This window comes from Schistocerca serialis, chromosome 2 (genome assembly GCF_023864345.2).
Source record: "Schistocerca serialis cubense isolate TAMUIC-IGC-003099 chromosome 2, iqSchSeri2.2, whole genome shotgun sequence".
In the NCBI taxonomy this organism is placed as follows: domain Eukaryota; kingdom Metazoa; phylum Arthropoda; class Insecta; order Orthoptera; family Acrididae; genus Schistocerca; species Schistocerca serialis.
The window spans coordinates 308,968,839-309,113,017 of NC_064639.1; the positions used below are offsets into that span (position 1 = coordinate 308,968,839).

A 144,179-nucleotide genomic window follows, 5' to 3' on the forward strand; every position below is an offset into this window, starting at 1 on the left:
CCACTCAACAGAAATTATTTACAAGCAAGCAGAATTACTTAGAAGTCTACTGATGTTACAGAACAATGTCTATCGTATAAAGGAAAACACAATTAGTTACTTCAGAGATTGTTGAAACAGACAGGGCAGTGATGAGATGAGATTTTCGTGAAACGGACATACAGTGCTAACTAGAAGCAGACGCCACCGCATTTGGTCGCTCACACCCTTTTATATATCGCACCACTACCCACCCCCCCCCCCCCCACCCCCGCCCCACCATGGTCTGCAGTGCTTTTCTCCGAATACCGAATGCATCTAGGCGGTAGCTCTAGACAGATACGGAATACTGACGTCCCAGTTGTCAAAATTGTGTATTACTCCTTCAGAAACTTGTGTCTCACTAACCACGAAAGGTTTAAGAGACTTCTGGTTTTCTCTTGGGGCACTAGTCTCTGCAACTGTCATACAGTAACAGTTTTCATAGCAGTAGGTATCACGATTGTGTGTGTTGTCAGATTGTGGCAATAGCTTCGCTGGGCAGTGGAACACGTGCACGCTTCTAGTCTGTGCTTGTGGCTGCGTCCCTTAGAACCAGCCTCTTGTAGGATTTCCTCTCGAGCAGCAGCAAGCACAGTGACAGCAGCGCCGTGGCTACCAAGGTGGCGAGTGCAGGAATCACGCTCTGGATGGTCACCGGCTTGAGAGACTCCCGCATCTCCTGACCATCGCGCAGCAACCAGTGCTTCCAGTAGATGCGGTGAATCAGCCCTTCACTCCGCATCTGCAGCAGGCTACAAACCATCACACAGCATTACTTCACATGAACAAAAGAACAGCAGCCGCCTCTGGAGGATACAATTCGGTACTCTTAAACACTTGAAACGAAACGGCCCAGTCTGTATGAAAAAAAACTGTCAATAAGATCAAAGTATTTCATGTACCTTAGCGATAGTTACAATTGCATTTTCATTGGAGTCCAAATACGGTTTTCCGTAAATATACTCACCAGTAAGCTTCTAACTGATCATCAAAACGTTCCAAATATGAATATTAGAAACGAGGATTTTGGTGCCAGAATTCCCTTCTGCAGCTGATATTCTCCCCATGTAGGTGCTATAATGCTTCTGAATTATGATTGTGTTGCCTGGTAAGCTACTTCCTTTTCAGTGTGGTATTGTGCAGAGTAAAGGAAAAGAAGAAATATAGGCTTGGAAGTTATTGATATGCTTAAAGGACAAGAATAATATTTTATGTTTATTAAATTGAAAAGATGCCTTTATAGTTAATTAAAGTGCAAAATCGAAATAACTGCCAACGGTTTTGTGTCCTCCACAGTTTCCAAATTTGTAACTGCAGTAGCCAACTTGAAAGGCAAAGTTCTCATTCAAACCAAAGGCTGGTGAGAAACTGAATTGACAAAAGCCAGGAGATTGCAATATGCACATATACAGATGGCGGTAGTAGCGCTTACACAAGGTATAAAAGTGCAGTGGACTGATGGAGCTGTCTCTGGCTGAACATGGGGTCTGGACACCTCTGCAATCCTCAACACTTATAAGTCCCTCATCCACCCCATCCTTCGTTATGCACACCCTGCATGGATATCAGCCCCTCCGATCTACTATAAGTCCCTTCAAACCCTTGAACATCATGTGCTCCGCCTCGCCTATCGCATACATCTCCTGTCCCCTACACAGATCCTTTATGACCTGATTCCTTTCCTGCACCTCCTCCTTTTCCTCGAATGGATACGGCTGCTTTACACCTCCTGCAAGCTTGATCCTCCCCACCCACTTGTCTCTCCCATCCTCTCCCATCCCAACCTGCTGCCGCACCTGTACTCTTGCGTCCCACCTGCTCTCTATCTTCACACTCTCCACACCCTTGCCCAAGGTGGCTTCTGCCAATTCCCCCTCCCGAATGATGCCCTCATCCCCTCCATCTACCCCTCCGACCAGATTTGATCCTCCACTTCTTCCTCCTGAGTTTTTCCTCCTAGGGCTCCCTCTTTCCCTTCATTCCCTCCTCCCTTCCCCCTCCTCAATTCATTTCCAAAAAATACATCCTGGTGGAGCATACATTATTTTCTCTGGTCATAGCTCTAATGCTAGATTGTTACAAAGAGTTATAGAAAATCTGTAATCATATTTTCGTATAATAAACGCACAGCATTGTAATTATCACTGTTAACTTAATTCATCTACGTTTTTTTCTATGTCAGTTCATTGCACAACGCCAGGATAAGTAGTCTTTCATACTTTCTAATTTCATTCATTTGCCATAATAAGGAAAACTGAAGACTCTCTAATCGTAATTTACGAGAGATTTTGTTCATTTTCAAATTATGTGGATGAGTTCGAGTGTGGAATGGAAGTGCTGATGTGTACGTGGGTGTATGTTATTCAATGATGGTATTTCTGTTTCCTGTCGTCAGAGACAGTAGTATAATCCATACTTTATGATATTTCTTAATATTTTCTCTCTATTTCTTTTGGAGTAATAAGTATTTCCTATCAACTGATCGAAATACTTTATTTTAGTTTTATTGTACCCGTATGAACATATTCCCACAAGCTATGTTGCATGCTGTCTGGAGTATCGCTTAGCGTCACTGGCTGGCATGGCGGGAGTCGCCACTTCAAATCATATCACCAAAAATATTTCTTACTTAATATTTATCATTTCTAGAAGATTCTAGAATTTTCATATGTTTGTAATGTCAGCGTGTTGTGGAATACTCGATGTTTGTGTAAAAAGTAGCACTCTCCAACCAGGAGACAGTTCTGTTCTGTCCGCATGTTGGTGTCGCTAATAAAAGGGCTTTTAGTGCTAAATGTAGTTCTTCCCTGACGATCCTCGCTTCGTATTTGGACTTGATTGTGCTTACCAAAAGTTATTGTCTTGTGGAGACGCCAGGTACTTCAAAACATCTATATCACCCTGGACGTCATATAAAAGTCGTCGCCTAAACGCACAGAAACCGGAATACAAGAGCAGTATATTCAGAAAACCAGACGATTCCAGCGCAACACTTAGTCAGGTACACACCAGGCAGACATCAATATCTTTCTGAGACGCTATTAAGGAGCCCATGAAAAGATTGAAAGGATGCAACGGAGTCGCCAAATACAGCAAGTGGTATGATATGATGTGTTTGGAAAATCTGTACTTTCTTTGGAAAATACAGCCCAGCAGTGATCCCAGAACAGCAAAGAAGACTCAGTTGTACATAATGAATATATCCAAAAGAACAGACACTATAATTAAGGAGAGACGGCAAACGATCTCTTCATCGCAAATGCGTTCTAGGTTCGAACTCTTATGGGAATAGGCGCAATGTAGCAAGTAATGAGGATAATGGGCAAGGGACACCGCGTTGGTAGTGTGTAGATATTTGAGAATTTACGTCTGATGGGAGGCATGCGAGAATAATATATACTGTTGCAATGTCTACTTTGTCTGGATGGACATGGTCCCCAAGGATAGATGCATACTTGTGTGGATTTATTGTGACTTCCAGAATGACGGAATCATCCAGCGAATACCACGAAAACATTCCACAGAACATAACGCTTCCTCCTCCGGCTTGGAGACTAACGACGATTGTTGCAGGATGTTTGCTCTGAGATGATGGAGCATACAACATGATTCATCTGAAAAGGTCAACTGTCGCCGCTCATCGGACGTCCATTTGTGGTTCTGACGAGCTAATTTCAGCCTTCGTCACCGATGAGTAACAATCACCAATGTACAGCAGCTTGCATGGGTGCATGAAGTAGGCGCCAGCTGTCGGGGACCATACACAACAACGTTCGGTGAATGGTCGTTGAGATGACCCTGTCCGTAGGGCCTTGATTCATCTGTCAGTTGCTCAACATTTGCACGTCTATTCGCCAGTACACATCTCCGCAGCCATCGTTCACCCTGTCATCAATGGCCCATGGTGCACCAAAGTTGCCATGACAACAGTTTTCGACAGCGCCATTTTGCCGTATACTGTATACTTTAACTACGCCGGCACACGAATAGCTTACAAACTTAGGGGCTTCGGAAATGCTTCCACCCGTGGCCCGAAAGCCAATGATCATACCCAATTCGACGTCAGATGAATCACAGCGTTTCCGCATTACGACAACGACTGCATTGTTTTCTGCGTCCCTCAGATACACTTTATACACTCTCCAAAGCCTTCCAGACCGGTGAGCTTTAATACTAACGTATCTCTCTGTCTGTCTGTCTCTCTCTCTCTCTCTCTCTCTCTCTCTCTCTCTCTCTCTCTCTCTCTCTTTCACACACACACACACGCGTAAGAAATATTTCAAATGTCAACAACACTTTGAAACGAAACAAATGAACACATAGCTATAATAACACGTAAACTAGCGGCACAAAGCTTGTGCCTTGCTGATAAAATGTGTAAATGCGTGTCTAACAGAAGGAAATGGCAACAACAAGCGAAAAACTGCAGCAAAAGAAATAACTGCCTTAACTCGTCATAAATAAGGAGGAAACACCAAATATGAGATAAACAGCAAATAACGTGCTAAATAACGCGATATTATATTGGTTCACAGACTGAAATGTGACGAAAAATAGAAAAATTGAAAACCTTTCCTTGTTTGGAGCTGGCAAGTTCCAGATTATATGGCAGATATAAAACTACCAACATACACATGTAATAGCCTCATGTGAGGTATGCCACCAAATATATAAACGTTTTATTTCCAAAATTTAGTCTCCTAGACTTAAATCCTTAAGCATGAATCATTTTTAATACCTCAACTCAGTGATACACGTTTTAAGGTATACTGTATGTAAACTAATGCAAAATATTTTACTCCCAATAATCGCTCGTTTGTAAAGATAAATATCTAAAAGCTGAACATTCGTATAATCTACACAAGAGGTTAACGTGTAATAAAAGTTTTTCAAAAAGAAAATAAGGAAAAATCCGACTGAAGATAGCACATAAATTGCTGAAAAATGTTGATACCAAATGAACTATGGAACGGTATCTTACATAAGGCAGAATTCTTCTCTAACTTTTCTTAGCAAGCACGGAAAATAAGAAGAGCTACAGTATCCGAAAGACGAGAATGTTTACTCTTCGTTTAGAATTATTCGTGGAACGTGTATTTTTAACAAACAGATGAACTGAATGCAAGAACTTTCTGGCAGATTATAACTGTGAGTCGGACTAGAACGGGGAACTTTTTCTTTCATGGGTAAGTGGTCTACCAACTGAGCTACACAAGCACGTTTCACCATCCGTCTTGACAGAGTTCAGGGTTCAAAACCCGATCCGGCACACAGTTTTAATATGCCATGGAATTTCACATCAGTGTACACTCTGCTGCAGTGTGAAAAATTCATTCTGGAACTGAAAACTTGTTTTGAACAGGTTTTCGGCAACGGTAACTCATCTAAATTTGCTTAAGGTCTATAAAGATGTTATTATTTTTCTCTCTTTTAATTTCTGCTGTGCCACATTTATGCCCCAAGTGGGAGATTCGTGAACTCATTGAACAATTTACCACAAAAAACGTACCTCTTTCCCCTGGCCTGAGGTATGTGTGCAGGCCTTTCAAACATAAAAATATATGCTGCATTCTGGATTTGGCTTGGCAATATACATTCCAGGTAAAGGACTGTTGGCGGCTACAGACCCATTACAATACTGTTTGTCCGCAGTACTGATCCATATTACCTCAGGTACCTCAGAACAACCAATTGCCAACGCATAAAACATTGTCTCAAACTGAGAGAGAAGCACCGACTCTCAAATTACCTTGCACGTTTATTTGTATTATGCTAAGTTCCATCTGATAACAGATCACAGGCCGTTCTTAGCTTCGTTTGGTGAACGTCACAGAAATTGCACAAGAGTTGCGACAGTGGGCCTTCGATTCTATATAAGTATGATATTTCTTACAAGTTTACTAGCAAGCAACCTAACTCTGATTCTCTGCCCCATCTACCTTTGAAATTGGACCCAGTGTTCGACAAAGAGAAAGCTGTTTATTTTGAACCAGGATATAGGGCCAGATTTTCCTCTCCCTGCGTTATTGTGGCTCACATCACTCACAAGGATGATATCTGGATGCAGATGGTCAGTGGTTGCAGTCAGGGTTGCCTGAAAGTGGCCAGTGACTTACACCAGTGTACATTTCGCCAGCTATAAAATCAGTTATCATTAGTGGATGGCATGCCTGTATTATCAACAACGAGCAGCACCAACAAATCATTCTCTTAAACCTCACACAACAGCTTTTGGCACTATTTCAACAGTCATCTGAAAATGATATGGATGGTGAAGGTAGCCCAGCAGGATGTTTATTGGACTGGTTTCACCAAAGACACAGAGGCAATTGTCCACATTTCTGTCAGGTGAGCTGAGCAGCCATGGGCTCCATGATCCACTGGGAGAGTGACCATATTTAATTTGTTGGCCACTTTCTTCGATCTACGTCATTATTAGTGCTGGATGCCCTATCAAATTTTCTTTCTACCTGGTCTCCAGAAATACAAATATATCTCGGCTGTCTCCAAGATCCAAGCCATCGAAATCATCGTCCACTGACATCAGAGCACAAAAAAATTTCTATAAATCTGCTGGTACAACAACCTTCAACATGTCACATCAGTGCTCTTAGAGCAACAAGGAAGCTGAACATATTGTTCATAACTTAAAGCAGCAAATGGCCAAGATTTTGTGGCAGGCATCATCGGAAACAACTCTGGCTTTATCGTCAGCACGTACTGTACTATCCCACTAAATGTGAAGAGCCTGTTTGTTGTACTGCCAAAGTGGCAGCTTGCGACTCTTCTTTATCTTCTGCGCTCTGACCCAACACGGGATCACACTACTGCACTCCATCACCTGTTTACCACCAGACCCCCATGTATGGGCATGAACTTTCCCATACACTCTCACCAAGGTAATGTATGTGCGTACCCAACAGGTCGCAAAAACCAGAGAAACGCTCACCATCCTCGGTTCTATTCACCTTCCAGTCTGGATGCCACCAGTCGTTGATCCACGGGCCACATCACCCCTCGCTCCATGCCGGTGCTAGGCAACACTGGGAAACAAGTACAGGTGCAGGGGCGCTCCCAGGCAACCATCCATGTGAGACAAGCGAAGACCCTCACCACCCAAGTCCAACCCGATGGACATCGGTATACAGAACACATCCAATGCCACCGACACCAGACAAATCAAACCAACAACAGTCCGTCACTAACTCAGAAGACACTGGAGGAGTCGTTTTTGGCCCTACATGCGGGATCCAATGTAGCAGGATGTGGCAGCAATATATCGTTAGCAAGTTTTCATAGACGAAACTAGGAACGGCATCCTGTCACAGAACGTGACGAAAAGTGGACCCAAATCGCTGCGCTCATAGGCACACTTCGTACACTGGATATGTTCTCTAGCAGTTAAGCTAGGGTAATAATAGGTAACAGAACGAGAGGTTTAGTTTTTATGGTTCATGAACCGGTTGACTTCGACAGTTTGATGGACATATAATCTTTCGACAACAGCGCTGCCTGTTTTTTGTGACTGTACTCTGAATTATTCGTGTACGTGTTGTTAGCCTACCTTGTCTGTGGAATGCATTTCGAATGCTGCTTGTATATACAGACGATTATCAGAGCATGTACCGAGCGAGGTGGCGCAGTGGTTAGCACACTGGACTCGCATTCGGGAGGACGACGGTTCAATCCCGCGTCCGGCCATCCTGATTTAGGTTTTCCGTGATTTCCCTAAATCGCTCCAGGCAAATGCCGGGATGGTTCCTCTGAAAGGGCACGGCCGACTTCCTTCCCAGTCCTTCCCTAATCCGATGAGACCGATGACCTCGCTGTTTGGTCTCTTTCCCAAAAACCAACCAACCAACCAACCAGAGCATGTACTATCTTCTTGTAGTGACACATGTGTAACTACTATCAGTTCAATAAAGAGCAGCATAGCTCCGCTACAATACTACTATCCTGCATATAGCAGAGAGGAAAAGCTGACGCCAGAATCATACAGGAAACTTGTCGGTATATTTTATATAACGAGAGAGCTTTATACAAGCTTGGTGTCACAAGTGTGAGATGCTCAGCCAAAACTATGGTTCGATAGTTTTGGGACACTACCTGTATGATGTAGTAAGCTGTAAGATAACTAGTATTACTGATAAATTTGGCAGAGAAAGAAACATAAATGAATACGTGACAGAGGAACTGTTTTTTGTTTGTTTCTTTGTTTGTTTTGCACATAATGAGAACCGTACGCCATTCAGTGTTGATCCATTGTGTGTCTTATATCCTCACAAAATATAAACTGCATTTTATAAGTAAACTGCTCGTGTAACTCCTACGTTTTTATGTAACCAAAACAATAACTTCTGATATAAGTATAGTTTAAATGCACGAACACAAAAAATCTATATAAGCATCTTTGTTAGTTTGTATTCAGTAGAACAGTATCAATCGCAAGAGTTTCCTATTATAACTGATAAGTGTGAAACTTATTTATCAATAACAGAAACAGGTTTTACAAAAGCTCGACGAGGTATTGAAGCTATTTTTGATGTGGTTTTCTTTTTTTTCTTTTTGCTTAATGTATTTTTTTTAATTTTACCCTTTTATTCGAGGAAATTGCGTTTTCTAACACTGTATCACAACTCTGTACACATCATCCCTCTGTTTCACGTTACAAATCAGCAATTTTCGAATTAAGCTTGAACTAAAGGACAGTTTCAACTTAGCTAGAAATACTGTTTATTTTAAGTAACAGGCAGGACGATAACTATGTACAACGAAAACTATCCGTAGGTTATGGTGCCCTTTATATATGCACATTCAGTTTCCAGACGGTTCACCGTTCCAGTTTCTGGAGGACTCTAGTAAGACACTGGTAGCATATGCAAACAAAGCGATCGAAATCAGGTAACACCTAACAGATCCGCAACGCTCCTAATGTGCAGGTGACACGGTTACGATATTAGCTGACCCAAGCTATTAGGAAACCTACTGTAGTTTACAATTTCTTACGATAGTCCACGGTAGTTTCACAACTCTAATAAGAAATAATATGTGCAGGAATTTCCTGACTATATCTGAACTGTTTTAAGAAAATTTCGATAGACTACGTTACTGATTTGTTATTGTCGATGGGAATTGAGTCACAATTTCATTTCAGAAAGGAAATTGATATCAGATCACCGGGTGAGAACCAGTGGCGCTGTAGAGGCCTGGATTAAAAAATTTCATCCTTGTTCAGGGCAGTGCACCAGTTTACAAAGGAGTTTTTACAATAGGAAAATTGCAGAGAGGATATGAAGTAATTATTTGTTCGAAAAATGATAATTTTCATTTATATAGAGTGAGAATTTTTTACCTTTTCTTCGTAAAGCAGAAATTTCGACCTTCACATTGCTTCAGGGGCATCTCCTTATCTTTTTTCTCCATCACGTGTGCTTTCCAGATTTAAAATAAGATTACATGAACAAAAGTAATTAATAATGGAATTTGACATAAAACGAAAGTGACTTGGTTGCAAATTTAAAAAAAATACTTACTGGTAGTTAATAAGTTCACGATAAGGGCTTCCTTTCCTGAAGGCTACAGCCGTCTGAATACTCATGTACTCCTGAGCGCTTATTACAGGACATTTTGTTGACCTCTTGTACGCTCTGTACACAACGTCAGTTATCACTGCTGCATTTTTATGTGAGTTGCATATTCTCTCAAATATATCCTTGTTGCGTATTGGAATCTTCTCTTTCTCGACGTGCTTCTCGTAAACAGACTTGAGAACTGCGTCGCTAGTATTCTGTATTGAAATAAATTAATGAATGTTAACAACGGAAGAGGATCTCATAAATTTATCTGTAGTTTAAGAAGATATCAAAGTTATTACTGATTCATACTCTAAGAAATTTGTCAGTGGTACACCTAACAAAGATTATATTAGCAAGAATATTTTATCACAAGCAGCACAATTAGTTGTATAAATATTCCTGACCGTAACAAGGGAAACACACATATCACTGTAAACTTAATTTCGGCTCCTATTATTTGACTGGTATAGCACTGTCTACTACGTCTTTTTCTCTTGTCCTAATCCCTTCATATCTGTTCATCCTCTACAGAAAGTACCTTAGATTACACACTTTGTATATTTTAATTTTTGAATGCCTCTTCATTCCTGTAAAGAAGGAAAAACCAGACGGATTTTATAAACTGGTTTAGGCATATAAAGCACACAATTAAGAAGTCTATAGAGTACTGGGACTACTAGAAACGGGGGGGGGGGGGGGGGTATAAGAGCTATCGGCTGTGGAGACTGTGAGAGGGAAGCGCAATTAAAATATGGCAACTCGTTACCCGGAGAAGTAGCGGGCTGCTTGAACTGACACATTGCAACGTATTTTGTAAAATCATTGTTAATATTTCTTTCCGTTTTGTATTATTCAAATTTAAAGTCTTATTAAAATTGTGTATTTAGTTTTCGGTATTAATTCATTGTGATTAGCACAAAATATGTCTGGCCTTGTAACACTAACCAAAACGGCCTTGCTGTGCTGGTAATGCGAACGGCTGAAAGCAAGGGGAAACTACAGCCGTAATTTTTCCCGAGGGCATGCAGCTTTACTGTATGGTTAAATTATGATGGCGTCCTCTTGGGTAAAATATTCCGGAGGTAAAATTGTCCCCCATTCGGATCTCCGGGTGGGGACTACTCAAGAGGACGTCGTTATCAGAGGAAAGAAAACTGGCGTTCTGTGGATTGGAGCGTGGAATGTCAGATCCCTTAATCGGGCAAGTAGGTTAGAAAATTTAAAAAGGGAGATGGATAGGTAAAAGTTAGATATAGTGGGAATTAATGAAGTTCGGTGGCAGGAGGAACAAGACTTTTGGTCAGGTGAATACAGGGTTATAAATACAAAATCAAATAGGGGTAATGCAGGAGTAGGTTTAATAATGAATAGGAAAATAGGAATGCGGGAAAGCTACTACAAACAGCACAGTGAACGAATTATTGTGGCCAAGATAGACACGAAGCCCACATCTACTACAATAAAACAATTTTATATGGCAACTAGCTCTGCAGATGATGAAGAAATTGATGAAATGTATGATGAGATTAAAGAAATTATTCAGGTAGTGAAGGGAGACGAAAATTTAATAGTCATGGGTTACTGGAATTCGAGAGTAGGAAAAGGGGGAGAAGGAAACATAGTAGCTGAATATGGATTGGGGGAAAGAAATGAAAGAGGAAACCGTCTGGTAGAATTTTGCACAGAGCATAACTTAATCATAGCTAACACTTGTTTCAAGAATCATTGAAGAAGGTTGTACACATAGAAGAATCATGGAAATACTAGAAGGTATCAGATAGATTGTATAATGGTAAGACAGAGATATAGGAACCATATATTAAATTGTAAGACATTTCCAGGGGCAGATGTGGACTCTGACCACAATTTATTGGTTATGAACTGTAGATTAAAACTGAAGAAACTGCAAAAAGATGGGAATTTAAGGAGATAGGACCTGGACAAACTGATTACACCAGAGGTTGTACAGAGTTTCAGGGAGAGCATAAGGGAACAATTGTCACAAATGGGGGAAAGAAATACAGTAGAAGGAGAATGGGTAGCTCTGAGGGATGAAGTAATGAAGGCAGCAGAGGATGAAGTAGGTAAAAAGACGAGGGCTCGTAGAAATCCCTGGGTAACAGAAGAAATATTGAATTTAACTGATAAAAGGAGAAAATATAAAAATGCAGTAAATGAAGCAGGCAAAAAGGAATACAAACGTCTCAAGAATGAGATCGACAGGAAGTGCAAAATGGCTAAGCAGGGATGGCTAGAGGACAAATGTAAGGATGTACAGGCTTATCTCACTTGGGGTAAGATAGATACTGCCTACAGGAAAATTAAAGAGACCTTTGGAGAAAAGAGAACCACTTGTATGAATATCAAGAGCCCAGATGGAAACCCAGTTCTAAAAAAAGAAGAGAAAGCAGAGAGGTGGAAGAGGTATATAGAAGGTCTATACAAGGGCGATGTACTTTGGGACAATATTCTGGAAATGGAAGAGAAAGTAGATGAAGACGAAATGGGAGATACAATACTGCGTGAAGAGTTTGACAGAACACTGAAAGACCTGAGTCGAAACAAGGCCCTGGGAGTAGACAACATTCCATTAGAACTACTGACAGCCTTGGGGGAGCCAGTCCCGACAAAACTCTACCATCTGGTGCGCAGGATGTATGAGACAGGCGAAATACCCTCAGACTTCAAGAAGAATATAATAATTCCAATCCCAAAGAAAGCAGGTGATGACAAATGTGAAAATTACCGAACTATCAGTATAATAAGCCATAGCTGCAAAATGCTAACGCAAATTCTTTACAGACGAATGGAAAAACTAGTAGAAGCCAACCTTGGGGAAGATCAGTTTGGATTCCGTAGAAATATTGGAACACGTGAGGCAATACTGACTTTACGACTTATCTTAGAAGAAAGATTAAGGAAAGGCAAACCTACGTTTCTAGCATTTGTAGACTTAGAGAAAGCTTTTGACAATGTTGACTGGAAAACTCTCTTTCAAATTCTAAAGGTGGCAGGGGTAAAATACAGGGAGCGAAAGGCTATTTACAATTCGTACAGGAAGGAGTTGGCAGTTATAGGAGTCGATGGACATGAAGGGGAAGCAGCGGTTGGGAAGGGAGTGAGATAGGGTTGTAGCCTCTCCCCGATGTTATTCAATCTGTATATTGAGCAAGCAATAAAGGAAACAAAAGAAAAATTCGGAGTAGGTATTAAAATCCATGGAGAAGAAATAAAAACTTTAAGGTTCGCCGATGACATCGTAATTCTGTCTGAGAGAGACAGCAAAGGACTTGGAAGAGAAGTTGAATGGAATGGTCAGTGTCTTGAAAGGAGGATATAAGATGAACATCAACAAAAGCAAAACGAGGATAATGGAATGTAGTCGAATTAAGTCGGGTGATGCTGAGGGAATTAGGTTAGGAAATGAGACACTTAAAGTAGTAAAGGAGTTTTGCTATATGGGGAGCAAAATAACTGATGATGGTCGAACTAGAGAGGATATAAAATGTAGACTGGCAATGGCAAGAAAAGTGTTTCTGAAGAAGAGAAATTTGTTAACATCGAGTATAGATTTAAGTGTCAGGAAGTCGTTTCTGAAAGTATTTGTATGGTGTGTAGCCATGTATGGAAGTGAAAGATGGACGATACGTAATTTGGACAAGAAGAGAATAGAAGCTTTCGAAATGTGGTGTTACAGAAGAATGCTGAAAATTAGATGGGATCACATAACTAATGAGGAGGTATTGAATAGGACTGGGGAAAAGAGGAGTTTTTGGCACAACTTGACAAGAAGAAGGGACTGGTTGGTAGGACATGTTCTGAGGGATCACAAATTAACATTGGAGGGCAGTGTGGAGGGTAAAAATCATAGAGGGAGACCAAGAGATGAATACACTAAGCAGATTCAGAAGGACATAGGTTGCAGTAAGTACTGGGAGATGAAGAACCTTGCACAGGATAGAATAGCATGGAGAGCAGGATCAAACCAGTCTCAGGACTGAAGACTACAACAAACAACATGAGTCATTAGCTTTTAACGGATGTGCGAGACAGTAAAAATATAAACAAATATATTGGGTAAAGGGAGAGAAAATTAATTTAGATCCTGCTACAGAAGACAACTCTATCCTGAGGGAGTGTTTTATAAATACTGCCTTTTAGTTATTGAAAAGTACAATCGTATAGTTTTGACAGTGTTCAAAATTAAAGTCAAGTATTCCAATTTGCTTAAGTAACTACAAATATGAATGAAACCTTATGAAAATTACTTGAGGTAAAAAATTAGTATTACAGGCTGAAAACAAAGTGAAGAGATGAGACATGTTGAAAGAACAGTATATTGATCGTTGAGTGAAATTATGTCCTTTAATAAACTGATATTATGTTTGAAAACGAGTGGCGTTCGTGGTTGCTAAAATCGCAGAATCCTGCTAACTGTAAAATTTTCTAATATCATCGAAGATCGAGGCCTCTTTTAGTGTTAAAGCATTTTTACATCTTAGATTAATAGCCATCAAGCAATTCAAACGGAAAAGTAAATTTTGAAGGTTATTGAGGCAACCGTGAATTCTGGGATTCAGCATCTGCAGGCCTTAGCTCGTAGAAACTTCGCTGCAGCCAATTACGTAAATTTGGAGTTATGAAATGCAACAAATTTTCGATTTATAGGAAACCTCTTTTGGAGGGGGGAGGGGAGAAATTCCTCTGACTTTCCATTTTTGGGGACATGTGTTTAGTCTTCATTATTCGTGAACTACATTAATAGTAGTTTTATTCATTGTAGGTCACTTTTAGTAAGAAATTAGACATTAAGAATCATTCTTCATGAGAAAGGTACTAGTGCTACAATTTCCTATTGTGACTACTTTAAAATCAACACAGTGGTTTGAGAATCTTTATAAGCTGGATGTAATGACTCACTTAGTCATATACAAAACTTATCTATCTGCTCTGTACAGTGGACTCGCATTCGGGAGGACGACGGTTCAATCCCGCGTCCGGCCATCCTGATTTAGGTTCCCCATGATTTCCCTAGATCACTTCAGGCAAATGCCGGGATGGTTCATTTAAAAGGGCACGGCCGATTTCCTTCCCCATCCTTCCCTAATTCGAGCTTGTGCACCGTCTCTAATGACCTCGTTGTCGACGGGACGTTAAACACTACTTTCCTACCCCTCCATCTGCTCTGTATGTGTATACATTCAATGAACTGCTGTCAGCACACCCCCACATTAGAAGATTTATCTAGTATGTGTATGTAAATACATGCGTTACATATTTTCCACACCAAAGATGGCTCTGGATTTAGATCTTTATGGTACTTATCCATGAAAAGTAACTTTTCCTAGTCTGACGTACGTAGATTTGGATATGTAGTAGGACCAATTACTCACAGTTACTATTACTTACAATGAATCCCTTGAGTGCGATGTCACAAAAGGCCAATGAAGTTTCCAGATTTCGACGCCCCACATATTGCTTCAGGCTACGAAGCTTAGTTGAACTGCTTAGTCGACGAGTAACATTCAATAGTGCTTAACTCCTACTGATGTTAATACAAAACAGATCAATGGCAACGATAAACAAAGCAAACATTTCATCATATCTACAACAACGTTGCCGAAGTTAACAATTCGTCAAAAATGAATTCGAAAGAGTCGGTAGCAATATGACCACGTAGTGGGTAAGAAAAACTACAGATATTCAAGGGAGAACAAGGCGCACTTGTTACAAAACCTGGCGTCTGTGCTTTTGAATGATGCTCTACGCAATTTACAGAATGTGCGTGATAGTGATCTTCTACGTTATGCACATCAAATTGCACGCGACTTAGATTACAGTGATTTCACAGGAGCAATGGGTGGCCTCATAAAATTCTTTTTCGTGTGCATGGTCAGGCAAGAATATAGGGAATATTTACGTCACAGCAAGATAAAGTGGGAAATGGGCGTAAGAAAGCCATAACTATGGTTTGAGCACTGCTTTCGGCCAATATCTGGTCAAAATAACTTGCTTTTGCTTGATTCCTGGTCTGTGTATAAATGTCGTACCCCTTTAGAGCACTCTATCCCTCCTGAAAAGTGTGTGACATTGCAATTCATACCACTGTAGCCAATGGACAAATTCTGTCTCTGGATGTTTGTTTTTTCCGTGCCTATAAAACATATTATCGGTTTACTGCAGCTTTGCCTTAAAGAATAGCCATTTTTATGGTAAGCTCCACGATGGACTGTTTCGCTTTCGGTTGCGTACCATCACATTCCATCAGTTCTCATCACCTTGTTACACCAGCATGATGCTGTATGCATCCTTTCAATGTGGATACCTATCTGAACGTCTTGCACGATTTGTTACTCCAAAGGAGTTCATCTTCGATCTTGATAATGCGAAACTTTGTGATCACTGTGGAGAGTCATTTTTCATTCAGTGTTCCTGGCACAAGTTAATGTTTGTTTTGCACATTTCTTGAAGTTGACCATGTCCATTTTGTGAAGTGTAATATATACGTCCCATATAAGGTTGATCTCTGCACCACCGGGATATTCATTTTCTGTCGCCCTCCTGATGTACATTGTGAGTCATTATCAAGTAATATTTTACCTGTCGTAACTGACAAAATAATGCTTTCAAATGAGCGATCGACCTTGCGACCTGAAACTCAAGGTGTTCCTTGCAAGTAGCAAGTACACACATAACTAACACATAACTAAATTGTAAGTTCATAGCATTAGAGTCACATGTTTTTTGATAAATAATACAGGTATTTCAGATGTGGAAATATTTAATTTTAGCGTCCGTAGTACCTTTCACTTGTTGAAAAGTAGGATGTACCGGGAACAAGATGGGGACTGGCTGTTTCGTTTTATTGCCTGGCAAAAATAATGTCGTTTGACTGGGAGAACAAAATGTGTAGATGTTTCCTTAGAAGCTCCCTGACTGGTCAGATTCGAGGAAAGGGACGTGATTTAGGAAAGGGGAGGAGGCACAGTGACATCATAGAAAGGAGGCAGGGTACTGTACTAACATGTGAGTATGATGACACAAGCGTAAACGGTTTGGGCCAGAATACCTATAGCCACGCTATTCTCCACACTTCATAAGCTTCTATTGTATTTTGTCTGAGCAAGTTATTGTCCACATATCAGGTACATACAATATTGCTCCCCAGATAAATATCATAAAAATAACAAAGTTTTTTACTTGATATTACAAAATTTCGCTTTGTCAGAGAGGTTTCCTTCCTATTGACGATCTGTATTTCATTTTCTCTCTACATCAGTTATTGTGAGTTATTTTATTGTCTAATTAGAAAACGTACCTACAACTTATAGCGATGTAATTCCTTACCGTCACCAGATTTAATTTGAATATTTTCAAATTACTCTAGTTTACGATCGTCGATGTTCATCTTACAAACTCTTTTTAGAACACAATCCATAAGCTTCAACTTATCTTCACAGTGCTTTGCCATCCATGGAAGATTTAGAACGTCACTGACAAATGTAAAAGTTATCGTTTCTTATCCCTGAACGTTAACTCCTTTCCCATTTTCTCACAGATTTCCTTTACTGCTTTCCCAATGTATTTATTGAATGACATGGGGAATTGCCTACGTACTTCTCTGATTTCCTTCCCAACTACGTCTTCCCTTTCACGTCCTTAGTCTCTAAAACTGCAGTCTCGTACCTACAAAAGTTATATGTGTTCTTTCGTTCCGGCTCTCTTCAGAATTCCAAAGATAGCATTCTATCCATTTTTATTTATGTAGTCTTCGTTGTTTCTGTTGTACAGTGCATAATTATTACTAAGTATTGTAACAGCCTAGGTACTTCTAATTCTTCAACTGACACTAGTGCACGGAAGCAAACGCTCACGTGCCGTATAGTCAGTGATGACGATGCGACGTCACAGCCCATGGTGTGGTGTTTCCGAAGTTACCAATGAGCTTTCCCCAATCGCTTTGGGCGAGTTCTACCTATAGCAGGCCTGGAAAACTGCTCTTACTGCCTCGATACACGATTGACCGATTTTGAAGAGCCTGAAGTCAGTTTGGTTTCATGCCCCCCCCCCCCCCCCAAGTATGGTCTTTGTACCCGCTATTCCAATGAACCACTTTGGTGCCAATTATGGCTTCTTCTTATTACTCTTAAGATCAATGCCTATCCTGTCTCCCACATTCCTAGCTTGCCCATCCTCTACACTGGTCTGCAGAATGGCGATCCAGCCTGAAACTTTTCTTTCTGTTCGTGGCTACTGAAACTAATGTACATTAGTAATGGTTTGAGCTCTGAAATAAAATCCCACTCGTCATAAGAATAAACAGCTTTGCATGTTATGCAAAACTCCATTATGAATTGGGGCGCTGCACACAATGGGAAAACACATCTGATTGTGTTTATTAAAGAAGTCTCGCCTAATCAGGGGAGAGGTACTACGAAGAAAGGTTCGTAAATGGAGTCGATATCAGGATACCAAATATTTATTCAAATTGAAGTACAACGTGGAATATTGCTGCAGTGTGACTCTTCGAACAAGAAAAAATACAGAACACTAACAAGAAATGCTGAAATTAATTATGCAGGACTTCAATTGAAATCGTAAATAAGACCGAAAGAAGAAAAAAATCAGAATTCCTCATCTGCACATTTCACGTTTTCAAATAAACAACAAAAATAATCCATGAATCCCGCATCCAAGATGCAGAAACAACCAGATAAATGCGAGGTTCTCGGAGTGAGAGTAGCAAAACGCGACACTTAACAACTTCAAACTGCACTGTCAGCGTAGGACGACAGCCAGGAAGCGATTCATCAGAATGGCAGAAAGTGAACCAAAGAATACCAAGTTCTCTGTACTCAGCGCAGACTCTCTTTGGAGGGGCGATAGCAAGCTTGTAGCCAATGTGATGAACGAGAAAGTCCCTCGAAGCATGAGAACAGAGAGAAACACTGCTGAAGTTCTCTTGACATGGTATACAAAAGCGCAAAAACAATTTGCTTCAATGGTGCTGAGTCTGAACGGTTCAAATGTGTGTGAATTCTTAAGGGACCAAACTGCTGAGGTAATCGGTCCCTAGACTTACACACTACTTAAACTAACTTATGCTAAGAACAACACACACACGCATGCCCGAGGGAGGTCTCGAACCTCCGGCGGGAGGGGCCGCGCAATTCGTGACATGGCGCCTCAAACCATGCGGCCACTCCCCGCGGCGTTTGAACGGTCTTTTAGAACAGCGTGACATGGCATACACAGTGTCTAGTAAGGGAGGTGAAACATGGAATTATACAAGAAGAAATACTGTTGAAATAGTACGAAATTACTCACGTCTCGTGGGAACGGAAAGGCCGGATTCTTGGTGACGTTAATGCTGAATATATACATGTTGTATTTCAGGCAGGAACTTGGGGGATAAGGTGGCTGCGCATAAAGTATTAACACTCAGAAACCACAACTTCAGAACGAAAAGAACAGGCCCTTGGGACCTTCCCAGACCGACTACCACCCAACTTAAGACAAACTTTTTCTGCCGCTGCTCTCCTTGCATGAGAATCTTTCAGCCACCCCTAACCCCTAACAGACTGCGCTGTTCGCCATTATTACGAAATGATTCTAACTGAACCGATACATGTGCGTGAAGTGTTCTGGTTTTGTCACGTTACACGGCTAAAAGACTTCCAGGCAAAACATGAGTTAGTTTTTATCGGTAATTGCGATCTACATTGACGAAAAAAACGTGCAGAGGATTTTGAATCGTTTGCTGATAGAAGCGGAGCTGTTTTTTGTCGAACATGTTAAGATCATGATGATATCGTACTTTGCGAGCCCGAGGATCGCGATATAGATGCCTTTATTGAAGGAATTGATCCTAGAGTAGGGGGCGAGATCAAATTTTCGTCTATTAGTATCTTACAAGAAGCCAAACGACTCGGTCTGTTGAGGGAAGAGGCAAACCAATTTGATGTGTGCTACATCTTCGTAACCGGAGCCAAGTCTGGTCGTTGCCATCGCCTAGGACAGCACGTGCGCAATAGCTAAGCACCATATTGACCGCATGGTAGAGAATTCGGCTACGAGCAACATGCAACTTCAGAAACACTAGAGGCAGTAACGCTTTGGTAGTTGGAGTAGCCACCGCTCTGAGCTCACACTGATCGAGAACAATCCCGTGAGAAGTTAAAAATTGAAAAAGGTGAAATATATGACGATGGTTGGAGAATTAGGTAAGGAAGATACTTTTGATTCAGGATCATAGGTGGGTTTAACATTCACCCCCAATAGCGACAGACGTATAGCCTCGCTGTAATCTGAGTGTCTTAGGACTTGAGATAATACGTCCTGTAGGCGTGCGGGAGATTAATTTCAGGACTGGTGTAGAAGTATTTGCGCTTATAGTACATATATTATCATGCGATAATCCAAATTTTTATGTGCTCCCGTGGAATGATTACCTGTGCTGCGTCCATGATGTATTTGACTCTGGGCCACGTAGTGTCCAAATAGGTGACCAAGAATTCCTATTTGGCAGTGACAGGAACAGGACTGAAGGGCAGGAAAGAATCTGTCCTGCCATCCTCAGAAGATTAAGGCTATTGATTCCAAATCATAAGTGGTGAACTGGGAAAGATTCTCTGGGTGAAGATCAAATCGAAATTTCCTATGTACTCTTTTATCCTGGTTCCTCTGATACCCCAGAATGTATTGGTAGATGAACTGGAAGTGCATTGAAAAGAAGGATGTATCAACCGATTGTACTCAATGAAGAAATGCATTACTCTTAAAAATTTAAGATTTTGCAGTTCCCTAGAAAAACATGCACAGTGACTAAGAGCTGTACTTTCATACACACAAAACGCAAATTTCAACCTAAAATTACGGAAATATAAATTTGTACAGCTCCAAGTGAGCTATTTGGGCTGTACAATTTCAGCTGATGGAGGTCCATCCTATCCATGGTTAATCAATGCAGTAAAGGACTTTCCTGCTCCTTTTAATATGAAGGGATAACAGCCCTTTCTTGGTTTGGCAAATTATTATCATTGTTTTGTATTACAATACGCCACTATTACCAAACCGCCCACCAAACTGCTGAAGATGGGTTTATTGTGTTTCTTGTGTATTAACATTTGGGATGATCATATGCAGGCAAGCATGAATATTCTTCCAGTTTCATATCCACATTAATATTGGTTTAGCTAAAGACTTTTATATCAGCCTGCATGTGCTTTCCTAGAATGCTTCATTCCTGAAGAGATCGTTTCTAAGTATTTCTTATTTTCTCAGGTGACTGATTCTTGCGAGGATGAGTAACAAGAAGAGGATGTTGTGACTATCATGAAGATAAAATTCATAATTTTGCAATATTTAACCTATTTCTAGATATGTAAAAGAGATCAGCGTAGTGCTCACTTATTTTCTTAGTCCAAGAACGTAATAAGTCCCTGAGAATATACAGGGTGTTCATTTTAACTGAGGACATTGAAATATCTCGAAAACTACACATCGCAACTAAAACAGTTATAACTCCAATTTGTTTCTCTCGCACTGGGACATCCCATTGTCTGGGTGCGGGTGGGGGGCAACTTTGAACTCTTCAATGGGAACCCCTGTTTTTTATTGCAGATTATGATTCGACAGTAAAATATACATACATATTGTCTGAAGCATTTTCTTTGTTTTTCCACAGACGGGGCTGTAATCGCAGGAATAGAAATGGGCACACAATCGTAACTTACGACATGCTACTCAGTGGCCGTTGAATATTCAGTGGCAAGTGGATTCCGCCGCTATTCTGCGAGGGTAGGACAAGCCAATATTTCAGAACCTGTAATTGGAAACCCCATTCGCAACGTTGTATTCGCCAAACATATTGACTACTCGACGCACAACCGTGGCCGTGTAGCGAATTACGACATTTAGTAACAGGCATTACACTATGACTGGAGCTCACTTATCGCGCAGACGTAGAACAGATAGCGGCTCTAAATATTAAAATACCTAAGCAGTGTTTATTGCCTGCGCACCTACCTATCATTTGGAGAACAGACATACAAGTGGAGGGTGAATGTTGCAACAACAGAAGAAAAATTTTTTTGAAATGACCCTGACTTACGGAGAATGTAGAAGAAATGTTGGGGCTGCTGTTGCCTTGTATGCCGAGAGTTTTCCTGAGCATGTTTGCTCTCGTTCGTCTTTTACAAGGTTGTGAACGCTTTTATGACAGATGGCAGCGCACAGACCGGCAAAAGGAAAAAGAAGCTAACGTGTTACAGGAGAAACTAATGAAGTAGCTGTACTTGCGGCAGTGCACAACAACCCATGGGTAACCGCCCAGCAATCACACCGCGATTCCGGTATGTCCGTAGTCACAGTGCAGCATAGTCATAAGTGTCATCCATACCACGAGTCGCTATATCAAGAACTTCATGGCGCCAATTTCTATAACAGGGTAGTGTTTTGTGAATGGGTACATCAACAAATGCAAAGCCCCACATGTTCTTTGTCGAGATACTATTTTCCGATGAGTCTACATTCACTAATCAAGGCAGCGCTAAACGGCTGGAGTGTAGGCAATCCCCATTGGTTACGGCAAGCAGACCATCAATGTCCATGGTCGGTTAACGTATGTTGTGGCATCATAGGGAACAAACTGATTGGTCCGTGTTTAATCGATAGCACGGTGAACGGACGCAAACATCGAACGTTTTTGGACGAGGAACTACCTATACTATTATAGTAACTTGTTCTGGACGTTCGACAACGTGTGTGGTTTCAGAATGATGGTTGTCCAGCACATTATGCAATTGAAGGACGGGAGGTATTAGAGCGTGTTTACACTAGTCGGTGGATCGACAGAGGTGATGCAATTAATTAGCCCGCCATGTCGCCGGATTTTGACTTGCAGGATTTCTTTCTGTGGGGATATTTAAAAGGTAAGGTATACCAGCAACTGCCAACAGGCTGCAAAGACATCGTCAACGGCATCAGAAATGCCTGTGCTAGCATTCCCACAGATACGCTCCTGTCCTGTGTACGGTCATTTGAAAATCGAATCACTGTGTTGAAGCTGGCGATACTACTTTCGAACACTTACTGTAGTTGAAAAAGTAGAGTAACGTTCGCCTCGGCCATGGCCACAGTTGCACGTCGAGTAGTTCCTTGTTCGCTATGTCGGAGGAATGCAACGTTGCGAATAGAGATTCCAATTATAAGTTATGTAATGCTGGCCTGTCCTGTGCTCGCAGTATGATGTAGGTGGAGTCCCAAGTGCCTTGGCATATTCAAGGACCCTCGAGTCGATTGGGGGTCGAATGTGGTATCATTGAATGTCTCCTCCGAGACGAACAAATTGAATTACAACTTTTAATGATCCGATGTGTAGTTTTCGATCTATTTCAATGTCTTCAGTCAAAATAAACAACTTTAGGTCACGCGATGTGTCACATTATAATGAATTAAGTAGATTTAATTTATGCCATGTTTCATAATTCCCAGAAAGATACATGAATTATTTAACTTAAATTCTCTCACTGCTATTCTTAACCCATTAATATGTTATCCTATTCTCAAAGAAAGAAAATAAAAATCACAATAATAACTGTTAACTGCTACAGTCAATCATGAAAACATTATACCATTTTCATTTTTTTTTTGAAAAAACTCGACAGAAAATAAACTACACACCACAAGAGATATTGTAACATTTTATATCTACACTTACTGAGTTCCTGGAAAAGTGAAAATGTGTACTACCTATGCCCTAATAGATTAAAATTTCAATTTTAATGCTGGTACGAAGTTACAACGTCATTCAGGATAACATTAAACCAGTCTTCAGGAACTAAGAATTTTTCCTATATCTAACGCTCTGGGCAAATTCAGATAGTGCCAGAATAAAATCAGGTGTTAATAAGAGGTGAAAACAAACAATATCAGTTCAGTACTGCAGGCTTACTTTGAAATATCAAGATATTTGTATCGACCTGGCATTGCTCAACTTAAATCGCTGTCGCCAGAAAATCTTTTCACGCAATTAAAGGATAATTAGAAGCCTAAAATCTGTTATGAGGTTGGGAAAACAAACTAAAATACTAATTAGAAATCACACAGGTAATAAAACTGTTACATTTACTGAAAAATAATGCAAGTAGGTCAAGCAGCAGCCATTTGAAACAAAAGTGGTAAATGGCACAAAGATACCCCGACTGGTAAAAATATACACTGATTGACTGTAACTTCTTTGAATCAGCCAAAATCTCACATAAATTTTGAACTATAATCCCTCCCTGTAGGATGATAATGTAGTAAATCACCAATTACTATGCTAGTACGAGCAGTGCAACTTTCTGTTCACCTTCATGTACCGACTAGTACCAGCCTAGCGGCTACTCTGTCCTGTATACCGCATCTGTCATTTCACCACTCATCATAAGGCCAGTCACATAAATGCTGTTGTTATCTTTGTTTTCATGGCTTTTGCAAATTGCGTATTGTGAATGTAAATGTGAATGTGAATGTGAATGTAATGTCTTTCGAAAATGTTCAAATGAGTGTGAAATCTTATGGGACTTAACTGCTAAGGTTATCAGTCCCTAAGCTTACACACTACTTAATCCAAATGATCCTAAGGACATACACACACACCCATGCCCGAGGGAGGACTCGAACCTCTGCCGAGACCAGCCGCACAGTCCATGACTGCAGCGCCCTGGACCGCTCGGCTAATCCCGCGCTGCTTTCTCTGTCTTTAATTATTATAAATCCTCAATCAGAGAAAAATCACCACATACCGTGGATCTTTGAGAAGGGAGAGGAGAATAAAATGCATAATTATTCCTAAGTATTGTTATATAATTATTCCTAAATGCTGTAACAGCTTCAATATTTTCGAACCTTCCACCGAGGCTACAATAGGGAAGCGAGAGTCTACGTGCCGTAAGGCCATTGCTGATGTAGTGTCAGCACTGATAGTGTAGCGCTTCCCATGAGACCAGTGAGCTTTTCCAAACAGTCTGGGCGGGTTTTACCTATAGCTGGCCTGGGAAGCTGCTTGCTCTCTCTGTTACTGGCCTTGAAACGCAAAAACGCAACAGACCGATATCGGAGAGGCTGAAGTTTTCCATCTTGCCTCCCCACATGTAGGGCCCATGTATCATAGGGCACCTGCATCCTTTTTTTTCAATAAAACACTTTGTTGTCAATTATCCCTTCATCTTATCCCTTAAATTCATTGCCAATCCTGTCACCCACCTACTAGCGTGGCCATTATGTGCAGTGCAATGTCATTTATGTTATTTGTGCTATGATGTCATTTCCAGCCAAATGGTTCCGTCTTGGCGCTTCAGTTTTGACGTACATCAGTGTAGCATTGGCCATACGTAGATGAATGACATTAAGATATATTAGGGCCGTACTGACATAAAAAAAATGTTTGTGATATCTTATGGGACTTAACTGCTTAGGTCATCAGTCCCTAAGCTTACACATTACTTAACCTAAATTTACTGACATCGAATATGGTCATCTCTCCAGAGGCGTAGAGCACCAGCAACTTGTAGGAGCCGTCCTGCAGCAGGCCCTTCAGGTCTGTGAAGGGCATCTTAAGGCGGTGCGTAGCCAATGAGGCGGTGAGAGCGCCACAGTACGCAGTGTACACCAAAAGCGCAGACATCGACGCCACCAGCAGAGACGCCCGCACGCTGTCGCACGACTCCGTGTCTCGACCCCCGCCGCAACCTGCCGATCCCGTAGATGTCCATAAGCAGTTTGGTTTGCAAATAGCAAATTTCTTAAGAAGATATCCTAGGATGATCTAATTCACTCTATGAGGCTTGCTGTCAGGTGTTACACTTTATTCAGTTATCCTATTACTGTGTAATTTTACTGACGAAGCACGACTGCTTACAGCAAAAGGGGATGGCAATTTTATGCTTGAGAAACATTTGGGGTTTCATGTGATATTTCTTCAAATATGCCCACCCTTTCATCTTTCTGCATTTAAGGAAGTAACACAACATTTACGAATATAAGAGTGTCGAAGTAAGGAGTTATCTGAATCATATTTTAATTTACGGGATTTTTTTAAAGTAAACTAAAGCTAGAGAGAGAGAGAGAGAGAGACAGACAGAAATTGAAGCAGTAACTGTGTATTTCTTTCGTAGCTGAGACGGCGGCAGGCATATCTGTACCTTGCCAGTGAGGGATTCATCGTGGGGCCGCTTCAGTGAAAAGCATTTTTCGTCAAAATACTCATAAATAACTAGTAGACTTTCCTATGCTAAGCAGATCTGCATTCTTGAAAAGCGTCCAACAGTTGCCGAGGCTTCACTACAGAATCTCTGTGCAGGCATAATAAACGTCAGATTTCCTTTAACGTCAGTGAAGTCTTTACTGAATGCTAGTATACAAATAAAATGAACAAAATGTTCTGCCAGTGGCAGCACCTAACGGAGAAATCCAACCAATGGCCGAATGTGATGACCTCAATGTCGACTGGAAGTTACATCCTTCCCTCCAATTACAAGAAACGACAATACACTACTGGCCATTCAAATTGTTACACCACGAAGGTGACGTGCTACAGACGCGAAATTTAGCCGACAGGAAGAAGATGCTGTGATATGCAAATGATTAGTTTTTCAGAGCATTCACACAAGGTTGGCGCCGGTGGCGACACCTACAATGTGCTGACATGAGGAAAGTTTCTAACCGACTTCTCATACACAAACAGCACTTGACCGGCGTTGCCTGGTGAAACGTTGTTCTGATGCCTCGTGTAAGGACGAGAAATGCGTACCATCACGTTTCCGATATTGATAAAGATCGGATTGTAGCCTATCGCGATTGCGGTTTATCGTATCACGACATTGCTGCTCGCGTTGCTCGAGATCCAATGACTGTTAGCAGAATATGGAATCGGTGGGTTCAGGAGGGTAATACGGAACGCCGTGCTGGATCCCAACGGCCTCGTATCACTTGCAGTCGAGATAACTGGCATCTTATCCGCATGGCTATAACGGATCGTACAGCCACGTCTCAATCCCTGAGTCAGCATATTGGGACGTTTGCAAGACAACAACCATCTGCACGAACAGTTCGACGACGTTTGCAACAGCATGGACTAGCAGCTCGGAGACAATGGATGCGGTTACCCTTGACGCTGCATCACCGACACGAGCGCCTGCGATGGTGTACCCAACGACGAACCTGGGTGCACCAATGGCAAACCTTATTTTTTTGGAAGGAATGAATCCAGGTTCTATTTACAGCATCATGATGGTCGCATCCGTGTTTGGCAACATCGCGGTGAACGCACATTGGAAGCGTGTATTCGTCATCGCCATACTGGCGTATCACCCAGCGTAATGGTATGGGGTGCCATTGGTTACACGTCTCGGTCACCTCTTGTTCGCATTGACGACACTTTGAACAGTGGACGTTCCATTTCAGATGTGTTACGACCCTTGGCTCTACCCTTCATTCGATCCCTGCGAAACCCTACATTTCAGTAGGATAATGCACGACCGCATGTTGCAGGCCCTGCACGGGCCTTTCTGGATACAGAAAATGTTCGTCTGTTGCCCTGGCCAGCATATTTTCCAGATTTCTCACCAATTGAAAACGTCTGGTCAATGGTGGCCGAGTAACTGGCTCGTCACAATGCGCCAGTCACTACTCTTGATGAACTGTGGTATCGTGTTGAAGTTGCATTGGCAGCTGTACCTGTACACGCCTTCCAAGCTCTGTCCGACTCAATGCCCAGGCGTGTCAAGGCCGTTCTTACGGCCAGAGGTGGTTGTTCTGCGTACTGATTTCTCAGGATCTATGCACCCAAATTGCGTGAAAATGTAATCACATGTCAGTTCTAGTATAATATATTTGTCCAATGAATACCCGTTTGTCATCTGCATTTCTTCTTGTTGTAGCAATTTTAATGGCCAGTAGTGTATATGTCAACGAGACAAACACCAGTCGACTGACAACCACTGCATTGATTTTCTTAACAGTCTAACGTTGTTAGTGTACTAGTGTCTAAGGATGATGGCTCACTACCATAAAACGAGGCAAGTTTCGGTTTCATGTGATGATTAATTTTAAGATCTTTCCTCATGTTTTTCTATGTTGCTTAGGAAGCTTTGCAAATGTTACAGGACCTTGACGGCAAACGCCCTGAGATTTATTTCTATAAAGTTTGGTTGCTCCAGCAATTGAATTTTATTATTTTCTTCAGAACTTTTACTTACTTTCCGTTTTTCAACAATTTATTTGGTATTCTGGTTTTGCAGTCCAGTAACTAGTGCTTAATATCCACCCAGTCGTAAACTATATGTGGCCAGAGTATATCATCAGCTCTGATTATATTTATCAATTCTTTCGTTACTTTGTCTGTGTATTTAATTTGTGTACAATACTTAAAGATGCGTTTGAAGATGGGGGCGAAAGTTTTTTCGGAATTTTCCACTTGATTTCACTGCCTGTGCGTTGTCGAAAGACGCATTTGAAGATAGAGGGCAAAAGTCTTTTAGGACCTTTCCACTTCATTCTGAAACGCTACTTGTTGTCCCGTTCCATAGTTTTCTCAATAAATTCCGGTACAGGAGAATTATGGAGAGAGTGTTTTTTACTCTGCGGAAGTAAGTCCGTGGATGACAAGCAGAAGAGAATGGACCAAGCGGTGTTTATTTATTTATTCATTGATTTCTTATTTCGTGTGTGCCACGTTTCCCCGCATCCTTTCCCTTATACTACCTTGGACTGTATGAATGAGATATTATGTGAAGCAGCAGAAAGCTTTAGTCAGAGGTCGTAACATTGCATGAGTGCAGTGATTCTGTCGTAGGGTAGTACCAACCCCTAAACGCGAACAAGTTTGTCAAAGATAGTGTACAAGTCAGGGCAGAGAGGTCGCGGAGGCAGGAGTATTGGCTCTGTCAGGTTGGCGAACCATCCCCTCCACCACCTTTTGAACGAACAACGCTTAGGCGAGGTGTCCGCAGGTCCACTTGTTCCTGGGTAGCCACGCTGGACAGACGTGGAGACTCAGCTCTCGATTTTGGTAATGTTAACAAAGGTATCAGAATGTCTCAAAACTGCTCGTTAGTATGGTCCAGATGTTGAAATCAGGTGTAATATTACCACGAAACCCCCACAAGGGAGCTTATTTTCATAATTTAGTCAAATTTCAGTAGAACTCTGCGTTTGTGCCTTGGTTAGGCCACGCACCATGGGTCTTAAGCTCACGGTCGCATTATTGATCTGCCTTTAACAGAAGTCCACTCATTTAATGTACTTTAATGTGGTCTTTCTTTTACAGTAATATTTTGGTGTTTTTTTATTTATTTTTCATATGTTACCTTTGTGCACTTGCTTTCCCGCCACGTGGTCTGTTGGAGCAACCGCAACATTGGTAAACTATAGTTTCGGTCTGAAGATGTGTACTAGACGAGTGAATAACCATACTATAGTGGGCGAGTGTAAGATAGGGAAGGAATGATCTTGTGTGTCCATACTTTTGCATTTCTGATGGCTACCGCTACTTGGCCACATGTGTGGAATAGTACTGATGTGATAGTTAATGTTGCTTGTGCCCCCATAACTACACTCCTGGAAATTGAAATAAGAACACCGTGAATTCATTGTCCCAGGAAGGGGAAACTTTATTGACACATTCCTGGGGTCAGATACATCACATGATCACACTGACAGAACCACAGGCACATAGACACAGGCAACAGAGCATGCACAATGTCGGCACTAGTACAGTGTATATCCACCTTTCGCAGCAATGCAGGCTGCTATTCTCCCATGGAGACGATCTTAGAGATGCTGGATGTAGTTCTGTGGAACGGCTTGCCATGCCATATCCACCTGGCGCCTCAGTTGGACCAGCGTTCGTGCTGGACGTGCAGACCGCGTGAGACGACGCTTCATCCAGTCCCAAACATGCTCAATGGGGGACAGATCCGGAGATCTTGCTTTCCAGGGTAGTTGACTTACACCTTCTAGAGCACGTTGGATGGCACGGGATACATGCGGACGTGCATTGTCCTGTTGGAACAGCAAGTTCCCTTGCCGGTCTAGGAATGGTAGAACGATGGGTTCGATGACGGTTTGGATGTACCGTGCACTATTCAGTGTCCCCTCGACGATCACCAGTGGTGTACGGCCAGTGTAGGAGATCGCTCCCCACACCATGATGCCGGGTGTTGGCCCTGTGTGCGTCGGTCGTATGCAGCCCTGATTGTGGCGCTCACCTGCACGGCGCCAAACACGCATACGACCATCATTGGCACCAAGGCAGAAGCGACTCTCATCGCTGAAGACGACACGTCTCCATTCGTCCCTCCATTCACACCTGTCGCGACACCACTGGAGGCGGGCTGCACGATGCTGGGGCGTGAGCGGAAGACGGCCTAACGGTGTGCGGGACCGTAGCCCAGCTTCATGGAGACGGTTGCGAATGGTCCTCGCCGATACCCCAGGAGCAACAGTGTCCCTAATTTGCTGGGAAGTGGCGGTGCGGTCCCCTACGGCACTGCGTAGGATCCTACGGTCTTGGCGTGCATCCGTGCGTCGCTGCGGTCCGGTCCCAGGTCGACGGGCACGTGCACCTTCCGCCGACCACTGGCGACAACATCGATGTACTGTGGAGACCTCACGCCCCACGTGTTGAGCAATTCGGCGGTACGTCCACCCGGCCTCTCGCATGCCCACTATACGCCCTCGCTCAAAGTCCGTCAACTGCACATACGGTTCACGTCCACGCTGTCGCGGCATGCTACCAGTGTTAAAGACTGCGATGGAGCTCCGTATGCCACGGCAAACTGGCTGACACTGACGGCGGCGGTGCACAAATGCTGCGCAGCTAGCGCCATTCGACGGCCAACACCGCGGTTCCTGGTGTGTCCGCTGTGCCGTGCATGTGATCATTGCTTGTACAGCCCTCTCGCAGTGTCCGGAGCAAGTATGGTGGGTCTGACACACCGGTGTCAAAGTGTTCTTTTTTCCATTTCCAGGAGTGTATCTGATTCGCCGACAATGAAGTGCGTTAGGTAAAATACACGGCTTAAACTCTTGTATCTTGAAAGTTCAGATTTTAATGCCCATTGATAGAACAAAGACTCGCAAAATTTTCCCGCCATATGATAGTAAATGTCCTTCCCCCCAGCTGAGTAACGTGGTGTTGTTTCAGAAAGAAAGATTGAAGCAAAATTGACAGTCATAGTTAAGTGCACCACTTGCTACCCTTTCTTCAGCATACGTTTCAGCGAAAATTGAAATATTTAGGCAAATACTCGTCCACCCTGACCGTTTTCGCTTGTAGTGTCTTTGCTGGACTTGTTATGCGTGACCTATAGTAACTGACTGTAATAAGCATGGGTTACGTATAATTGTGTGCCTTAATAAAATTACATTGAAGCCAGGTCTGCGCTCCCCTCTCCCTTTCCATAATTACGTGGCGAAAGTGAATCATGTTAACTAGAGACACCAGTTGTGACGATGTATATTCCAACAGACACACGGCTAGTTATTGAAATGCCATCGGTATTGAATAAATATCAATTAACCTGTACCCTCGACTGATTATATCCTCCCTTCATCATAAAGAACAGGTGAAAGTCAGTACCACAGCTGAATGCTGGATCATGAAAGTAAATAATGGCTCTATGCTCTCTATTAAGCCCTGCATAGGAGCCTTCTGTAGTGGTTCCAAAAATTTTGCGTTATCCGTTGCATTCAAATTTTTACCGGTTGGTTAAACCCACCCGCTAGAAACAGTTTATACCCCAGCAGTAACTGTAATTTCGTGGACCACATGAATTTGTTAAACCATTACTACAGAGAGTAACATGCAGCAGCTGTAGGATGGGACAAGCGGCGGTAATCTTCCTACCAGGTCGAGTTATAACATTAACTGTACCACCACGAGTATGAAGATTACGTTGCAATTTCAAGGTTAATTTACCACGTCCTGTTTCATGTGTTATGTATGACCTTCAGAAATTCCTGTGCTTCGTACTACAGCACTAGATTTGAGATGGGCATCGTAGTGTTAACGCAACATGAGGATACTTTGCCTTAAAATACATGAATAACCACGATTCTGAAGAAGGTGACTCTAGTAACATGACGTGTCACGAGAGCTGGCAACAAAGGTGAGTTGATACAGAAAGAATAGACACTTGTTCAAAACTTGTAGATAAAAGCAAAGTACAGCTAAAAAGTATAAAATGGAGGACTTACCCTAGAAGAAACATTTTGAACTCAAAAACTACTTCAAACAGGAAAACATTTTCTGAGAGAAACCTGCACTTGTAAAATTTCCATTGCGCAAAAAAGTTTAACTAACTAGAAAAAATTCCATTTCCTGTTTATATTTTTCATTTCCTTGATTGCATTGTATGTTAAAACGTTTTTATATAATTTTTAATGAACATTTCTACAATTTATCTTTTTGGGACCATTTAATATTGTACATACTATTAAGTTGGATTTCCTCCATGTCTACACATTTCATAAAAAACATAATCCTCAGCTTGGATTATTCATTTTTCATACTTTTAAATCTCATAGATGGAGACTTTCCACTTCACTTTTTCAAAATTTTCTTCCCCAAATATCTAAATATAACTATCAGGCTGTCTAATATTTTAATATCCACCTGAGAGACAATTTCAGATATTTCCATATTTTTCAATGATCTGACAGTTGAAGTTTCAATATTTTGTTATTAATTGCAAGCTGAATTACAGAGATTCGAAACTGATCCAGTTATGCATGGGAAATAATTCTTCAAAATGTTCCTCTTCAGCAGCACTCTGGCGAGACATAAATGTCTTACAAAAAAAGGAAGTTACTCACATAGACTATTTAAATCTGAATATACGATGAGTTTCACAAGACAGTGTACGCCATTATTTGTAAGTAATAAAAGACAATTATAAATATATGTTTACATGAAAACATATGTTATTACTAATTGCACAATTACCTAATAGTTAATCCAATCGCCTCCTTTGTCGAGTATTGCTTCGCGCCTTAGCCTTCTCTCCTGTAAATCATCATCGTTCCCAACCTCTAAATACCGTTGGGCCCACTTTGCAATGAGTGTCTTTGACCTTCAAAGAATTTTAGCAGCAGCTCCATATGAAAGCTTTGGTCCTTTTGGATGATCTACAAGAAGCATTACCTCGTGACGCTTCAAAAATTTGGCACTAATTTCAAACTGCAACTGACAAAATAAAACATTCCACTCCCACGGTGTTTATTCATACACAGCGCAAAAGCGCATTGATTACAGATTCAATACCACTATCAGAGATGTCACTGCGGACGTTACATTTAAAATTATCGTGTATACTTTCACATTTAAAATTATGGCGTACCCTTTCTTGTGGAAATGATTGTAAGATATACCTCTAACATTTACAGATTTAAAGTTTATTTAAACAATTAATGTTTCGTATTAATTTTAATTTTCTTTATTATACAGTTTTGCTCTAAATGCAACAGTTTTTGCATTTTATGAGTAATTCTAATTATTGATCTGACGGAACAACATTTTTCTCAAATTTATTTTCATTAATGAGAAAAGAAGAATATATGAGTGAAATCTGAGCCACAGTTGGGACAGCAGATCTCCTGCACATTAGGCAGATCTGTAAGCATTACAACACCGTGGAAGGCGTGTACTGACGTCTGTGTTATGGAGGGAACTGGACTAGGGTTGTCCGTGCATGTTTGTTATCCTTAGTGTTATGGTGTTGTAAGAGGTTACCACATATACATAGTAAGCAGGAAACGCAGGTTTAAGTCCCAGCTATGGCACAAATTTTAAGGCATTTCCTCAGCTTCTAGCATTGTTGAATTATAATTATTATAATTAATCACGAATTATTATTACATCATAGTAGAATTTATATCGTAACATATCATATCCAGTTCTAAATGCGACCACATACGACTGCTTATCACATATATTGTTTATTTGATTCAAATATTATGTTGTTTTCAGTCATACATAATTTAATATAAGTTATTCCTCACATCCTGACAAATTCTAGCCAGACCTTTCAAAAAATACATACCTTGCATGAAGAATACTCCTGTGACGTGTAATACATGACTGTATGTCTGGCTTTGGTCGTCGTGATACTCCACACGTGCTCTGTACCTCCTCTGAACTCTGAGGACAGCCCAGACGAGGGCAGTGATTGCGATAATGCACAGCCAGAGACGCACATCGAAGGGCCGCAGAAAGCTATTCCACGTCATCTCCTCCTCCTTTGGCTCCTGAATAATTACGACCACCCTGCAAGCAGGAACTAAAAACAGGTTACTGATTCTTGTTATCCAAATAGATCACCTGCTTTAATCTATAGAATTAAATATTCTCTGCTACAAAACATATACATCTGTGAAATCACAATACTCAAAGGTATGATCGAATTAATCCAAATTTGCAAAACACTGGTGCTGACATTTCAGAGCCCATTATGGCTCTGTGGAGTGAATGGTGATTATTTGTGTTGTGACCACATTCTGTGGTGTAGAACACCTTCTTTACTACATACAAGTGTATGCTATCTACTGGTCCCACACATGGATCATACAACCTGAGATGCACGCTCTGTACGATCAAAGACATAACGCTACAGCAAACCCGTTTCCTACAGATCGATCACTCTGATCTACACAAATGTAATATACTGTAGCTATTAAGATAAAGAAACTCACTTTTACTTGGTTTCATATTTCAGTTTAGTTTCATGTTTATCGTCCCCTGACACTGTGAATATCATTGAACTTCCTGGTGATACAAGAGAGGCCACCATTTAGTCATCAGTCTGCAGTATTACTTACATTACTGGCCATTAAAATTGCTACACCAAGAAGAAATGCAGATGATAAAAGGGTATTCATTGGACAAATATATTATACTAGAACTGACATGTGATTGCATTTTCACTCAATTTGGGTGCATAGATCCTGAGAAATCAGTACCGGAACCACCACCTCTGGGCGTAATAATGGCCTTGATACACCTGGGCACTGAGTCAAACAGAGCTTGGATGGCGTGTACAGGTACAGCTGCCAATGCAGCTTCGAAACGATACCACAGTTCATTAAGAGTAGTGACTGGCGTATTGTGACGAGCCAGTTGCTCGGCCACCATTGACCAGACGTTTTCAGTTGGTGAGACATCTGGAGTATGTGCTGGCCAGGGCAGCAGTCGAACATTTTCGGTATCCAGAAAGGCCCGAACTGGACTTGCAATATGCGGTCGTGCATTATCTTGCTGAAATGTAGGGATTCGCAGGATCGAATGAAGGGTAGAGCCACGGGTAGTAACACATCTGAAATGTAACGTTCACTGTTCAAAGTGCCGTCAATGCGAACAAGAGGTGACCGAGACGTGTAACCAATGGCAACCCATACCATCACGCCGGGTGATACGCCAGTATGGCGATGACGAATACACGCTTCCAATGTGCGTTCACCGCGATGACGCCAAACACGGATGCGACCATCATGATGCTGTAAACAGAACCGGGATTCATCCGAAAAAATAACGTTTTGTCATTCGTGCACCCAGGTTCGTAGTTGAGTACACCATCGCAGGCGCTCCTGTCGGTGATGCAGCGTCAAAGGTAACTGCCGCCATGGTCTCCGAGCTGATAGTTCATGCTGCTGCAAACGTCGTCGAACTGTTCGTGCAGATGGTTGTTGTCTTGCAAACGTCCCCATCTGTTGACTCATGGATCGAGACGTGGCTGTACGATCCGTTATAGCCATGCGGATAAGATGCCTGTCATCTCGACTGCTAGTGATACGAGACTGTTGGGATCCAGCACGGCGCTCCGTATTACCCTCCTGAACCCACCGATTCCATATTCTACTAACAGTCATTGGATCTCGACCAAACCGAGCAGCAATGTCGCGATACGATAAGCCGCAATCGCGATAGGCTACAATCCGACCTTTATGAAAGTCGGAAACGTGATGGTACGCATTTCTCCTCCTTACACGAGGCATCAGAACAACGTTTCACCAGGCAACGCCGGTCAAGTGCTGTTTGTGTATGAGAAATCGGTTGGAAACTTTCCTCATGTCAGCACATTGTAAGTGTCGCCACCGGCGCCAACCTTGTGTGAATGCTCTGAAAAGCTAATCATTTGCATATCACAGCATCTTTTTCCTGTCGGTTTAATTTCGCGTCTGTAGCACGTCATCTTCGTGGTGTAGCAATTTTAATGGCCAGCAGTGTATTTATTGCTCGAAGACCTTTGAACATCTCGAGTCTTTGCATTCGTTTGGAACTTTTTTGCTAAGTGTTAGAATTTTCACAGAAGTTTCAGTATAGCTGTTGGATGACAACGAAGGTCTCTTATTTTAAGCCATAGGTGACTTACCGCGAGAAGACGAGTGGCAGCGAGAAATCTACTGTTACCCCTTGACGCTGCATGTTGGACGAAACCAAATATAAGTCTATATTCGTGCTCGAAAGAAAATAGAATACTGCAACTTGGCGCAAAGAACACTTGTGTGTTGTATCTGTCAATATGAATTGAAGCCAAGTCTTTTTGACACGAGAAATAAAGATTATCACAATAACAAAACGTTATACAGTGTCAGACGGAATATGCTGTACATTAAAAGAGCGTAGGCTGGAGACAACACTGGAGGAAACCAAAAGGAAAATATAAACTCAGCCTTCACATTATTGTTGAGACAGATATCGCTGAGGCCTCGAAGAGAAGTGGTGCTATCACTGAGTATGTTAGTACCTAACGCATATTTTGAACATAATTTATCCACCAGTGGCATGGAATTATAGAGTAATTGATAACTTCTTGGAGAAAAGTAATTGATTTTGTCATCAGCATCCTGTCTCGTCAATTTATGTCGCACAAGCTCTCAGTCAAGTTCGAAACGAGTATTCGTCGTCTAAAAGAAATCGTTTTCGAAGAAATGTCAAGCTTTCCCACTCACATCGTCCCCTGCATCACTCCTTCATCTGTAACGCCATTTTCTTCCTTTTGTGGTGTTCACTGCCACGGCATATAATGCATCGGCTGTAGAGGGCCGGCCGGTGTGGCCGAGCTGTTCTAGGCGCTTCAGCCTGGAACCGCGCGACCGCTACGGTCGCAGGTTCGAATTCTGCCTCGGGCATGGATGTGTGTGTTGTCCTTAGGTTAGTTAGGTTTAAGTAGTTCTAAGTTCTAGGGGACTGATGACCTCAGATGTTAAGTCTCATACAGCTCAGAGCCATTTGAACCATCTGAAGCTGTAGAGGAAATCGAGGTATACTGATTACTGTCTGCTAATTGCGTGTGCAGTACTGCTGTGCGCTTTTTGCTACTTTAACCAAATGCGACCTGTCCCATTTCCTTTACCGTGCAGTTTGTTGCACACTTTAATGAACGGGTAAATGAGCATTAATGCATGTCCAAAGACGTGATGAAAAATCTAAACAAAAATACTAACTAGCTTAGTACTTCCTTTTCTTAGTCAACAATTTACAGTCATCGACAGGATTATATTGAACTCTAGCGAAATACAGGGTAATCCAGAAATCAACCAATAAAATTTCATGTAGTGTTTGTGGATATTTTTTGCACCTTTGTCTCCAGTCATTCGTTAAGAGTAGTTCTGTTTCGTTTCAATTCTTACCGTCACTTATATCTTTATATACATTGCACTGAAAATATCTGCACAATACGGCATGCACTGTGTGTTCCTCGTAAAATAACTTGTTCCACCCAGTAACAGCACAATGAGCTTTTCCTGTAGCTATGGCAACCACATCACTGGTGGTTGTGTTCTGTATTTTACATTTTAGTAATTGCATAACTGAGTTAGCAAATAGAATAAATTATAGTTACAACATTACTCTGTAATGAGTCACCAGAAACCACTGTTCCCTTATACCAAAATACTCAGAAGATATTACTAAACAAACTTTGACATTTTGTCATTGGAATTTGGGTTCAATCTGTATATTACACACCACCATTAGTCACAAATATTCTCATTTTCTTGCACTATTTGTACATTTCGATCTTGCGTGTCGATTTCCGTTCTTTTAATTTGTTATTTAGGTTAGTTACACTCCTTGAACGTCTATTACCTTCTACGAAAACTTCTGGAACATGCCTATCACAATAAACAAGAGAAAAGAAGAGTAGGAATGGCAAATAACATAATAAGATTACCAGAGTAGATGGAGATGGAAAGAACATCCTCTGAATTCATCTTTCGTAAATAGTTTGCAGCCCTGCATTTTACGATGGCATATTCCTTATATGTTAATCGGCAAACCACTGAGAAGTGCATGGTAGAGAATACGTTCCACTGAATCTGTTTTTAGGACGTTTTAGCATTCCTTTCGTGTGTAGAGCGCAGGAGAATAATTGCTGAAATGACCTCGTGTGTGAACTAACTAGTTTCAAATTGTCTTTGCTTTTTCTGTGGGACTGATATGTAGAGGAATTGTAATTTATTCTTAGACACATCATTTAAAGTGTGTTCCACAAACTTTCGAAGTAGGTTTTCACAGCTACTCTCTTCCTTCAGGTGTCTACCACTTCAGTTCCTTCGGTATCTTCGTGACTATTTTCTCCGTATCTTTTCAGTATCCTCGGTTCGTCCAATCGGGCCCTATATACGAAGCGAAACACTAGACAGACAGCCTACTAGAAATATTAACCAAATTTACAGTATCCTAATCAATGAAAATACTTGGTTATTCTAATTACGTAGCATTACATGCTACACTGCTGGGCATTAACATTGCTACACCAAGATGAAATGCAGATGATAAACGGGTATTCATTGGACAAATATTACTAGAACTGAAATGTGTTTACATTTTCACGCAATTTGGGTGCATAGATCCTGAGAAATCAGTACCCAGAACAACCACCTCTGGCCGTAATATCGGCCTTGATAGGCCTGGGCATTGAGCCAAACAGAGCTTGGATGGCGTGTACAGGTACAGCTGCCCATGCAGCTTCATCGCGATTCCACAGTTCATCAAGAGTAGTGACTGGCATATTGTGACGAGCCAGTTGCTCGGCCACCATTGACCAGACGTTTTCAGTTGGTGAGACATCTGGAGTATGTGCTGGCCAGGGCAGCAGTCGAACACTTTCGGTATCCAGAAAGGCCCGAACTGGACTTGCAATATGCGGTCGTGCATTATCATGCTGAAATGTAGGGTTTCGCAGGGATCCAATGAAGGGTAGGGCGACGGGTTGTAATACATCTGAAATGTAATGTCTAATGTTCAAAATGCCATCAATGCGAACAAGAGGTGACCGAGACGTGTAACCAATGGCACCCCATACCATCACGCCGGGTGATACGCCAGTATGGAGATGAATACACGCTTCCAATGTGCGTTCACCGAGATGTTGCCAAACATATATGCGACCATCATGATGCTGTAAACAGAACCAGGATACATCCGAAAAAATAACGTTTTGCCATTCGTGCACCCAGGTTCGGCGTTGAGTACACCATCGCAGGCGCTCGTGTCGGTGATGCAGCGTCAAGAGTAACCGCAGCCATGGTTTCCGAGCTGATAGTCCATGCTGCTGCAAACGTTGTCGAGCTGTTCGTGCAGATGGTTGTTGTCTTGCAAACGTCCCCATCTGTTGACTCATGGATCGAGACGTGGCTGCACGATCCGTTAAAGCCATGCGGATAAGATGCCTGCCATCTCGAGTGCTAGTGATGCGAGGCTGTTGGGATTCAGCACGGTGTTCCGTATTACCCTCCTGAACCTACCGATTCCATATTCTACTAACAGTCATTGGATCTCGACCAACCCGAGCAGCAATGTCGCGATACGATAAACCGCAATCGCGATAGGCTACAATCCGACCTTTATGAAAGTCGGAAACGTGATGGTACGCATTTCTCCTCCATGCACGAGGCATCAGAACAACGTTTCGCCAGGCAACGCCGGTCAATTGCTGTTTGTGTATGAGAAATCGGTTGGAAACTTTCGTCATGTCAGCACGTTGTAGGTGTCGCCACCGGCGCCAACCTTGTGTGAATGCTCTGAAAAGCTAATCATTTGCATATCACAGCATCTTCTTCTTGTCGGTTAAATTAAGCGTCTGTAGCACGGCATCTTCGTGGTGTAGCAATTTTAACGGCCAGTAGTGTATTTTTAAACGTTATGTCCGCTGAGTGCTCCGCGCAGCTGACTGCGATACTGGGGACCTGGTTTCGATTCCCAGCTGGGTCGGACATTTTACGAAGGGGGGACCCAAAAATAATCGGAATCGAACTTCCGCGCGCGCAAGCTTTGTAGTTATGCGTGGTGCCACGAGGTGGCCTTAGTAGGGGTCTCCCACGCCATTCTGTAAACTGGAGTCAATTGTAGGTAAGTGGTTTGTTTGCGGTGCTCCGTTGTTCGTGTTGCTGTTTGAACCCTTCGGCGTTTAATAACACGGTCGACAAGAAGGAGCAAAGAGTCTGTGTGAAATTTTGTTTTCTGTTGGGCACAACTGCGCCGAGAGTATTGGATGCTTTGGCAAACCTTTAATGACGAAGAATTTTGTAAATCACAGATCTACAAGAGGTTTTCTCGTTTAAAATCTGGCAACGTGCCTACTGAAACATGCAATGCCCCAATCGTCCTACGATAGGAAGAAGTGACGAAAATATTGCAGCAATAAAACGCTGAGTTGATCAAAATCGTCGAAGTACCATTGACCAAATTTCTGAAGAAATGAAAGTGTCAGGAGCACGATTCATCGAATTTTAACCGAAGAATTGCACATGAGATGGCTGTCTGCAAGATTTGTTCCTCACTTGCTCACGAATGACCAAAGAGAAAATCGGATGTATGTTTAGTAGTAAGTGGGAACATTGGGTGCACTAGGACATAATTCACTGAGTAAACCCAGCTCGTGTGAGATCAGTTGTCACGGTTTGACCAACAGGTTAGACGGACATCGTTCTACCCAATTCAAAAGCACTGTTTGCACAGCGCTCTTAGGTGATTTGTGCTAGAGCTTGCTTTCGCGTTTCCATTTCGTTTCATTGCTCTTTGAACCGCGCTTGGAATAACAGTGAGCTTTCCAGCCACACAAGATGGTGAACGATTTGTGACCCTGCATGTGCGAGTTCTTCTTGTACACTGATCGGCACTGTCTTCGAGTTTGGATTACTTCTGGCCACTCTATCTGGGTATTACAAATTTTACATCGGTTGCCATAGAATGTAACCAAATCGAGTAACAACTGTATTAGATCTAACGAAACAATCCCGTTCTAGGCAGTTAGAACGAGCAGGTACCTAAAGTCGACGGAGAACAGCCATTACCTGACTCCTCACGACCCTCCATGGAGCTTCAGATTTCCGGATTATGTTTCACGTTTCATCTTTTTTGTAGTGGAAAAGTATATCTTTTTGAATAGAGCTCGTGCTGGTAACGTCTCAGTTCCACCCTACAGTAACCTAAATACCGGGTGATCAAATAGTCAGTACAAATTTGAAAACTTAATAAACCACCGAATAACGTAGATAGAGAGGTAAACATTGACACACATGATTGGAATGACATGGGGTTTTATTAGAACCAAAAAAAAAAAAAAAAAAAAACAAAGTTCACAAAATGTCCGATATATGGCGCTGGACAGCAAAACGTCAGTGACTGCGCATGACAATCGTGTATTGAAAGGAGCTCTAATGAGAGAGAGAATCACTGATTTAGTGAAGCGGAGGGCATTTCCGCTGTGGGCGTTTCAAAAGATCGCGGAAGATGACGACTGGTTGAGTAACGTGTTGTGGACCGACGAAGCTCATTTCATGCTCCGAGGGTCTGTCAACGCCCACAACTGCAGAATTTGGGCTATCGAAAATCTTAGAACTGTTGTGGAAACTCCACTGCACGACAAGAAAGTCCCGGTATGCGTTGGATTTACCACATCTACCGTCATCGGGCCTTTTTTCTTCGAGGAAATGCGTGATTCTAGTTTTGTAACTGCTACCGTGACGGGTGAGAGGTACGCCGATATGTTACAGCATCGTATCATCCCCAGCCTGGCTGATAAACACCTGCTGGACGTACGATGTTTATGCAGTATGGCGCTCCACCCCATATTGCAAGACGCGTGAAAGATCTCTTGCCCGCGTCGTTTGGTAATGATCTTGTGCTCAGCCGCCACTTTCGTCATACTTGGTCTCCCAGGGCCCCAGACCTCAGTCCGTGCGATTATTGGCTTTGGGGTTACCTCAAGTTGCAAGTGTCTCGTGATCGACCGACATCTCTTGGGATGCTCAAAGACGACATCCGACGCCAATGCCTCACCATAACTCCGGACATGCTTTACAGTGCTGCTCACAACACTATTCCTCGACTACAGCTATTGTTGTGGAATTATGGGGGACTTACTGAGCATTTCCTGTAAAGAGCATCACCTTTGCTTTCTCTTACTTTGTTATGCTAATTATTGCTATTCTGATCAGATGAAGCGCCATCTGTGCGACAATTTTTGAACTTTTGTATTTTTTGGTTCTAATAAAACCCCATGTCATTCCAAGCATGTGTGTCAATTTGTACCTCTCTATCTACATTATTCCGTGATTTATTCAGTTTTCAAATTTATACTTACTTTTTGATCACCCGGTATATCTGCCTTATAAGTGTCACGGTCGCCCGATGGACCACGGACTTTGCCGTTGGTGGGGAGGCGTGCGTGCCTCACCAATACTGATGGCCGTGACGTAGGTGCAACCACAATGGAGGGGTGTCTGTTGTGATGCCAGACAATCGTGTGGTTCATGAAGAGGGGCAGCAGTCTTTTCAGTAGTTGCAGGGGCAACAGTCTGGACGATTGACTGATCTGGCCTTGTAACACTAACCGAAACGGCTCTTCTGTGCTGGTACTCCGAACGGCTGAAACCATAGAAGAAACCACAGCCGTAATTTTTCCCGAGGGCATGAAGCTTTGCTGTATGGTTACATGATGATGGCGTCCTCTTGGGCAAAATATTCCGTACGTAAAATAATCCTCCATTCGGATCTCCGCGCAGGGAATATTCAGGAGGACGTCGTTATCAGGAGGAACAAAACTGGCGTTCTACGGATCGTAGCGGGCAATGTCAGATCCCTTAATCGGGCAGGTAGGTTCGAAAATTTAAAAACGGAAATGGATAGGTTAAAGTTAGATATAGTGGGAATTAGTGAAGTTCGTTGGCAGGAGTAAGAAGACTTCTGGTCAGGTGAATACAGGGTTATAAATAGAAAATCAGATAGGGATAATGCAGGAGTAGGTTTAATAATGAATTAAAAAAATAGGATTGCGGGTCAGCTACTGCAAACAGCATCGTGAACGCATTATTGTAGCCACGAAGCCCACGCCTACCACAGTAGTACATGTCCGTATGCCAACTAGCTCCGCAGTTGAAGAAGAGATTGAAGAATTATATGATGAGATAAAACAAATTATTCAGATAGTGAAGGGAGATGAGAATTTAATAGTCATGGGGGACTCGAATTCCATACTAGGAAAAGGAAGAGAAGAAAAAGTAGTAGGTGAATATGGATTGGTGGTAAGGTATGAAAGAGGAAGCTGGCTGGTAGAATTTTGCAGAATCCTCAAAGAAGGTTGTATACGTGGAAGAGGCCTGGAGACACTGGAAGGTTTCAGGTAGATTATATATTGGTAACACAGAGATTAAGGAAACAGGTTTTTAATTGTAAGACATTTCCAGAGGCAGATGTGGAAACTGACCACAATCTATTGGTTATGAACTGTAGATTAAAACTGAAGAAACTGCAAAAAGGTGGGAGTATAAGGAGATGGGATCTGGATAAACTGACAAAAGCAGAGGTTGTACAGTGTTTCACGGAGAGCATAAGGGGCGATTGACACCTATGGGGGAAAGAAATACAGTAGTAAAAGAATGGGTAGCTTTGAGGGATGAAGTAGTGAAGGCAGCAGAGGATAAAGTAGGTAAAAAGAGGAGGGATGGTAGAAATCCTTGGTTAACAGAAGAGACACTGAATTTAATTGAGGAAAGAAGAAAATATAAAAATGCAGTAAATGAAGTAAGCAAAAAGGAATACAAACGTCTCAAAAATGAGATCGACAGGAAGTGCAAAAAGGCTAAGCAGGGATGGCTAGAGTACAGATTTAAGGGTGTAGAGGCATATATCACTATAGGCAAGATAGATACTGTCTAAAGGAGAATTAGAGAGACTTTTGGAGAAAAGAGAACATGTTGTATGAATATCAAGAGCTCAGATGGAAGCCCAGTTCTAAGCAATGAAGGGAAAGCAGAAAGGTGGAAGGGGTATGTGGTGTCACCGCCAGACACCACACTTGCTAGGTGGTAGCCTTTAAATCGACCGCGCCGGCCGCGGTGGTCTAGCGGTTCAGGCGCTCAGTCCGGAACCGCGGGACTGCTACGGTCGCAGGTTCGAATCCTGCCTCGGCCATGGATGTGTGTGATGTCCTTAGGTTAGTTAGGTTTAAGTAGTTCTAAGTTCTAGGGGACTGATGACCACAGATGTTAAGTCTCATAGTGCTCAGAGCCATTTTTGAAATCGACCGCGGTCCGCTAGTATACGTCGGACCCGCGTGTCGCCACTATCAGTGATTACAGACCGAGCGCCGCCACACGGCAGGTCTAGAGAGACTTCCTAGCACTCGCCCCAGTTGTACAGCCGACTTTGCTAGCGATGGTTCACAGACAAATTACACTCTCATTTGCCGAGACGATAGTTAGCATAACCTTCAGCTACGTCATTTTCTACGACCTAGCAAGGCGCCATTATCATTTGCTATTTATCTTGTGATGCATGTACCGTCAGACCGATGTTTACCATTTATGGATTAAAGTTACGTATTCCAACAGCTACGTACTTTACTTGCTAGACTCAAATCCTTTAACTGTTCCAGACCTCACGCCAGCCCGCGTGAGCTTAAACGCGTGCCTTTCGGCTTCACCTCCTAGTGGCTTGGCTGTCTTGCCAAGTCACAACAGGGTATATAGAGGGTCTATACAAGGGCTATGTACTTGAGGGCAATATTATGGAAATGAAAGAGGACGTAGGGGAAGATGAAATGGGAGATATGTTACTGCATGAAGATTTTGAAGCAACACTGAAAAACGTAAGTCGAAACAAGGCCCCGGGAGAAGACAACATTCAATTAGAACTACTGATAGCCTTGGGAGAGGCAGCCCTGACAAAATTGTACCACTTGGTGAGTAAGATGTATGAGACAGGCGAAATTCCCTCAGACTTCAAGAAGTATATAGTAATTCCAACCCCAAAGAAAGCAGGTGTTGACAGGTGTGAAAATTAGAGGACTATCACCTAAATAAGTCACGACTGCAAAATACTGACACTATTTCTTTATAGACGAATGGAAAAACTGATAGAAGTTGACCTTGGGTAAGATCAGTTCGGATTCCGTAGAAATGTTGGAACACGTGAGGCAAAACTGACCATACCACTTACCTTAGAAGATAGATTAAGGAAAAGCACACCTACGTTTCTGGCATCTGTAGACTTAGAGACAGCTTGTTGATTGGAGTACCCTCTTTCAAATTTTGAAAGTGGCACGGGTCAAATATAGGGAGCGAAAGACTATTTACTGTTTGTACTGATACCAGATGGAAGTTATAAGAGTCGAGGGGCATAAAAGGCAAGTAGTGGTTGGGAAGAGAGTGAGACAGGCTTGAAGCCTATCACCGATGTTATTCAATATGTATACTGAGCAAGCAGTAAAGGAAACACAAGAAAATATGGAGTAGGAATTAAAATCCATGGAGAAAAAATAAAAACTTGAATTTTGGTGACGACATTGTAATTCTGTCAGAAACAGCCAATAACCTGGAAGAGCATTTAAACGGAATGGACAGTGTCTTGAAAGGAGGATATAAGATAAACATCAACAAAAGCAAAACGAGGATAATGGAATGTAGTCAAATTAAATCACGTTATACTGAGGGAATTAGATTAGGAAATGAGACACTTAGAGTAATAGATGAATCTTACTATTTGGGGAGCAAGATAACTGATGATGGTCGAAGTAGAGAGGATATAAAACGTAGACTGGCAATGGCTAGGAAAGTGTTTCCGAAGAAGAGAAATTTGTTAACATCGAGTATAGATTTAAGTGTTATGACGTCTTTTCTGAAAGTACTTGTATGGAGTGTAGCCATGTATGGAAGTGAAACATAGACGATAAATAGTTTAGACGAGAAGAGAATAGAAGATTTCGAAATGTGGTGCTAAGGAATATTTCTTAAGATTGGATTGGTAGATCACGTAACTAATGAAGAGGTATTGAATGGAATTGGGGAGAATAGGAATTAGTGGCAAAACTTGAATAGAAGGGATCAGTTGATAGGACATGTTCTGAGGCATCAAGGGTTCACAAATTTAGCATTGGAGGGCAGCGTGGATGGTAAAAATCGTAGAGGGAGGCCAAGAGATGAATACACTAAACAGATTCAGAAGGATGTAGGGTGCAGTAGTTACTTGGAGATGAAGCAGCTTGCACAGGATGGAGTAGCATTGAGAGCTGCATCAAACCAGTCTCTGGACTGAAGACCACATCAACAAAAAACAACAAGTGCCACGGTCGAAACCACAATCAAGTCCAAATCCAAAGGCAGAATCTTTAATGAAGTACAACATTTAGAACTGAAAGTACTTTTATTACCGACACTAAAGCACAGGCAGAACAGAACTGACTCCCTAGACAGAGAGTGCAACTATTTGTACAAACATCGAATTTTCCAGCATGCTGGTATTTATACAGTTCCAGAATATACAAAGATTACACACACAAGACATTCAAGAACTTCCCAGAAATGATAAATATCACATAACACAAAATTGCAGGTTGTGCAGTAAGAAATAGCGACCCGCAGTACGACATCCGGTGACGCTAAGTACTACGTCACGCTCCTTACATCACGGCTCGCGTCATTACTCCCACTCCCAGAAAAACAGTTTCAGTTCTCAGTGGAGCCGATTACAGCATCCTGGATATAGACCTCTTCAATGTTCCTCCTTATGGCAGCGATGAAGAGGTCCTTACGTTCTGAACGTGGTATTACTATGATGAGCCGCTCCCCGTAAGCTTCGTAATCGACGACCAAAACTAGCGGTTTAGTAACTTTTCCGAAAGCCCCTCTTTCCCCACAAGCATAAAAATCAGTACCACATCCCCTGGACTGCATCTCACTAGTCGGTTTTTGGTGTTATAGCGCTTTTGACCACTCTCCTGAGGGTCCAGGGTCCGCATGCGAGACAGTTACCATTCTTTTTCGGTCCCGATACGATGTGCTTCACGTAGTCATTTTGCGTAACATCTGGCTGAAACAGGAACAGTGTATGCATTGCTGCTTCGTCCTCGTGACTGTGGAGCAGGAGACCGGCGTGAAGCCTGTCTGAAAATGTCACAGAAAGTACTGTTCTATCCCAAACACTCGCTCCGACACTGACGTACATCAAGAGAGTGTTTGCCAACTTCTTATTGAAGCATTCTGTGAGGGCATTCGACTGTGGATGTTAGGTGTTCATGATGTTAGTGATGTAGCAACATCAGATTATCTCTGATAACAGTCTCAACTGGAAAATATTTTTTCCTGATCTAAGATCATCACACAGGGTGCTCTGTGCTTCAAATTGCAAATTCCGGTTGTTCGGCAGCTGGAACAGCTTTGGTGACTGCATAGCGGGTGAAATAGTCAGTGCAGATTCCCATTTGTCCACTTCGCAACCTCCTCAAAAGGTCGACTACAGTTCGCTGGAATTATGCTACTACAGGCGGGATTGGTACCAAAACCGTAATTGTGGCACGTGCCACGATTGTTTACTTTTCTTACAGTGGCTCACATGGAGTCTAACGGCTCATTAGAGACCTGGCCAGTGATACTTGCATCTGATTCGGAGTCTGCACGAATCAAAAGTGACCAGATGTTGGTTGGAGCATCGAGGAAATGCTTCGATATAGGTGGCTGGCTGCTGACGACCTGATATTAAGGACGATTTCCGCTCCACTGGATCATAGTTTCTGATATACAATGCACCGTTTATTAGTTGGAATTATCCTAGTTCTTCAAGGTTTTTATGGTTTTCAGCAGTGCTGGTTAGTCTCTCGCTTCAGTAGCAAAGTCATTTAATGCAGCGATCATTGAGATTTCACTTACGGTGCTGTGCTGTGCTGTGATTCCTTGGAAGGCTGTCGGCATTTTTGTGTTTGCGTCCGCTTATGTATACCACTGTGGCATCATACTTCTAAAGACTCCGCGCCGGTCTTTCAACATGCGATTTCCATATTTTTGGAGCCCTGAAGAAAGACACCGCTGGCTGTCGATTTGCTTCAGATGAAGAGGTACACGACTGGGTATAATCATGATTCCATAGGCAACTCCAAACATTTTACCATGGAGGCATTAACCATTGACATCTTGGCTCACAGTGGGATAAGATTATTTATAGTTATGGTGATTACTTCTGAAATAGTGAACAGTTTACTTATTTTTTCCATTTGATTCGTTACCATTAGGCTGCCCTAATACTTGCATGAATATGTCTTAAACATGTGGCTTAAACACCAATAAATTCATAGAAACAATTGCATCTAATTAAATCATTCCATTTTTTCTTACTATAATTAGTAGTTTACTTATGGGCTTCCAATGACCCTGCATTTGTCTCTCACATAAACTCCATTTTCATTAAACGAACGGTAATTTCACCATGATGGGCACGGATGATGATGGTTCCTTCAGATGGAGATGATCAGTTTCTTGCATCCGTCCAACTACAGATGTTTCACTTTCATATGTGTGCACAGCCATCAGTGTTGTGCATCTATCACGAGCCGAATCAAGTAGTAAAAAACAACAGAATTCCTAATTAAGTGACTGCTCAGATAAGCAGGCCTATCACTCCCACTTCCCTGGATTATCACATGTCTGCTGTGCATTGCCATCAATTGAGGTTAATTAAGACAACAATAAACTCATATACACTGCAGCGCCAAAGAAACTGGTACAAGCATGCATATTCAAATACAGAGATACGTAAACAGGCAGAATACGGGGCTGCGGTCGGCAACATCTATATAAGACGTCAAGGGTACGGCGCAGTTGTTAGAGCGGTTACTGCTGCTATAATGGCAGGTTACCAAGATTTAAATGAGTTTGAACGTGGTGTTATAGTCGGCGAACGAGCGATGGGATATAGCATCTCCGAGGTAGCGATTAAGAGGGGATTTTCCCGTACGACCATTTCACGAGTGTACCGTGAATATCAGGAATCCGGTATAACTTCAAACCTCCGACATTGCTGCGACCGGAAAATGATCCTGCAAGAGCGGGACCAACGACCACTGACGACAATCGTTCAACGTAACAGAAGTGCAACCCTTCCGCAAATTGCTGCAGATTTCAAAGCTGGACCATCAACAAGTGTCAGCGTGCGAACCATTCAACGAAACATCATCGCTGTAGGCTTCCGGAGCAGAAGACCCACTCTTGTACCTTTGATGACTAAACGACACAAAGTTTTGTGCCTCACCTGGGCCCAACAACACCGACATTGGACTATTGATCACTGGAAACATGTTGTCTGGTTGGACGATTCTCGTTTCAGATTGTATCGAGCGGAGGGCTGCGTACGAGTATGGAGATAACCTCATGAATCCGTGGACCCTACATGTCAGCAGGAGACTGTTCAAGCTTATGGACGCTTTGTAATGGTGTGGTTCACGTGCCGTTGGAGTGATATAGGGTCCCTGATACGTCTAGATACGACTCGGACAGGTGACACGTACGTAAGTATCCTGTCTGATCACATGCACCCATTCATTGTGCATTCCGACGGACTTGCGTAATTCCAGCAGGACAATGCGACACCCCACGTCCAGAATTGCTGCAGAGTGGCTCCAGGAACACTCTTCTGAGTTTAAACGCTTCCGCGGGCCAGCAAACTCCCCAGACATGAACATTATTGAGCATATCTGGGATACCTTGCAACATGCTGTTCAGATGAGATTTCCAACCTCTCGTACTCTTACGGATTTATGGACAGCCCTCAGGATTCATGGTGTCAGTTCCTTCTAGCACTGCTTCAGACATTAGTCGAGTCCGTGCCACGTGGCACTGCGGCGCTTCTGCTTGCTCGATGGGGCCGTACACGATGTTAGGCAGCTGTACCAGTTTCTTAGGCTCTTCGGTATAGATACATTATGACAAAAACCAGAAAATATTTGTAACTACATCTGACCACAAGCAAATAATTTGTCATCTTGTTTTATCCTTAAATGAGCCGTCATTTTTTTATATGTCAATTCCTTATGGAATCTTATTCTCTTTCTGTCATCATCATTATCATCCTTATCAGTGTTAACAATTATGTTTTCCACTGCGCAGATGTGCAATCAAATTTCCCTTTTAATGGGCTTGCTTCTAGCTCCTGTTGCTGTTCCAATCCGTCTTCAGTTACTGCTAGTTCTATCAGCCCATTGCGCCTAATTTGCTGACTGAAGGATTCCGTTACTCCAGAAATGATACTTCTTCCCTTCCTCCCACCGTAACATCAATAATAGGTTGCATATTTTCAACAGCTTTCCTACTTATCACTGTTTCCCACAATACTGTTTTTCTAACAATATTGATTTTTCGTGAATATTCTAAGTATTCTTATACCGGCACTGCCATTTCTCGTCATGCTGGTGTTGCTTGCTTGCCAACAGGCAGACAGAGCGGGCTCTTAACTGCTTGAGAATTCCAGACAATGTGTGCTGACGACTACTGCTACCCTAGCACTCGGCATGGCTCACTACAAACCTCCACTCGTGTGTTTCAGCCCCCTCGCTACATTGGCCAGCAATATCATGCAGACTAAAACTTCGTTTCGTTTCACTGCTAATAAAATCTAGACCAACCTACTGAAATGTTTCCTGAAACTCGCCATAACTTCCTCTCCTGTATCAGCATCTTCATCTCAATGTGGTACTTAAACGAACGTCTTCAATTGCTTGTGAGATATACCCCAACCTCTTTCTCTTTCTGTACTTTTCCCCCCATATCTCCTTCTAATGCCTTAGAAGTTATTCTTTGATGTCTCTACAAATGTACTATCATCCTACCTCTTCTTATTGCCGATGTTTTTCAGATGTTCCTCTCCTCGCTGATCCTGTGTGCAACCTCGTCATTTCTTATAAGTACATCTAATTTTCAAAATCCTTTTATAGCACCACATCTCAAATGATTCGACCCTGTTCTTTTTTGGTTTTCCCCCATCCGTGAATTACTTCCACACAATACTGTGCTCCAAATGTACATTCTTAGAAATGTTTTCCTCAAATTAGCTCCGATGTTTAATACAAGTAGTCTTATTTTAGCCTGTGGAAGTCTGCTTCTTAAATCCTTCTCGCTTCGTCTATCATGCATAGTTTTGCTTCCAAGATAACAGAACAGAATTAATTCACTTCGTCTAGTTCGTAGTACTGAATTTTAATGTTAAGTTTCTCGATTCTGAAACTTTCTTCACTGATGATGAGTCACGTCACCGTTTATGTCACATCAAAATTTATAATTTACAGCTTTGAACCGGCGTCAAAAATATGCCGCCGATATTACATTCTCTTCTTAACAGTTTCATGTTCGTGAGAGAAAGAGGCAGAGGGAGGAGGAAAAAAGTTGGAAGGAAAGGGAGAGGTAATAAAGTTGGGAGGAGGGTCTTATAGAGAGAGCAAGTGCCTAAACCAATGAGCGAACGCATATCTATTCATTTATTAGTATTAAATGTTCATTCTTGGTATATTTCTATATTTTCCACTACCGCTGGAATACTTTGGCTAGTAAATAATCTTCCTCAGGTTTGCTCGTGAACATTCAATTTTGTATATACTGCTTTGGATACTTCGCCGTTTCACAAGTCCACTAAAGTAAAATAAGAATGGAACATCACAAACTCAGATGAAATTAAATGGTAACTAGAGTCACATATATTTTCTGTAAGCACCTCAGTACACATGATGGCCGATAATTGTTGAACTGTGGCGCGAATAAAAACGCTACCTGTGGTGAGCTTCTGCCATCTGAAAATGGTACCGGTAAATCCATAAACTAGTAGCGTAAGCAAAACAAATACATCTAAAATCAAGCCGTTATTCTGAATTTCTCTTAAAATCATTCAACAGCGCTGATGGTACCTCAAAAACAAAAGGACGCCTAATGGAAAACTTTGATGTTCGTTGCTTTAAATTGTGAGAAAACAGCTTTATTCGACTTATTGTGTTCGTAATTTCCTTTTATGTACTGCACTGATGACGAGATTCTAAATTCTATAAACTTGTTTGTGTAAATAGATTTCTTGTACAGCAACTGACAACATGCCATTTACTCGCTACTCAAAAATATTCAGGAAACAGCAGCATTCGACATCTTCCTGCACGTTATGATATTCCACGAACACTTGTAAATCGAGCACAGCATGCTGAAACCTTGCGCCCATGTCACCAAGGTGTGTGTGCAACATCTTCACATTCGAGACAGTAGTTCGTGATTTCAGTTTTGTCACTGGTTTTATACCAATCGAGACATGCTTTCCAAAACAGTGTTTAGTGTTGGAGTTACACAGGGCGCAGTCGAGAACAGACATAAGAACCACCGATTATTCTAGGACAAGTCATAAGGCACAGGTGAAAAGAATTCAGAAGTTTCAGATGTTTGTGCGTCTATCAAAGTGTCTAGGAGCATGATGGGTGATTTATTCATAAGTACTCTTATTTTGGAACAATGAATGGTAGGATACAATTGCTTGCGTCTTTTTAAAACAATATCTTAGGTGAACAATTAGGAGACATATTGTAGGATATGTGAATGAATTTTCAGCTTACGTTATCCCTTCATATTCTACCACACCTGTGGTGCACTACGTGAGATAAACTGCTAGGTATCGTCATTGGCACATTATAAATGTCATCAACACTGCTATTCTCATAAAGCAACATATATAAACCATAATACAGCGGTATAACACTTTTTCGCGCCGCGTGGGATTAGCCGAGCGATCTAAGGCGCTGCAGTCATGGACTGTGCGGCTGGTCCCGGCAGAGGTTCGAGTCCTCCCTCGGGCATGGGTGTGTGTGTTTGTTCTTAGGATAATTTAGGTTAAGTAGTGTGTAAGCTTAGGGACTGATGACCTTAGCAGTGAAGTCCAATAAGATTTCGCACACATTTTGAACATATTTGAACTTTCTCTGCTGAGTATAAGAGTGTATTGAAGTTCATGTAGGACGTTTTAAAAATTTTGTGGCTTTCTAGAAAACTCTTTCTACATCATTTTATTTTTGTAATCTTAGAATATTAGAATACAAAAGGTAAATCAAATTTTTTAAATATGGTATTTAGAAGGATTCATCTCGCAATTTCATCGATGCAGAGGACATGTCTAGCACAGCTTCTTTTGCTCTGAAAGGGCACTTCTTCAGCTTATGAAGTATTGCTCTTTCTTCCATAAACACTCTGTGTACGTCCTAAGCAAAAACATACTCACGTGACGTTAAGCCGCTGCGAGAGAACCTTCCACACTTCACAGAGATGTCCTCTACAGTGTGTCTTGTTGGAGAAAGTCACATAAGGCCATTCCTGAAACCACCGAACATCGGATTAAACATCTCATAAAATATTTTATTTTAATAACGGTGACTAATTTCGATCAATTTTTTATCATCCCTAAACTGTTAAATACAATATTTTAAGCAGTGTAAACAGTTTTTCTTGTATTTTTAATAGTATTTTATAGCCATTGCCAGTTTAAAAACATTTTAAGTTGGATTAAATGTCTATCAAGATATCTGCCACGTGTGTCGAAGAGCCAATCAAAAATTATGAGGCCCGACACTTTCACCATAGAAATCTACCTGATGTTGCAGGTGGCCTACTGTGTTACGAACTAGTCTATTAAAATATATAGTTACACGAAACTCTGATATATTGCCTTGTTATAGATGTATTCATGTCCCAATTATCAGTTTTGTAACTCAATCTGACTTCGAAAATAAGAGAAAGAAACATTTATAGTAGGAAAATCTCACAAGAAACAGCCAGCTAGAAATTAGCAGGCGTAGTTTGTATTATTGAACATCAAACAATCGCTCGTGAAATCCTATAAAGGCTGCAGAGTACAGAAGGGATAAACTTTTAGCCAGACGCTATTCAGTGGAACGGTTCGCCTGGACTGTAAACGCAAATTGTTAATAGTTAACTGTTGTTAAGATTCCACCAAAGCAACTGAACAATTGTGAGATTCTAAAGAAACTCTCTGCAAGTACTACTAAAAGAGGGAAATTAGTGTTCAACGTTCCGTCGAAGACGATATCATTAGGAGCAGAATATAAGCTTGGATTACGGAAGGATGGAGAAGAAAATAGGGCGTCCCCTTTCAAAAGGAACCATCCCGGTAATTATCTTAAACTATCTGTGGAAATCGTGGTAAATCTAAATCAGGAAGGCCTGACGCTGATTTGAACCGTCGTCCTCCCGAATGCAAGTTCTCTGTGCTAACCACTGAACTATTTCATGGGTGAGTTTTACTGGGAACTGCTGATAGCACTAACATCGTACTTCGTACAAGTTATTTTGTGGAGACATGAGCACTTATACACTGTAGAAAATTTGCAACAGGAATACAGCAATACTGGAACCAACGACCAAAAATCTAACCTTCACGACCTCAAAATCGTACATGCAAGAGTGAGGGTGTTTGTCTTTGTTGATGTGGGAGAAATGTATATAAGCTGAACTGTTTCATAGCTCACATCATGGGCAATCACTTCCTCTACAAAAGGAGCTCCTCATAATAGGTGTGCATAAGATGATGTTACACAAATCATGGATCACAATTATGTACGATAATTCAATAAATAACTGAGGAATGTGGAAATGAGCAGCAGCAAATTTGGACTGCTATTTTACATTGAGGACAGAATAATTAAACACTGGGCATCTTCCGAGTGGGAGTTACAAGCGAAACATGAGTCGAAATTCTAGATGTCACGAAAACATAGATTTTTTCCACACGACTTTCAGTAAAATACTGCATAACCCAAAATGCGGGAGAGAGTGACAAAATTGAATGTATAAACTTAGGACTGACTGACTATGACCTGCTTCTGTAACCAATTCCTAACTTACGAAAAACAGCGAGGCTCCGTAACCTCTCACGTTTAACTAAGAGAACACGTTCGCCGTTTATCACAAATTCGGCGCGAGCAAAGATCGTAAAGCAACTGTGAGAACACGAATACCACACGAGTGAAACGAGTGATAACGTCGCCTATTAACAGTCATGGCAGATAGCCGAAGCAGACTCACAAAAACTGAAACTGCGGGTTCCCTCTCCGAAATGCAAGACCTCTCGCCTCAGCGACCCTGGAACACAGCATGTGATAAAGACCCTCGCTACCATGGTCCAATACTCCTCGCTGTATTGATAGGCTGAGTGCGACTGGAACTCGCCAGAGGTCCTTACTGTACCACTGCCATATCGTAATGAGACATAAACACAAAGAGCTTGTACAACACATCACTACTGATCAAAGACTGTCCTTGTGAAACGATTGTGAAGACAGGTTTCGCGACTTAAAAAAATAATTGAAAGCGCCCTTTTGATACGCAATTTTAAATTTTGGTTCCCATGTATAAACAATGGACAACGTCTGCAACTTATTAATTTCATACAAGTGCAAAATAAGAAAATCTGGAGATCAACCACAGAAAAACAGTATCTGATCGATACTGTTGACATACACAATATGTGATCATTTTCAGGACAGCTATACAATCTGAATATAGACCACTGTATTAAATTATCTACAGCCTTTGTTTCATTTGCTAGTAACAATTAAGGTAGTTCTCTTACCTTTTGTACACCAAAGCTCTGGCGTGTTGCAATTGGCAAACGCCATAGGAAAAAAGTTAAAGTGTGTAGAAGGGTTACGGTTTCTGCGATGGGTGTGTGTACAGTGAACAAGAGGAACACAGTGATTTTCAGTTTGGTTAAAATAAATAGAATGTACAAACGAGGAAGAACTTTGAATTCTTAATTGTGGCGTTCCAGTCATCTGTGTTCCCGTCAATGCCTCATTTTCTTCCAACGGTCGCTGCAGAGTGTTAATCATCAAATGTTCCCACCAGGAATAGGTGGCGTCCTTTTCTCCTAGTAAGTATAGATCGTAACTCACATTTACTTTAAATTACGTTCCAACTTGTATACCATGAACCAGTCCAAGTTATGCTCGTCGCTGTACCGTCGTTAGTATGAGTTTAAACAACACCCGTCTGCCACGGAATCAGACTTGCCTGAAGTGTCGTGGTGGACAAGAGTCTGGCTGTTACCTGAGTCTTTTGGTTGGCGTCCTTCCCACAAAAGGGATTAGGTTGGTCTCCACGCATCATCGTCGCTGACCTTGAATGCTGAGGCCAGTGGAATGGGGATCTCTGCATTTTCCATGAAGATTCTAGCCAGTCATGTCATAATTCTGTTTACAATACTGTGTCAGTACTGAAGCAAGTAAACAGTCAGCATTCTTTGTTTCAGAAACTGATACGCAATTTTGCTCTACTTGCCTCAAAACCTGGTGAGCATTCTTTCTTGAAACTTAGGTAATTGGTTACTTGGTCTACGACGGCAGGGAAAGAAAAATTACGCTTATATCCTGTCTTTACCCATATACACCTACTTTCGCAGACCATATTCCATGACATATGTCACGATTTATGAGCTGTAGAAACAGCACCTACAAAATGACAAGACGTTACATTCTGTCGTGAGAACAGTAGACACCTGTCGCTCTACATTTACAATACGATTAACATCCTTGGCTGATGAAGCAAAGTTCGTACTATTTCCTGACACTCTGGAACTAGTGTTCGTAATGCTCCATCCTTTAGATACCACTAACTCGTACGAGATACACTATATGAACGGGCTCTAACGGTACCGCAATACGTAGATGAAAAGCAACGTCAGATAATGTAGCTCGTTTTCGTAATACTACAACAAGTTGCACTGACAAGACCTTGCCTACACTCAACGACGTAATTGTGTGATTTGAAATAGTCGTCTGTTCTAACAAAACGACGCCATGTCAGATATTATATTCAGCTTCTCACGCTATAAATTACGTTACAGCTGGCTATGACATCAGTATGTACCAAAGGATGGACACAATAACACTTTTAGTGGTATAATGGGGTCAGCCGTAGCTATCTGGGAATTAATTACAACAACGTATCTGACTACCATAGTTCACTCGGTTAGAAAGATAAACTACCACCAAAGCTAATATCAATCACCAGAAAAATAGTAAATGCGAGAGTCTACAGGCAGTAGGAATTCTATATTTACTTTACCAGTAACAGCAACCTATATGAGCTTTAAATAATCAAGAAAAGCTTAACCTCGTCAGGCGTTGACCTCCGCGACCCATTAATACTTAAAACTCGAAACACAGCATTCGATGATCTCTTTCATACAGACTTAGAGTGTCCTCTAACAAATGTACAAATCTTTAACATGGTGTAGCTCTTCAGCAACCGTGCATTGTTCAGAAATTAAAAAACTCAGCCTTCAGTTGCAAGGTAAAGCTTTAGTAGTTTACGTAGGTTTCGGTGCCAATAATGGTATCTTCTTCAGAACCTATAAATTAACCCATACGGACATATTTTACACATTGAAATACATCATCAATCTAATGATTTCAAAATAAAGAAAATCATGGTACTTACAAAAATTAAATTATTTTGAGGTTCAAACGTTAGCCATGTAACAGAATTAAATTAAAACAGAATAAAGACGCATAGCCACAAGATCATGTCTGTCGAAACTAAAAACATTAAGACAAACGTAGACGGAGCTAGCAAATAGTTCTTGATTTGGCATTTAGGGACAAGGGGAACAGCTATCAAATTCGCAATAAACGTCCGATTGTTTCTCAATAAATAACTGTTTCGTAGGAAGACCGTTCTCTCTAATATAGACTACACATTCAGTGTATCCAATGAGATTTCATGGAATTTACGATATTACGACGTTCATGCCGAAGTCACACAATAAATCTTAACCAAATATCGCTAAGTCACTATCCCACAGTGCTTACGTACATTTACATAACAAAAATAATGCAATGCAGTGCTGCTATCCTTTAGTGCGTGCTTTAATCCTCAAAACCACAAAATAACTAAACGACTCCGCGTGAACACGTCTGTTCGCTTACATCATCCAACGGTAAATCCGCCAAAAATACTGAAACATGGTTCGCCTACAAACGCATGACTATTAAGCAGCACAACGCACCATTAATCACAAGTAGGAGGAACCAATCACACACGTCAATAAATCGGACATTTCCTATACGTGGCGAGTCTACACTCTACCATAATCGGCAAAATAATCAGTTTCGACACAAGCCGATAATCTTTCTGAGCGACTTAGCACTCTTCTGAACACAGTTGACTTCTGTCCTCCTTGCAGACTAATTCACGTATCCTACGTGTGAACCGATATTATCACACTCTGGATCTCATCTCTCTCGAGACTCACTACTCGAACAATATTCGGATACTCAACTGAAGTTCTAAAACGACAAGGCAAGAACCAGTCTCTGCGAACAAACATACCATGATAACTCTCTCTTTAACAATAAGTGTTTCTTATTAGCAGTCCGCACGGAGTGGCCGCGCGGTTGGAGGTGCCATGTCACTAATCGCCGGCCGTTGTGACCGAGCGGTTCTAGGCACTTCAGTCCGGAACCGCGTGACCTCCTTAGATTAGTTAGGTTTAAGCAGTTCTAAGTTCTAGGGGATTGATGACCTAAGACGTTGAGTCTCATAGTGCTGACAGCCATTTGAACCATTTTGTCACTAATCGTGCAGCCCCTGCCGCCTGAGGTTCAAGTCATCCCTCGGGCATGGGTGTGTGTGTTGTCCTTAGGAATTCAGACATATCTGAACATTTTTTTCTTCTTAGCAGCCGCCGGCCAACGTTTGTAGTGGCCAGCTGCATCGTACTTCTTATCTTTGAAGTACGCCGCGGTTCAGCAGCCGGCTGGGCGTTGGAAACTCGCTGAATTGACAGAACGCAGCTTTCCTCGAACATTAGGTGTCTCCTGTCTACAACATTTTAACACAAAAATACAAGAAAACTATACAAACAACGCAACCAACTCTTCATTCTCCTAGAACGTTAAAGTCTATTATAAGTTGAGGCTAGTTTATCAAGTGATGCGTTTCTTCGAGCTGAAGGCGTTTGGTGCATTATATGCTAAGGACAGTCCCCGTGAACCTAGTAGTTACAGAACCACCGCGAATGAGGAAATACTGCTAAATCCCTAATTGACATACAATGAATTATTAGCGGAATGGTTGCAACAATTAAATTGTTGTGATAGGTTGTCTAGTACAAATAAGGTGCTCATATTATTAACTAAATGTAAGATAATGATTCAGTATTATTAATTCATTTATAAAAACACAAGGAGTACAGTATCGCCACAAGCAGCCAGTACTTGAGAATAACAAACAGTAATGAACTACAACGCAGGAAATGACACAGCATCAGTGACAAATAACATGTGAGCTACATTCATCTAAAATCTGTGGAGGAAAGCCCATGGTGGTCATGGACTCATTCCTCAATTACACGTATTCCATCGACAAAATAAGTGAATATTCGACTGTATCAATACAGGGTGAAAAGGTCAGATCAACAGTTTACGCCGGGAAAGCCTACAGTCACATACTAGTTGACATAATTAATTTCAGTATTGGCACCATGTGGTGGTGTGCTTTTCTATAAATATCTCAGGCTGTAGCCAGTTACCTACATAAATTCTTATCAGCTGAATATATTCCAATTTTTCTCTGTAATTTTTACGCTCCAAAGCTCCCTCTAGTACCATGGCTGCTATTCCTTAGTGTATTAATACATTTCCTGTCATCCTGTCCCGTCTTCTTGTCAGTGTTTTCCATACATTCCTTTCCTCGCCTTTTCTCCGGAGTACGCCCTCATTCCTTACCTTATCAGTCCTACTAATATTCAACATTATTCTGTAGCACTACATCTACTATGCTTTGATTCTCTTCTGTTCCGCTTTTCTCACAGTCAATCACTAGTTGCCATGCAACGCTGTGCTCCAAATGTTCATTCTCAGAAATTTATTCCTCAAATTAAGGCCTATGTTTGATACTAGTAAACTTTTAATGGCCAGGAATGTCCTTTTTGCCAGTACTAGTCTGCTTTCTATTTCTTTCTTGTTCCGTCCATCATGGTTTATTTTGCTACCCAGGTAGCTGAATTCCTCAACTTCGTCTACTTTCTGATCCCGAATTCTACCGTTAAGCTTCTCGCTGTTCTCATTTCTCCAACCTCTCGTTACTTTCGTCTTTCTTTGATTTACTCTAAATCCATATTCCGCCCTCATTAGACTGTTCATTCCATTCAGAGATCCTGTAATTCTTCTTCACTTTCACCAAAAATAGCAATATCATCAGCGAATCTTATCATTGATATCATTTCACCTTGAATTTTTAATACCGTTCTTGAACCTTTTTATACCAAATCATGGTGGCTGCAACCAACTTAGCAGCTGACGTGCCCTCTATTTTAGGAGATGATAAATCGAATGGGGTCCGTGTTTTAGGTTCCTGTGTGATGTCTGGTTCTCTTAAAAGTATTCTAGTTTGAAGTTTTAACGTGTTTCCAGGGTGGTTACCTCAACTTTTATTTTCCAATTCATCAACCAGACACAGTTTCCTGTTGCACTGTGTTAGGTGTGTAACTATAGTCTGTCTATTTTAATCAGAAACGAAAGTGTGAGTGTGAGTGATAGACAGTGTCCGATGGTGGCTGAGGATTATACTTTACAATCTATTGCATACTTTTCACAAAACAAAACCACATTAGTCTTCTATCAGTTGAATAAAGGCGCTGATGGCTACTCTGTCGAGCGACTTATACGTACCACCAGCGAGATGAAAATGCCTATCCTCGATGATGGCAGCTACACGGGGGCAGATACAGGTACGTGTGAGAGTGTTTTCTGTATACCCTTGTCCCAGAGCACCATGAGGTTTCCTCTTCACGTAGAAGTTCATAAATGATAGGCAGCTATTCTTCTCGACAGATATGGCGGGCTTCATTTATGTATAAATATTATTTAATGGGTCCAGGAATTTGTCGATGGAGTTCCTCACATGTTGCCACATCACGAACGTATCGTCTACGCATTTATTCAAATACTGCGAAGAGCGTTAGTTTGATTTCCTCAAATTCCACCACGCGGAAGTTCTCCTCTAAAGGTGATGGAGTGCTAGTTAAATAGCGTTGTGGAGCCGGCGTTGCAGGATTTTAAATGTCAACCGCCGCCGCAGACGACTGTATAAAGGAGACGGACTTTTACCCTCTGGAAGTGCACGAGTAGACGGAGGGGGCTGTATATATGCCTTCTGAAAAGTCGTGGAATCACTACGCCTAGGCGCAGCAAGGAATCCGAAGAAATTTTATTGCAGAGCCGCGCCATGAAAACCTTAACTCGTCCACTACCACGTGCAGTCGTTGTTACACCCTGAATATCATTTCTAGCAACAAACATCATTACTGAACATGTCACTATAAAAGACAATTTCATTTCGATTACACATAACATTTAAGCTTATTTTAGCTCCATGCGTCACTTATGATTTCGGAGATGGCTGTTCATTTTACACTGCTCTACCCTTTAGCTTACAGCAGCCCCAATAGAGGTGCCTACTTCTAGTTGACACGTTGTAGCAGTAGTAAGCGCCAGACTAATTCAACGATTTTTCAGTTTTAGAAGTTTCAACGTTTTTTTTTGTTTTAGTAAACTGAAAGATGACTTACCACAACTGTCCCCACCTTCATGTTGTATCCCATCAGGTCTTTTCGGCGCATACTGACGGTTTCGTTTCCACAGATAAGCTGTTTGCTGGCATGCCATGTGCAGTATTTCTTCGTAACCAGAGGATAGCCCTTGCCTACCCTGTAAGCTTCCAGTATGTTGAGTCTACCTCGAACGGATGGCACCACCACGTAGAAATTCGAATTGAACTCAATGTGCAGATCGTGCAACACCAAATCTGGCTTCCTTTCATTCAGTACCAACAGCCACATGAACTCAGATTGCCGCTTCTCGAACAGATCCTGTGTGTTGCAAAAAATAAAATTAATAACCAAAGGAATTTACGAGCTGAATTACTTACATCTTTCACAAACAATGCTTCCATGAAAAACTTTGATTTCGATGCTTTCGTAAGTAGGTTTATTCAGTAACATATTTGCAACAGAACAAGTATTTGCTACTTTTTACTGTGATGTTTAGGGTCGACTCAGGAGTCGACAGATTGCATAACACAGTGTTTGACATCTTCAATAATGTGCTGGCACAGACGTAACACAACTCATTGTGTCCACTGTCGCGACCGAATCTGCCAAAGCTGTTGTTCGTTCAACAGAGACATAATATTTCAAGAAACTGAGTAATACACTGAAACACCAAACAAACTGGTACAGACATGTCTATTCAAATACAGATATATGTGACCAGACAGAATACGGCATTACGGCCGGCAGCGCCTATATAAGACAGAAAGTCTGTGTCACAGTTGTTAGATAGGTTACTGCTGCTACAATAGCAGGGTATGAAGATGTACATGAATTTCAACGTGGTGTTATAGGCGGCGCATGAACTATGGGACACAGCATCTCCGAGGTAGCGATGAAGTGAAGATTTTGCCGCACGACCATTTCACGTGTGTATTGTGAATATCAGGAATCTGGTAAAACATCAAATCTCTGAGATCGCTGCGGTCGGAAAAAGATCCTGTAAGAACAGGACCAGCGACGACTGAAGAGAATCGTTCAACGTGACAGAAGTGCAACACTTCCGCAGGTTGCTGCAGATTTCAATACTGGGTCATCAACAACTGCCAGCGTGCGAACCATTCAACGAAACATCATCGATACAGGCTTTCGGAGTCGAAGGCTCATTCGTGTACCCTTGATGAATGCACGACACAAAGCTTTACGCCTCGCCTGGGCCCGTCAACATTGACATTGGGCTGTTGACGACTGGAAACATGTTGCCTATTCGGACGAGTCTCGTTTCAAATGGTATTAAGCGGAGGGACGCATATGGGTATGGAGAAAATGTCATGAATCCATGGAACCTGCATGTCAGCAGGGGACTATTCAAGCTGGTGGAGGCTCTGTAAACGTGTGGAGCGTATGCGGTTAGAGTGATATGGGACCCCTGATACGTCTAGACACAACTCTGACAGATGACACGTACGTAAGCATCCTGCCTGATCACCTGCATCCATTCATGTCCATTATGCATTCCAACGCGTTTGGGTAATTCCAGCAGGACAATGCGACACCCCACACGTCCAGAAATGCTGCGGAGTGACTTCAGGAACACTCTTCTGAGTTTAAACGCTTCCGCTGGCCACCAAATACATGAGTATTATTGAGCATATCTGAGATGCGTTGCAACGTGCTGTTCAGAAGAGATCTCCACCCCCCTTGTACTCTTACGGATTTATGGACAGTCCTGCAGGATTCGTAGTGTCAGTTCCCTCAGCTACTTAGTCGAGTCCATGCCACGTCGTGTTGCGGCACTTCTGCGTGTTCGCGGGGGCCCTACAGGATATTAGGCAGGTGTAGCAGTTTCTTTGGCTCTTCTATGTATGTAACAAGGTTTCTGATCTTAGGGGAACGCAATAGACAAAGTAAATTATTTTGATTTTTGTATGTTTCTGATAGATTTTATTCATATACGAGAACGACCAACATGCGCAGGTTTGACAGATGGTGGGGACTGGCATTACCCGTAGAGGCGTGCATTGTTCCCTAGGAGGTGACGTGTTGCAGCTGTCAGACATGTGTAGACAACAGGTGAGTCACCGTTATTGGTGGATTGTACCGACCAAGAAGTAAACTACATCGGTCAGGTGGGCAGCAGGTAAAGCGATAGGTTACTGCGTATGGAATTCCCTGGCGAATGACCGTTTCAAGCAGTGTGTGATTTGAGGGGCCCTTGTGGTGGGAGGGGAAGAGGGTCTAATCTTGTCCCCCGGCCACTGTAAGAAAGCCAATATCACTGAAGGTACACAATAGGCAATAGCACCATATAAAAGAAAAGCACGAGGTAAGGATCAAGATTAAATACCCACTCTGTGCGTGTAGTAGCTTATCAGCTAGTGACGAAGAAAGATATGGTATCATCATGGGGTCATCAGTCTTCTGACTGGTTTGATGCAGCCCGCCATGAGTTACTCTCCTGTGCCAACGTCTTCTTCATCTCAGAGTATCACTTGCAATCTACGTCCTCAATTATTTGCTGGATGTACTCCAATCTCTGTCTTCCTCTGCTGTTTTTGCCCTCTACAGCTCCCTCTATTACCATGGAAGTCATTCCCTGATGTCTTAACAGATGTCCTACCATCCTGTCCCTTCTCCTTGTCAGAATTTTCCACACATTTCTTTCCTCTCCGATTCTGCGCAGAACCTCCCCATTCCTTACATTCTCAGTCCCTAATTTTCAGCATTCGTCTGTAGCACCACATCTAAAACGTTTCGATTCTTTTCTGTTTCGGTTTTACCACAGTCCGTTTCATTACCATAGGGAAGTGTTCTAACGATATAATTTTTTACATACGCTCTGTGGACTCACTTTTCTGCTTTAAATGGGTCTTTACCAGTGTTATAGGGCCATCTGTTAAGTCCTTGTATATCTTAGGTATTTATAAATAATTAAAAGCATAGTTTCTGCTTTAAAACGTTTGGAAAACTAAAACGTATTCTTAAAATAGTAATGAAAATTAAGTAAATAAAACTTCTTGGTTAACTAAAATATCACTTTAAGGCTATAGTAAGGTCTTCTCTGTATTTCCAAATTGAAATAAAACTTTACTTCTAAAAATTAAACTTTCATGGGAACTGATTCACTAACAAAATGAAAAAACTGAAATTCTTGACGGCATATAAGTATTTGCATTGGAACTGACGAATGCTTCTGCTCATACTAATTCGCGATTATTATTTATCCTACGTACGTTAAAACGTAAATTTTTTAATGTCAGGGTGTTTTTTCGATGAATAAATTTACAGTTAAAACATTTTCGTGCTATTGATAATTCAGTTCCAGGAAATCGTTGAACCATCTTTCATACTTCGTATGATTTTTACTATTATGACGTTCTTCATCAAGGTTGTTGATAAAAACATGCATGCTTTCTGTTTTCGTCTTTAGTATGTAGTAAACATATTGTTCTGGACTCTAGGTATGACTTCTGCTGTTTTCGTCGGGGAATAGTTTCCATTCTGGATGGAGTGCCTGGTTGATAATTAATATGGTATGTGACGTTCTTTATATAAAGAGCACTTTTTTCCAATTCTAAACTCGGCTTTTGCCTCCACAAGTTAGAATGTGAGTTAAAGTCTCAACCCGGTTGCGTTTTTTTCAAAGTGTCCTAGCTCTAAGACTGTTTTTGTGGAGACTTTCTCCTATCTGAAATACCAATTTGTGACGTCGGAACAAGCCGAGATCACTTGTAAGAGGTCCGAGCAGATGTAATTTCGATGTATTGCTCATGCGCTGCCTGCGATATGCAAGGTATAAGAGAATCGCTGACCGGAGAGCAGTGTTGACTCACTACGAACTGTGTAGCTGTAGCAGTAAGTTGTCGCTAGTCTGCGCTTGTCTGGTCTGGAATCTGCTCTGGTCTGGTATAGTGTTGGCTGGGCCGGTCGCGGTGCAGCGATGCCGGAGCCTGAGTATTATTGTATAAGGTAAAAAGCAGCCTCGCGCATATCTAGTAATGTTATATGAACTCCCATGTAAATCTTTTAAAAATGTCCTAGTAATAATCTTTGTCATATAAAGTAATTTCCAACAAGCATTCATTTCAATTTAAAGAATTTACTAATTTCTCCAATCCATGATCATTCCGATTGTTGCAAAAGAAAAATCAGTTGCTTCCTTTCATAAATGACAAATCTATCGGCCAGCATTGCACAGAGCTGTGCCGGAAAAAGGTTATTGTAAGAGCAGATAGTTGGCGACTTTATTGAGGCAAGAATTTTTGCTTTTTTATTCAGAATGATCTTCCAGGGCCATGACGCAGCACTGCTGTCGTCCAAAATTTACCAGGTTAATGAATTTATTTTTTATTACGAGGTTTAGGAATTTTTCTGTTTCGAGCTTACATTAAATGGGAAACAAATTTTGTGTGGAGGTTAAATGTGAATGAATTTCTGTAGGGAGGTTATAAATGGGAACCAATTTTGTTCTGAGGTTATACTAAAATTAGAATCATTAACCAAATAATATTTATTTTATTATTTTTTGTGGGGAGGTTACAGACTTTAGATTGAAATATGGCGCTTTAATTGTCCCTTATACGTTCTTCCACATTTTATTCTAGTACCTCCTGTCGATTTGGTTCAGTAATTGTCGTTCGATGATTTCATAATATATAGTTTACGTATTAGGGAGATGCGGTATATCTTGTAGACACTTTTTTAAAAGGTGCATTGTGAAGGGACAGATCAAGATAAGATGGATAGTTTTTATGAGGCACTCAGTGATGTAGTTGTTCGAGTAAAGGACAAGGACAGTGTTCTACTCATGGGTGATTTTAAAGCCAGGATTGGAAATCGAACAGAAGGGTATGAAAAGGTTATGGGTAAATTTGGAGAGGATATGGAGGCCAACAGGAACGGGAAACAACTCTGTGCCAGTATGGGCTTAGTAATCACAAACTCCGTTTTTAAACATAAGAACATTCACCGGTATACTTGGGAAGGCAGGGGAATCAGATCTGTCATTGACTATATAATAACAGATCAGGAATTCAGGAAGGCTGTGAGGGACACACGTGTATTCAGGGGATTCTTTGATGACACTGATCATTATTTAATCTGCAGTGAAATTGGGATTGTGAGGCCGAAAGTGCAGGAGGTCAGGTCCATATGTAGGAGGATAAGAGTGGAGAAACTTCAGGATAAGGAAATCAGGCACAAGTACATAATAGCGATATCAGGAAGGTACCAGTTAGTTGAATGTAGTCAATTACAGTCATTGGAAAAGGAATGGACAAGGTACAGGGACACAGTACTAGAAGTGGCTAAAGAATGTCTTGGAACAGTAGTGTGTAAAAGTAGGATGAAGCAAACAGCCTGGTGGAATGACACAGTCAAGGCAGCCTGTAAAAGAAAAAAGAAGGCGTATCAAAAATGGCTACATACTAGAACTCAGGTAGACAGAGAAAGTTATGTTGAAGAAGGAAGCAAAGCCAAACAGATAATTGCAGCGTCCACGAAGAAATCTTGGGAAGACTTTGGAAACAGGTTGGAGACTATGGGTCAAGCTGCTGGAAAACCATTCTGGAGTGTAATTAGCAGTCTTCGAAAGGGAGGTAAGAAGGAAATGACAAGTATTTTGGACAGATCAGGAAAACTGCTGGTGAATCCTGTGGATGCCTTGGGCAGATGGAGGGAATATTTTGAAGAGTTGCTCAATGTAGGTAAAAATACAATCAGTAATGTTTCAGATTTCGAGGTAGAATGGGATAGGAATGATGATGGAAATAGGATCACATTTGAGGAAGTGGAGAAAATGGTCAATAGATTGCAGTGCAATAAAGCAGCTGGGGTGGATGAAATTAAGTCGGAACTCATCAAATACAGTGGAATATCAGGTCTTAAATGGCTACACAGGATAATTGAAATAGCCTGGGGGTTGGGACCGGTTCCATCAGACTGCACAAAAGCAGAAATCACACCAGTCTTTAAACATGGAAACAGAAAATATTGTAACAACTACAGAGGTATCTCTTTAATCAGCGTTGTGGGTAAAATCTTCTCAGGTATTGTTGAAAGGGAAGTGCGAGTATTAGTTAAGGACCAATTGGATGAAAATCAGTGTGGGTTTAGGCCTCTTAGAGGTTTTCAGGACCAGATCTTTAGCTTATGGCAAATAATGGAGAAGTGTTATGAGTGGAACAGGGAATTGTATCTATGCTTTACAGATCTAGAAAAGGCATATGACCGGGTTCCTAGGAGGAAGTTATTGTCTGTTCTACGAGATTATGGAATAGGAGGCAAACTTTTGCAAGCAATGAAAGGTCTTTACATGGATAGTCAGGCAGTAGTTAGAATTGACAGTAAATTGAGTTCATGGTTCAGAGTAGTTTCAGGGGTAAGACAAGGCTGCAACCAGTCTCCACTGTTGTTCATATTATTTATGGATCATATGTTGAAAACAATAGACTGGCTGGGTGAGATTAAGATATGTGAACACAAAATAAGCAGTCTTGCATATGCGGATGACTTAGTTGTGATGGCAGATTCGATTGAAAGCTTGCAAAGTAATATTTCGGAGCTAGATCAGAAATGTAAGGACTATGGTATGAAGATTAGCATCTCCAAAACGAAAGTAATGTCACTGGGAAAGAAATATAAACCGGTTGAGTGTCAAATAGGAGGAACAAAGTTAGAACAGGTGGACGGTCTCAAGTACTTAGGATGCATATTCTCACAGGATGGCAACATAGTGAAAGAACTGGAAGCGAGGTGTAGCAAAGCTAATGCAGTTAGCGCTCAGCTACGATCTACTCTCTTCTGCAAGAAGGAAGTCAGTACCAAGACTAAGTTATCTGTGCACCGTTCAATCTTTCGACCAACTTTGTTGTATGGAAGCGAAAGCTGGGTGGATTCAGGTTACCTTATCAACAAGGTTGAGGTTACGGATATGAAAGTAGCTAGGATGATTGCAGGTACTAGTAGATGGGAACAATGGCAGGAGGGTGTCCACAATGAGGAAATCAAAGAAAAACTGGGAATGAACTCTATAGATGTAGCAGTCAGGGCGAACAGGCTTAGACGGTGGGGTCATGTTACACGCATGGGAGAAGCAAGGTTACCCAAGAGACTCATGGTTTCAGCAGTAGAGGGTAGGAGGAGTCGGGGCAGACCAAGGAGAAGGTACCTGGATTAGATTAAGAATGATTTTGAAGTAATAGGCTTAACATCAAAAGAGACACCAATGTTAGCAGTGAAAAGGGGGTCATGGAGGAATTTTATAAGGGGGGCTATGCTCCAGACTGAACGCTGAAAGGCATAACCAGTCTTAAATGATGATGATGATGATGATGATGAAAGGTGCAACCGTGGCCTAACTCAGAGCAGATGTGGCCAACGTTCATTGGTGGAAAATCCAAGTCTGTGAAGCCGTCTTTCTAATTCCCATTTGATTATTCCATATAATTCTGCATGTTCTTGTTACAAAAACAGTCACATTAAGTGCGTCTTTAATATAAAGTGCGTTTTCGGTTCGGTGTAAAATCGCTGTCTGAAAGAATATTGTATATATTCCCTCTCCAGCCATGCCAATAGGACGGAACTAAGATACTTCGTGATACAGTCTGCTGTATGGGTAGCACACCTACGATATTACATATATCGCTTCATACGTAACCGTTTACGTATTGTCTTCGTTGAAACCTATCGAACGCTCTTATGCAACGATCTTTGAGCGTTGCTCGTAATATGTTACGATTATTTTGCCACTTGTCCTTTGAAATTTCTGTTGATTTAAGCTTTAGGAGCAGATATAGACTCAGATCACAATATAGTAGTGATGAAGAGTAGGCTGAAGTTCAAGACATTAGTCAGGAAGAATCAACACGCAAAGAAGGAATGACGAGATACGTTTGAAGTTCTCTAACACTATAGATACAGCAATAAGGAATAGCGCAGTAGGCAGTACAGTTGAAGAGGAATGGACATCTCTAAAAAGGGCCATCACAGAAGTTGGGAAGGAAAACATAGGTACAAAGAAGATAGCTGCGAAGAAACCATGGGTAACAGAAAAAATACTTCAGTTGATTGATGAAAGGAGGAAGTACAAACATGTTCCGGGAAAATCAGGAATACAGAAATACAAGTCGCTGAGGAATGAAATAGATAGGAAGTGCAGGGAAGCTAAGACGAAATGGCTGCAGGAAAAATGTGAAAACATCGAAAAAGATATGATTGTCGGAAGAACAGACTCAGCATACAGGAAAGTCAAAACAACCTTTGGTGACATTAAAAGCAACTGTGGTAACATTAAGAGTGCAACGGGAATTCCACTGTTAAATGCAGAGGAGAGAGCAGATAGGTGGAAAGAATACATTGAAAGCCTCTATGAGGGTGAAGATTTGTCTGATGTGATAGAAGAAGAAACAGGAGTCGATTTAGAAGAGCTAGGGGATCCAGTATTAGAATCGGAATTTAAAAGAGCTTTCGAGGACTTACGGTCAAATAAGGCAGAAGGGATAGATAACATTCCATCAGAATTTCTAAAATCATTGGGGGAAGTGGCAACAAAACTACTATTCACGTTGGTGCGTAGAATATATGAGTCTGGCGACATACCATCTGACTTTCGGAAAAGCATCATCCACACAATTCCGAAGAAGGCAAGAGCTGACAAGTGCGAGAATTATCGCACAATCAGCTTAACAGCTCATGCATCGAAACTGCTTACAAGAATAATATATAGAAGAATGGAAAAGAAAATTGAGAATGCGCTAGGTGACGATCAGTTTGGCTTTAGGCAAAGTAAAGGGACGAGAGAGGCAATTCTGACGTTGCGGCTAATAATGGAAGCAAGGCTAAAGAAAAATCAGGACACTTTCATAGGATTTGTCGACCTGGAAAAAGCGTTCGACAATATAAAATGGTGCAAGCTGTTCGAGATTCTGAAAAAAGTAGGGGTAAGCTATAGGCAGAGACAGGTCATATACAATATGTACAACAACAAAGAGGGAATAATAAGAGTGGACGATCAAGAACGAAGTGCTCGTATTAAGAAGGGTGTAAGACAAGGCTGTAGCCTTTCGCCCCTACTCTCCAATCTGTACATCGAGGAAGCAATGATGGAAATAAAAGGAAGGTTCAGGAGTGGAACTAAAATACAAGGTGAAAGGATATCAATGGTACGATTCGCTGATGACATTGCTATCCTGAGTGAAAGTGAAGAAGAATTAAATGATCTGCTGAACGGGTATGAACAGTCTAATGAGTACACAGTATGGTTAAGAGTAAATCAGAGAAAGACGAAGGTAATGAGAAGTAGTAGAAATGAGAACAGCGAGAAACTTAACATCAGGATTGATGGTCACGAAGTCAATGAAGGTGGAAGGGGTAAAATACAGGGAGCGAAAGGCTATTTACAATTTGTACAGAAACCAGGTGGCAGTTATAAGAGTCGAGGGGCGTGAAAGGGAAGCAGTGGTTGGGAAAGGAGTGAGACAGGGTTGTAGCCTCTCCCCGATGTTATTCAATCTGTGTATTGAGCAAGCAGTAAAGGAAACAAAAGAAAAATTTGGAGTAGGAATTAAAATTCATGGAGAAGAAGTAAAAACTTTGAGGTTCGCCGATGACATTGTAATTATGTCAGAGACAGCAAAGAACTTGGAAGAGCAGTAGAACGGAATGGACAGTGTCTTGAAAGGAGGATATAAGATGAACATCAACAAAATCAAAACGAGGATAATGGAATGTAGTCTAATTAAATCGGGTGATTAAATTAGGAAATGAGACACTTAAAGTAGTAAAGGAGTTTTGCTAATTAGGGAGTAAAATAACTGATGATGATCGAAGTAGAGAGGATATAAAATGTAGACTGGCAATGGCAAGGAAATCGTTTCTGAAGAAGAGAAATATGTTAACGTCGAGTATAGATTTAAGTGTCAGGAAGTCGTTTCTGAAAGTATTTGTATGGAGTGTAGCCATGTATGGAAGTGAAACATGGACGATAAATAGTTTGGACAAGAAGAGAATAGAAGCTTTCGAAATGTGGTGCTACAGAAGAATGCTGAAGTTAAGGTGGGTAGATCACGTAACTAATGAGGAGGTATTGAATAGGATTGGTGAGAAGAGAAGTTTGTGGCACAACTTGACTAGAAGAAGGGATCGGTTGGTAGGACATGTTTTGAGGCATCAAGGAATCACAAATTTAGCATTGGAGGGCAGCGTGGAGGGTAAAAATCGTAGAGGGAGACCAAAAGATGAATGCACTAAGCAGATTCAGAAGGATGGAGGTTGCAGTAGGTACTGGGAGATGAAGAAGCTTGCACAGGATAGAGTAGCATGGAGAGCTGCATCAAACCAGTCTCAGGACTGAAGACCACAACAACAACAAGTCAATGAAGTTAAGGAACTCTGCTACCTAGGCAGTAAAATAACCAATGACGGACGGAGCAAGGAGAACATCAAAAGCAGACTCGCTATGGCAAAAAAGGCATTTCTGGCCAAAAGAAGTCTACTAATATCAAATACCGGCCTTAATTTGAGGAAGAAATTTCTGAGGATGTACGTCTGGAGTACAGCATTGTATGGTAGTGAATCAGGGACTGTGGGAAAACCGGAACAGAAGAGAACCGAAGCATTTGAGATGTGGTGCTATAGACGAATGTTGAAAATTAGGTGGACTGATAAGGTAAGGAATGAAGAGGTTCTATGCAGAATAGGAGAGGAAAGGAATATGTGGAATACACCGATATAAGGAGAAGAGACAGGATGATAGGACATCTGTTAAGACATGAGGGAATGACTTCCATGCTACTAGAGAAAGCTGTAGAGGGCAAAAACTGTAGAGGAAGACAGAGATTGGAATACATCCAGTAAATAATTGAGGACTTAGGTTGCAAGTACTACTCTGAGATGAAGAGGTTAACACTGGGGAGGAATTCGTGGCAGGCTACATCAAACCAGTCAGAAGACTGATGACCAAAAAAAAAAGCTTTAGTTTCATACCTAGTTGTTTCTTCTCGTTCGTACTTTCTAGCCAAGAAACTTAAAAGTGATCTGCGCATTATTTTAGATTTTCGGGTGTTTATTGTGGCATCACTAGCTTTGCTGTAACCTTTGATAATTCGTTTTAGGCCTCCACGCTACTAATTGGTGTTGACGATCACATTGACATCGTCAGTGTATGCGTGACAGACTGTTTCAACACTTGATGTTTCCAAGCATTTTAACTACGTCTCACGCTTTTGGAGAAGTAATTCTATTGCTACTGCGTATAAGGACATCAAGAGAGGACATCTTTGTCACACTCCCTGTTTGAGGAGGTATGGCGGTGATAATTGGCCGTTAATCTTGTCCCCGACGAGGTCCTCCTTAGGAATTTTCATGTAAGTTCTGTAAAATATGGGGTTAGATCTTTCTGCGCCACAATTCTTGATAAGGAACTGTGACTGATTCTATTAAACGCTTTATCGAATTTAGAAACCGCAGTGACTGCGTGCGCATCTAGGAGTCTTGCAAGTCCTCTAACGTCTTTGCAGTACAGTCGCTTGACTATGTAATATGGATACCACAAGAGATCACTAGAGAACACTGTTCTTTAAGGTAATCAGGATAGATGTAAATGAAAATCACAATAATGTAAATACTAATAAATACGTCATTAGAGATGAGGCAGACCTTAACGTTAGTGAACTAAATTTTATTACAATGATGGACATTTCAAATTCACTACCACAATCGATAGAATTTGAGTTGACTAGCACATAAGTCATTCCAGTAATTTTTAGGCAAAATTAAATATTTTTCTAAACAAGATGTTTTGAGATAATACCCTGACGCCTGAAGTTCTATGACAAGTCGTAGTCTTTTTACTCTTTAAAAGGTTTTCCCACACCTATGAAGCGTCGTTCCTGATGCGAGAGGTTTGTCATAAACTAGATGTTGAACTAACCAGTTAAAAGCAGTGCCATTAGCAGCGGCAAGTGCATCTTTCGTGCCTGAGCGAGACTCGATCATAGCAACGTTCGTCACTGGTAACTAGACATAAAGAGTCCAGAAATATAGAAGTTTTCACCAGTATCAGTTAGCAAATCTGAACTTGAGAATTTTTGTGCTCTTCCTGGAATCCTGTCAAGATCCTTATCTCCCAGTTAAGAAAACACGAAAAACGTTTAATACAATTTCAAGTGAAGAAATTTGCATGTGTGTGAAACGAAATGCCATGATGTAAAGTTTTTTGAGGAGGACTCGAACTCAGCGCGTAATCAGATTGTTAACTAAATAGAATTAGATGTTAGATATCGATTTTATTCACCAGCAGGGAGTTGTTTGAATTTGAAATGAGAATACAGTGTTTTTTGCTTGACCGAGAATCGAACCCGGCACCCACTGCAGTTGTTTTCTATCCATGAATTGTTTGCTCACCAAGAGTGTGATGTGTTCATGTTTGACTGGAAGTAACGGCACCTATTGTTATTGTTGACAACACATGGAGGGACATTAAAAACGAAAATTTATTTATCAGAAGTAGTTCGGTGTGCACATTGTAGGGCTTGAAACGAAGCTGTGGATATTTTTGTGCTATATCAGGATTCGAACCCAGATATTGTGGAGACCTAGAGGAGCTTGCGATCTTGAGGAAAACGATGGAATGATAGAACTATATCGTTCTGTCTGTGTCAGATGCCACAAAAGACGAGATCTGAATTTTAATTCCAATCCAGCACCAAGTTCTTCAATGTCTCAAGCTCAGATAAGATAAGAGCCCTATGACCTCAAATAACCACTGACATATTAAATAAAATAAAGTTTCTAGTGTAAGGAAACTCACTGGTGACAGAGTTTCTGTTTGCAGCGACTTCCGCCTCTGCTGCGGCCCAACCTAAACCGGCTCTGCCCCATTTGGTAACAAAGGAATGTGATGTTTATAATGCGTATTCTGAACTACGGGGCAACATGTGGTTGTTTACTTGGCAAACCTATAGGTGATGAGATCTGTCAATGTGTTTAAAATACATGTCAGAAAGGGGAACCGAACCCATAGCTCATTACTAAGAAAGTAGGGTCAATACACATAGACCGCTGAAGTCCAAATTTGCTATATTCATGATTGTGTCGTAACGTATGGTGTACTTAGCTTATAAATTCAGTTCTCTATTAATTGGTCTATCAGCAGGCTTCTGAGACGGAGATTATGCTAATCTCATATCATCGGGATGTAAAGATAGTTTTAGCCATCATAGACTCGATTCGAAGCCATTTATTCGAAGCCATTTTAAAATTTTCATTATTTCAAGATATTTCTTAGATCGTGAAGTAGCATTCAGAAGTATAAAAAACACTTCGATTATTACTGCCATTATTGCTCAAACCTCCTTCATTCTACTACTGCTACACGCCTGCTAAAAGGAAACATTTAATGGTTCTTGATCATTTTTGGAATCAATGGCCTAAATTTAGGAAGAAAATTATTTCGCAGCAAGTGGCAAATGGTTAAGGCGTTCTGTGGCAACTGGACCGTCCTTTTTCCAGTAATTACTGCCGGGAAATACTGAAGAACGTAATTTATTCCTTCTGCTTGTCAGAGATTTTCGGGAGGTAGAATAGTCTTCAAACACGAGCGTTCTCCTGCTCAAACAGCGAACTGTGTAAAACACTGGTTTTAAATGAACGAAGACTTTGAACTGTTGGACTGGTCTCCCAAAGGTGCTGGCCTCAGTCCCATAGAGCACTTACGGGCAAAGATGGAGAAAATTGATAGATCGGCAGTGACAATGAAGACAGCGCTGTCCGAAGCAATTGATGACGCATGGGAAGAGTTGTCACAGAATAACAGATTCATCCGGAAACTTGTTGCCTCTATTCTCTGGCTGCTAAATGCAGTTGTAGAATAGGGCATCAACTGGACACGGTACTGAATTATTGTGCTGTTAGGGAAAAATTATTTGTGACAAATAAGCGTTTTGTTCTCCCTCGAATAAGAAGAAAATTTTTGCGATTTATCTCCTAAACAAAAAAAAAAAAAAAAGACCGGGGCGGATAATACGTAACTACTAGGCTGTCTATTTCACTCATCTCAGTCGTTCAATAGACTCCAGATTTTAAATCTTTGCGGCTTTTGATCCAAAAAACTGAGACAAACGTGAAACTAAATTTTTTGGCACATGGAGCATGCTGTCAATGCCGATGAAGCTATCGAAGAAAACGTTTTAAGTTTTTTTACGTCAAGCAAAAAAATGACATTGTATTCTTTTTATTTACATGATGGTAGGACACCAACACCGACGAAAGCAGAAAAGAGATAGCATTTTCTTCTAATGCCAAGCAGAAATCACATCACTTAAAGAGGAAAGTGGTGAAAGACCGGCGGTGTAGACGAAAAACTTTCAAATTACGAAGTCGCCCAGAAAGTATAGTGCCGTACTTTTTTCTTCAACAATTCTTTATTCTATTTAATGAGAATTACACAGACGAAATAATGGTGTTTTATCTACAGGCCATATTTTTCCACGTAATCTCCAGCCCGTTCTACAGTCTTCCTCCAGCACGAAACAAGGACGTGTCAGCCCTTTCGGTACCAGTCCTTGTCCTGGTGGCGGAAGCAGTGGTTTACTGAGTGAACCACCTCCTCATCGTCCTCAAGCGTCTTCCATGAATGGTATCCTTTAATGGCCCAAACAAGTGGAAGCCCGAGGGGGCTAGGACAGGGCTTTAGAGTGGATGGGGTAAAACTATCCAACCCTCTTTTGCGATGTGTTCAGCATCCTCAGACTTTTGTGTTGCAGCAAAACATCTCCTGTGTTGCTTTGGCGCGGAAGTCGCCGGAAACGCGTCTTGAGTTTCGTTAATATGTTGACATATGCTTCTGAATTAGTGGTACCGCCTCTTGGCATGACATCGATGAGAATCACACCTTCACAGTCCCAGCGGAAGTAGTTGCTTTGAATTTTTTGTTCTGTGGGGAGTTGGAATGGCCCCATTCCATCGACTGTCGCTTTGTTTCGGGCTGAAAATGGTGAACCTAGGTTTCATCACCTGTCACAATCCGGGACAAGAAGGCCTCCCCCTCAGCTTCAAAACGTTGCAACAAATCAAGACAAATGTTTTTCCTGTGTGATTTGTGATCCACCGTTAGACACCGCGGGACCAATCTTGCACACACTTTTGAATAATCAAGAGTGCGGACCATTGAACCCACACTTCCTTTGCTGATTGACAGATACAGTGTCAACTGCCGAGTCGTATGCATCTGTCCTCGGAAACGACAACATCAGCTCGGTCAACATGTCAGGTGTGACAGCCGTAGATGGTCTCCCCGACCGCTGCTATCATGGAGCTCCGCCGAACCGCCTTATGATGACCTCCTCCTTCTTGCCCAGCAAGAAGCTGTACTTCTGTCGACAGCAGATGCCCCATAGACTTTGCACAAGCGTTTGTGAATATTCCCCACAGTTTCTTTCTCAGCAGTGAGGAATTCAATGACGTTGCTTGTAACGTGCAACACGTACAGACGACATTTTGAAACTGCCCTGCAGCTACGTTATCTGTCGGAAGTGACGGAAAGTTGGAGCGCTCACTCATCAGACCTCACATAATACATACGTATTGTTTGGCATTCGTAGCATTGTTTTCGGCTGAGAAAAAGAATGTGGTGCATTACTTTCTAGCAACCCTCGTATGAATACTTAATAATTCTCGTTGTCCTCCTAAACCAATAACCCTTACCACCAATTAAAATTCATGGAAGTGACAGAATTCTAAATGCCTAGCTGCAGATTAGAAAATGACCGCCGTAGTCAGTACGCCATTCTATTAGTCACGTATGTTACGCTTGCGAAATGCTCTGATACGGCCTGTAGTGTTACACTTTCTCCTGAAAAAGAAATGGTATACCGAGTGAAAGTAGCGCGGTGTGTCTTCGGAGGTAATACAGTCAGTCCATCTGACTTTGAATTACATGAACAGAGTTACGAAGAGCATAAGATAATTGAAAGTTACTAGTAAATATTCTGCTTGGTTTTATCATATTTGCGTGTTTTACAGATGCCGTGTGAGGGAGAGTTGAAAACTTAATAGCTGCTAACACGTCATAACATTTCAGTTAGCAATAGCTCGTGCAGAAAATGGCTTGAGAATCTTTGAAGTATGTATTCTACCACCATATTTGAAATTTCTCTGAAAATACAGCTGAATTCTACACTTGTCGTCTCTCTCTTAACGACGAAAGTTGGGTGTAATGAAAGAAAACTGTTTATTTCAGTCACACTTGCGAACTGAGTCATACAGTGTGATACTTCTGTACAAAAAATAGGAGGAACATACGACTGGAAGGCCCTTCCTTACACTTCGCTGTTGCAAGTGGTCTTTACACCACGATACAGACACAAATTTGAATACAGAGGACAGTCACGTCAATGACCGACGGACAGTTCATAATTTTGTGAATAAAAGGGGCGAGGCACAAGGGAAATCTGAACACGGCTCTCCCCATTCGCAGTTCAACACCGTGACCACATAACCATGATGCTGCGACTATGCAGTTCCGCTATATGTCACACTTCTTGAGCTTGGACTGTGCACTGTTTCTATTTTGCTTTTTTTCACAGTTCAGTACACCTTCTTCCTGTTTTCACGCTTGATCTGTCTTCAGTTTTTAACGGGCTATACATTGGACCATCTTACAATAAAGTATGAGTGGGAAGCTTTCCTCGTAAGCCATCATGTCACGGCTGCGGTACATCTTTTTTCATTACGTCCATATTTCCTAACGTAGATTGCTCGGAACGTGACGTTAGAGAGCAATCTTAGCTGAGGTATCAAACGCCCAATTTGGGTTCAAACATTTAATTTCACTTACTCAGCGTCACATCTCAACTGGAAGCCATTTAGAACATTTCATCGAGATGACGTAAAACCGTGCAGCAGACGAGCCACCTCAGAGACGAAGACCGAATTGTTCACTTTAGGTGACCAATATTCCTGGCCGCCCCACAAAATTCTACGCCTGGCCTTACGCAGGATCTTGCAATACCGTAGGATGCGGAGGTGAGTGGAGGTAGTTCTGTCATTCTTCTTGAGGTGTTACGGAAACGTATCTCCTCGTGGCGTTGTGGTAAGCTTCGTGTTCTGTTAAACGTAAGCTCGTGCATTCGTATCCACTTCACTCCCTAGTTACTTTAAATTGCATATCGGATATCTGCTAAAGTTACCAAGAAATAAAATTTGGGAATCCTAAATCGTGAGCAAACAACTGACATGTAAAAAGTGTATCACATGATACCACACCACGATACTGCTGCTGAATTATGTTTCTCGCACAGGCTATTGTATGAATCACAACGAGACACAGGTCCACGCTAGCAGAAGGCACCACTGTACGTTGATTTGTGGCCACCCACTGACACCCCCACTTCCAGATACTCCAATGGCTGCTCCAGCAGCGAACAGTGAACAATACAGTTCTGTTTCAAGTTAGACTAAGATAACTTATCTTTATGTAACAGTCTTCCGTATGCATAAGCGCCTGATGATGAGCAAAACATGCTTTAAATGCGTTGCAATGTGTTAAGTTAAACATAAAATAAATAGTTAAATTTCTTCTCTATGCCTTAGTGTGTACCACAGTAATGAAAAAAAGTTCTTCACATTCTTGATTCCTCAGCAACTGGGTACTACTAAAGCTGTAGTAATAGGCTCAAATATCACTGGAATAGTATATTTAAAGCCATGGTCTTTTCTCCTCCTCTATTTTAACTGATGAAGACTGCAACTAATTTCAGTAACAGATTCTTACGAAATCCTTAAGTTTGTACTGCAGTGCTGTGTAGGTCAAAATGTAGTTTCTCATAATAGTCAGATGGCTGTTGGAGTATGCCACGTTTCACTGATTATTACACACATGAAAAAAAAAAGTTTTGCATCACCTCGGTTCCGAGAGTTACAGAACGTACAGAAAATTGGAATAGAGATCAACATAAACATCATCTCCGCCCCTTTTATTGCTCATGAAAACCATACATTGCATGTTGTACCACCATACAGCCAGACCTTCAGAGGTGGTGGTCCAGATTTCTGTACACACCGGTACCTCTAAAACCCAGCAGCACATCATCTTGCATTGATGCTTGCCTGTATTCGTCGTAGCATACTACCCACAAGTTGATTAAGACACTGTTGACCCAGATTATCCCATTCATCAACGGCGATTCGGGATAGATCCCTTAGAGTGGTTGGTGGGACAACTCGTCCACAAATAGCCATTTTCGATCTGTACCAAAGATATTCAATAGGGTTTATGTCTGGAGAACATGTTGGCCACTCTAGTCAAGCGATATCGTTATCCTGAAGCAAATTATTCTCAAGATGTTCACAATGGATTTGCGAATTGTCGTCCATGAAGACCAATGCCTCGCCAATATGCTGCCGATACGGTTGCACTATCGGCCAGAGGATGGCATTCACGTATCGTACAGCCCTGACAGCGCCTTCCATGACCACCAGCGGCGTACGTCGGCCCCACATAATGCCACCCGAAAACATCAAGGGGCCTGCACCTCGCTGCACTCGCTGAACAGTGTGTCTAGGGCGTTTAGCCTAACCGGGTTCCCTCCAAACACTTCTCCGACGATTATGCGACACTCATCGGTCCTTTCGGCATGTTGTTGGACCCATCTGTACCGCGGTGCATGGTGTCGTGGTTGCAAAGATGGACCTCGTCATGGACGACGGGAGTGAAGTTGCCGCCCATTGCACAGTTTAAGTCGTAACCTGACATCCTGTGGCTGCACGAAAAGCATTATTCAACATGGTGGCGTTGTTGTAAGGGTTCCTTCGAGCCACAATACGTAGGTAGCCGACATCCACTGCAGTAGTAGCCCTTGGGTGGCCTGAGCGAGGCATGTCATCGACAGTTCCTGTCTCTCTGTATCTCCTCCATGTCTGAACAACATCGCTTTGGTTCACTCTGAGACTCCTGGACACTTCCCTTGTTGAGAGCCCTTCCTGGCACAAAGTAACAATGCGGACGCGATCGAACCGCGGTACTGGCTGTCTAGGCATGGTTGAACTACAGACAACACGAGCCGTGTACCTCCTTCCTGGTGGAATGACCGGAGCTGATAGGGTGTCAGACCCCCTCCGTGTAGTAGGCTCTGCTCATGCATGGTTGTTTACATTTTTGCGCGGATTTACTGAAATCTCTGAACAGTTAAAGGGACTGTGTCTGTGATACAATATCCAAATTCGAGGTCTGTCTTCAGGAGTTGTGGAAACCAGGATGATGAAAAACTTTTTTTGATGTGTGTATTTGTTATTTCATAGACGCTTCTCTGCCGCTTATTTTCACAAATTTTCGAATAATGAACCTGGAAGAATGGATGATAGCCATACAGGATATTCGTATTTGCCTTAAGTATTTCTCTTCAGAGCAACGGCAGAACTAGAAAAGCTGATAGGAAGCTGGTTAACTTAACTATAAAACTGCGTTTGGTGTCATAATTTATGAAACGTCTACAGTAGATCTGTTGGGCTGGGGGGGAAGGAGTGAGCGTGAACGATGGTGCGGTAGACCATATCACTTGCTTATTGCCTCGGTAATGGAACGACAGTCCTGCGATAGATATTAAGTCGGTGGCAGAAAGATTCGAGCATAGAACATTTTGCAGTGACTAACTGGCGTATACTGGGACTGTGTAGTGTATAGGGTGAGGTTCAGTGGTGCTGATGTTATTCACGCTCTGCTGAGAAATTCTTTCAGAGGTAGGAATTAGGTAAGGCCTATAATCTGATGTAGTGGTAGTTTAGCGTTATGATTCAGCAGCATACGGATAGTCTCTGCAAATTCTAGAACCGACTGCCCATCTGTGCCGTCGCAATAGAAATTCATAATCCTCATGTGACTGACTACTGGGGTAGCCAAAAGAAACTGTTTGTACAAGTATTAAAACGGTAGGTGCTAAATCAATAACACTCAGCGCGAGCGACGAGTAGAATCTCAGTACCATACTCGGTTTGGTAAACCTGTTATTTCGGGTTCTCTCTGTCTTAAGCATAATCAATGTTGAAAAACTCTTCAACACAGACGCTTTTCGCTTATATTGACAAAGTAGCAGCAGCTGATACATTTTAATCATAACGGATAGATGATACGTATCTTTCTCTTAGTATTTACTAACTGTATAACAGTTCTACTCAAGGTTGACTTTTATAGACATTACTGCCAGCGTTTTTTGTTCCTTGCTGCACTTTCTGATAGTAACTGCGTCAGTAGGAACTGGAACGTTAAGTAGCGCTGCTTGCATTCGTTAGTCTAATTTTCAACGGAATTTTGAGCCTGCATTTTTTATGATTTCTTAATGTTTACGGCGCAGCGGCCTTTCTTGATTTGCAACTTCATATTTGTCGTACCTTACGAAGTTTGCAATCGATGTTGTGTTGTTGTCTCTTCATTTGAGCTACTGTCTTTCGTGGACCGTGCCGTTGACACCAATTTCAAGAAAGATATTTTCCAGGTCTATTATCGTAAAAAAAAGATGTGTTGTCTACTCATAACGTTTACAGTATAACTATTGGAGATATTCTAAAATTGTGAAACGTGTCCGGCGATGACATTTTTAGTTTCAGTACGATTAAGGCAGAAAAACATAAATAATTGTAGCAGTTAATAATTTGTGTTGTTTAGTTTACAGATGCGTCGATTACAAGCTAAACAGTTGACTCATCTGAATATTATTAGTGACGACGATCTAGTCTCTGAACCCAATTACAGAAACACAAATAGGATTCATTAACATATACTTTGGCTATTTCGACTGTCAGCCGCCACGTCTTTAAGTTACAAACTGTAGTCACATCCTAGACCGCTCAAGCTAGAAGTAGAACTGAATCTTGACAGCAACGCAGGATATGTTTGGCAACACTGTGAACGACGAGTTGCTTCCTGGATGACAGACTTAGCCTACAAAATTCACTTGTTATGTTCGTATCGTTTCCATTAAATAATCTGAGTGATTTTCACACGAGGCATGAAATAAAGTTATCAATTTGTGGTTATCAGTCCAGGAAAGTCATTCAGCATGAAATTTGGAATTAATCTCGTCTTTTACGTTGCGATCTTAACTGCTCTAGCCCCCACTGGAGTAACAAGGGAGAGCAGATCGCTGCAATATTCCACTAGCTGTGTAGTAACGTTGTCGCTTGTTAACTGAGGGCTGCTGTAGTTCCTGGTTGCAGTCTCGGCTGAAGGCTACATTTTTAGCTGTTTCGTGACAGAGCTGCAGGCAGTAAAAGCGAATGTCAATAAGAAATTTTTACTGATGATATGACACATTTCCATACTACCTCATTGTGACACAGGACAGCAACGAAACGCAGACCGTTTCGAAGGCCAGAATGAGTAATATCTCACTAATTCGTGCTGACATAGGCATGCTCCTGTTACATATACTTCATGTTTCATTAGAATGGATGTAAGGATATCGTAGCTACCAGAATTTCATTTGAATTATTACAGTGCATTTTATTGAATACAACAATAAACACAAGACATAAACTAATCTTCAACAGTATTTCAAACGTAGGAATTATACAGCCGACCGGTTGCAAATAACTGTTTGGTACAATTGATCTAGTTTCCGATACCTACTAAGGGTGTCTTCATCATAATGAAATTTTGAGAAACCCTAAAATTACTTCGTGCGAAAGCAACGGTCAGAATTTAGAGTAGCTATGCTCAAGTCAAAAATAAAATAAAATACATTCCAGCCTTGTAACATCTGACTTATTCCTCCTCCGGCGAATAGAGGCAACAAGTTTCCGGATGAATCTATTATTCTGTGACAACTCTCCCCACGCATCATCAACTGCTTGGGACAGCGCTGTCTTCGTCGCCGGTGCTGGTGTACTAATTTTCTCCATACCTAACCATACGTGGTCCAAGAGACTTAGGTCAGCATCTTTGGGAGGTCAGTTCAACAGCTCATTATAACCGTTCATTTGAAGCCAGTGTTTTACACAGTTCGCTGAGTGGGCAGGAGAACGTTCATGTTGGAAAATCATTTTGCCTCCGAAAATCTCTGACGAAAAGAATGAAACATTACGTTCTCCAGTATTTCGCAGTAGCAATGACTGCAAAAAGGGCACAATCGGCACAGAACACCGCAGCCATTTGCTGCGAACTAAATTTTCCACTGCATTTGGGCCACTGGTTCTAAAAATGACCAAGAACCATTAAATGTTTCCTTTAAGCAAGAGTGTATCAGCAGCAGAATGAAGGAGCAACAGCGATAATGGCAGTAATAATCGAAGTATTTGGTAACTTTTTACTCTTGAATGCTATCTCTCGATCTAAGAAATTTCTTGAAATACTAAAAATTTCAAAATGGCTTAGAATCGTGGGTATGATGGCTGAAAGAAACTTTACATCCCGATAACATGCGACTAGCATATTTCTATGTCAGAAGCCTGCTGATAACTAACCAGTTAAAAGAGAATTGAATATTTTCACCACGTCTAATTTGTAAGCTATGCGCACCATATGTTACGACACAATCATGAATGTTGCAAATATGGGCTTGAACGGTCTGGTGAATTGATCCTAGCTTCTTAGTTATGAGGTGTGAGTTCAATTCACACTTCTAGCATGTATTTTAAACACACACGAACAGATCTCCTTCACCTCTAGCAATACCAAGTGAAGAACTCTGTAGGTCTCCACGAAAGGCATGTACACTATGTGATCAAAACTATCCAGACACCCCCAAAAAACATACGCTTTTCGTATTAGATGCATTGTGCTGCCACCTACTGCCAGGTACTCAATATCAGCTACCTCAGTAATCATAAGACATCGTGAGAGAGCAGAATGGGGCGCTCCGCGGAACTCTAGGACTTCAAACGAGGTTAGGTGATTGGGTGTCACTTGTGTCATACGTCTGTACGCGAGATTTCCACACTCCTAAACATCCCTATGTCCACTGTTTCCGATATGATAGTGAAGTGGAAACGTGAAAGGACACGTACAGCACAAAAGCCTACAAGCCGACCACGTCTTTTGACTCACAGAGACCGCCGACAGTTGAAGAGTGTCGAATTCCAAACTGCATCAGAATACACTGCAGTACTATGACAGGTAGGCGGGATGTGAGAAAACTTGGATATCATGGTCGAGCGGCTGCTCACAAGAAACACATCACGCCGGTAAATGCCAAACGACACATCCCTTAGTGTAAGGAGCATAGCATTGGTCGATTGAACCGCGGGAAAACGTTGTGTGGACTGACGAAGCACGGTACACTGTGTGGCGATCCGAAGCCGGGGTGTGGGTATGGCGAATGCCCGGAGAACATCATCTGTCAGCGTGGGCAGCGCCAACAGTAAAATTCGTAGGCGGTGGTGTTATGCTGTGGTGTGTTTTTCATGGAGGGGGCGTACACCACTTGTTGTTTTGCGTGGCACTATCACAGCACAGGCCTACATTGATGTTTTAAGCACCTTCTTGCTTCCCACTGTTCAAGAGCAATTCGAGGATGGCCATTGCATCTTTCAACACTATCGGGCAGCTGTTCATAATGCGCGGCCTGCGGGGGAGTGGTTACACGACAATAACATCCCTGTAATGGACTGGCCTGCACAGAGTCCTGAACTGACTCCTGTAGAACACCTTTGGGATGGTTAGGAACGCAGATTTCGTGCCAGGCCTCACCGACCGACATCGATACCTCTCCTCAGTGCTGCATTCCGTAAAGAATAGGCTGCCATTCCCCAAGAAACCTTCCAGCACCTTATTCAACGTATTCCTGCGAGAGTGGAAGCTGTCATCAAGGCTAAGGGTGGACCAACACCATAATGAATTCCAACATTACCGATGGAGGGCGCCACGAACTTATAAGTCATTTTCAGCCAGGTGCCCGGACACTTTTGATCACATAGTGTATGTGCGATGGAATACATTCATGGTTTCATTTCAAGCCCTACCATATGCACACCGAACTACTTCTGATAAATAACTTTCATTTTCAAAGTCTCTTCTTGTCTTGTTAATAGTAACAATAGGTCCCGTTACTTTTCGTTAAACAGGCACACTTGTCATTATTGGTGAACAAGCAACTCGCGGACAGATAACAATAGCAGACGGTGCAGGGTTCAATTCACGGTTAGGTAAAAAAAAACTATATCCTCATTTAAAATTCAAAAATCTCCTTACTGGTGAAAAAATTCGATATCTAACATCTAATTTTTGTTAGTCAACAGTCTAAATACAAGCTGGGTTCGAGTCCCTGTCACAAAACTTAACATCACGGCACTTCGTTTTAAACACGTGCAAACGCTGTCGCTTGAAATTATATTAAACGCTTTCGTGGTTAGGTAACAGGAAGATAAAGGTCTCGACAGGAGTCCAGGCAGAGCACAAAAATTTTCAAGTTCAGATTTGCTAACTGATACATACGAAAACTTCGATATTTCGCGACGCTTTATGCGTAGCTACAATGACGAACGTTGCTAGCATCGACTCTCACTCAGGCACGATAGTTTTGCTTAGTTACAATGGCTGTAGGTGCTTGGCTTCAATACAGATCCAGAGCAAAATAGTTCATCATATCGTTTAAAGTTCAAACATGTGATGAGAAAAGAGAAACTATAGGTGATACGATGTTAATTTTTAGGTTCCGATACAGCACTTACGGCTGTTAATAGTTTTGCTTTTAACCGGTTGGTTCAACACCCACTTTATAATAAAACTCTAGTATCAGGAACGACGTTTCACAGATGTGGGAAAACCTTTTAAAGAGCAAAAAGATATCGACTAGTCATAGAACTTGAGGAGTCCGGATATTGTCTCAAAATTAAGAATATTTAATTTTACCTAAAGATTGCTGGTATGTCTCAAGCAATACAGGTAGTTAACTCTAATTCTGATGAAAGTGGTAGTGATTTTGAAATGTCACTTACTGTAATAAAATTGTGTTTACAAGTATCAAGGGCTGTGTCATCTCTAATGATGCATTTCCCAGCATTTACAATATTGTGGTGTCGATTTAAGTGTGGGAGGATTACCTTAAAGAACAGTGTTCTCTCTTGTAATATGCATTGTATATAGTCAAACGACAGTACTGTAAAGAGACTGGAGGACGTAGAAGACAGCTACGTTATGTTGGTTACGTGCAAATCATGCGAAACGGTCGTTCGGGAACTTTTGGGTATGATACTACATGCGTTCAGTACAACTCTGCAACACCGGAAGCAATTTTACCCAAAAAAGTACTGTTAGTTTGGCAGACCCTTAGCACCCTATGGGTGGAGTGCAGATGTGGAGCAGTGACAACAAAAGATAATCGAAAACTAATGATACTCGTGTCGGACCTGCCGTTTTAGGAGTACTTTAGCAGATTGCTAACAGTCCCACAGTTGAGTGGGACTGGCAGCAGGAAATGTGACAAATAAACTACGACTCTGGAACGAATGCGGATACTTCAACTAAGCTTGGTACACGTATGACTTACTGTTTGAGAGTAATGCCTTGGGACTGTCACGTCCCAGAACTCTTACGGATTAGGTGAGGGTTGGGGAGAGAATGGGTTTAGGCAGCCGCGCGGGATTAGCCGAGCGGTCTTGGGGGCTGCGGTCATGAACTGTGCGGCTGGTCCCGGCGGAGGTTTGAGTCCTCACTAGGGCATGGGTGTGTGTGTTTCTCCTTAGGATAATTTAGGTTAAGTAGTGTGTAAGCTTAGGGACTGATGACCTTAGCAGTTAAGTCCCATAAGTTTTCACACACATTTAAACATTTTTTTGCTTACACATGTGCATAACTCTGCAGCAGTTATAGAAATTTCTACCAAACGTAGCATACATATCAATTACTACGAAAGAAAAGAAGAAGCCCCTAGCGCATTTAGAAGTGGACGTAGGAGTTGGAAGGAGATACGCAACTTCCTGGCTCACTAAGGTGAGTGGCAGCTCTGAAGACGTTTCTTCCACAACGGTTTGGTTGGGGTAGAGGTGGGTGTAGACGTGCAGTAGAACTAGCGTGCAGAAATATTCGAAAATTACTGACGGGGCCTACTGCTGCCCATTATCGTCAAACACATACTTTTCTAAATCTCTAGGCGGATTGGAAAACACTAGGGTCGTCAAGCACATCTAGACACGGCGGTTGTGATAGAAATGTGATGACATGATAAGATAATGAAAAATGACTGATATTAGCGTCCATAGCTTACTCAAGAGCAGATCCACACAAGAATTTTTCTTGTTACTACACAAAATGAAAAAACAACGTTTTGTGGTGAAATAAACACTGAAATTAATTTGTAAAATTTATCAATTTGTAATTTCTATACTGTATTAATGCTTTTAAATCTAATTTTTTAAAGTATAGGTTTGTGTCTCCACGCCAGTTTAATCTGACTGACAAAACTGGTCAAAACAACCGGTTTCTGAAACGAGCGTTTCTCTGTTTTCATTCCTATTATTTCATGTAATAAACCTAGAAATGGAGCAAAGAATGAAAAATTTTGACTCAGTTTCAAGATGTATATAGTGAAAATATTTAATTAAATAGGGAAATAAAAGAAAACTTAGTCTGTCCACCGTTCGCTGCTTTTCGCGAAAATTGATAAGTGGTTGAATACTACAAAAAATCACACGTACTCTTCTCTAGGTTCTAATTTTTTGAAACTCTGTTCAGAAAATTATATTGTAAATGCGGATCATACCACTATTTGGAAATTTTATTAAGTTTTTATTTATTACAGTTACTATAATTTCCTTCGTCTTTTGTTATTTCATGAAAGCGACAGACAAATGTTTTATCTCTTAAAGCAAGTGAAGCCTTGTGCTTCATTACTTCATCATTTTCTAAAAATATGTCCAGACTAGAATTGGTGCGTTTCTGGAATACAATGGATGTCCGGCGACGACAGCGAGAAACTACCGTCTGAGGAGCTGCGGGCAAGCCTTATACACACCGCACGTGCATGCGAACCTTAAGCCATAACACACGGCAACGGGTGGGTTATTGTCGCGGTAACGCTGATCCAATTCTTATACTACGGTTTGTTGCTCGTTTTTGTCTGCATTGTTACTGAAATAGCCGTGCTTTCTTTTCCCATTTTTTATACTAAAGAAAAATTTCAACCCAATGCAAGCTTTACAAATAAAAATTACTCCTCAAAGAAAAAAATTGAAAACGATGAATTTTAGCACTGCTGCTGTAGCTAATTGATATTTCGTTTCTTTACTCGATTATGCTTAACAAGTAAAAAATATGTGCTATAACCGAGACCAACAAATACCTAAAAATACCTGTAATTCAAAATTAAAATACTGTTATCGGTTTTATCGGTCTGTTTTTCGCGTCCCTATCACATTGATGCACACAGTTTTTCGTATTCAACTCCGCAGACTTTTTCGGCGATGTACCGCCGTCTTCAAGAATTTATTTATGCTTAAACACAAAAATTAATGTCGGTGTATTACTCCACGAAAAGCGTTATTTTATGTTGTACTGTCTGGTTTCATATACATGTCCGAATAATCCAATAGCACCCTTTTACTTAATACTCATTGCATATTTCTATGATCGCTGTGGGTTTTGGGCACACAGCATCTCATCTGCAGAGGTACGAGCAGCTCTCATTAACATATACGAAAATATGAACTTCAAAAATCTGTGTTATGAAAATGAAATTTGCGGCTATATTATGGGATCGGTTTGGGTGGACACTAGATTGAAAAGTATTCTGTCGTATGCTCTCGCCAGTCGATAGACTTTATTTGCTCATAAATCCACAAAAGAAAGCAGAACTTTCACTTTGGCAGTTATAAGAATACCACTCCATCTTCCTGTTGACGTGTGTCGCGAGATGTATCACGTATCGCGTGAACTTTGAAAGCTGCAGCGAAATTCTAAGTAGTTCTATTCATTAGACAATATTCAGTTTGTATGAATGAGTATGTGTGTGTGTGAGTGTGTGTGTGTGTGTGTGTGTGTGGTTGGGTGGGTCGGTGTGTATGTGGGTGTTGAACTGTGCTCAGCTCCTGTTCATGCCATTTATTGTTTGTCATCTTCTATTACGGTACTGCCGCCTCGTTATCTTATCCCTTTTACTGGCGTCTCTAACTTCCTGCCTTACTTGCCTATGAGTGGCAGCAGCAGCGCGAATCGATAGTGCACTGTCATACCATCTCTGGAGCGACAGATAGTATTTCCGGGCCGTAGTGTGTCTGGAAGTCTGTTGGAGACGGACCAGCAGTGCAGTCGGGGACGGAGCAGCAGTCAGGGAGGTAAGAGCATCGGGCACGGAGCGCCAGTGAGGCGCGGTCAGCCAGTACTTGCCGACAGCTGGCGACGCACATGTACTCTCTGACTGAAGAAGGCTGGAGCGGGTACGACCGTTGGTTGGTCGTTCAGTCGGTCATCTCATTGGCCGACGTTTATTTGATCTTTTGACCGTTTCCGGGTGTTGGGCAGCCGGTCGGTTGGGGCAGAGCAGCGAGGAAGTCTCCGTGGCGCGTAGTCAGGCCGGAGCCGCTGGCGCCGTGCAAGCGTGGTTGGAGTTGTGAGGCGCTCATTGTGAGGGTTACGAAGTTCGTCGCCCACCGATCCTGGACAGTAACGTTGAGTGCTCACTTCACCTACTATCAAGCCTCAACTGCTATCACATCTCTTCGTTTGGTCCTGGTTGTCGCTTTCTGGGAGATTCCTGTGAGCAACAACGTGTGTGCATTGAAGTCAGCTAGAGTTGCAGCCGTTTTCCTGTGTGGTGTTTAACTTAATTTAATTCATTCCTTCATTAATGAAGTGTACCAGCGGTATCTTCTGCCTTGTGGCCATTGATGTTCCGATTACCAGCCCTGGGCCTTAACGTAATTTTCGACAGTGTATTTTCCTCGTCATGTTGATGCTGTCCTGCACGGCGTGTAGTTCGACAGCTGAGGTGTGTTGGTAGTTTTGGGCGTTTATTCTGACTTGGCTGGATTGGGCACCAGTATCCAGAACGTTGTGCTATTGACATCTTGCCGTTTTGCTGGTCGGGTGGAGCAGAACTGATCTTGTTGGTTGGTTCGTCGGCTGAGTTTCGGTTGGGTTGCCTTCCGATTAAGAGGCTGTCAGTTTGGCCGCCTGTCTCACTTAAACGTGTGTTAGTGTTACCTTCCCAGGCCAATCCTTGGAACCTCGTGAGCGCCGCTCCTTGTGTTTTACACAGTGATTTCCTTTGTCGTCTTAAGTATTCTGTGTGGCCTTCTGCCGAGTTTTAGCTTATTAAAATTGCAAGGCATTTTTTTCTTACTCCTTAAGCTGTAAAAAAATTGTTTCTTGTTTGGTTTGTAGCCTTCAGCCGAGTTTCAGCCTTTCAAAATTAAAATTGAAACTCCCTTGTGCCTAGGCCTTAAGCTGTAAATTTGTTTGAAGTTCGTATGTGGCCTTCAGCCGAGTTTTCAGCCTTTCCAAATCAAAAGTCGAAAAATTTTGTCTAGGCCTTAAGCAGTAAGAAATATTTTCTTGTTTGTATGTGGCCTTCAGCCGAGTTTTCCAGCTTAAATTGAAAATTGGAAATTTCTTTGTCTGGGCATTAAGCTGTGAGATTGTTTGGGTTTCGTATGTGGCCTTCAGCCGATTTTTATGTGAAACATTTTAGGATAAAGCCTTTACCCTATTTTAGTTGAAATTTAGAAGCTCTTACCTTTAGGCCTTAAGCCGTAAAATTGTTTTCTGCATGGTGCGTGGCCTCCAGCCGAGTTTTAACCTCTCTTAAATTAAAAATTCAAAATCTTGCTCTTAAGTCATAAGACTGTCATTCTTTAGTATTAGGCCTTCAGCCGAGTTTTACACGAAATATTTTAAGGGGCTCCGGAAAGGCTCAAGATCATGAAAAGTTCAATTTTTACTTTTTTGCGTTTTCTGAATCTGCAGACTATTACCTTTTAATACATATATAATTTATTCAATTCCGAAGACTACAACTATTTTTAAATATTTTTTGAAATGTGTTCTACATGGGCGTGACCCACTGTGGCGCTGTTAAACTGCTGTCAAATGGTGTTATTATTAACGTCCGTGTTCATCAGGTACATTTTAGTGATGTGAGATAAAGTATGTGTTGTGGCTAACCTGTGATGGTTCAATATATATCGCTGGTGTGTTTGTCGATTGTTTCATGTTTATTTACTCTGTCGTTATCTCGAAAATATTCGTAATTAATTCTGTTTCTTGAGAGTCTGTTTTGTTGAAGTATAATAATGAGTAAAAGTAAAGTTATTAGAAATCCTCTGAAGGCTTTTAAGAAAAGGAGAAATGTTGGAAAGCCAAAGGTATGTGATATTACTGTAAACAATAAAGACGATAACCAAGTGAGTGAACCTAACCTCTCAAGTACACCTGCCCATAGCAGTCCAACTGGGAAAGAAAATACTGCACAGAAGAAGCTTGGTTCAATGAGTGAAAACTATGAATCTTTTATGGGCGAATCGGATGAGAATGAAATATTTGATATGTCGGTTCTCAAAGGAATTTTTTCAAACTGTGTAAGATGTATTAATTGTAGTGAAGTTGGTCTGGAACTCTCCATAATAAAGCACGTAGGACTTGCTAGTGAAATACAACTGAAATGTGATAAGTGTTCATACATGACCACCTTTTGGAACAGTGTTGCAGTAACTGCAACTGAAGAAAATGGTAGCAAAATCTACGAAGACAACAACGAGCGATGCTTGCTTTAGACAAGGAACGCCTTCGGGCTGCAGACAGGGCTGTAAAGAGTCTAGAAATACAAGCAAGAGTAAACAGGAGGGGGAACAAGAGGAAGCTGGAGGAGGAGTTTGCAGAGGATGAAGATAATCCATCCTATGGACCTGGAATGCACTAAAAAGTTAATCCAATCTTTGTCGCTCGATTCCCAAAACTTTTATTTTCTCATACTAATTACATGTTTTCTAAGGATCTTCCAAACATATTTGTTTCAAACTTTTAGTAAATGTTACACAGTACCTTCTGCATAATTTAACACAGCCTTTTTCTAAAAAACTGTATATTTCTGAATATATAAATAAAAAATTGCAAAAAAAAGTGGTGAATTTTCATTACAATTGAAAAAAATCATCTTTAATAACTGAACTAAAATTTTGTAAAATCCCTGTGTTAAGTTGTAGCCCATATTCCAATAAATAATCTGTTAAAAATTCAATTTCCTACCTCAAATACTTTGTGAGGAAAGATGTAATTTATAAGCGTTATTTTAACATTGCAAGTATAGGGCGTTCCGGAGCCCCTTAAGATGAGGGCTTCAGCCTTTTCAGATCGAATGTTCTTCTTCCTAGGCCTTAAGCCATTAAATTGTTTTGTTGATATGCGGCCTTCAGCCGAGTTTTCAGCGTATTTAGATTAAACATTGAAAATCTTTGTCTCGGCCTTAAGCCGTAACACTGTTCTTGATTAATGTGAGGCCTTCAGCCGAGTTCTATGGGAAAAATTTAAGCTAAGGCTTTCAGCCTATTTGTATTGAAGATAAAAAAGAAATTGCTAAAGAAGTGAAACCTCCAGAAGAACGCCTCTGTACCTCAGTTCCTTACTTAGGCCTTGTGCCTTGGATTTTGGATGTGGTCTTCAGCCGATCTAAATTAAATCGAAGGAGGTCTTTCGTTAAAACCTTGAGAGTTTTTCATTATTGCTTGTGTGATTGTCTGTTCTAGCAAGCCGGCCGTGGTGGCCGAGCGGTTCAAGGCGCTGCAGTCTGGAACCGCGCGACTGCTACGGTCGCAGGTTCGAATCCTGCCTCGGGCATGGATGTGGGTGATGCCCATAGGTTAGTTTGGTTTAAGTAGTTCTAAGTTCTACGGGACTGATGACCGCAGAAGTTAAGTCCCATAGTGCTCAGAGCCATTTGAACTATCTTTTTTTGTTCTAGCAAATAATGTTTATATGTTGAGTGCAACTGACAGTAACTTATTTTGGCCCCTTTCCACAAATATAACAGCATCCGCTCTGTCCTGCTAGCCTGCAGGGATTTCATGTGTGTGTGTGTGTGTGTGTGTGTGTGTGTGTGTGTGTGGACGGATGGGTGGGTGGGTAGGTGGGTGAGTGTTTGGCCCGTCCGACCGATTAGCCCTCTAGTTTGCGATAAATAACGCACAATGATATCTCCAGTGCTGAGATGACAAGATGTTTAATCATTCGTTCGGCAATTAATACAGGACGTCTTTTAGAGGCAGTGTACGTCAAAGCAATACTCGCACGAAAACGAATAAGTGACTTGTTGCCTGGTTACTCAAGGACTAAATATAAAAAAAGTATTCAAGAACTAATATGGAGAAAACAAGAACATGTAAGGAAACTATATACTAAGAATAAACGGCACGGAGTGACGGACACAACACAGCGCACCTGGCGCCGGCGCGAAACTAATTTAACCGCGCGACATAAAATACTTGCAATGCGACACACGGGTGATGCATTCGTGAACCGAATTGCACTGCACTGCTTTGCGCTGCACTGCTAATGTAGTCGCTTCAACAGCCCACTCGGCGGGAGTGGAACGCCGTGCAGGTAGCGCGCCGGAAGTGGACGTTCCGACCAGACCTCGTGGTGCACTGGGCCCCTGGAGCTGTGGTGCGCTGGTCCCCTGGAAATGACGTCGTTGTCGGTGGTGGTACCGGAGCTGCTGTTGCCGGATCAAGTTGTGGGCCAAGCTGTGTTCGCTGAGTCTCGGGGGGGGGGGGGGGGGGGAGGGGTGACTCGACTCGTTGAAGATGTAGGCTGGTTTGACCCTGTCAATTGTAACAGTGGCTCGTTTTCCATTCACAAGAATATTCTGGCTGCGACCTGTCCTACTGATGGTTCGATGTGGCCCGGTGTAAGGTGCCTGGAGGGGCGGTTTGACGCCATCAGCTCGTAACATAATGCGACTGCACGTCCTGGTGTACAAGGTTCTGTGTACAAAGGTGGCAACAGTTCAGTGCCTAGACGACTGCGGAGGTCGGGTTTTCCTGGCATGATCACGAAGGCGACAGACGAAGTTAGACGGGTCTATACAAGGCTGTGGAGTCACGTCTACAAATTCGCCAGGCAGTCATAACGATTCTCCGTACATTAGTTCTGCACAGTATAACGTCGCAGTCTGGCTAACTAGCGGTAGAGCTGTATATATTGACGTTATATAAAAAATCTATTTCGGCTGCGCTGAAATCCCACCGAGTGCATATTATTTGCCTCGATCAGGTCAAGCTATTACCTGCTCCCCGGCGTACTTAAACACAGCTACATGTAGGGATATATCAGTTCCTATTCAGGTAATAATTATGGATTCAGTACATACACAATATCAATATCTCCACTAAAGTTTTTCAGTTTACTAGAGCCTAATAGTTAGTAACAGAGCGGTAATTTGTTAATGCGGCAAAGAGTACTTATGCACGCCGCGTTCCTTGGACCATTAAGGTCGTCGCACAGATAATTATTTATTGAGTACACAATACTGAATGGACTGAAAGAAGTTATTAACGCAGTAATAACACTGAATGCTGGTTTATTGCACTCTTTGCACATCCTAAAATTGCCGTAAGGAAGTAGCTTTTCCTATCTGGGTGGAATTAATGACGTATACTGCAGTCCAAGATATTATGCAAGTTCCTGAGTCCATTAACTGATTTTACGAAAGTTAATTCTTTTCTCACAATTCAGTTTCAAAGTTTAGTCTCTATATCGGTCCATCATTAATAGTTTCTAACTTTGGGTAATGTCCAGTCCTTTATTGAAAATATTCAATTTAAGAAAAATTGTTCAAATGGCTCTGAGCACTATGGGACTCAACTGCTGAGGTCGTTAGTCTCCTAGAACTTAGAACTAGTTAAACCTAACTAACCTAAGGACATCACAAACATCCATGCCCGAGGCAGGATTCGAACCTGCGACCGTAGCGGTCTTGCGGTTCCAGACTGCAGCGCCTTTAACCGCACGGCCACTTCGGCCGGCTCAATTTAAGACAACTTCGAATCTTTCACTATCTGGATTGTACGTGATATCCTATTTGAAGTTTCTGACTTTCTTCTTACAAGTTCAGTGCGTCGTAGTAGATCGCAAACCTTTAGCGTTCAAACAACAATCTCGTCGCGCTCACGTATACGGGCACACGCTGACGTGCGACTTGCTCCGGCAAACTCTCGTAACACAGTAACAATGCATGGCTCTTTCTTAGGTATTACACACGATTCTCAAAGAGTACTCATAAGGAGTATTCTTTGAGATCGTTCATCGTACTCCGTGATTTCTAATCACGGTACTTTGCGATCTACTATGTTTTTATTTTGAAACTAATGGGATTCTGTCTTCTTTTTTTTTCTTTCTTTTTCAAAACACTAAGCTACTTGGTACTGAACTTCTTTTCCAACTACGAGCTACTATTCAAGCAACATTATTCCAAAAGGGAGTTTGGTTTTTTTTCTTTTTTTTCATTTATGAAACTTGGAACTTGATTTTTGGGACTTTTGGGCTTTGGGGTACTATTTTTATATTCTTCATTTTTCGTCCAAAGGAAGCGGCATTACAAGAGGAAGTGTCTAGATCTTCTTCGTATGAGTTTCGTAAGCCAAGCAGGACAGTCGGGTGAGCTTCTGTCCGCCCGGCATCGTGGCACACCAGGGCTGCTTTCAAAAATGTGGTGCCAACACTCTACTATGCGGTTACTGGCCGGGTGGTAGATGTTTGTGTTGTGGTGGCTCATCCCCCTGAAAGCTGTTAGCTTCGCGAACAAATCAGATTCAAATTGTTTTCCTTTCCATATCCAGTATAAGTTTAGGATAATTAGCGGGTGAATTTATGCAAACAGAAGAAGAAAATTTCATGTTAAACTATTGTTACGATGGCCCATATACATCATTCTGAAATTTATTATTCAAGGCGTCATCAACGATTTGCAAGAGAATGGTGTCTGAATACAACAAACATTCTTCGCTTACCGTTAGATTGGAGGTTATAAAGAGCAAATCTTTGTTCGGGACAATGACAAGCGGCATTCCTGCACAACTGTGAACAAACGTTTCTTGGAATGTATTGTGCAGGGCTCTCGTCTGGTGATGCTTTGCCAGTTGTCTGAGAAGTCCCGTTAGGATCCTTGATATTCCCAGCATTTCTGGAAAATATTAAAAACCCATCATTGTCTACTCAAATATTTTGACATCAAGAAATTTTCAGAAATCAAATCTAATAACTACCATATGCTAGTAATTTGAAACCCAGAAGTCAATTAGATACATGAGAAAGCTTATGTTAGAAATATGAAGGTTTTCCACTTACGCAGCAGTTCCTGCACCAAAAGTAACACCGTCATGTCTAACTAGCGTACTTGGATTAGTAGCTTGTCCTCCTGTGGCTGAGCAAAACTGCCTGTCACGTCATTTCATGTCTGAGGAGGCAATCAAATGTGGTCTTGCTAAAGCGAACATTGCCCTACTTACATAAAGTTACTTTGCTGAGCAACGGATGTGAAGGAAGTTCCTATAGCGTAAGGCCTACTAATTTAATGGCCATCTTAATACTTTTTGTTGTGATCGATCTATTCATTTCTTCTTTTACAACATGAGCGCGTTGATGCGCGTGGCATACATGTAGTGTAACACGTTCCGCAAATAGCATGTGATTCTCAGTGTAGCTGCTCACAAACATGGAACGTGGGCTGTAATTATCGCATGTTAGCAGAAGTCCAGTATGGCCTTCATTATGGTACGGCAGTGAAAAATGGTAGACGTACTAATGCAACAATGCGGAACCGCTTTACGCTGGAAAAAATTAGTTCTAGTCGCAAATCTGGCCCTGTGAATACTAGAAAGACATATAGAAATGTGTCCGTATGTGATGGATTACGAATGAGATGTGGGCAAGAAAGGTCAAGCAAGTGAAAAAGGCATAACGTAGATTTTTATTTGTAACCGCCGCGTACACAGTTTGTTCGTTAGGAGCACTGGAGACGTCAACGAGACGCTGCATCCGTAAAATCAACATTTTCTCACAGCAGTTACGGTGGAATCAGAGCAATGTGTTCCTTTACACTGGCCTTCAGATCAAGTAGAGCTGAACGTATACCTGGTAAACGCGTGCTTTTAAATATCTACAGAGCCAAAGGTAACATGGATTTAGGCCATATGATCTTGTAAAAGTGTTCAAATGTCTGTGAATTCCTAAGGGACCAAACTGCTGAGGTCATAGGTCCCTACGCTTATGCACTACTTACACTAACTTATGCTAAGAACAACACACACACCCATGCCCGACGGAGAACTCGAACCGCCGGCGAGAGGGACTGCGCATTCCGTCACAGGGCGCCTCAAACCACGCGGCCACTCCGCGTGGCTGTGATCTCGTAGGCCATGCATCTGGAAAACTTCTGGAGACAAAAAGTTCGTGGAAGGTTGCGTTAGCAAATCACTGCTCGAGCAACATGAGGTGTTGCCCCATCTTGCATGAAAACAATGGTTTCTATACAGTTGCACTCTTCCAAAGCAGGAGTCACATCCTGTGGCAGGAGGTACCGATAACGCGCATACGTCACGGTACACTTTCAAAGAAGAACGTACCGAGAATAAAGATGCTTCTGAATCCACACCATACAGTCACATACGGCGACTGCAATGCCTCTTCACCCAGAACACACGTTTTAATAGTACCCAAAATTCAACAGTTCTGGGTATTCACTGCACTCTGCAGTGTAAAATATGCCTCGTCACTCCATAGAATATTGCACGGCCACATGTCATCAACATCGATCCGTCCCAGAAACTGAAGAGCAAATACAGAATGTTGCTACCGATGACGAGGTTTCGGTTGCCACACCGTCTGGATCTTGTGCAAAATAGATTGCAAAACTTGCAGTACTGTTCACCGTGGGATGTACAATTTTCGTTGCTCTGCACGAGCTCTAACACTACCCGGGGCACGTGCTCAATGGTCAGTTTCAGCAACGGCAACCTCGTCAATAACTTCCACCGGAATAGGACGCCTTCCTCTTCCAGATATCACACCGAGCTCATACACGTTTTAGAATTTCATTATCATCTTCTTTAAAAGTTTTAATTACATCGGGCCTCTCCTTAGATCTTTCAGTTGGCGATACTCTCGCAATGCAGCGTTGTAATCGCTGCCGTTCTCATTATACTGTATCACTAACAGGGCACCGTCTCTCTTCCCGTTAGCCATACTGTTTACTCACGTTATGGCTTGCCAAATGGCAGCGTGCGTGTCATACCGCTGTAAAAACGGTGTTCAACATAATATTTGCACCTGGTGCCCAACATTTGAACTAATTGTTTATCATCGTGAGCCGTGGCTGGCTCATGTTATGGGTTGGGTTAAACCTTGGTGGCTATTCTGTACCTAGTCTCCCACGGTTATCGCGATTATGCCGTTATCCTCTCTCTCCACGAGTGGCAGCAGAGGTGTGTATCGATATTCGCTCCTTGTACTATCTTTGGCCTGGCGCTTATAGTTTCCGGCTGTGCTGTGTGCGAGGAGCTGGTCGGTTGGCGTGGGTCAGCGAGGAAATCTCCGCCGCGCGTAGTTTGGCTGGGCCCACTGGCGGCGACCACGCGCGGTCGGAGTGTGTGGTGCTGTTCCAACTGTTACGAGGTTCGTGGCTCACCCATCCTGGACATGAATGTTGAGTTTTGACTTAATCTACCGGCAAGCCACGACTGTTCACATTGTGTCGTTTGGATTTCGTTGTCGGCTGTTGGGACATTCCCACGAACAACAATGTGTGTTTTGAAGTTGGCAAATTTTAGCCACCTTCCTGTGGAGTTTAACTGTACTTGGTTATTTTGGATTGAAATGCACCAGCCGAATCTTCTACCGAGGGGCCGTTAACATACCGATTACCTACCCTGGTCGTTGATGTAAATTCAGGCAGTGTATTTTCATCATCGTGTTGTTGCTGTCCAGCACAGTGTGTAATTTGACAGCTCAATGTATAATTGGTTGTGGGCGCCAATACTTTCTACAGTGATCCATTGAACTCCCTGTTGCGTGGTGGTCGGGTGGAGTGGAAGTTATCTTGTCAGTGGGTCCGTTGACTGTCAGTCGGTTGGGTTGTCGTCGGATCGTGAATGGTGGCGCCGACTGCCTGTCTCACCTAAGCGAGCGTTAGTGTTTGAATTCCAGGCCGACCCTCGGAAACTTCTGAGCGCCGTTGGGTGTTCTGCCTTTTAATATTTGTTCTTGTTTTTGTATTTGTATGGCTTCTAGCCGATTTTTAAATTAAGGTTGTTTTGCCCTTAAGGCGTAAGATTGTTTGGGTCTTCAGCCTAATTTAAAGAACTGTTTTAAGTAAGGCATTTGGGCTTTTTAAAAATTTAATTTTGTTGAGGCTTAAGTGAAGGGCCTTTGAATTAAAGTGGTCTTGCCCTTAAGGCATGAGATTGTATGGCGTATTCAGCCGGTTATTAAGTTCCCAAAATTAACGCTGTGTTTTTTTTTTTTTTAATTTTCTTGCCTCTCGTAATGATTGGTCACATAAATAGAGTTGTATGTTCGAGTGTAACTGATGGCCGCTTATTTTGGCCCCTTTCCACAATTTAAACTACCTGTACTGTCCTGCGCGTTTAGCAGGGCGTCTCAGAAGGTAAATCGGTTCTGCATTAACGCAATAGCATTTACGCCAAGTTTCGTTGTCATACAATAACAGCAGCCCACACTATATATCGGTGAATAGTTGCGCTTTATTTATAACCACCCAGCATGATAGATTTTCATCTTTGGTTTAATAAGTTTACCAGTTCTAATCGGCCATGGAAGTCTGTATCTTACGATGGAGTGAGAAGTTTCAGCTTATCAAGCAAACATTTCTTGAGGCGGACTACGACGCTGTGAAATAATTAAATGAGAATAAGTGGGTCAGATTATGAGTCAATATTTTCGAGAACTTTCTTTCATTGTGTTTGGTACCTTCTAACATTCTGTTCTCAGTCTATTTCCAAACTTCATGATAAAACTAAAACACACTTCGTTCCTGGTTCCTCTCGGATATCCTCGACTGTTACAGTCCTTCGGGAATATCTTTCATTACTACAAAACTTTCCTGTTCTACTTGATTTTATACGTAATTCGATATAATTTAATACCTCGACATCTGTAAACCACCATGAAGTCATAGAGTACATCTCATTGTGCCACCTATCAGAGATTCTTCCTGACCCATTCGCGTATGGAGCGCAGGAAGAATTACTGCTTAAATACCTCTGTGCGCGCTGTAATCATTCTCACTTTGCATTTGCAGTCCCAACAGGAGTGATACGTAGATGTCTGTGTTGTATTCTTAGGCTGCTCAGTTGATAATGGTCCAAGAATCTCCCGCAGAACGTTGAGATCTCTCTTCAGTTCAGTTTTTTCAGAATTTCCGTCATTCTGTTCCGCAAGGCCAACAAGTGTGTGACAGTTCGTGCTGCCATCCTTCATATCCTCTTTGAAAATTGAAGTGTTCCGGTTTGTGGCACTTTGACAGTAAGACAGTGATTACACTTCCAAATCAGTTTATTGACACAATCAGTTTATGTCCACAACGTAAGTTCTGTGACCCGTTAGCAGTGCAGAACAAATAAGAAAAGTCCTTCTTGAAAATAAAGGAATAACTTCTTTGACAACTTAAAGTTCTTAGGGAACAGTGTAAGTAACTATTTGCGTGAGACTAACTTCTGAAAAGCTCTCTTGCAAACGAAAACGATTATCTTCTTAGACATGCACGGTAGGCAGAAAATTAAAGTCCCATCTGACGAGCAGTACGAGGAGTTCCAGCATCACAGTCCACGGCCGGAGCAACAGGTCGCGATGCGCGGTGATCCCGGGTGGCGTGGTGCTGGCGATCTCTGTTTCTGCTGACGGAGACAGAACTGCCTGTAGCGGGTGAGCAGGCTCTTCAGAGGTCGTTCAGTGGAGTACCAGCAGTCCTGGCTGCTATGCCTTCCCTATTCTTCCTTTTGGTAACTGGTGAGTTTCTTCTCTTATCGTTGTTGTCAGCGGGGGTTAGCCCTGTTCAGGATTTTAGCTTCTGTGCTGAAATAGGCAGTCAGCTGATGTAGGCCTCGGGAGGCCCAGGCTTTAGTACTCCGGGCGCGGACGGTGCTGGGAGAGACTTAGGCCGCTGTCCGCGTTGCAGTCGGCGCGGTCGTGGTTGTCACCAGGGCCTCAGGTACTCTCTGCAAGTGCCTAGCCGGGTGTGACACCTGATTAAGTACTGCAGAAAGTGACTCAACGATTGCAACCAGGTCGCTGTTGTTCGCAGAGGACGCTTCGCGTCTGATAGATGCAATTGGTGAGCTGGCAGCAATCGAAATGTTGCCACTCCTTCCGCTTTCCGTCCTGTTGTCTTCGTCTGCTCTGCATGCCTTCCCTCTTGGTGTGGCGGCACGTTGACATTCTGATGTACCCTCCGGACAGGTTTCGCGGTGTGGATGCAGCCTTCTTCTGTTGCTACCTGCTGACTGGCCACGGGTGCCGTTCTCGCTGGCCGGCGTCGTCTTCACATGGGCCTGCCTCGCCGCTGCCTGCGCGCCACGGCGCGGACGGCAGCCGGAGCGGCCGGCCGTCTGCTTGGGCGGCGTCTTGCCGCGTAGGTGTGCTACTGCGGCTGTTGTAACACCACAGCCTAGGTAGCTCAACACGTGCGGACAGCCGCAGTTTCCGCACTTGGATGTGCCCTACTTTGGATACCGGCAGTGCCCGCTGGTGTGTTCAAATTGTTCAAATGGCTCTAAGCACTATGGGACTTAACATCTATGGTCATCAGTCCCCTAGAACTTAGAACTACTTAAACCTAACTAACCTAAGGACATCACACACATCCATGCCCGCGGCAGGTTTCCAACCTGCTACTGTAGCAGCAGCGCGGTTGCGGACTGAAGCGCCTAGAACCGCTCGGCCACAGCGGCCGGCTGGCGTGGTTCTCGGTTCATTTCACGCATAGCTCAGGTAACGAGCAGTGGCGAGCCACCGGCTCCACCTGTTGGCAGCGGAAACATTGCACCATCCCCTCCTTCTCCTTCAGCGCTTCCACGGTAACTTTCGTGTTGGCCTCGCGCTTGAGCTTGCAGAGTTGTCTGTTCTCTGGCGTGTCAGCGGTGATGGCCAGCAGCGATGGCGTCTCCTTCTGTGTGACACGAGATTTGACACGCATCACGTTGGGCACGCCAAATACAAGTCTGTAAGCACCTCCTTCATGTGTTCAGTACCATCCGCCTTGGGGAAGCCCTTGAATACGATCTTCAGAAATTTCTCCGGCTATGAGGCGTTTGAGTACCAGGGGATCTCCCGCAATGATGCCTCGGCCGTTACAGTCCGGTGCGGTGGCATCAGGTTTTCTCCTGCATCCCACACTGTGTAGTCAGCGGTAGTCTATTTATTGAGGAGCTGCAGGAATCCGCGGTAGTCCTCCTCCACTTGTAAGACAATGCCTTCTCTCTGCCCGGTCGGCTAACGTTGCTGGACGGGTGTTGGCCGCATCTTCTTGTGCAGGATGGCCGCCATAGGCAGCGGTAGCGTTCCCCTCCTTCTCTGATGGCGGCTTCCCTGGCATCTCTTCTTTCGCCATCGCATTAAAACCGTTGACTGTCGATGTAGGCCGTGGGAAGGGGCTCGCAGGTGGCCTCGTCGCTCGAGACGGTGGTCCAGGCGAACCTAGCCACTCTGTTGTCTGCTATGGTGCTCTTCTTTCACCCTGTAGTTGAGACAGTGGGCTGTCTCTTCTTCTTGTCTTCTTTTGGGCGCCTATTTGCGCCGCAGCTGATATCTTGCGCCACTCACCATCGAGACGGAACAGCACGCTGGCAGTTTTGCGGCTCTCCCACTTCGCAGCTGGAAGCGCTCCCAGCGCTGCGTCGGACACCAGTACGTCTTCATCATCGGACGAATCCTCCATACCGAAGTCCGAGAGAGGCGCGATCGGTGTAGCTCCGCCTGACGCTGGTATTCCACGCCCAAAACTTCTCCCGTCGTCGTGAATGAGTGGCCGGATGACGAAAGAGGCTCAACCGAGCGGAAATCCGCCACCCCGTTCTTCGGTAGATGTGCGCCACGTCGCATCGATATGAGTTCTTCACGGTGGAGCGGCGGCAGTAGTACGTGTTCTCTTCACTGCGTCGAGCGCGTGACTGATGGGACTACCTTATGCTCGCCGGGCAAAGGCGGTTATACCCACCTGGCTTGTAACCACTCGACAGCTATTGGTCTAGCAGTGTGGGCTCCTACTGTCTGAATAAAATGGCGCAGTGGATGCACCAAAACGTCCGTACATGTGGCGGCCCCTACTGCTCTCGTGCGCGCCCTCGGAACTAGCCTCCTTCGTGCAGGCCAGGATAAGTCCGGTTGCATTTGGCTGGTGCCCCTGCCGAGCTGGAGTGACGACCCGCACAGCGGTGCTACGTTGCGGGTTGCTGGCGTTGCAGGAGACCATCGAAATATGCCACTTCTCTTTTGTATTTGTCCAATAAATGTGAGCAATATTCTTCGATCGACTTCATCAGTGTTTTGTAAGTAGTCTCCGTAGTACAATGATTACATTTTTACCGTATCTTAACAATGAAGTGAAGTTTTGCTATCTGGTTTACCTACGACTGAACTTGTTGAAGCTCAACAAACAAGTTGCTATCACGGTTTTTTTGCATTCATCTCTACTACTCACTACCATTTGGCCATCACAAAGAAAAATGCGCATGTTATTTGAATATCACTGGAAGAGCGCAGACTCTACAAATAAACTATTGTGGTCACTCAAGGCCTTTTCTTTTTGTACTATGCCATCTTTGCGTAGTGTTTTCTATGTCTGAGGTTTTGCTTTATTTTGTTGACTTTAAGTTCTCTTATGGTCTATTTGAGCAGAGTCTCACACATGTTCGACATTACATAAAAACGGCATAGTACAAAGAAAAACGCACTTTGAAATGGGAGTCATTTGTGGAAAGACATCGTGTAAAATATGACTACAAGAAAATCTTGGCTGGTAGCAGAAAAGCTATAAATGGCCAAATGGCTCTGAGCACTATGCGACTTAACGTCTGAGGTCATCAGTCGCCTAGAACTTAGAACTAATTAAACCTAACTAACCTAAGGACATCACACACATCCATGCCCGAGGCAGGATTCGAACCTGCGACCGTAGCGGTCGCTCGGTTCCAGACTGTAGCGCCTAAAACCGCACGGCCACTCCGGCCGGCGAAAAGCTATATATAAACAAACCTATCTAAGGTATAAAAGTTGTTTAACGCCTCGCTGATCACGAGGTCATTTCAGATCTGGGCAAGAAAGGTGAGCCGGCCAGAGTGGCCGTGCGGTTCTAGGCGCTACAGCCTGGAACTGCGTGACCGCTACGGTCGCATGTTCGAATCCTGCCTCGGGCATGGATGTGAGTGATGTCGTTAGGTTAGTTAGGTTTAAATAGTTCTAAGTTCTAGGGGACTGATGACCACAGCAGTTGAGTCCCATAGTGCTCAGAGCCATTCGAACCATTTGAACCAAGAAAGGTGACGAAGCAAACCGGCCGTGTTCTTTCGAAGGAACCATCCCACCATTTGTCTTATAGAGAAATCCTGGTGAATCTAAATCAGGATGACCAAACGGTGAGTGAACCACCAGAACCCACGAGCCACACTGTAGACGTATTGCGTGCTCTCATTCAACACAATGAGTGGCCGTATATACATTTTTGCTTGAGCGTTTTCGCCCGCCTCCTCGAGCAGTCCCGTCCAACATCTTTACTGGTGACGAGACATGATGCCTTCATGTTAACAGCAGTAAAATAAATGTTTGATGCTCCCTGAAAAACAAGCTAAAAAGTAAAAAAAGGGGAAAAAAACAGACTGCGCCATTTATGATGATGATGATGATGTTTGGTTTGTGGGGCTCTCAACTGCGCGGTTATCAGCGCCCGTACAAAGTCCCAACCTTTGTTCAGTCCAAACTCGCCACATTCATGAATGATGATGAAATGATGAGGATAACACAAACACCCAGTCATCTTGGGGCAGGTGAAAATACCTGACCCCGCCGGGAATCGAACCCGAGACCCTGGGCTCGCGCTGCGACATGTAGGATAACCGATTAGAATGACACAGCGTCCCCAATCAAATGGCTAGGATATCTGGCTATGAATCCCAGTGAATACTTTATTTGCAATTTTTCGTGACTTTTTTTTGTGAGAAACCTTTCATGGCAAAGTGCAACCTGAATAAGTCTAACACGTGTAAAAGACATGAGCACGGGACATTATAACTGTGTGTACGAATTATTATCCTTGGGAAGGGTATTGCGTAATATTACCTGTTTCTTTTTGCTATAAATAAGCGGAATGCGTAGCCGCCGTCTCTCTCTTACGTTTTCTTTCATGTCGAATGCAGTCGTTGTATCTGACGAAGTGAGATTAAGGTGTGAAACTGTATGCTTAATGGTTAATATAGGTATCAGATAATAATTCAGTTATCATTTATAGAAACCTTGCATCTCCCATGTCATGATTTTAATTATTTGTAGCACTTTCTAAATGCATCGCCGCCAGTTAACAGAACACTGCTGATAGGGGACAATACGCCGCCATTACGCTGCAAATTCAAATTTAATAAACATTGCTTAACGCCTTTTTCATTAACAGCAGGAAACTATCTAAAATTATTTCATTTAAGGGTATCAATCAGAGCATCAAGATATTTTTCAAATTTTCTCAGTCTTTACAGTTTTTCATATCCAAGTTACGAGCAGCAGCTTTAGCCTGCACCTATAATAGGAATTAAATAAAATAAATTGTGTTTGGTCCCATATTCAAAGATAATATTCAGAAAAATATTCACCTTTACAATTATCATTTCGCTCTTGTACGGAAGCTAGACCACAATATAAAGTTATTTCTCGCAAATGTTACGCAGTCTTGTAGTCAAATTAATACTAAACAGGCCCATATACAGGGAGAGTCAGTAACTATTGCCACCAAGAATACCTCCGAAAGTATGATAGGAGCTGAAAAGTTTGTGGGACAATAGGGACCATAATATGACGTTGACTTTTTGTTGCTAGGTATGGTCGCTTCAGAGATATGAAGGTCAACTTTGTTTTTTTAAATGGGATGTTATAGTGTGGTACTTATCTTCTGATAGCGGCTATCAAGACGAATAAAATAATGTTTAACAATAAGGTTTTTGAAGGTCAACGAAGGTCGTAAAGGTGGATGCACGTCGATTTACAGAAGGTCTTCCAAGTGATGACCATTGTTATCAATGCAGTGCTCCAATCCCCTTATCACGGATTGAGTCGTATGCCTTACAACATCGGCACTTATCGAAGCACATGCTCTGACAATTCTTTCTCGCATATCTTCAGGTGTAGTTGGAACGTCTTTATAAACAATGTCTTTTACGAATCCCCAGAAGAAAAAATCCAGAGGCGTCAGGATTGGCAAACGAGCTGGCCCCGAAACATCTCCTCCGCATCCAATCCAACGATTTGGATTGCAACTCATTTCTATCCATCAGCGAAAAATGTGCCGGACACCCATCGTGTTGATGCCACATTCTGTTCCTTGTTCCTAAAGGTATTTCTTTCAATAACGGACCTAATGTTTCTATCTGGATGTGGTGTACTTCCTACCATTAAGATTTCCTTCGATGAAATAGGGACCTATAATTCTGTCCTCCAGAATCCCACACTATACCTTCACCAACCACGGTTTTTGGTGTGCAACTGGCAGTAGCCAACATGAATTTTCAGTTGCCAAATAATGCATGTTATGCACATTAACATTTCCATGGTTCGTGAACGCAGCCTCGTTAGTAACTGAAATCAAATTAATAAATGTGTCATCCCTCTGAATCTGAAGTCGAACCCATCTGCAGAATTCAATACGATGCATACAATTCATACCAGTTAATTCTTGGTGGAGACTGATATGGCAAGGATGATACCTATGGCGATGCAGAACACGAACAACACTACTCTGGCTCATGCCAGATTCCCTTGGGATTTGACGCGAACTAACAAAAGGGTCTCGAACCACAGTGGCAAGAGTACCAATTTCCGCTTCCTAGTTGGTAGCTTTCCTTTGCCGGATATGTTTCCGGTGCATTAAAGATCGAGTTGTTCTCAGTTTATCATACACATTATTTAATGTACGACGTGTAGAGGGAATACGTCGAGGGTACTTTTCAGCGTATAAGTCTCTAGCTCTCACTGAATTTCATTGGCATTCTCCGTAAATGAGAAGCATATCGACTTATCCTTCGAAGGAATACATCATTAACATTAGCTTGAATCGACGATAAGTCTTACCGTTCCTATTAGTGCTGTATTCCGAAACCGCCGAATGGTGTTGACATGTCAATGGCACGTTAGAAGGATATGCCGTATTCGGCGAATAATTACTATTTGCACGATATACAAGAGAGAATTGTTAGAGTATGTGCTTCGATAAGTTCCGATGTGATAAGGAATACCACTCAATCCATGATGAGAAGATTGCAGCACTGCATTGATAACAATGGTCATAACTTCGAACACCTTCTGCAAATGGACGTTCATGCCATCTATGTGGCCTTCATTGACCTGCAAAGACCTTACTTACTGTTTGTTACACATCATTGGATTCTTTTCGATAGCCACTATCAGAAAATAAGTACCAAACTATAGCATCCCATTTAAAAAAAAACAAAGTTGACCTTCATTTCTGTGAAGAAACCCCACCTAGCGACAAAAGCCCAACGTCATATTATGGCCCCCGTTGTCCAATGCAACATTTATCCCAAAAACTTTTCAGCTACTATCATACTTTCGGAGTTATTCTAGGTGACAATATTTACTGACTCACCCTGTACATACTAATTTTGTTGAATGTTTTCTTTCATGCTGAACCCAGAAATCATCAGAAAAGAAATGAAATCAAAAACTTATCATCTCTGAGATGAGAGACATGATGTAATGGAAATAAAAATGTAAAACCGAACACGAATACGGTTCAAATGGCTCTGAGCACTATGGGACTTAACATCTATGGTCATCAGTCCCCTAGAACTTAGAACTACTTAAACCTAACTAACCTAAGGACATCACACAACACCCAGTCATCACGAGGCAGAGAAAACACGAATATGCAGAAGTTAAAGGTAAAGACCAAAGTGCATGAGCTCTTGTTTTCCCATGATTTTGCAATCTTTAGTGAGCAGATAATACATGGTGCACAGTGAATATTTGAAGAATTTTGCGTTTAAGATAATTATTAATGAAAGGGAGAGCCATTAAGCGAAAGCAAGGGACCATACCAGTTCACATACTGTGGCATACGTGAAACTATTAACTGTGCATATATCTTTGCGCTATTCAGTTTAAATTGATAGTGTTTATGTATGTAACTTTAGCTGGTTTGAAAATATATATAGTGATTAGGACTTAGATGTTATAAAGATTTAACGTAGATTGCATTCAGGACTCAGTTGAGATTTAGTGTTACGTGAAAATGTACCTGAGTTCAGTAAGGCCGAAAGTGATAGTGTAGTCACTGCTACAGTGGATACTTTCCTGGGGGCAGGTGGTGAAAGCCAAAGAGAACCCATTTCACCTGCTGCTAGTCAGAGTATAGAAAAGGAAGATCAAGCAGCACATACTCCGATGAGTAAGGAGGGTCGTTTTGACATGAATTATTCACCGCTTTCAAAACAAAAGGTTCAAAGGTCATGAAAAATAGGAAGGTGGGAAATTTGGAGTTTAACACCCCACAGACAACGAGGTCAATGCGAATGTGGCAGGAAGGATGGGAAAGTAAACTGGGTACTTCCTTTCAAAGGAACCATCCTAGCAGTTACAGTAAGCAGCTTAGAGAAATCAGGGTAAATCTAAACCAGGATGACCAGACGGTGATTTGAACCACCAGAGTATTGTGTGACCTCATTAAAATCAGTGGATGGCCATATATACATTTCTGGTTGAGTAATGCTGCCTTAATGTTACCAGCTGTAAAATAAATTTTTATTTGAGCCCTACCAAAAAAATTTAACAGACTGTGTGACTCCACAACAATAACGTTATGCATCTCGTGCCACAAAGAAAGTGTTGCGTGCTACGAACTGTTCTCAGATGTACGTCTACAGCAGTTGTCATATTTTGACGAAAACCTAGACGACTCGCGGTAGCTATATAAGAACGACGATCAGATTACTAAATCGAGTGTTGCTACGGCATGATACTCCCGCCGGCATTCTTCTATTCAACTGATCTATCGCCCTCAAACATATATTTATTACAGTCCTTACAACCACCAAGAAAATGCCCCTCAGACTTCGCTTGACGACATCTGTAACTTCATATTGATGCGTTTCTACTGGTGTGAAGTCGAAAAAGTATCCTGGCACATGAATGGAGGCTAGATGAATCTTATAATTGTTGACTGCTTCATGGCATAATTTAGAATTACTTGGGGTTAGCCGAATTTCGTCCACACAAGTTGCAAGTCACCACTGGGCTATGGCTAAAAGGAAGCTGTACCTATGGTCTGAACAGAGTGAACCCTTTCGATATGCAGGTTGCCCCCTACTACCCAGATGTACTATGACTAACGTGCGCAACGGAAACAACTGCAAATTAATTGCCCTAACAAATGAACAATAATCTAAGGAATTAAGGTGATCATCTAACCGCCGAAATTGAAGATGGGTGCAGTTTGACCAATATTTATTAACAAACAGTTCAAGAGGAAAACCAAAATACTGTTTGCACGGAATGTCATCTTCTCCAAATCAGAAATTAAGAGACGATTTGGATAAATGTACCCGTACAATAATCAAATAAAACGAACCATTAATAAGTGGCAAAGTCCAGGGAAAGGCTAAGCTAAGCATCCAATTCTAACCTACGTTCCATCAGAAAAAATTAAGCGCGTGACTATGAGCTGGACATGATGACTGCATCAGTCATAGCGGGCCAAAGAGGGGTGTACCCTTTCCCAACGTAACCGATTGCCCTACCCCTTCGCGCCCCGCGCTGTCAACGCTACGAAGATCTGTCACGCATCTTTGGGAGGAAGAGCGGTTGGCGTGACGGAAAATGTTTCGATCGATAAAAGAGACTGTGAGGCCATGGCGCACCACCTTTTGATCAGTTAGAATAGATGAAGTCTATTTAATGCGACCTCGGACATAGCTCCTTGACCCATGGCTTTCTTCTAGATGTGAAGAACAGACTATTCGCAACGCATGTTGTGTGCTGATTTAAGTTCGCCACATTTTAACCGATTGTACTTTGTGTGATGACGAGAGACTACAAGCTGGTTGATCAACTGACCTGCCATCAGTTTTAGGTGATAATGAGATGAATGTGGCAAGCGTTTTACGATTCTGTGTTTTGTCTTCCCTTCTACCTCAGCCATTAGGTCGAAGCTTTTAGTATGTTAGGGAAAGATTGGCTCATCCAGTTGTTATTCTCTGGACTTGGCTCTTAGTGGCTGTCCAGATCTGATATCATTGTTTTTAATGGTCTGCCTTCACTCGATTGCTCCATTGTACCATTCAGGGGAGTCATTTGTGTTCGTGTAAGAAAGAGCACATGGGAGCGTGGTCTTACTTTGTATTTTATGCTCTCCTCATTTTGTGTGCTCTAGGCCCATTCGTCTCATATGGTCAATGTTCGGGCGCTGATGACCGTGATATTGAGTGCCCTAAAGATGTAACAATAACAGCACAGCTGCATAGTGTCTATACATAGTCAGATGGGTCGGCAACGCACTCAGCTGGGGAGGGTTGGCCAACTTATCGGCCTGTAACTCAGCGGCCTTAGGCTGCTAAGTCAACTGGGACTCAGTGTGCTTCTGCAGGGTCAGTGTGTCCTGTAGACCAGATAGGACATCTCCCCTGAGAGCCGACTGTCACACAATATAAAGGGATTTCCATCGTGGAAGGTAGCTCCACCTTCCCCTCAGCCAAGGAAGAGCGGTCAGACAGCCTGGTGCATACACTTTGTGAGCTGGACACCGCTGATGTGATGTAGGGACATGCTTTTCAGGGACCCAGGCAGACATCTGGAGGAGTGGCAACACAAATGACCATGACAGAATGGAATAAAAGAATCATTCAAAGCTACAGAGGACCTATACATTTCTTCGTGGTCCATCCTATTCGCCCACACTGTCCCCTGTAACATCTGCTAGCAATGGGCCAGATGCCAGTCGTAAATGACTAGACAGCAGATGGCCAACTCAACAGAGAGCACTGTCAGGTCCGTGGAAGAGTAAAAGTTCCGGGCGTTCAGCCCGTTGAGGAAGTGCCGTCGCACCTTTCTGGTGCCAGGACATGTACTTTGTAGAACCATTTCCTGCCGTCCAGACTGCAAAAAACTGCGATTGGTCGGAGCCTAGAATAACAGACAGAGTGCAAGTCAGGCCAGCCTTTCTCCAAGCTACTGAAGCTTGAGTTTACTCGCATTGAACATAGTCCAGAATAATGGGTGGGAGTCTTTTCCAAATTGTTAACATTTCGTTTAAACTTGTCAAAATTAGATTTTGACTGACGGTTTAACAACTGTACTGGGAAAGAGAGGGCAGGGTTACTAGGCAGCAACCCCATTGGGAGCTTGTATAACAATCTTGCTGACTCGCTGATGAATAGTTTTTGGCGGCTACTCAACATGGAGGTCTGAGGAGTGTCTGGATTCTGCTGTGAGACGCTCTCTTTTCCACAGTGGTCTCAGCTGAACGTCACTTTTCGTCATTCCGTAGCAGGCATTTTTCTCCGTGATACGACTTCTGAGGCACTTCGGTTGCAACCGTGACTTCATCTTCAACCTCAGTGATCATGTCCATCTCCCAGTCGTGTGTTCAGTTCCTTCTGGTGGAATGTGAGCTAGTATTGGTTGCTTCCCTTACCCTTCCCATGGACTTTGCCAGTTAGTGCTGGTTTATTTTATTTCAATGTTTTACGGGTTCTTTTATCCAATTTGTCTCTTAATTTCTGGTTTGGAGAAGTTGACATTTCGTGCAAACAGTATTTTCGTTTTCTTCTTGAACTGTATATCAGTAAATGTTGGTCGAATGGCACCCACCTTTAATTTTTGCAGTTAGATGATCAACATAATTCCTTAGATTATTGTTAATTTTGGCAAGGGCCTCGACCATGACTTGTTTGTTTGAGACATTAATTTCTCAGTTGTATCCGTTGCGCACGTTTGTCATAGTACATCTAGGTAGGAGGGGGCGACCTGCATATCGAAAGCGTTCACTCTATTCAGATCATAGATACAGCTTCCTTTTAGTCGTAGCTCAGTGACGACTTGCAATTTGTGTGAACGAAATTCGGGTAACCGTAAGTGAGTCTATTCATGCCATGAAACAGTCAACAAGTACAAGATTCGTGTAGCCTCCATTCAAGTACTGGGATACTTTCTTCACTTCACGCTAGTAGAAACCCATTTATATGAAGTTACAGATGTCGTCAAGCGAAGTCACTTTCCTGGTGACTGTAAGGACCGTAATAAATATATGCTTGAGGGTGATAGATCAGAAGAGTAGTAGAATGTTAGCGGGTTTATCGTGACGTAGCAACACTTGATGTAGTATTCTGATTGTCGTTATATCGGTACCGCGAGGCGTCCCAGCTAACAAAAACTGCCAATTGTAATAGTCATATATCAGGAAATAGTTCGTAGCACGCAGCACTTTCTGTGTGGCACGAAATGCATATCGTTATCGTTGTGGAGTCACACAGGCTGTTAAATTGTTCTTAGTAGGGCTCAAACAAAAAATTTCTTCACAGCCTGTAACATTAAGGCAGCATGCTTTTCACCAGTGAAGATGTTTGATCGATATGGTCCATGAGGCAGATCTTACCGTTCAAGCAGAAATTCAGATTTTAAAGACGCCACACAGTACCCCACAGCTTTGTTCGTGGACTCTAATGGTTCAAATCACCGACCAGTCATTCCGATTTATATTTCTCCAGAGTTCCCTAAACTGCTTCATTTAAATGCTGGGATGGTTCATTTGAACGGAAGTACTCGGTTTACTTCCCCATCCTTCCTGCCGCATCTGCAAAGACCGCGTTGTCTCTGGGGCGTTTAAATCTAAATTTCCCACCTACCACTTTGTTGTGAATTTTGAAGCATTTCTTTGGACTATGATGAATGATATACTTCTGAACGATTCTACCTGTAACTGCAAAAATGTTACTAACTGAATCCACTATCTACTGCCCTCCATCCTCTCCTTTTTTTAAATGTGTCATTGTCCGGAAGTGTTCGAAAGAACCCTTGTAGGTACGTGTGGGACGTGTTGATACACACAATAGTCACAAGATGGAGATGAATATTTGACCCACCTGTGGAGAGTGGTTGCATGTCTCCCATGGCTCGTTCGGATGCGTTTCAGGGTAGTCCAAATTGCCCTAGGCAGTTTCAGGCATTGTGGCGGAATGTTTTGTTGGCAAAGGCGTTTCCATTCATCGATGGCATTGAATTTATTTTCAGTATGAATCTTGGGTTTAATAAGAGCGAAATGTCTTGATCCTAATTTTTTTCGCTCCACAGGCAACAAATAGTTCAGTATTGGAAGGTCGGGGTTATTAACAATCTTCTGGTGTTCACGTAGCAGCACAGTCTTCTGTCTAATATCAGGAGGTGGAGTTTGACTCAACATACATAACCAGTGTAGGGGAATAGATCGTAGTGACGCACTAACAATGATCATGGCTTCGTTGAGTTATAAATTTATCTTTTTCACACACGGAATATTTAGCCACAAAGATGCTGAGTGCTATGATATTGAGTATACCACTCCGAGTGCTGACTTGCGAAGAGTGTCTTCTGACGATTCCCAGCTAGTGCCACGGAGTTTATGGAGAATGTTATTTCTTCATTTGAGCTTGTTAAATGTTCGTGTCGAGTGTTCCTTAGAGGAATGTTTGCTCCTAACCTGATCCCAAGGTACTTTGGATACATGTTATGTCGCAGTTTGTCTCCATGAAGCTAGACATCAAGGAGCTCCTTGTTCCAATACATTGGACAGCTGAAAACGCGCAACTTCTTCTGTATTTGAATTAGGTTGCACCCTCCATTTATTTAAATATTGACTTAAGATGTCTAGTTCAGAGGATAATTTTTTTGCAGTTGTTTCGAATGTTTTGCTTTGGGTTGCTATTGCTCAGTCATCCGTATAGCCAAACTTTCTGGACTGTGTTCGAGGAGTATCAGACAAATTTGCTTTCGCTGTGTTTTCTCGAAGTTCGAGGCCTTATTTTTCCAAACTTACAAAAAATTCGCGATTTAGACCACGGGCGATAGTTGGCCACTACGTTCTCCCTTCTTTTGGGCAGCATACGAATCTCCCATGGTGGAAGATCTGCGTCGTCTTCTGAGGAGATCCACCAATTGATCCAATTTTGCACTTATTCATTTGACCGGAAGGTGCCATTTGTCGGAAAAGGTGGTAGCCAAAGGGAGCAATGTCTGAAGAATATGGCAAGTGGGGTAGTACTTCTGATTTCAGTGTTTCCGTGTATGTTTCGCCAGATTTTGTGAGATGGGGTCGAGCATTATCGTGCTGCAGAATCGCCTTTTCATGTCTGTCGCAGTACTGCGGCCGTTCGTCTTTCAGTAGTCGGCTCAAACTCATCAATTACTTACGATAACGATCTCCTGTAATTGTTTCCACCGTTTGCAGCAGCTTAGAAAACATACTCTCTTTGACGCCGGTGTTCGACGTCAAGATATCGCTCTTGAAGCATTGAAAAACTTCTCTGCATTCTCTTTCACTAGTAGTTACCTCACCATAGGTCTCGCCCAGGCATCTTATGAACAGATTTTTTCATGTTAAAGAAGATAATTAAAACTTCCCGCAAATGACGACTACTGGGCTCTTAGGCTAACATAGTCAATAGAGAATAACTTTGTGATGCAATGATGAATTGGCTGACAGCGTTATGTTTACAAATTCGTAAGATTATTATATGACGCAACGTACCACCTACACCACCACTTGCTACTATCTATTTTAGAACGGCGTAAGCAAAGCTGTAGACGTGTAATATAAATTACACAAGTGAGGAGCGAGGATGGTAAGCCATTATTCATTAATTTTTGTTAGATAGTGTCATTTCCTGTAGTTACAGTAAATGTCCTTCCAGATAAGGTGTTTTCAATTAGTTTTGTCGTCCACCTGCCTGGAATAAGTTGCAATAATTTATAAAGCAGCTCTGTGGTTCGACACACAGCAATCGATCTCGACGGACAGCCTCATCCACTGCGGACAGGTGGGAGACACTCGAGCCCCCGGCACTATAGTCCTGATCTCTTTCAAAGCGATTATGAAGCCCATAAGAAAAGACCTTGAAGGGATGATGATTCTTGTAGGGCGAGGATTTGCATCAGGCATTTACTGACTTCTTCACGCACAACGCCAGTCAAATGGGTATCTTCAGCGTTGTGCGTCGGTAGGATGATGTCTCAATATTGACGGAGATTTTACCTGATTGGCGTACTGAGTCTGGGCTCTACAGCCTTCGAACGGAAGCGTTTTGATCACCTATTATACAGTGAGGTGACAAAGGTCATGGGATACCTCCTAATGTCGGACCTCCCTTGTCCTGTAGTAGGGAAGCAACTCGACGTGGCATTTACTCAACAAGTCGTTGGAAGACCCCTGCAGAAATATTGAGCCATGCTGCCTCTAAAGCCGTCTATAATTGCGGAATTGCACGAACTGGCCTATCGATTATGTCCCTAAAAGCCCGATGCAATTACAGTCAGGTGATCTGGGTGGCCAAAACATTTGCTAGAACTGTCCAGAATGTTCTTCAAACCAATCATGAACGATGTGGCCCGGTAACAAGGCGCATTGTCATCCACAAAAATTCCATCTTTCTTTGCAAACTTGAAGTCCACGAATGGCTACAAATGGTCTCGAAGTTGCCGAACATAACCAGTTACAGTCAATGACCGATTCCGTTGGACCAGAGAATCTAATTCGTTCCGTGCAAACACAGTTCACACCATTGTGGAGCCATCACCAGCTCGCACACAGCTTTGTTAACAACTTGCGTCCATGGCTTCGTGGGATCTGCGCCACACTCGAACCCTACCATCACATCTTAACAACTGAAGTTGGGACCCTCTGACCAGGCCATGGTTTCCCAGACGTCTAGGGTCCAAGGTATACGGTCGCGAGCCGAGCAGAGGCGCTGCTGTTAGCAAAAGCACTCGCGTCGATCGCCTGCTGGCATAGCGCATGAACGCCAAATTTCGCCATACTGTCCTAACGGATATCTTTATCGTTCGTCCTACATTTACTTCCGCGGTCGTTTCACGGAGTGTTGCTTGTCTGTTAGCACTGACAACCCTACGCAAACACCGCTGCTCTAAATCGTTAGGTGAAGGCCCTCAGTCCGTGGTGAGAGGTATTGCCGGAAATTTGGTATTCTCGGCACCCTCTTTACACTGTGGATTTCAAGATGTTGAATTCCCTATCGATTTCTGAAATGGGATGTCCGACGCGTCTAGCTCCAACTACCATTCCGCATTCAAAGTTTGTGAATTCCTGTCGTGCGGCCATAATCACATCAGACGCCGTTTCACATGAATAACCTGACTGCAAATCACACCTCTGCCCTTTTATAACTTTTGTACGCGATATCACGGTCATCTGTATACGCGCACATCCCTATCCCACGACTTTTGTCACCTCAGTGTATTATCCAGTGCATGGCCAATTATCTTCCTAAACTCGGCTTACGTTTCCTCTACTGACTCCTGCCCAGAGAAAATTATTTTAAGTTCCTCTTTGTGATATAATATGACCCCTTCTTTCTATAGCTTACTACGGGAAATAATTAATGAGTGAGCAGTCCATCTCTGATGATATAATTTTTATAGTTATATCAACTTTATTTTTAATTTAAGCTACAACGTTTTGAGATAAGGTCATGGACAATAATGTCTTAATTAAAAAATAGACAGTAGTACATGCCGAAACGGTACTACTCTAGTCCCGAGGAATTCTAGATGTTTTTTTTCTATTATGGCCTGCTTTTACCTGTTTCCTTGTGAAAGAGTGCAACGTAGACACAGCTGAAGTGCAGGCGCTCCTGAAGCGAAAGCACAATCTGGACCAGTGCGTCACTGTGAAGCGAGAGGCAGGTAGTGCTTCCCAAAAGCGCTAACGTCGCCAGCAGGCGCACGATGGCGACAGATGCAGGCATTCCCGCCATTGGTTTACAACTTTAAGGTCCTCGCTATTCTAGTTCATGTGTCGATAGAAAATCTGATTGCAAAGAACCGTGAAATGTATTTCATTACTCAGAGTACTCCAGCAATCAAGTTAATGGGCAGAGTAGGAACACGAGGAGGTCTTTGAAAACACTGCTGTCCACTGTTACTTTAAATGTAACTGTTGTTGCATAAACGCGCAAATGATAAAACATCCTGTGTTTGCTTGCTTACAGAAAAATTGAACACAATTTCTCTTACAGACAGTGCTGCACTTAACAGAGAAAAGTAATAATGAAAAGAGGTTTATACAGGTGGAATACAGCGTGTTCAAAACTGCAGATAAACATCAAATAGTAATGACTATTTGATGTTTATCCGCAGTTTTGAATACGCTGTATTCAACGTTTTGCTGCGCTGCGAGCAATGTGGCGTATCGCTCTGTGACATTGGTTTGTGGGCTGCAGTTCGTCGCTTCCCACCCGCCCACCAACAGTTCTTTGGTACTTAATATACCGGGTGATCAAAAAGTCAGTATAAATTTGAAAACTTAATAAACCACGGAATAATGTAGACAGAGAGGTAAAAATTGACGCACATGCTTGGAATGACATGGGGTTTTATCAGAACCAAAAAAAAAGTTCACAAAATGTCCTATGGATGGCGCTGGACAGCAAAACTGCTACTGTGACGGGTGAGAGGTACGCCGATATGTTACAGAGTCGCATCATCCCCAGCCTGGCTGATAAACACCTGCTGGAACGTACGTTGTTTATGCAGGATGGCGCTCCACCCCATATTGCTAGACGCGTGAAAGATCTCTTGCGCGCATCGTTTGGTGATGAACGTGTGCTCAGCCGCCACTTTGGTCATGCTTGGCCTCCCAGGTCCCCAGACCTCAGTCTGTGCGATTATTGGCTTTGGGGTTACCTGAAGTCGCAAGTGTATCGTGATCGACAGACATCTCTAGGGATGCTGAAAGACAACATCCGATGCCAATGCCCCACCATAACTCCGGACATGCTTTACAGTGCTGTTCACAACTTTATTCCTCGACTACAGCTATTGTTGAGGAATGATGGTGGACATATTGAGAATTTCCTGTGAAGAACATCATCTTTGCTTTGTCTAACTTTGTTATGCTAATTATTGCTATTCTGATCAGATGTAGCGCCATCTGTCCGACATTTTTTGAACTTTTGTGTTTTTTTTTTTTTTTTGTTCTAATAAAACCCCATGTCATTCCAAGCATGTGTATCAATTTGTACCTCTCTATCTACATTATTCCGTGATTTATTCATTTTTCAAATTTATACTGACTTTTTGATGATACGGTACATCATTTACGAAATGTTCTCAAAATTTCTTATGTTAATGATGTTTACAAATCCTGGAATCTGTCTATATCTGTGTATAAAAGCGTTGTTTGTGTACGTACTGACAGACTTTTCTCCATGATCGCCCTCTGCCATCTATTCGTAACTGTGGTGGGAGATAGCCCGTGTCTCATGCTGTTAGTAAGGGAGTTTGGTCGCTGTGCGTGTCAGTGAGTAGGTGCGGATGGCAAAAATCCGGGAAATAGGGAGCATTGAATGCTCCTAGGAGAAGCTACGTACTCTGTGACTCACGAATTGTACCGTACATGTGAAAATGCATTTACTGTTTCATTCGTCCGACATAATACGATGGTTGCGTGGTTTCGTCATTCATACTTTAACAACGACGTGTAATATCTAGTAGACCAGCTATTAGCCTCTCAGCGCGTATTTGTCAATCACTTTAGAGCTAAGAATATCAGAAACACAAACAAAAACGAAACTGAGATAGACTCAAAGATAAAAAATATTCGTAACTAACAAATGAATAATCGAACGGTACACCACAGTGATTTTGCATAATAATTTTGCTTCTTCTTTATGATTACAATGCTTTTTCATAATTTAGCACGTTTTCGTCAGGTACTGCAAATATAACCCATAAGCCAGTAAGTAGAGACGGTTTAAAATGTAGACTGACAATGGAAAGGAAAGCGTTTCTGAAGAAGAGAAATTTGTTAAAATCGAGTATAGATTTAAGTATCACGAAGCCATTTCTGAAAGTATTTGTATGGAGTGTAGCCATGTGTGGGAGTGAAACGTGGACGATAAATAGTTCAGAGAGAAAGAGAATAGAAGCTTTCGAAATGTGGTGCTACATAAGAATGCTGAAGAGTAGATGGGTAGATCACATAACTAATGAGGAGGTACTGAACAGAAGTGAGAAGAAGAGAAATTTGTAGCACAACTTGACTAGAAGAAGGAATCGGTTGGTAGGACATATTCTGAAGCATCAAGGGATCACCAATTTAGTACTGGAGGGCAGCGTGAAGGCAAAAATTGTAGAGGGAGACCAAGAGATGAATACACTAAACAGATTCGGAAGGACGTAGGTTGCAGTAGGTACTTGGAGATGAGGAACACTTGCACAGGATAGAGTAGTGATTTGTTAGAAAAGATGTACAATATTTTCCGGGCCTGGTTTATTTTGGCTATCGTGTATTAATAGGCGACATTAGGTAGACTGTAGTACCAGCCATGTCAGAATTATCAGTCACTGGAATCCCAACAGTCATGCCACGCGAAAAATACAATCAGGTTATAATAATGTGAAATTTTCGCCATTGCAGCCCTGTGAAATAGCTGTTAAACAAAACCACTTGCTTCTTCAGTTGTTAGTGAGACGGCTTACAGTTTCTGTTGACCATAATTGCTGGCTATCATACATCTTTGAAGTTTTGCCAGAGATCTGCTAGGAGACTTTTAACAGTATGAACTGTCATTCGCTGAACTGTTCTCATCTGTTCCAAGACCTCTGGTGGATCAGTCAGCTCTTGACGAAGGGAATGGAAAAGAGTTTCAGTGAAATTCATACATGTATTTCAAAATAAATCAATATCGGCTTTCGTATTTGTAGCTATAGGCCCCTAAAACCATCTCTGGCCAATTTACAATACTTAATACATTGATATCCAATATTTTTAACGAGATTCTTAGTAGGATTAACTAGATTGATTGCAACATCTTCTTCATAGAGAGATACTAGTGTAATGAATTAGAAAGATGATTCAGAATTAGATTCTGTTTGTATCAGTTAAAAAACTCTGAGCAAGTGATGCAAAGAGAGAGGGAGAGAGAGAGAATACTGTAACGTAAGTTACGCACCGCACATATAAATAGGCTCTAATTAAATGATTAAATAAGACAACAGGATAAACTAAGTGATGAAATCGCTAGAGACATTCAAGAATATCTTATAAGGAGAACATAATTTTTTACATTTTTTGTAATTTCAAAAATGAATTCAATGTCAATCAGAGGACTGTTTAATTCACAGACTCTGTACCGCGAAAAACAGCAAATACTATACAGGGCATTTGGAAATTCTCGTCACAAACTTCTAGGACTTGTAGAGGAGAGTGAGTAGACAATATTTTGAATAGGAACCGATGTACGGAAACGTACCATTTCCGCGCCACAGCCGTTTGAAAACATGTTTTCTAGAACAGCGTTGTCAGGGTGAGTGGTGGTTAGGCCGTACCGGATTATGTCATTTGACGTCTCTCCTACCTCTGATTCGAGCCTAATTCACATGTCTGTGAATGTTAGAGCCATATGACTGAACAAACATTTGTAGAACACACCGACATGATCCTGGTGAATGGCGAACCTCACGTAATGGAAGAGCTGCTCGACACCTTTATCAAGATCGTTCTTCACAACGTTCGACTCCATCGCATACCCTTTTCACCACAATTACGCAACGTCTTTCAGAAAGAGGTTCCTTCGCTGTCAGGAGGCGTAACTGTGGTGCTCCATAAAGTCGCCAGTACCCAAATTGGAAGAAAGTTTGTGATGTTTGTGAAAAATCATTATATTTCCATCTCGTTTCTTTGGTTATCAATGAATGTAACTATAAAACAAGTGATGTGCTGGGTCACGCCTAATAAATTACTTGTAAAAGTGGTCGCATTACCAACATGTTTTCAAATGATTGTAGCACGGAAACGGTATGTTTACAGACATGAGTTCCTATTCAAAATATCGTGTGCTTTCTCCTCTCTACTAGCTCTAGAAGACTGTGACGGGAATTTTCGAACAACCTGTATGTATTTTTTTTTTTTTTTTTTTTAGAAACAAAAGTAAGGAAGTTTCGATCTTCGTAATTTCTCTGTGTAATTTTTAACTATAAACGAATAGCAATGCAGTTTCTTACAAATGTGTCTGCAGTATTTCGTGGAATCCTTTGGAATCATTCATTTTAATCTGGTTAATGAGTTTTAACATTTCAGATTTGTGTATCAGGATTGTGCACACATAGTTTGGAAGCAAAACGGTCGTTAGCTTATCGCGTCGGGTCGTTCTGGCTTTAGGTACATACAAAGTGGAACTTTTGCATTATTTTTCTACGTAGTCCGATTTCATATTTTTTGCCACTTTGTGTATGGAAGTCAATATAATACATTTTTGCTGTCAAAGCTTTCAAACAACGAAGATACCCAATAGCCACCAGGGCCTGATACATCGAGAGGACATCGAAATACCGACAGCAGAAGGAAGATATTAAAATTGATGAAAATTAACCAAATGATGACAAGTTTTGTGATGAGCGTAACACTAGTAACCACATCGTGGCATCGCACTTGTGACATGTCCCTCCCAAGTCAAAACTTTCTTAACTGCGCTGCATATATTATTTTGGTTACAGCTAAACAGTTTCTCCAAATATTATTTTGGCAGTAAGGAAAGATACGTTGTAATATGAGTGCTGTAATTAGTTAGCTTTATTTTCAGGTCCCATGGATCGTAATTGCTACATCTCGCTGTGATATGGAACGAATCGGTTCTGCGATTATGTTACATCTGCTCAGCAGAAAATATGACAACATCCACACCATTTTAATAATTTTCTAAGTACGTCTTTTTAGATGTACATAATCTTTTATACTTAAGTCTGTCCAGTCTCCCTGTCTCTCTCTCTCTCTCTCTCTCTCTCTCTCTCTCTCTCTCTCTCCCTCCCTAAAAACACACACACATTATACTACTACACATTCTTCTATGGAGTAGGCGCTGTAAAGCGGATATGATTGCAGTTTGTGTTTCAGTTTAATTTTACTATCTATTGAATTCTTTACATGATTCAGCAGGTGGTGAAACATTTTTTTGCGGGTTAATACTTCACTCCTATTTTTTCCAAACTATGACCTGTTCGGGAGGAGTTTAGTTTTAGTTTTAAGCTTGAGTGATACACAGTTTCTAGTATTATATTTATGAATGTTATCATTGTTTTCAAACTGTGATTAATTGTTGACATCAAACATTTAAGGAGGTAAATGTACTTAAGGCTACTGTCAGTATGCACTGCCGTTTGAGTTGTCTAGAAAGTTTTCTAGAGTGGACACCACATAGTATTCTTATTATATACTTCTAGGCAACAAACACTTGTTCCCTTAATGATGACAGAATATAATGCCATATGAGGGTTAGTGAATGAAGACGTAAATGCCTTATTCGCACTATCTCCAAAACCTGATATTATTCGTAATGCAAAAATTGCAGAGTTTAGAAGCTTAAGAAAATCTGTAGCATATGACATCCAGTTCAGGTTCTTGTCAACATAAACAAGTAAAAATGTTTCATTCATTGATTTACCCTCATGCCTTATTTAGATTGGTGTGGTTAGGTCTTGTGCAGTTCTATATAGCATGTACTGTGTTGCACCTAAATTTAGTGACAACCCATTGTAGAGAAACAGTTTTCAATTTTCAGGAATATATTTTTTACATTTGCAAGTGCTGAACATTTTTCGTTAGGCTGGCTTGTAGTGCTTGGATCATCAGAAAAGAGGTATTTCTCATTTTGGATATGTGATAGAAGACCATTTATACATGAAACAAGAAAAGCAGCTGTCCTAGTATCGGTCCCTGTGGTACGCCGTAGTGATTATTCCCCATTCTGAAGAAGATTCACTGTGTACACTCTGTAGTTTCGTTGTGTAACACTCTGTATCCTTTTGGTTAGATGGGACGAAAACCTCATTTGCCATAATATTTGAGAATGTCTTGGAGACTACTGTGAACTGCAAAATCAAATGCTCCTGACAAGTAACAAAAAATACCTGTTACAACATTCTGTCAGTATCATCTGACATGTGAATCGAAAAATAGCTTGTTCTGTTTGGGGGGGGGGGGGGGGCTGCTTTGAAATACAAATTGGAACTGACTAAATTTCTTATTTTGAGTTACGTGTGTTACAGTTCTTGCATTCACAATATCTTTCATTACCATCGAGGAGGTAGCTGGTGAGAATATTTGGTAATAATAATACACACGTTACTGCCTGTCCTATAATGGCGTCTGACAATAGTATATTTCAGCCTACATAGAAATATTCAGTGTAATGCTGATGTGCTGCATATGTGACTGACTGCATTGGATATATATGAAAAATATAATTTCAGGTAGTCTACTACAGATATTTTTAACTCAATGACAGGTTTTGGTTATGAGGAAGTTAATTACATTCTTAATTTTTATGGCAGAGAATGGAGTAATTGTAATTGGTCTGTATGTATGAAGCATTGTTTCATGCATACGTTCTATTAGTTTATCCCTTTAACTGTCTATTCCTATCTTCTGTGCTACTTCAAGGAAGTATTTTGGCTACTTTACTGCAATCATTTATTGTTTGACTCTTTTCATTATTTTAAAGTCTATACTTAAATTACTTCCCATTTCTCTTTTAACTATCTCTCTACAGCATCCATTAAATTTCTACTATACGGGACTTTTGTTTATGAATAACCTCGCCCAAATCCCACTTGTCTTAAAATTCCTTTCTCTGGACATTTGTTCGTCTTTCCGAAAACTACATCGCGCTGCAACACATATCCCATATTTCACAGGTTCGTGTTGAAAGTTGTGTGTTAAACGGTACATTCATTTCCTCAGTACTTACGCTTTATGTAGCTCACGAACTAATCTTTGCTAACAATTCGTAAGGATATTCTGCAACCAGTATTGATATGCTGCGTAAAATCTTTGATTTGTGTTTGTTTGGGACCGTGCAACCGAAATATGTTACCTCTGGACACTTCCGCGCGCTCAGCCAGTCACGTACCTAACGGTTACCTGGGCCATGCTTGCGAATAATTCGAATAACACATCCAGAATTGTGAGGAAGACTTCAGAGCCTCTCAAACGGTATCGCTGGAAGAGAATACTATTAACAACCTCCTCCCCAAGGCACCAAGACCGCCCACGTTCCATGTTCTGCTGAAGGTGCATAAGAAGGACACACCGCTGAGGCCGACAGAGAGCACCATCGGATCGCCGACCTATAAACTTGCTAAACTTCTGGTCAGCCTCGTCTCTACACACGTTGGACACTGTGGACACCATATGAAGAATACGGTGGACTTCATCAGTGGGATGAAAGGTCTCCTCCTTGCTGAAGGGGATATTATGGTTAGCTTCGATGTGGTTTCTTTATTCACGTGTGTCCCCATCACAGACTCTATTGACTTGCTGTCCCATCTCTTCGACGACACCATCGTGGGTTTATTCAAGCACACTCTAAAGTCATCATATTTCTCACATGATGGAGAATATTTTAACCAAGCCGATGGCGTTGTAATCGAAAGTCCGTCGGCTCCAGTAGTAGCCAACCTCTTTATGGAGCATTTCGAAGACATCGCTTTGGACACGGCTCCTGCAAAGCCGAGCTGTTTTTATCACTACGTCGACGATACCTTCGTTATTTGGCCACATGGACAAGAAAAGTTAGTTCCTGGAGTACCTCAACAGCATCCACGATCACATCAACTTCACAATGGAAGTAGAGAAGGAGGGTTCCCTGCCGTTCTTGGACGTGCTTGTCCGCCGTAAACCCAATGGGTTTCTAGGTCACAGCGCTTACTACAAGCCCACCCACACGGATCGGTATGTGCACGTCACCAACTTCCATCGCCCAGAATAGAAACAGTCAATTCTGAGGACCTTAGTACATCGAGCTGAAACCGTCTCAGACGCTGAAAACTTGCCGAGAGAATTGAGCCACTTACGCGAAGATTTTAAGGAAAACTGTTACAACAACAAACAGATCTCACAAGCAGTGTCATCCAAGCCTCAAAGGAAGAAGACCCCTGAAGAAGACATCAAGCAGGTTGCATTATTACCGTTTTGTGGTTCGACAACAGGGAAGATTAGTCGGCTCCTGAAGAGGAATAAAATAATCCTCAGGCCTCCCGCAAAGACCCGCCAACTAATGAAATCTGTGAAAGACGATGTAGGCCTCAGAACGCCAGGAATTTACAAGATACCGTGTGGATGTGGGCAGTTCTATGTCAGCCAGACTGTTCGCACTATAGAAGAGCGCCGCATAGAACATGAAAGGTTTTACTGTCTGCGCTATCCCGAAAAGTCAGCTGTAGCAGAACATGCTTTGGAAAACGAACATCGAATTGCATTCGATGAGACATCTATTATTAAACGGACTAATGGCTTCTGGAATAGCGTGATAAACGAGGCCATAGAGATTAGAATTTCTGACAACGTGCATAGAGAGGAGGCCGACCAGAAGTTTAGCAAGTTTATAGGTCGGCGATCCGATGGTACTCACTGTCGGCCTCAGCGGTGTGTCCTTCTTATTCACCTTCGCCAGACCATAGAACGTGGGCGGTCTTGGTGCCTTGAGAAGGTGGTTGTTAATGGTATTCTCTTCTAGCGATACCGTTTGAGAAGCTCTGAAGTATTCCTCACTATTCTGGATGTTGGGTCCCGAGGTAATTTTTGGTATGTGATTATTGCAGACGCAGGTGCCATCTCAGCACTTAAGAAGGGGCTTAAATTTGCTCCTTCACCAAGAAGCATCCCATTCGCTGACATATTGAGTGGTGTTGAACAAGCGGTTCGTAAGTTTACAAGTGATGTGGCTGAGGAAATTCGTAGAGAATCGAGCTGTGTTCTTTTAAAATCCAGACCACCAGCTTCAAACATGACTAGAGCTGAACGCAGTGGCTTCCGTGCTCTCCTGAATGATCCTCTCGCCGTCTTCCTACCGGCTGACAAGGGCAATACTGCCTTCTTAGTGATTCGAGCCGACTATGGCGCAAAAATCAGACGGATGTTGGAGGAAGACACATGAACTGTAGATTAAAACTGAAGAAACTGCAAAAAAGTATAAATTGAAGGAGATGTGACCTGGATAAACTGAAAGAACTAGATGTTGTAGAGAGGTTCAGAAGGAGTATTAGGGAATGATTGAGATGATCAGTGGAAAGGAATAGAGTAGAAGAAGAATGGGTAGCTCTGAGAGATGACTTAGTGAAGGCAGCAGAGGATCAAGCAGGTAAGAAGACAAGGGCTAGTAGAAGTCCTTGGAGATATTGAATTTAATTGATGTAATGAGAAAATTAAAAACAAAAATACAGTAAATGAAGCAGGCGAAATTTGACAGAAACGTCTAGAAAAGGAGATCGACAGAAAGTGCAAAATGGCTAAGCAGGAGTGGCTATAGGACAAAGGTAAGGATTTACAAGCATATTTCGCTAGGAGAGAGGTAACCTTACACGAAAATTAAAGAAGCCTTTGGAGTAAAGAGAAGCACCTTTATGAATATCAAAAGGTCGGATGGAAAACCAGTCCTAAGTAAAGAAGGGAAAGCTGAAAGGTGGAAGGAGCACAAAGGGGGTCTGCAAAAACAGATGTACTTGAGGGCAGTATTATAGAAATGGAAGAGGACGTAGATGAAGATGAGATGAGAGATGTAAAACTGCGAGAAGAACTTGACAGAGCACTGAAAGACCTAAGTCGAAACAAGGCCCCGGGAGTAGATGACATTCCATTAGAGCTAATGATAGCCTTGGGATAGGCGACCACGACAAAACTCTTTGATCTTTTGAGCAAGATCTATGACACAGGCGAAACACTATCAGGTTGCTAAAAGAATATAATAATTCCAATTCCAAAGAAAGCAGATGCTGACAGGTGTGAATATTACCAAACTATTAGTTTAATAAGTCACAGTTGCAAAATACTAACACGAACTCTTTCACAAGAATAGAAAAACTGGTAGGAGCTGATCTCGGCGAATATTAGTTTGGATCCCGGAGTAATGTAGGAACACGCGCGACAATATTGACCCTACAACTTCTCAGAGAGGAAAGGTTAAGGTAAGGCAAACCTAAGTTTATAGCAGTTTTAGTCTTAGAGAAAGCTTTTTACAATGTTGACTGGAATACTCTCTTTGAAATTCTGAGCGTATCAGGGATAAAATACAGGCAGCGATAGTCTATTTTCAACTTATACAGAAACCAGACGGCAGTTATAAGAGTCAAGGGGCATGAAAGCGAAGCAGTGGTAGAGAAGGGAGTGAGACAAGGTTGTAGCCTATCCCCGATGTTACTCAATCTGTACACTGAGCGAGCAATGAATGAGACAAATGAAAAATGTGGAGTAGGAATTAAAACCCAGGTTGAAGAAATAAAAACTTCGAGGTTTTCCGATGACATTGGTAATTTGTCAGAGACAGCAAAGGACTTGGAAGAGCAGTTGGACAGAATGGATAGGACCTTTAAAGAAGAACATAAGATGAACATCAACAAAAGGAAAATAAGGATAATGGAATGTAGTCAAATAAAATAAGGACACGTAAAGTGGGAGATAAGATTTGCTATTTTTGCAGCAGAATAACTGATGATGGCCGAAGTGGATACGATACGAAATATAGACTGGCAATGGCAAGAAAAGCGTTTCTGAAGAAGAGAAATTTATTAACCAAGAATACAGATTTAAGTTTCAGGAAGTCTCTTCTGAAAGTATTTGTATCGAGTGCAGTCATGTATGGAAGTGAGACAGGGACGATTATTAGTTTAGACAAGGAGAGAATAAAATATATGGAAATGTGATGCTACAGAATAATGTTGAAGATTAGATGGGTAGATCACGTAAATAATGAGGAAGTACTGAATAGAATTAGGGAGCAAAGAAATTTCCGACACAACCTGACTAGAAGAAGGGGTCGGTTGATAGGACATATTCTGAGACATCAAGGAATCACCAATTGTAGACGGTGACGAAGAGATGTACACAGAAGTCAGATTCAGAGACATGTAAGTTGCAGTAGTTACTCGGACTTGAAGAGGCTTGCACAGGATAGAGTAGCACAGAGAGCTACATCAAACCTATCTTCGGAATGCAGACCATAACAACTCAAATGACATGAAAGACCATTGGTTGATACTTTTCACATACAATGTAAGATATATAGCATTATTGCTGTCGCACATTTGTACTTTAACTGGTAAACCAGATATTTAACGGTGATAAGTGGTATGATATTTCTAACATGACTTGATGCGAACAACGTGTCCCAATAATTTGTACATGTATTTCAGTTTTACTCTACATCTATAATCATAATGTTTTTTTGAACATGTGTGAGGTCTAAAACGCATGCTAAGAGTAATATTCAACAACAACCTGCTCCATTCTAAATGTTATTTATTGCACTGCATATTCTTGGCTATTAACTAATTCAGAAAAGGCTATGTGTAATGGTCCGTGAAGGGAATATACAGGAACATTTGAATAACAAATGAGGAAGTTGTTACGAAATAAACCGATGTATACTTTCTCGTACCATTAGCGAAATGCTGCGATCGGTTTCTCTTAACATTAGGTACGTCTATTGGCAGGCGCATTTCTTGTGTTGTAATGGTCGACATTCTCCATTATAACGCTGAGTTAAGACTGCATTCATTCCACTGGCCATTGAAAACGGATTGTCAGGTCAAAACAATTATGGCCGCAGAGATACTTTTTCGCGAGCTTCAACTACAAAGAACTTATTATTCTATAGCCCAGCACAGTCCCAGTCCAAACGATACATTTATCTTTGAATGAAGAATGTTTGTCCGTTCCCTTGTTACGAGTTAATGTTTCTGGTTAACCTGCAAAATGTTATCGAATGTTACCGCTCAATCCATTACGATGATTGCTGATAATACAATAATCTTAGTAACAGCTCTCGCAGATCAAACTTCCGAGCGAAAATTTCGCTGTAATACGCTCTCTATTAACAAGCGATATCACATAGCGGACACGTCTGATTACATGTCAGTCGCCGGAAATGCTTTCTTCTGGGTGCCTTACGTGGCTCCTTACGACGTTACTGTTTTTTGACAGCCGTGTCTATTGTTGGCTTCGGAGTGACACTATAGCTACAGTTGTGCTTTCGCTCCAAGAGCGCCTGCACTTCAGTTGTGTCTACGTTGTAGACGCCCAGGAGGAAGCAGGTACAAAACGTATCCAAATAGAAATAAAAGTATATCACGTATGTTTGTAAAACATTCAAAATTATACTACCATTCTCCAGTCCTTGATTACTAAAATCAGTGTAATAAAGAATTTGCCAAATCAGATCGTTTACGATCATTCAGCGAGGTTTGCGGTCAGAATACTATTACATGCTCAGTAGTAGGCTACAGACTTACTGTTCCTGCCGTGACGTGGATATGGAAGTGCACGGAGTCTTATTTTGTGTGGAGCTACTCTCGTCGTTCACGTCATATTGACCATTTATCCTGGTAAACGAAAATAGCCTGATCTCTGAAATGTAACCTATCAGCACCATGGCGGCTTCCAGTATTACCCACCTTCTCTCCAGATCATTCGTACCCTCCTTTCAATAACACTCTCTGTTATTGCCTGTGACGTCATAACATTAAGAGCGTTTAGGTAATTGGCAAATTTTTTGTGACAGTGCAGGAAGTGGTTACAGCGTTAGTGGCGCTATTGTCCGAAAGTCATATGTTGTTTCTTATTCTTACGTTTCAGTAGAGCTACTCGGAGTCCCATTAACGTGGAATGTTTTAACTTTCGTAGCCTCTGCAGACATGCCTCAAATAGAGAGATACTCCTCTAAATGAAGAAGGGTACACAGCTTCCCATGAAAATATGAAAATACACACTGCTCCATTTGGAGTTCTGTAGACGGAATAGACCTAGTGAGGCAAATAGAAATGGCTCGGAGAATAGAGTTCCAGGGCGCAAAGAAACACACCACAGGAAAGGGACTACAGTACTAACCTGACTACAGCAGATGTTTAAAGTGAGCACCATTCGTCTTTTGGCACTTTTTGGTCCTGGTCAGCAGTTCCTGAAGGCGGATCGAAGCTGGAATTGCTGCAGACTCATTAGAAATGTTCTGCTGCAGTTTTGAAGTCAATAAGGGTTGCTACGATACGCCTTAGACTCGACGTTTCCCCACTCAAAGTAATCGCTCACTGACAGGTAGGGTGACCTGGGTGAACACCTAGGGCCGCTACCAGGCTGGCACCTGCTAACACCTCTGTCTGGCGTGAAAATTGTGTTCAATGTGCACGGGGTTAGGGCAGTTGTATAGGCAGTTGTTTCGTCCTGTTGGACATAGCTGTAGGTCTTTTCCTCCTCCATTAACCATGCCAGAAATGGTTTAAAAATGTTGGCGATGCACCGCGCCGAAATCAGCGTCTGATAAAAGAAGATGGGACCAATAATGCGGAGTAAAGACACTGCACACCAAACCCAAATCATCCGATCATGCAGTAGTGTTTCTTGGAAGTTATGCGGACTCTCTACTGCCCAGAAACCATAATTCTGTGAATTGACCCCCCTCAGGTGAAACCAGGCTTCTTCAGCCATGACGAACAGATCCATGTCCAAGCCAATCATTTTTACCTCAGTGAACAGCCATTCATAAAACTGGAGGTGCTGAGGAGTCTCTGCTGGTTTTGATGCACGAACAACAGACAACCGGTAGGGTTGCATGTGCAGGTCCAGGTGGAGTACTGCCCGCATGATCGACGTGATATGCCGCTCTTGATTTGGTAGGATTCTGAAGCTTTTTCTGGTGATTTGCAGCCACATTTTTTGGTGTGCGGACAGTTTCGGAATATTTCTGACTTGTTCAAAATAAATACTGTCTGACGCCATTTTCTGACTAAGAGTTGCTTGGCACTCTTTACTGACGCTTTGACTCTATTAAACTTTTCAGCAAACAACTGACCACGCCGTTTCAACAGCTGTGCTGTCACGTAACTTTCCACAAAAAACACACCCCCTGCACCACTGTGAGTGCTATCGTCCCCTTTGCACGATTCCACTCAATTCACACAGCCTACACTACGCTATGAACCGGTGTGGATCAATTGCCGAGCGTACACGTCACGGGGTGTGGTTATATGCACACGTTCACGTCCAATCTTATCTATTCGTCCAGGACACTTTTATTTGCCCCGCCCTGTACTAGGAAGTCATGTGACCCTTCGCTGCTGACGGAAATTATAGCAGTGAAGTGGAGCATATGTGCCAGTCAATTCTTTCGAATGAGATAACATGAGGCGAAGTGGAAACGTGACAGAATGGCAGAAGGGAGCTATCGTGTTCGGATGTTCTCATGCCTCACTGCGAATTAAGTTCCCCGATATATCGTTGCATCAAGCGGCCTGTCCAACGCATCAAAAATACATTTCTGCACTAGTGTCACATTATTTTTTTATGAGCTATACCACTAGCAACCATATAACACGACGTGATGAACTTGACTCGCAAAAAGAACTTATCCAAGACGGATCAGAGACGAGTATCACGCATTGTAACTAGTTTCCTACGACAAACTTCTGTTGATAAAGTCTACCGTCTTATAGGCATAGCACCCCGGATATCAGCCAGAGAACAGCGGCAGAGGTTGAGAAAAAAAACGGGGAAATGATATCAGGTATCCCATGTTTGGCAGTGAAGCGTTATATCCTAGTCTTAAGTCAAGAAAGACCTTTCTTCGAACAAGTGAAGCGGTTACATCATCACCTTCCGCTCGCCAAACAGAACTGCCGCGAAACAAGGCAAATGGAAGTAACAGGCAATACCAAAAGAAAGAGCGCGCTGTCGGTTACCATCTATCTTACCAAACATGGAAGACTCTGAACAGATTGCGGATTAGAGTGAAGACGTGCAAACAAAATTCGAAACCGTAAGACTACGTACTGAACATGCAACCTGTGAGTGTGGAGGACTTCAGGGTGCTGAACACAGTCTGCCCGAAGTTGCCTGAAGCCTGTTCACTGGATGACCTAATATTAGCAGATGTGACAAAAGTCATGGGACATCTTCTAACATCGTGTCGTACCTCCTAGCGTAGAGCAGCAACTCGACGTGGCATGGACGCAACAAGTCGTTACTGGCAGAAGTAAGGCTGTGAGGGCGGGGCGTGAGTCGTGCTTGGGTATCTCAGTTGGTAGAGCACTTGCCCATGAAAGGCAAAGGTGCCGAGTTCGTGTCTCGGTCCGGCACACAGTTTTAATCTGTCAGGACGTTTCAAGTCGTTGGAAGTCCCCTGAAGAAATGTTGAGCCATCTGCCTCTATATTCGTCGGTAATAACGCATGTGTTGCTGGTGCACGAACTGAACTCTCCATTAAGTTACACAAATATTCCATTAGAGTCACGTCGAGCGATCTGTGGGGCCAAATCATTCGTTCGAACTGTCGAGAATGTTCTTCAAACCAATCGCGAACAATTGCGGCCCAGAACATGACATTGGTATTTGGCAACATGAAGTCTATGAACGGCTACAAATGGTCTCCAAGTAGACGAACATTACCAGATCGAGTCAGTGATAGGTCAGTTGTACCAGAGGACCGTGTCCATTCCATGTAAACACAGCCCACATCATTATGGAACCACTACCAGCTCACACAGTGCCTTGTTGACAACTTGGGTCCAGGGCTTTGTGGGGTCTGCGCCACACTCGAACCCTAACATCAGCTCTTAGCAACGGATATTGGCACTCATCTAATCAGTCAACAGATTTCCAGTCGTCTAGGGTCCAAACGATATGGTCGCGAGCCCAGCGAGTCGCTGCAGGCACTGTCGTGCTGGTAGCAAAGGCACTTCCGTCGGTCGTCTGCTAACGCCAGGTTCTGCCGGACTGTCATAATGCATACGTTCGTTGTACGTCCCACATTGATTTCTGCGGTTAATTCTCGCAGTGTTGCTTGCCTTTTAGCACTGTATGCAACCGCCGCTGCTGTCGATCGTTAAGTGAAATCCGTCGGCTACTGCGTTGTCCGTGGTGAGCGGTAATGCCTGAAATGTAGTATTGTCTGCACAATCTTGACGCTGTGGATCTCTGGATACTGAATTCCCTAGCGATTTCCGAAGTGGAATGTTCCATGTTCAAAATTCATTAATTCCCATCGCAAGGCCGTAAACACTTCGGAAACCTTTTCACATGAACCATTTTAGTACGAATGACAGCTCCACAAATACACTACTCTTCTGTACTTGGGGACGCTATACTACCACCATCTGTATATGTATGTATCGCTCTCCCATGACTTTTGTCATCACAGTGTATTCGTGTTTGCGTTTTTAAATAATTGTACCCTACCGTTCTGTACACGAAAATAAGAATAATACAGGTACAAATGTTCCAGTTTTCGATCGAGAATGGCGAAGGAAACAACATGTAATAGATATTCGAAGTGAGATAGAAATATCTTTGCTCACAGCGACACATTAATCTGCAAATCTTCAGTGGACCAATCAACACGGAAATTGGTCAATACCTGACGAGGCATGTAGTGTAGTACTACGAGTCACAGTTTGGCCACTTTTCCAATGATGCGTGGTATGGAGTGCAATGACAGCCCAGTGAGACCCTTAACTCGCAGTGGGTGGAGACTGTAGTTCAGATCGGCATGGGGCTGTGACGTTTTGGGGATGTTTTTCGAACCATGACCTGGGCTCAGTTATTGAGGTTACAGCTAACATGAACGAGGTTGTACATGTGGCCGAGTGTTGCCCTTCCGTGCAGGTCCTCATTGGAAGTATTCTGCGAAAATCTCGTCTTCCAGCGATGCCAACAGCCCCGTTCACGTGGGTGCACGCATGAATTCCCGGTTTGACGATCACTTAGTCACCTTCGCCTCGCCTAAGTTCATAAGATCTTAACACCACAGCAAGTATGTAGGACTATTTTGAACAGTTTGTGAAACGTAGCAATAAACAGTCCTGAATACTGTAGCTACACAAGATGTAACCGTCAGTGAGTTTCAGCTGGGTATGGCATGCCTGAATAAACTTGAGGTCTTTCTTCCTCGCAGAAATGAGGCCGTTATCAAGGCAGAGGTGATGTTACGTCGTATTAGCGTGATGTCTCGTGCAGGTGAGTAATTTTTTGACCCGCATGGTTACATACGTGCGATAAATGTCTCTCTGTAGTTCCGTCGTCTGCTAACTCATTCGTTAATTTGTTTCCATTATGAGGTTGATATTACCAACTCCCTACCCGTACACTAATGAGGGAATGGTCAAATCCGGAATGTCGAAGCAAGCCCTGAAATCTTTTGTTCGAGAATAATACACTCAAACAAGTACTCTGTCAAACTTTATCTGCTAAGATGCACTGCAAGTATTTTTGTAAAATTATTGAGAATTTCCTATACCATTGCCCACCATGCAACTGGAGAAATGTTCACCCTAGGGGGGTTTTATCCCTCGTAATATCAAGGATGGTGGTGATGGGGGCAGTAATTTATGGCCACCTTTTGAAAATATAGTAATCTAGTCAGTTACTCTATATTTTAAAATTTAAAAAAATATCTATAGTTTTAATGAATTGTTCTACATAATTCAATAAATGTTTAAAATTTTTCACTTAAACATTTCCCAAAAGATTCAATCTGAGTATCAGAGTTTGCTTTCCTCTCCAAATATTATATTCAATTTCTTCAGGATCAGTCCTTAGTTTTTCGTTGGTCATAAGGTATCACTTCATTGGCAGTGCACATTTTTGAATGCGCATTGATATTGGTTGTTGTTGTTGTGGTCTTCAGTCCTGAGACTGGTTTGATGCAGCTCTCCATGCTACTCTATCCTCTGCAAGCTTCTTCATCTTCCAGTACCTCCTACAACCTACATCCTTCTGAATCTGCTTAGTGTATTCATTTCTTGGTCTCCCTCTACGATTTTTACCCTCCACACTGCCCTCCAATACTAAATTGATGATCCCTTGATGCCTCAGAACATGTCCTACCAACCGATCCCTTCTTCTGGTCAAGTTGTGCCACAAACTTCTCTTATCCCCCATCCTATTCAATACTTCCTCATTAGTTATGTGATCTACCCATCTAATCTTCAGCATTCTTCTGTAGCACCACATTTCGAAAGCTTCTATTCTCTTCTTGTCCAAACTATTTATCGTCCATGTTTCACTTCCATACATGGCTACACTCCATACAAATACTTTCAGAAATGACTTCCTGACACTTAAATCTATACTCGATGTTAACAGACTTCTCTTCTTCAGAAACGCTTTCCTTGCCATTGTCAGTCTAAATTTTTTATCCTCTCTACTTCGTCCATCATCAGTTATTTTGCTCCCCAAATAGCAAAACTCCTTTACTACTTTAAGTGTCTCATTTCCTAATCTAATTCCCTCAGCATCACCCGATTTAATTCGAATACATTCCATTATCCTCGTTTTGCTTTTGTTGATGTTCATCTTATATCCTCCTTTCAAGACACTGTCAATTCCATTCAACTGCTCTTCCAAGTCCTTTGCAGTCTCTGACAGAATTACAATGTCATCGGCGAAACTCAAAGTTTTTATTTCTTCTCCATGGATTTTAATACCTACTCCGATTTTTTCTTTTGTTTCTTTTACTGGTTGCTCAATATACAGATTGAATAACATGGGGAGAGGCTACAACCCTGTCTCACTCCCTTCCCAACCACTGCTTCCCTTCCATGTCCCTCGACACTTATAATTACCATCTGGTTTCTGTACAAATTGTAAATAGTTTTCGCTCCCTGTATTTTACCACTGCCACCTTTAGAATTTCTGGAGAGTATTCCAGTCCACATTGTCAAAAGCTTTCTCTAAGTCTACAAACGCTAGAAACGTAGGTTTGCCTTTCCTTAATCTTTCTTCTAAGATAAGTCGTAAAGTAAGTATTGCCTCACGTGTTCCAGTATTTCTATGGAATCCAAACTGATCTTCCCCGAGGTCAGCTTCTACTAGTTTTTCCATTCGTCTGTAAAGAATTCGTGTTAGTATTTTGCAGCTGTTTATTATTAAACTGATAGTTCGGTAATTTTCACATCTGACAACACCTGCTTTCTTTGGGAATGGAATTATTATATTCTTCTTGAACTCTGAGGGAATTTCGCCTGTTTCATACGAGTACATCTTGCTCACCAGATGGTGGAGTCTTGTCAGGACTGGCTCTCCCGAGGCCGTCAGTAGTTCCAATGGAAAGTTGTCTACTCCGGGGGTCTAGTTTCGACTCAGGTCTTTCAGTGCTCTGTCAAACTCTTCACGCAGTATCGTATCTCCCACTTCATCTTCATCTACATCCTCTTCCATTTCCATAATATTGCCCTCAATTACATCGCCCTTGTATAGACCCTCTATATACTCCTTCCACCTTTCTGCTTTCCCTTCTTTGCTTAGAACTGGGTTTCCATCTGAGCTATTGATGTTCATACAAGTGGTTCTCTTTTCTCCAAAGGTCTCTTTAATTTTCCTGTAGGCAGTATCTATCTTACCCCTAGTGAGATAAGCTTCTACATTCTTACATTTGTCCTCTATCCATCCCTGCTTAGCCATTTTGCACTTCCTGTCGATCTCGTTTTTGAGACGTTTGTATTCCTTTTTGCCTGCTTCATTTACTGCATTTTTATATTTTCTCCTTTCATCAATTAAATTCAATATTTCTTCTGTTACCCAAGGATTTCTACTAGCCCTCGTCTTTTTACCTACTTGATCCTCTGCTGCCTTCACTACTTCATCCCTCAAAGCTACCCATTCTTCTTCTACTGTATTTCTTTCCTGTCAATTGTTCCCTTATGCTCTCCCTGAAACTCTGTACAACCTCTGGTTCTTTCAGTTTATCCAGGTCCCATCTCCTTAAATTCCCACCTTTTTGTACTTTCTTCAGTTTTAATCTACAGTTCATAAACAATAGATTGTGGTCAGAGTCCACATCTGCCCCTGGAAATGTCTTACAATTTAAAACCTGGTTCCTAAATCTCTGTCTTACCATTATATAATCTATCTGATACCTTTTAGTATCTCCAGGGTTCTTCCATGTATACAACCTTCTTTCATGATTCTTAAACCAAGTGTTAGCTATGATTAAGTTGTGCTCTGTGCAAAATTCTACCAGGCGGCTTCCTCTTTCATTCCTTAGCCCCAATCCATATTCACCAACTACGTTTCCTTCTCTCCGTTTTCCTACACTCGAATTCCAGTCACCCATGGCTATTAAATTTTCGTCTCCGTTCACTATCCGAATAATTTCTTTTGTTTTATCATACATTTCTTCAATTTCTTCGTCATCTGCAGAGCTAGTTGGCATATAAACTCGTACTACTGTAGTAGGTGTGGACTTCGTATCTATCTTGGCCACAATAATGCGTTCACTATGCTGTTTGTAGTAGCTTAACCGCATTCCTATTTTCCTGTTCATTATTAAACCTACTCCTGCATTACCCCTATTTGATTTTGTGTTTATAATCCTGTAGTCATCTGACCAGAAGTCTTGTTCCTCCTGCCACCGAACTTAACTAATTCCCACTGTATCTAACTTTAACCTATCCATTTCCCTTTTTAAATTTTCTAACCTACCTGCCCGATTAAGGGATCTGACATTACACGCTCCGATCCGTAGAACGCCAGTTTTCTTTCTCGTGATAACGACATCCTCTTGAGTAGTCCCCTCCCGGAGATCCGAATTGGGGACTATTTTCCTACGGAATAGTTTACCCAAGAGGACGCCATCATCATTTAATCATACAGTAAAGCTGCATGCCCTCGGGAAAAATTTCGGCCGTAGTTTCCCCTTGCTTTCAGCCGTTCGCAGTACCAGCACAGCAAGGCAGTTTTGGATATTGTTACAAGGCCAGATCAGTCAATCATCCAGACTGTTGCCCTTGAAACTACTGAACAGGCTGCTGTCCCTCTTCAGGAACCACACATTTGTCTGGCCTTTCAACAGATACCCCACCGTTGTGGTTGTACCTACGGTACGGCTATCTGTATCGCTGAGGCACGCAAGCCTCCCCACCAACGGCAAGGTCCGTGGTTTTAGGGGGGAGAGGGGGGTGGCATATTGGTAGAGGCGTGCTAAAAATATTTTCAGGCTCTGTACCTAATGACACATCAGTACCAGTACCTTCTTGAAAGGTATGTCGTTGATATAAGCCAAAACTGTTAGTAGAATCTATCAATGTGCAGATTCCGGAGTTTCACAGTAATGTGTAAAGCCATTCTTCTTATTCTCCTTCCTCTTCTTTTTATTGTGCCTTTGTTCCGAATCGGTGCAGGGTCATCATGGCATTGCTATGAACGAATTCGTTAAGGTTAACTTAAGGGGTGGCCAGATACCTTCCTACCGCTACTTCGTGACATCCTCCTCCCCCGCTGGGACGGAATGTGTGCATCTCAACAGTCTACGTGCAGTGTTATTCATGTGAACATGTGTAAGAGTTTTCTAAGTGTTTGTCAGTCGTGTAATTGAGGTGCGGCTCGAGTACCAACCCGGTATTCATCTAGTGGGATGTGAGAAACCCCCTAAAAATCACATCGAGTCTGGTCGATACACCGACCCTCAGCGATAGGCCGTTAGTGGGACTCGATCTCAGGCCAGCGTACCTCACCGTCCCGGAACAGGCGCCTTAAACGCATAGTTATACGGATGGGTAGTAATCCGGAATGCTGTTAAATCTCAGTATTTCAAAGATAATATATGAAGAATGCGATATCAACAGAAATCAACAAGTTATACTTACGACACACAAACAGGCGTAATGTTTTGGCTGTTCTCTTGGAAATATATCCGAATGAGGTTGACATTCCGATATAAATTGCAGAAACATTGAAAGAAACATCTCTAACGATTCTGGAAGCGTAAGTCAAGCGATACTAGTTGTACAAATTGAGAGTCCCAAAGATATCATGTTGTGTATGCAATGACTTTCAGTGGCAAAAAGGAGGCTGTGAAGGAGGAGATAAGCACTTCAAGTTAGCGGTAGCAAAATCGATTCCATTTTGTAAAATTTGATCGTGAGGTGTACTAGTGAGGGTAAATAACTATTCGTAGAAACAGGTATGCACAAAAACGAAACTAGGAAAAATATGAAAGGAAAACTATTCGAAAGATTTAGAACTGTACGTTAGAGGCAATGTATACTCACTAGTGGAGATTTATTAGACTGGGTCCATAGAATCATAAGTGAAATGGACATTGATGATTTCTCAGGCTTGTTCGAGCTGGCTTAGTAGACTCAAGAAATCATGAAATAGAGAGTCGTAAAATTTCCAAGTTTACTGCCACTTTGCGGTAAAACTATAGGGAAATTAAAGTCTAACTTGAATACGTAGCTTATGTTATCTCTGCAACTGCTATGTATAACGCTCCCAGTCAGGTTCCATGGGAGAAAAACCGCACGAAACCCCATTTTATTGTTTTGCCGGCAGAAAAATGAGTGTGTATCTGTATACCTGTCTTCAGAAACCTCAACATCAATTAGGACCAAAAATTATAAAAGCACTGTTTACTTGTAAAAATATTGTAATCAGTGTATAAAATCTGATAGAAAATGAAACTCATTATATACATTTCGTCTGAAACGCCTTACCAGTTGTAGAAAATAATTCGTTACTTTTGTTGGACTCTTTGGGAGGCCAAAACGATCTGTTTGTCTTTCAGAATGACGACAAAGACATTTGATAAACGTGTATTCCCGCCCAGAAAGATGTTCCTTCATAATGAATTTTTTGGGCAGTAATTGAAAAGCAGTGGCACTCTGAACCAAATTTGACCTTTGACCTTGAGCATGGCCTCATACGAACTTCCCCTCCACCAGCCTATATGCTTCTCGTCCCCTCTAATCTCTCCCACTCCCCTCCCTTCATCAATCTCCCCTCCCATATTCTTAAGCCATACCCATTCTTCTCCACTAAGGTATCTCCCTTTATTTGCAACAGGCCAATCAGAGAGCTTCTAAGCCAATTGTTCAAATGGTTCAAATGGCTCTGAGCACTATGGGACTCAACATCTGTGGTCATCAGTCCCCTAGAATTTAGAACTACTTAAACCTAACTAACCTAAGGACATCACACACATCCATGCCCGAGGCAGGATTCGAACGTGCGACCGTAGCAGTCGCACGTTTCCGGACTGAGCGCCTAGAACCGCTCGGCCACCGTGGACGGCTAAGCCAATTGTGTTACACATATTTAGCTCTTGCTTGGAATCGTGCTCTGTCCCTGCTCAAACAACAGAGGGACAATTAATGCTGCTTGTTGACCTGTTGCTAATTAATATTCACTGTCGGTACCTTGACAATATGTGCAGGCTGTGGCCGTGCACATGCTGAAATACCAGCAGTTGTTGAAGACGTCACCTTGGTGCATTCTATTTGTTGTTTGAATAATAGACCGAGAGAAACTCAAATTCCACAATTATCTTGTATTACGCTCATCTCTCAGGTAGGATTTGAGCTTGAAAGTGCAGGTATAAAATAACTTCTGGAGGAGCTACCTTCAAATCTAAGCAGTAATCCCAATGCAGTTTATGTTTAGCATTGTTTCTGTCAGTCACTCAAATCATGGGACTAATACTTCAGTAATGCCATAAAAAATGAACCCTGTTGTCATGGCTAAGTAACCATGCTCTACTGTCTAACGACGCTTATATTTGGCGTACACCTCCTTTAGACATTATTTCGGTTTTCTAAACTGGAGCGACTATTTCTCCTTCAAGGTTCTCTTCAGTTGTGCTCATAAGTTCCTGTCTTCACTCCACCCCTCCCCCAATGTAAACCTTTGACATCAACAGCGATTGTACCAAGGACATCTGAGGGACAGTTAGAAAGGCTACCAACTCAGCTGGCAAGTCAGACTTACTATAATCGCCATCGACTCCATTCCTGGGTCTAATAAAATCTGAGGTTCTGTATAAAAGAAGATAGGAAAGGAACAATTCATACTCGACATGATGCTATATATTTTAAACGGTTGTACCCTACTGCATTTAACATTTTCTTTTTTCAAAAGTGTTCCTGTTTTTTGACTTAACTGACTGTAAATTAACTGAGTACCTGTAATGGCATGTCTTTTTTAAATCTGCATTTGTTCATCTTCTTACGAAAAGAATGAGGAATTTGTTATGCCCTCTAGAATCACTGGCAAAGTCAAGAATGGTAATGGAATTAAATAGACGAGTGGCAGCATACTATCAGATGGGCTTCTTATCAAGTACATTACAAGGAGATTTTCATCACAACTGTCCAGGGATGCCGATTTTACTTGTACCAGCCACCCAATTATTCCTTCAGAAGTCTGCTTTTAAAGTAAGTCAAAAGCGACTGTTAAACGTTATATACCTCAACCAGCTGTGCACCTGGGTATGGATTTATTCCCGTTTTATTCTCCCCCTTCGCCTTTGTGTCTGTCTCCTCTGATACCTCTCCATCCAACTCTTCGTCCCCCTCTCTCTGTTCACATCCTCTAGTCCCCATTCTTTGGCCATCTCCTCGTGCCCCTCTCTCTGCCCATCTGCTACTGCTACATCTCTCTGTCCATCCGCTTCACCCCACTCTGTCCATCTACTCCCCCCTCTGACCACCTCCTCCTGCCCCCTGTATCTCATTCCTCACTCTTCTCTCAGCCCATCTCTTCTTCCCCCTCTCTCTGTCCATCTCCTCCTCCCCCCCTCTCTGTCTGTCTCTTCCTCCCACTGTTGTGTCTGCATTTTATAACACCCACTCAAATGGGAGGAACTTGTTACCCCCCACAGTATTTTTTGCAGATAGCAAGTAAGTAATAAGTGTGCCTCAGTTTAGTTCAAATCGATTTAGGTGATTGTTTTTATGCACTGATTTGCCTACACGCACGAATTTCACATATATTTAACATGTTGAACTTACACATTTGTACACATCCCTGCACTTTTGTTTTGAGGCAGCTCCATCTTTATGATGCCGTCTCTTCTGAACTGTGTGTCATACAGTGATATGATTTTGCAGGTACATTCAACGGCATATGTGGATACGGTATGTGAAATGTGTTGTAAATATATTCAGTAGCAGCGCAATAATAAATTTAAACGTCAGGCATGTTGCGGCAGTTTCCGACACATCTCAATGTATATAGTGATACAATTTTGCAGACACATTCAGTGGTCTACGTCAGTACTGCCTGGAAAGTGTCACGAATACAGTTACTAGTAAAGATATCCTGATTTGCACAGAACAATTTTCAGTGTATCATAAAAAGAGCTACAAATAAATTTTAACATTTCAAGAATGTAAATCGTTTTGTTATTATTGTTTTAATATTTATCCTTTCTATAGGTTTTTTAATTATGAGTCCTAATTTGATAAATTTTGGTGGTTGAAATTATATTTATTAAATAAATTTACTGAAGTTCTTTCAATTACAATTGGTATAAATCTGTGGTTTGCTCCACATATTTCTGAACATTGGGGATTATATATCAGGAGGAAAGAATATAAACCGTTTTATTATTATTTTTTAATATTTATTCTTCATTGGTTAATTTTTTTGATAATGTTGTTGCAAGGTAAGATGAATTAATTGTTTAATTTTTTCTTTATTCGAGTTCTTATCATTCTAATTTCTTTGTTTTTATGGTTTTGATTTTAATAATTATGCTTTATTGTATATGGCAGTTGTACTACACGAACAACGAAAATGTACTAAGCGATAAATGTTTTTTCCGGTCATAGTTTTGTGGTGGTTGTCAGCGAGAAAGTTTCACAAAGATTTTAAATTATGTGTAAAGTTATTTAAAAGTCAATAAGTGCTATTTCTTACATGCTGGATAAACAAAGTCTGGGCATTCCCGCGTCGTGGATCGCACTTCGTTATCCGTGCCACTGTCCCTTAAAATAAGTAGGTGGTACTTAGCCACATAGCGATCCTTTCCATACAATAGGCTATATTTGCACAAAGTTTGGTTGAAATCTTCGCAGAAGTTTAGGAGGAGATGTGGAACATGCATACATAAACACATGTTGAAATAATCAGCAACCAACTGCATAAAGGAAATTTAATTTCTTAACCGGTTTGAGGCACTTACTGCCCTTCTTCAGAACGTTATAACTATAGCATTATTTGCAAGTGTTAACAATAAGAACCATGCACTCTCACATAATGCCACAGTAAAAACCCTCTGAAGAAGGGCACTAGGTGCCTAAGAAAACAGGTCGCTGGTTACTTCGACATATATCGCTATAGTTGCTGAAAAAGATGAATAATAGAGGAAAAGGTGTAAAAATGGACATCCTTCAGGAAGAGGGTATCGGAAGTGCTGCAGTCTGGCGACCGGGACTGAAACGGTGCCTTTTGTTGATAGACGTTAGCAGTGAACAGTTGGAAGCATTGTTTCAAGCAGCGTAGTTAGAGCGTCTGTTAGTGTGTGAA

The 144,179-nt window shown here is 42.0% G+C and overlaps 1 protein-coding gene across 1 annotated transcript; it reads right to left on the reverse strand.

Moving 5' to 3' along the window:
* Positions 1-541: 541 nt before the first annotated feature.
* On the reverse strand, positions 542-103,358 carry LOC126455933 (uncharacterized). Its single transcript, XM_050091692.1, has 6 exons — positions 103,244-103,358; positions 101,927-102,071; positions 33,683-33,906; positions 25,141-25,331; positions 9,555-9,808; positions 542-773 (listed from the first exon to the last, which is right to left on the reverse strand). The coding sequence occupies exons 1-6, from the start codon at positions 103,356-103,358 to the stop codon at positions 542-544; spliced, it is 1,161 nt and encodes a 386-aa protein (XP_049947649.1).
* Positions 103,359-144,179: the final 40,821 nt, after the last annotated feature.

Excerpts from the sequence above, each read along its gene's own strand:
- LOC126455933 (XM_050091692.1), bottom strand. The coding sequence starts at position 103,358 with ATGGAGGATTCGTCCGATGATGAAGACGTACTGGTGTCCGACGCAGCG. Across the intron at positions 102,072-103,243 it reads CGTGCTGTTCCGTCTCGATG|CCGCAGTAGCACACCTACGC; the intron begins GTGAGTGGCGCA and ends GTGTTACAACAG. Across the intron at positions 33,907-101,926 it reads GAGAACGGCACCCGTGGCCA|GGTGGTCGTAATTATTCAGG; the intron begins GTCAGCAGGTAG and ends TCCTGCTTGCAG.